Below are 144,179 nucleotides of genomic sequence, written 5' to 3'. Positions count from 1 at the left end.
CTCTAGCCAGTTGTACGCCGACAGACTGACTTCCGCAAACCCAGGACGACCAGGAGGGCAGCAAACAACACAAGCCGCAGCTAGTGCCCAAAAGGGAATGGTATCGGCAGTGTCCTTGGAGTGGGAAAATTTTCTGACACCCATGCAGCAGCAGCCCACTGAACAGCAAGCGTGCAGATCCACCTCCAACACCGATCGCCTGGAGAAGATGGTCAAGGACTACATGTCAGATGGCGTAGCTGTGTTGAACAATCCATCTGCACCCTTCAACTATTGGGTATCGAAGCTAGACACCTGGCATGAACTGGCAATGTACGCAATAGAGGTGCTGGCTTGCCCGGCAGCCAGCGTTATGTCGGAACGCTGTTTCAGTGCTGCCGGAGGCATCGTCACAGATCGGCGTATCCGCCTCTCCACAGAAAATGCAGACCGTCTGACTCAAATTAAAATGAATCAATCCTGGATTGGAAACGACTACGCAACACTCCCGGACCCCAACCAAGTAACATGAACAATGAACATCTGTGATGGGTTAGCGTTTCCGGTCCCTGTTTACCTCTCATCTGTATTACATTTATGACTGCATGGCGACAAAATGCATTGCTATCCGCACGCTTCTTGTCCTCATGCAACGCCTGGGTTGCGCCTGAAAGCGTGGCCTTCTCCTCCTGCGCCTCCTTCTGTTCCATCACGTGTGCTGCTGCTGGGTTAGCGTTGCCGGTCCCTTTTTACGGAACCTCTTATCTGTATTACATTTATGACTGCATGGCGACAAAATGCATTGCTATCCGCACGCTTCTTGTCCTCATGCAAGGCCTGGGATGTTGTGTCTCAAAGCGTGGCCTTCTCCTCCTGCGCCGCCCTCCTCCTGTTCCATCACGTGTGCTGCTGCTGGGTTAGCGTTACCGGTCCCTTTTCCTGGAACCTCTTATCTGTATTACATTTATGACTGCATGGCGACAAAAAGCATGTTACCTGTGCAAAGAAAAATGACATTTTCTGCATTTAAAAGACATTTTTTCCTTTGAAACTTTACAATCAATTTTCTCAAAAACTATAAGCTCTTTTTCAAATATTTTTTCCCTCTTGTACCCACTCCCAAGGTGCACATACCCTGCAAATTTGGGGTATGTAGCATGTAAGGAAGCTTTACAAAGCACGAAAGTTCGGGTCCCCATTGACTTCCATTATGTTCGGAGTTCGGCGCGAACACCCGAACATCGCGGCCATGTTCAGCGAACGTTTGCGAACCCGAACATCCAGGTGTTCGCCCAACACTACCTGAGGCCCCTTGCACACTAGGGCGTTTACATTGCGGTGCATTACCCTTTTTTTACCACAGGGTGACGCTAGGACAATGAAAGTCTATGGGGCCTTTTACACTGCATGTGATATGCTGGAAGTTGCGCATCTGCCACAAGAGTTGTCAGGCGTGTTGTGCGGCAATGTGCGGTGGACCGGAAGTCATGTAAGTGGATGGTGACGTGTATATTTTTAAAAATGTAGCATTACGTTACGCATTGGAGGAAGGATACACTTCAACGCAATTTGTTTTTTTGGCTACAGTAAGTGAGCGATAGGGGATTACCGTGCATTGATGCGGTAATCCCTGAAAGCTGTTTTTGGCATTGCGGTGTGATGTGATCATGGCATTGCACCGCACTGCTAATGATGATTAGCAATGTAAAACCAGCCTGCGCCCCCCGATTTGCTATTTCGATTTTCCCTGGATGCTATCAAAACAAAAAACTCAGCATACAGTACCGATTCAAAATCGCAAATCTGACTAGCATGTAGTGTGCAAGAGCCCTAAAGCTTATGCTGCATACACACTTGAGATAAAAGTCTTTGGAAAAGGCAAGATCACAGACCAATTTTACCCCCTTCCATGTAGTATGAGAGCCATACTCTACACAGTCTATTCTATGGAGCTGCACTCCCCATCAGATAAAGTCTTTCCAAGATGCTGCACACAAAGATGCCCGTACACATTCAAAAGATCATTATCTGCAAAAGATCTGTTCCTGCAAAAGATCCGTTCCTGCAAAATGCATTCATAGTCTATGAGATCTGCAGATCGTCATACACACCTTGTTTAACAGACTTCATCTGCATATCTCGCAATCATCTGCAGATCTGAAAATCCATCCTGGTGGATCTGATCTGCAGATGATCTGCAGATGATTGTCTGTTAAACAAGGTGTGTATGAGGATCTGCAGATATCATAGACTATGAATGCATTTTGCAGGAACGGATCTTTTGCAGGAAGAGATCTTTTGCAGATAATGATCTTTTGAATGTGTACGGGCATCTTTGTGTGCAGCATCCTGCAAAGATTTTATCTGATGAGGAGTGCAGCTCCATAGAATAGACTGTGTAGAGTATGGCTCTCATACTACATGGAATGGGGTAAAATTGGTCCGTGATCTTGCCTTTTCCAAAGACTTTTATCTCAAGTGTGTATGCAGCATTACTCTTATTTTTTTCAAGTTGGCCAATAAATGGTATCATCCTGATTCAAAACATCTGAAAATAGCTAATATAGGATCTACAGAGATTAAGAAAAATAATAATGAAAAATAATAATGATTATAATAAAAAGGCTCTGCCTGAGTACCTTAGCAGAATTGGGGAAACATTTGCACTGGCAATAGCAATTTAAAATACAATTGTATTACAAAATCATTTCTGCAGCAATTGTAAGTGCAGGGCAAATATAGTCCGACATTGGCACTTTCCCCTAAAGCACTATAAGGAATATACCTGGTTCCGCCGAGACCCGGGCTGAGTCTGCCACTTCTGGGTCTCGGCACTTGTTCCACGCTGATGATGCCGCCGGTGGCTCACAGGCTGCACTTCCTGATAGGCGGAGGGTGTGTTCCCAGTACGCCCTCCGCAAAGGTAAACCGTGATCAGCTGACAGAGCGGTGTCAGCTGATCATTCATCTGACACCTAGGCAGGGTCTTGCAGTGTGATTGGTTGTATGGAGTGTGGCCGGCCACTGATTGGATACTGTTCTGTATTTCAACTTGCAGAGTGCTCCCAGTCATCGCCCGTGATAAGCATAGCTTTGGCTAGTTGCTGGGTGCGCACTCTGATCGGTATTGATATTCTGGACTTTGAACTCAGCTTGTATTTGACTACTCTGTTGTGTTTAACCTCTGCTCGATTCCTGGATAACCCTTTGCTTGCCGCCTGGACCGACCTCTGCTAGTTACTGGACATCCCTTGCTTGCTGCCTGACCCGACCTCTGCTGATTACTGAACATCCCTTGCTTGCTGCCTGGACTGACTTTTTTTGCCTATGCCTCTCGCCAGGATACCCCCGGGTTTAAAAGTCTGTACCCCAGTACCAACAGTAAACATGAAGACTTTGTTTCCCAAAGCAGGGAACTGGGGTACAGACTTTTAAACCGGGGGTACCCTCTCTCTCTACTTATCGAGGCCTTTAACAAGGCAGACTGTCGTAGACGAGAGGATATCCTAGCGAGAGGCATAGGCAAAAAAAGTAGGGATAACTCATCTAGCTGTCTAGACTCTTCATCAAAAAAGGTTAACACCCCCTTTGTCTTTAATTTTTCACCTATGGCAGAGAAAATTCGTAGTGTTATCTCAAGGAATTGGGTTGAACTGCCTACTCACCCTAATTGGGAAAAACGTCTGGCAGAAAAAGCGATGGTGACTTTTCGTCGGGCACCAACCATCGGTGATAGATTGGTGAGGAGTGAGTTTAGGGACCCTGTTGAACCGGATTGGTTAACTAGGGCAAAACCTGAAGGCAACTTTCGTTGCCACAATTGTTGTCACTGCCATCAATTCTGGCCCTGTAAGAGTATACAGTTAGGTGGACATACTATCCAAATCAAAGACTGTATACACTGCGGCACTGAATTTGGTGTGTATGTTGTGTTTTGCCCATGTATGAGGTTTTATATCGGCAAAACAACACGTCCTATTAAAACCCGATTCCAGGAACACTACAAGTCTATTGAAACTGGTAAAGGAGCTAGTAGACTAATTGCTCATATCAGGGATGTTCATGCAGGTGATGCTGACTGCCTGAGGTTCTGCGGGCTCAAGGTGGTCCAATGACCACGTAGAGGGGGATCTAGAGATCAGTTACTGAGAAGAGAAGAGGCTAAGTTTATTTCCCTTACAGGGGCATGTGGGAGGATGGGCCTTAATGAAAGGAATGAATTGTGGTGTTTTCTTGACAAACATTAATGGTCAGGGTGTTTAGCACTGCTGCCCCTCTTTATGCAAATTAGCTTTAGGAGAGGTTGTGTCTCTGGAGCACCCTGCACTTTATGGCGTTTACCGCCCTAGCTCTAGCTGTGTCCCTCCTTTCAGCATATTGATATAACGTGGGGGGTCTGATTGTCACCTTCTAGATTATCGCATTGTCCTTTCTGGCTGACCTCCCTGAATGCTTGGTATTTGTAACTGCATTTTTAAACTGCATAGTCTTTTTAGGTGTAGATGTTTATCTCTTTGAATTATCACTGTTATCCATGTTTCTACTCATGTTTTTTACCTTTATGTGTTTATATTCTAGGTCCACCCTCAGCGTGCTTCGTTGCTAGGCAACGCTGCGTGACGCCGCTCTCCTCACTGATACCGGCAGCCTATACGATTGCGGAGGAAGTGATGTTCGCGTCCACGTGTTGTGTATCATGTGACGATTGGGGAAATCCCACTGCACGCTCCCAGACAAGGGGGCGTGCCTCCTCCAGCAGGCGGACTGGCCGGCTCGGGGCGGTGCTACACTCTGGCGCGCGCCCGGCAGTGATGGACGTCGGGCAGCGTGGGGTAAGACCTGCTTATTGTTTATGTATATATACATCGTGTTTTATACTTTGTAATGTCTATCTGCTGCCTCTGAAGAAGCGGGTTTTCCCGTGAAACAGCTGTTAGGCTAGATTTTGTGCATGGTTGTTAGAAGGTGTCGGGAGTAATCATTAAAGATGACTTTTTTCCGCAATTGGTGCCCAGAGAAACCCTGTTTTCCTTTTCCCTCCATTTGATGCAATTATCTGCTGGAGGCACGATTGCCCTACTGCACCTGTATCTCCTGACCTGCCAGGTCCACATCTAGTGCCGGTTTTCTCTTCAGCCTCTTCAACCGAAACGATTCTGATTCTTTTTCAGGATCACATTTTTAGCATTGCATTTTTAATGCAGTTTTTTCATTTAAAATGATCCAGTGATCTGCATGGAACAGAACATGACAGTTTCTTCTAAGTTTTGATATACCTCAGATGCATTTGCTGTAAGTTCCTTAGAGCTGTATAGATTGCTGGGGGAGTTGGAAAGCTTGAATGCAGAGCTGGGACAAGGTCCTCCAGCACCCAAGGCTGAGACACCAAAGTGCGCCCCTCCATCCCTGCCTCCCCAGCCATCACACACTGATTGCTATTAGACTAAGAGGCGCCACAGGGCCCACAACCTCCCCAATACCTTAATCTCTAGTTATCTGGCTTGCAGTCACTGCCATGTATCCTCTTTTCTTATTTCTTTCTGCTTCAAACACAATTAGGAATGACAGCTGAATGAATTCTGCGCCCCCTCCTACACTGCGCCCTGAGGCTGGAGCCTCTCCAGCCTATGCCTCGGCCCGGCCCTGCTTGAATGAGTGACAGCTGATTGCCTTCCAGCTCTGCAGTCTGATCATTTGTCTTGGTGATTGCTATGATACCTCCACTTCATACTCTTTCTCCTTTCCTAATTATGGACCTGGGCCCTTGTCTTACAGCGCTGTACGCCTGTCACCAATCAACCGCAGGTGTTTCTGTGCCAGAATATAAAGTAACTACATCCATTTCCTTCACCCTCCCCAGTTAATGCTCCTCTGACCTGCCAACAACTAATGTGCTGGAAGAGGGGGAGAGCCTGCAGCCTGCACCTGCTTGTCCAGAGGGGGCTAATGGTGGCCTTGCTAACGTTCTGACAACGGCATGGGCTATGTGTGAAGGATTGCAAGATTGATTCTTTCAGTCTTATGTTCTGCACAGAGGAAGTCGTGGAGGTATGATGACTAGTGATAAATGTGTTGTGCTGCTCAGTCCAGGCACTACCCAAATCCAGGATGATTTATTATCCACTTGAAGAACTATAGTCATAAAAACAAATGTCCATTTAACACCATTATCATGTGACCCTATCCTATACATATTCTAGAAACTATCCCTGCTAACCCCCTGTTCTAACAAACTGGTCACTTAGTAATTTGTATTGGACTTTGTGGAACAATTTGATTGGTCACAGTTTGAATGATGGGAGAGTAATGGGAGGCACCCATAAACAATTACAATAGTACAGGAGCTATGTAAAAAAAAGTAAAAACAAAAAAGAGGTAAAGTTCAGACACTTCATAAAGAGTCAGATTCTGGGTTTAGAATATAAATATATTATTGGCATGTAAACAGCGCATTTCGCAGGTCTGTTAACTTCTTCAGACACTGTTGTCTATAACATTCAGTGAGACACTAGCCAATTCAGCACAATACCTGAGTAAGTGAGCCACATCCACAAGATGCTTGTTTGTGTGCCAATCAAATATTCCTATTCTAAACCCAGACTTTGCCATTTTATGATAAGTATCGAACTTACCTCTTTTTTACATCATTCTTGTAGCATTCTAATTGTTTATGGCCATTTCCTATTACTCTCCCATTGTTACTTAATTAGCATTTGCCCATTAGGTCATCTCCCCATTCACATTTCCCTTCATTTCCTATTACTATTACTATTAATATTATTGTTGTTGTTATCATGTATTGGATTTATATAGCGCCGCCAACATATTATACAGCGCTGTACAATAAATAAGGTTACAGACAATGATAATAGGGGCCACCGACAACACAATACAGGTAATGAGCAGTAAGATACACAATGCCAGATCATACACTGGAGTAGTGGTCCCAATGATACAAGTTCACATTGTTCTGTGAGCAGGATGCATAGTCGGGAGGGCTACACAAGGAGGGGAGTGTCCTGCCAAAGGCTAATCTAAAGGGAGGGGGGGGGGGGGGGGACACAATAGAAGGCATGCTGTATGGAGAGGTGTTTGGGAGAGGTGACATCGGCTGACTGGAGAATGACCAGCCCATCTGAGTTTTAGCATACCCTGCAGTCTATCACCGTGAGGTAGCATCACTCTGTATGCCCCTAGTGTCACATGACATGCATCCAGAACCAATGGAGAGACACTGTTGCATGTTGATAGGTTTCAGTGTATGCTGAAGAGTAGAGGCAGTGATTGACCAGCAGTGGTGAAGGTAAGAAGCTGTGGGCCCCGATGCAAGTTTTACAATGGGTGCCCCCAAGCAATCTATACATAACAATTGATGCAGCGCACCAAAACCTGCCAATGGCAACTACAGTGTCAAAGGTGCAAGAAGGGGATGGGAAGCAGTGTTTTAATGATCACTACTATTCAAATCAACTATAGAAGTGATTATTATGTGCACAGGACCAATAGAGAGCTAATACTGTAGTTAAGGGAGGGCCCTTCGGGGCCCCTCTGGCCCAAGGACCCCGATGCGGTCGCTACCTCTGCACTCCCGATTGCTACGCCTCTGTTGACCAGTTAATAGTGCTCCGCTATGGCCTCTCGCACTGCATATACAGATGTTGCTGGTGCCAGTGATTTGGGTGGCTTCATGGAGGGCTAGCACTGCTTTTTAATAAAGTGTCTGAAATTGTTTACATTTTTTTTTAACTTGGCTTGTTTGAGTTGGTCACTGTCAGATTAAAACAAAGTGATGGGTTGGCAATATTGAAAAAAATTCAAGCACCTTATACTGTAGACATGCAGAGGAAAATCAAACATAATGAGGAAGAGAATGCCAAAGAATGGGGGCAGCCCAAGAGAAGCCCGAGTGTAGCTGTGAGTGAGAGGTAGTTATGAGTAGAGTTGGGCCGAACGGTTCGCCGGCGAACCTGGTTCGCGCGAACCTAGGTGGTTCGCGTGCGGGTACCGCACGCGAACTTTATTGCGGAAAAGTTCGCCCCATTGCGGTTCGCCCCATAATGCACTGAGGGTCAACTTTGACCCTCTACATCACAGTCAGCAGGCCCAGTGTAGCCAATTAGGCTACACTAGCCCCTGGAGCCCCACCCCCCCTTATATAGGCAGGCAGCGGCGGCCGTGGCCACTCGTGTGCCTGCATTAGTTAGAGTAGGGCGAGCTACTGCAGTCTCTCATAGGGAAAGATTAGTTAGCCTTAGCTTGTCCCTGGCTGCATACCTGTTCATTGATCCTGCCACTGCATACCTGTTCATTGATCCTGCCACTGCATACCTGTTCATTGATCCTGCCACTGCATACCTGTTCATTGATCCTGCCACTGCATACCTGTTCAGTGATCCTGCCACTGCATACCTGTTCATTGATCCTGCCACTGCATACCTGTTCATTGATCCTGCCACTGCATACCTGTTCATTGATCCTGCCACTGCATACCTGTTCATTGATCCTGCCACTGCATACCTGTTCATTGATCCTGCCACTGCATACCTGTTCATTGATCCTGCCACTGCATACCTGTTCAGTGATCCTGCCACTGCATACCTGTTCAGTGATCCTGCCACTGCATACCTGTTCATTGATCCTGCCACTGCATACCTGTTCATTGATCCTGCCACTGCATACCTGTTCATTGATCCTGCCACTGCATACCTGTTCATTGATCCTGCCACTGCATACCTGTTCATTGATCCTGCCACTGCATACCTGTTCATTGATCCTGCCACTGCATACCTGTTCAGTGATCCTGCCACTGCATACCTGTTCATTGATCCTGCCACTGCATACCTGTTCTGTGAACCCACCACTGCATACCTGTTCTGTTCAGTGGACCCGCCACTGTATACCTGTTTAGTGAACCCGCCACTGCATACCTGTTCTGTTCAGTGGACCCGCCACTGTATACCTGTTCAGTGGACCCGCCACTGCATACCTGTTCTGTTCAGTGAACCCGCCACTGCATACCTGTTCTGTTCAGTGGAGTTTGGTGTGTCAGTGTGAAGCAGTACCTTAATTACACTCCCTGATTGATGTATACACATGCAAGATGTTTTAAAGCACTTTAGGCCTGTCATTTAGCATTCAATGTGATTTCTGCCCTTAAAACGCTGCTTTGCGTCAAATCCAGATTTTTCCCGGTGACTTTTGGCGTGTATCCCACTCCGCCATGCCCCCCTCCAGGTGTTAGACCCCTTGAAACATCTTTTCCATCACTTTTGTGGCCAGCATAATTTTTTTTTTTTTTCAAAGTTCGCATCCCCATTGAAGTCTATTGCGGTTCGCGAACTTTAACGCGAACCGAACCTTCCGCGAAAGTTCGCGAACCCGGTTCGCGAACCTAAAATCGGAGGTTCGGCCCAACTCTAGTTATGAGTGTGGAAGGCATAAGAAGAGTGCAAGATACAGTTTGCCACCTGCTATCAATTTTCTGATATCATACGGCATCAGGGGTGTAACTACAAATCATGGGGCACCCCAGTACAACTTTGATGGGGCCAGGCCCGCATTTACATCATAGAAGCCTGTAGGCACAGAGGACCTGACACCCTACACTTCACCCTCCATGGACCTACAAACACCAGCCGAACTGCAGCGCAGGTGTGCTGGCTGTCACTTCTTGCTTAGTTCCCTTGCCCGTCATAGGTAGCTACAGGTGACCCTTAGCATTAGGTAGCCAGAGGTACCCTCAGGATTACGTAGCTAGTGGTGCCCCTGACTGAAGGGAGATCTGCTCAGTGGAATGCTGAGAGCAGGGTGAGTACCCTCTTATTTACACTCTACTCAGGACTCACATAGGGTAAAAGGGAGGGAGGCACTAGGGGAGGGGATTGAGCCGCCTCTCCATCATGAGGCGCCTGTAGACGCGTGCCTTATGGTAAATATAGCCCTGGATGGGGCCCCCACTCTTTACTCACCTTCCCTTGCCAACCCCTTGTGACCCTTACAGCCTAAGGGCCTATCTTGTAAAGGTTATCGATATCGTAATCTTCACACCCATAACAAGAGTAGCCACAAAACCCTGTGATCTGAAGGATGAAACCCTTTATTGGAGAGAGTGAAGTAGTAGTTGGGGCCCCGTTACAGTTCTGGGCCCCGCTGGAGGCGCAAGGGCTGCTCCCCGTAGTTACGCCATTTTACAGCCTTATATTGCAGTAGCAGAATTGCTATATGGATGGATGACTGTTTTAGTTTTATAGTTTTTCACTACAAAGCATGAGGTTTGTTTCTTTATGGGTGTTCGCTTATTACTGACAACTTTCAGCTGATACATAAGGATACGCACATATCTATCTGTACTAAAAAGGCATCTTCATAACACACAGCTAGATTGTCTTTGGGGAAAGAACAGGTTAAAGGCCTGACAATAAGCGCTGTAAAAAAGTCAGTTTACATTCATTACATGTGTTTCAGTGGCAGCGAGTGACAAACCTATTAGATATAATCATCCAGAGTTCCCTGTAATTATGAGAAGTGATTGCACGGGATCATGTGATGCGGTTACCATGGCGATGTATAGCACTTACGTGCGGGCCCCTACTGACATGAGCTGCATAACCCCTTCCAGGCTTATTAGATTACCACAGATATATCAAGTGCTTTACCTCTTCACCTGAAATTAAAGGAAGCGTCATAAAACTAGTTGTAGAAACGGAGCATAGGACAAACAAATATGAATTATCAGCAGTTATGCGGCATGGAAACTGCATGTCAGCCATCTTTAGTATCACAGATACAGACTGCTAAAGTTAAAGGACCACTATTGCGAAAAAAGAAGGCAGTTCAAATCTGACAGGACCGACAGGTTTTGGGCCAGTCCATTTCCTCATGGTGGATTCTTAGGGTTTTCTTTTGTTTTCAAAAGAATTTCCTTGGCACACAAAATAGTGATGTAACAATAAACAATGGTGTGCAGATTGCACAATGTAGGGATAAATATAGCAGACGAGTTACTGAGTCCAGATGGTGGTGGAGAAGAGCACACTTGGAAGAAAGTCGTGTTATATTGGCTTGCAATCTAAGGGGTAGGGGAGAGGGATACATATGGGGGGTTGGGAGCAGATGTATGGGTACGCCATCGGTGAGTTGGGCGCAGGGTTAGCCGAATGACGACTCGCCCTCCTGCCGCTCAAATCCCCGGCGGCAATAAATACTATTCCCCCTCCGTGTCGTAGCAACTTGGAGGGAAAAGTAACCCTTATGCACTGTAGCATTACTGCTATAACAGCGACTAGTTTTGGCACTCAGCGCTGAGCGTCAAAACCACCTGCTTTAGGGTTAGGGTGTATGGCCAAGGGAGAGGAAGAACATAGTAACATAACATGTTTTTTTTCAATTGAGATAGGACATTTTTGGGAAGTGCTGCTAAGTGCTGGTGTATACATTTGAATCCGTATCTCTTTGTTTACTGTTCTCTACTTCCTTTTACACTTTTCTGATGGCAGTCTGCTGTAATCTGACCAGAGTGAGCCATGAGGGTATGGAGGAATTCCCTCACAGTACATCTGTTAACCCTGTGTGTGCATAGAGCTCAGTCAGAGACAGGCAGAGCTTTCTCTCATGGAGAGCAGAGGAAATGTATCTTATGTGCAACATAAACATTTGTAATTGTGTATGTGAAACCTCTGATACTTGACAGGCTTTTGTATTCATAGAACTCTGCTTCAATATTACACTGTTCTTAGCATGTCAGACTGCAGAGATTCATACCTCTGCAAATGAGACATTCCAAATGCAGCTAAAATCTACACACAATGAATTAAAGCTACTTAGACATTATTTGTACATTGTCATTTTAGAACACTTGGTTTGCTAGTGTTTCTTTAAGTATAAACTATCTGGAACATGTAGCATGTGATGATCGCAAGCTACGACTTTAGTTATAGAAATTAGGACTGTGATTGCAAAGACTGGAGATTATTATTTATGAAAGATAAGCACAGAAGTGTCCAGAATGAGTTTCACTGAGGACACGATTACCACACCAGCTGCAGTAACAGATTTGAGCTGAAAAAAAAAAGTCTTCTGACAACCAAGGTTACAGTGTGCCACATGCCCAAAATATATGGCTGAAAAAGTAGCTTTTTCAGTTAATGAAATGTCTTAATGGGACTCATATTTCTCTTACCCAGTCAATGCTGAAGAGGACTTCACCTCAGCAGACCTGCACCGTATATACTGCATGCAAGGCGTTCTCATATTACATGCCACAAAGCTGAAATAAGGCAATATGCCTGAGCAGCCATTACAACACTTGCTTAAAGGGGAACTGAAGAGAGAGGTATATGGAGGCTGTCCTGTTTATTTCCTTTTAATCAATACCAGTTGCCTGGCAGCCCTGGTGGTCTATTTCTCTGCAGTAGTATATGATTAAAACCAGAAACAAGCATGCAGCTAGTCTTGTCAGATCAGACTTATAAGTCTGAACCACTGAAACACCTGATCTGCTGCATGCTTGTTCAGGGGCTATGGCTAATAGTATTAGAGGCAGAGGATCAGCAGGGCTGCCAGGCAACTGGTATTGTCTAAAAGGAAATAAACATGACAACCTCCATATACCTTTCTCTTCAGTTCCCCTTTAAAATATCACCGATTCAGTCAGTGCAGGAAGGAAAGCAGAGTGCAGATAGGTAATATGAACACAGCATTCAGTCAGTGTAGGAAGGAAAGCAGAGTGCAGCTAGGTAATATGAATACAGCATTCAGTCAGTGTAGGAAGGAAAGCAGAGTGTAGCTAGGTAATATGAACACAGCATTCAGTCAGTGTAGGAAGGAAAGCAAAGTGCAGCTGGGTAATTTGAACACTGATTCAGTCAGTGTAGGAAGGAAAGCAGAGTGCAGCTAGGTAATATGAACACAGCATTCAGTCAGTGTAGGAAGGAAAGCAGAGTGTAGCTAGGTAATATGAACACAGCATTCAGTCAGTGTAGGAAGGAAAGCAGAGTGTAACTAGGTAATATGAACACAGCATTCAGTCAGTGTAGGAAGGAAAGCAAAGTGCAGCTGGGTAATTTGAACACTGATTCAGTCAGTGTAGGAAGGAAAGCAGAGTGCAGCTAGGTAATATGAACACAGCATTCAGTCAGTGTAGGAAGGAAAGCAGAGTGCAGCTAGGTAATATGAACACAGCATTCAGTCAGTGTAGGAAGGAAAGCAGAGTGCAGCTAGGTAATATGAACACAGCATTGCTTTGCATATCCTATAAAAACAGGATCGCAACAAAACAGAGAGGAAAGTTCTATCACAGGTCAAAGCGGACGTACGCCCAGGACTTCCTCTCTGCTCTAAAAGATAAGCAACAGCATAATAACCTTTGCTGAAAAACATTTCCATGTCACAGCTTATAGAGCTCTCAGAGATGCTGCAGTGTAGTTACTTCCTGGCTTGCAGAGAGCACAGAAAGGGTTAATCTCCCGTGTTTACATATAGCCTCTCTGAAAGGCACACCATGCCACAGATCAGGCAGAGATGACAGCTTACATTACAGTGGCTCATTGCTAGCAGATAAGGGAGAATTAGGCTGTTATCTCTAAATACACACAGGGTGGGTTCTCTGTGTTTTCTTCCTTTCCTGTGGAAGAGTTTAGCTCCGCTTTAAGTGAGCGATGCAGCACATAAAGTGAAACATTCATGACATAAAAAGTATGCTTTACCGCAACTTTAAACCTGCACGCTATCCAGTAACTCACAGCATGCCTCATGTTTCTACGGGTTCCACTGCAATGCTAACGTGCCAATGTGAACATTCTGTTGCAATTTAACCTCCTTGGCGGTAATCCCGAGCTGAGCTCGGGGTATGCCGCCGGAGGTCGCCGCTCAGGCCCTGCTGAGCCGATTTCGGTTCTGAAAAAAGCAGCACACGCAGCTGGCACTTTGCCAGCCGCGTGTGCTGCCCGATCGCCGCCGCTCCGCGGCGATCCGCCGCGTGCAGCGGCGAAAGAGGGTCCCTCCATGACGTCACTCCGCTCGTCGCCATGGCGACGAGGAAAGCGAAACAAGATAGGCCGCTCATTGCGGCCTATCTTGTTACTTTCGATTGCCGGAGGCGATCGAAAGTACGGATCAGGAGCGCCCTCTAGTGGGCTTTCATGCAGTCAACTTTCAGTTGGCTGCATGAAATATTTTTTTTTTTATTAAAAAAAAACCACATTGCAGCCTCCCTGGCAAAATAAATAAACCGCCAGGGAGGTTAATTGCATTACTCTTAGTGTGGAAGTAGACTATCACTGATATCTAATCAGGGTTGTAAAACTCAATTTTCAAGTTTTGTCTGTGCTGATAGAATTTAACATTTAAAGGGACACTCTAGTAAGAGGGATACGAGCCTGCCATAATTACAGTGGTTTGCAATGCGAGTGAATGGCGCTGCCCTTCACTCCCATTATAAATATAGTTTAATGGGCGCCGAAATTATTAACGGTTTAGAAACGGCGCCTGGAAATTTTTAATGTTTTATAACTGTGCTTGTGATGATTTAAGTTTACAAAATTCGCCCGTGACGAAAATGTTTACAAAAATACTAAACATATTAATCGTATTTAACTAAAACATTGTTTAAAATTTTGTCCCTTACTGTTTGTAAAACATTATTCTTCACAACATAAAGCAATAATGTAAATTGCAATATATTTTTCACAGTCATAATTTGTAAAATATTATTATCCACACAATAAAGAGATCAGTAAGGGGGGTGGTTAGGGTTAGGCACCACCAGGGGGGTGGTTAGGGTTAGGCACCACCAGGGGGGTGGTTAGGGTTAGGCACCACCAGGGGGATGGTTAGGGTTAGGCACCACCAGGGGGGTCTAGGGGTTAGGGATAGGTACAGGGAGGGTTCTGTGTGACAGTAGGGTTAGGTATAGTTACAGTACAATATACACCACCAAGGAGGTGGTTAGGGTTAGGCACCACCAGGGGGGTGGTTAGGGTTAGGCACCACCAGGGGGGGGTGGTTAGGCACCACCAGGGGGGGTCTAGGGGTTAGGGATAGGTACAGGGAGGGTTCTGTGTGAGAGTAGGATTAGGTTTAGTTGTAGTAACATTTTTGTAATACTTACTAATGTTTTACAACACTTATTATGAACATAGTTAAATTTATATAATCCTAAAAAAACAATATTTTCAGATTTTATTATATGAAGAAACGATAAATGAAGGTTATTCACAATAATAAACAATTATAACAATTAAACATATATTATCATTTTTTTACAAACGTAATTATAAGTTTCACTTTTGAAACAGGGAAGATTAACGTTTTCACAATTTGCGATTTCATACACATTATTTAATGATTTCTACATTTGTAAAACATCATTTCTAAACGAAATTCAACACATTTTTTTTTTATAAACGCTATTACTGCTTATTGTTTACACCCCGCGCCCTTTTTTCCCCGACCCCCCCTTTTTGATGTACGCTGTGGCAGTAATATGACAAAATGTGCAAAACTTCAAGGGGGCCGAATACTTTTGCAAACCACTGTATTTCCTTTTAAAGCATGTCAATTGCCTGGCAGTGTTGCTAATCCTTTTGGCTACAGATGTGTCTGAATCTCACACCTGAAACAAGCATGCAGGCAATATTCAAATTCTTTACCTGTGCACCGTACTTCTCCAGTGGGGCCCCATGTGGCAGCCAACGTTATAGCACGGTGGGGCCTGTGTGTGACGTCACTCATAACTCCCAACTGTCCCTCTTTAGGAACCAAATCTCTCTGTCCTGGAAGAGGGACAAATGAGTAAGATCTATGTATATATATGTATTTTTCTACTAATAAGTGTGTTTGACCCAGTGGCTGGATGGTGTACTGGGGAGGGCTCTGCCTCTGACACAGGAGACCTGGGTTTGAATCTTCCTGTTCAGTAAGCCAGCACCTATTCAGTAGGAGACCTTGGGCAAGACTCCCTAATGCTGCTACTGCCTATAGAGCGCATCCTAGTGGCTGCAGCTACCATAGCTACAAATTTACATAGCGGTCTATGGGGGCATCTAATTAAACAAATGGCTGTGTGACCAGATTAACTGCCTCGTCATCAGTGACCTTCATTTCCTGTTTCTATAATTTGATAGGATACAAACGCAATCCTGCTCTTTTGGGCTTGCTGGAGGAGGCTGTGATTTTATCTAAGTATAAATCTCTGTATTTTAGTACTTTGTCTTTGCATTGGTGGTCCTACTGAGCAGATAAAACCTTGCCACCTGAGTGTGTGCAAAATGCCATTTCCTGATGAATGGAGGCAGCTGCTGTCCTTCCGAACACTCAGGACCCCTCACCCGTTGCGATGGGTTACCTTGGTGACGATGGCAAGTGTTTCTGTTACCCGCCAAGCAGCATCCTCTCATTCTGTATCTATTCTTTCCCACCTCCACCCACACACTGGCAAATGCAAAATGTGTAATAATTGCTGGCATCAAGCTGCGTTCGGACCTTCCAGAGAACACTGCCAGGAATAGCTTGATACAGAGATTATGTGTTGACACTGTTGGATCCTGCCTGGCTACAGGCAGGAAAGCCAGACCGACAGTGTAATCTGGGCCAGAAAATTCAAAATGTTTTATTTCAAGGCATAACTGTACTTAAGCAGTACGGTTATCTCTTTGCCCCTCAACTTGCATTAAAATAATACATTGGATGATCAGCCGAGGATGTCTTGATACAGATATCTGGCCAATGAGGCCTGGTGCCCCTCCAGATCCATGTGGGCAGCTTAAAATAACTGTGATGTCATCATCATCTTCAAAGAAGCTAAGCGACAGACGGAGAGGCTTCTGATGGGTGGGAAGGGGAGGAGTCCATAAGTGTGACTTAAGAAACCTACTCTATCTAGCAGAAATCCCAGTATGGCTGATGGGCATTTTACCTTATTACTTTCTGCTAGCTTCTTGGGGTGGACAAGAAAGGACATTAATGTTGGTGTTCGAATTTGGCATAAACAATTCAAACACCCAAATACTCCGGTCTGCTGCTGTTCAGCACCGAAGAAGCAGACAGGGTGAGGAGGAGTTCACTGGCTTGTTGTATTTCATGTAACTCCGATACTTACTCCAAACTCCACAAATACTTTTCCAAAACATGACTCTGAGACATCCTTCTTCCAAATTGCGTCTGTTCTCCCTGTACACGAACAATTGCAGATCCTCAGCAAGCTCTGTCAAGGTTATCAAATTTGCAGACGACACCACCATAGTCAGCCTGATCTCCAATAATGACGAGCAGGCTTACCGCCATCAAGTGGAAAGGATTTGCCACTGGTGCAAGGAGAACAAGCTGGTCCTCAACAATGCAAAAACCATTGAGATTATCATTGACTTTAGGAAACACACCTCCTCGCCACCTCCACTGCACATTGGAGAAATGGTGGTGGAGAGTGTTCCCTGTGCCCGCCTCCTGGGCACCACCATCTCCAACACCCTGAAGTTGAAGGCTAACACGGTCTCCACCCAGAGGAAAGCCCAGCAGAGGCTTTACTTCCTCCGCCAACTGAAGAAGTTCGGCATGTCACAAAAACTCCTGACGAACTTCTATACCGCAACCATCGAATCCGTCCTCTGTTCTTCCATCCTTGTATGGTATGCTGGCTCCTCCAAAGGCGACAGACGCAAACTACAGAGGGTCATCAGGTCAGCGGAAAGGATCATCTGGAACACACTCCCTGCCCTGGACTTCCTCTACAATGCCAGACTACGCTCCAGAGCACTGAAGATTGCCAAGGATCCCTCCCACCCTGGCCACCAGTTTTTCAATCAGCTCCCCGTGGGGTGGAGGTATCTGAGGTACCGTTGCATCTCCACAAAGACCACGAGACACAAAAACCGCTTCTTCCCCTCAGCTGTAATTTCGCTGATCTCTATAAGCTCTGCCCTTTCTCTCTCCTCCGTAGGCTGCCCCCCCCCCCCCCATGACTTTCTGCATATAAACCACCACATGGCTGATGTATTTGGAAAGGTATTACATATATGTTTGGAACCAGATGTGTTTGTAAAGTATTGTTCTTTGAGATGTTCTATGCTCTGTTGTCTCATATGTTTCTATGTACATGCCCTGTATTCTTGTGCCAAGCCCAATTCCGGGCACGACCCAGTCGTGCTTGGCGAGATAAATGCGATTCTGATTCTGCGATTCTGATTCTGAGGAAATATCAGAGTCTCGTGAAATGCAATGTGACTCACAAGCCAGTGAACTCTTCCTGACCCTGTCCGCTTGTTTGTTGCAGAACAGCGGCAGTCGGGAGTATTTGGGTGTTTTGAATCGGCTGTGTTGAATACGAACATCACTTTGTTTTCTGTATCCAAATATCCTAGAAGTGGAGGTGCTCTGCTCTGGCAGAGATATATTTCAGGGGGAACGGGAAAAAAAGGACACAGGCAGCTTGTGGACAAAAAGGGCGCAGCCATTCACTCCCATAGTAAATAACGTTTAATGGGTGCCGAGCAGGAAAAAAGTGCGCCGGAGATAAATAACGTTTTATAAACGGCGCCCAGAACTTTTTAATGTTTTATAACTGTGCTTGTGATGATTTACGTTTACAAAATGCACCCGTGACAAATAACGTTTATAAAAATACTAAACATATTTATCCTATTTATAACTAAAACATTATTTAACATTTTATCCCTTACTGTTTGTAAAACATTATTATTCACAAAATAAAGCAATCAGCACGTAACGTAAATTGCAATATATTTTTACAGTCACTATTTGTAAAACATTACTATTCACATAATAAAGCGAACACTAAGGGGGGTCTTAGGTTTAGGCACCACCAGGGGGGTCTCAGGGTTAGGCACCACCAGGGGGGTGGTTAGGTTTAGGCACCACCAGGGGGGTGGTTAGGGTTAGGCACCACCAGGGGGGTGGTTAGGGTTAGGCACCACCAAGGGGTCTTAGGGTTAGGCACCACCAGCGGGGTGCTTAGGTTTAGGCACCACCAGGGGGGTCTTAGGGTTAGGTACCACCAGGGTGGTGGTTAGGGTTAGGCACCACCAGGGAGGTCTTAGGGTTAGGCACCACCAGGGGGGTCTTAGGGTTCGGCACCACCAGGGGGGTCTTAGGTTTAGGCACCACCAGAGGAGTCTTAAGTTTAGGCACTACCAGGGGGTCTTAGGGTTAGGCACCACCAGGGGGGTGCTTAGGTTTAGGCACCACCAGGGGGGTCTTAGGGTTAGGCACCACCAGGGTGGTGGTTAGGCACCACCAGGGAGGTCTTAGGGTTAGGCACCACCAGGGGGGTGGTTAGGGTTAGGCACCACCAGGGGGGTCTATGGGTTAGGATAGGTACAGGGAGGGTTCTGTGTGAGAGTAGGGTTAGGTATAGTTTTATTAACATTTTTGTAATATATAATAATTTTTTTACAACACTTTTTAGGAACCTACATATATATATATCATCATTATAAACAATATTTTCAGATTTTATTATAAGAAGAAACGATAAATGAAAATTATTCACAATAAGATACAATTATAACGATTAAACTTATATTATTGATTTTTTAACAAACTTAATTATAAGTTTCACTTTTTAAAGTGGGAAGATTAACGATTTAACAATTGCCGATTTCATACACATTATTTAATGACTTATAAATTTGTAAATCGTTATTTGTAAATATTTCTATAAACGATATTTACACCCCGCGCCCTTTTTGTCCAGGCACCCTTTTTGTACGTACGCTATTTCAGGTGTTCATTTTGACTTCGGGAAGTAGGCTTAATATTCATGAAACATGTTAATATTGAGTGACCAAATAGTGGTAATTTTTGGTACCCCCTATATGACAAATGTATGTCCTTTGTGGAAAGTTGGTCATTGTTTTTCTTAAAGTGTAACTGTCGGGTATAAAATAAAAAATCAATTCTTTATTTTTATCTGGTAAACAAGTAACAAGGATGCTAATCAGGCAATCCAAAAGTTAAAATTTTCTATTACTTTTTTTGTTTATAAATGATCATTCCCCAGTTTACCTGACTCTTATTTGGTACGTTGCCACACAAAGGAAGTTGCAGGGCATGCTGGGTTGTCCTTTTTTGCTTCTGTACATTAGTTAAGTCTGAGGGGAAATAAAGAAGCAAAAAAAGACACCCTGGCATGCCCTGCAACTTCCTTTGTGCCAAATTAGAGTCAGTTAAACTGGGAAATGATCATTTATAAACAAGAAAAGTATTAGAGATTTTAACTTTTGGATTGCCTGATTAGCATCCTCATTACTTGTTTACCAGATGAAAATAAAGAACTGATTTTATGCCCGACAGTTACACTTTAAAGAAGAAGAAATGCCTAGTCACTGTTGTAGGCAAATATACTCTTTATTTTCTTAACCTATTTTGGTTCCTGGACGTAGTTTCTACGTCCAGGAACCATGCGCGCTACCGCGAGCAACCGCGGTCGATCGTGCGCGTGCACTCGCACTCCCGGCCGCGGATTCGGTAGCCAAGGAATCAATGTATCGGGCTACGGAGCCCGATCATTGATTCCTCTCCCCCGCTGAAAAAGCGACAGCTTCTCTCGGAAGCTGAGCTTTTTCTGGCCGTCTTCTTCCTGATGCGTCACTCTAAGCGCGTGCTACGCTTAGAGTGACGTCATGTAAACAAACTCATGGCTGCCATCTTGTGGCCAAAAAGTAATACTACACCTGAAAAAAAAAAACAGAATTAACACACATTTACATTATAAATCTATTGTTTACCACACACCCTCCCAAAAGTACCCAAATAAAATGTTTAGTATAAAAAAAAAAAAATTACAATAAAAAAAAAAAAACATGTAAATATTTACCTAAGGGTCTAAACTTTTTAAATATCAATGTAAAGATGAAATATTTCTATATTTTTTTTTTATTTTAAACTTGTAAATAGTGATAGATGCAAAATGGAAAAAATGCACCTTTATTTCCAAATAAAATATTGTCGCCATACATTGTGATAGGGACATAATTTTAACGGTGTAATAACCGGGACATATGGACAAATACAATACGCGAGTTTTAATTATAGAGGCATGTATTATTTTAAAACTATAATGGCTGAAAACTGAGAAATAATGAATTTTTCCATTTTTTTTCTTATTCTTCCTGTTAAAATGCATTTACAGTAAAGTGGCTCTTAGCAAAATGTACCCCCCAAAGAAAGCCTAATTGGTGGCAGAAAAAACAAGATATAGATCAGTGCATTGTGATAAGCAGTGATAAAGTTATAGGCTAATGAATGGGAGGTGAACATTTCTCACGTGAAAACGACGGAACCTGAATGGGTTAAAGAGACACTGAAGTGAGAATAAATCTCGCTTCAGTGCTTATATTCAGCAGGGGCATGTGTGCCCCTGCTAAAACGCCGCTATTCCGCGGCTGAACGGGGGTCCCTTCACTCCCAAATCCCCCCCTGCAAAATCAACGATCAAATTGGTCGTAGATTTTGCTGCTCTTGAGGCAGAGCTAACGGCTGCAGCCCTGCCTCTCAGCGCCGTCTATCAGCGGTGCATCGCTGCCTCTCCCCCGCCCCTCTCAGCGAAGGAAGACTGAGAGGGGCGGGGAGAGGCGGAGATACGCGCTGACAGACGCGCGTGAGGAAGGGCTGCGGCCATTAGCCCTGCCTGAATGCGGAAGCGCTGCCCTGGACTCCATGAGGGGATTGGGGAGGTAAGGGACCCCGTTTAGCCGCGGGATAGCAGCGTTTTAGCAGGGGCACACATGCCCCTGCTAACTATGAGCTCTGAAGCGAGATTTATTCTCGCTTCAGTGTCTCTTTAAGTGCAATAAACATCACATATAAATAGTTTTCCGGTGGGTGACCAGAGGTGTGGGGCGACGATGTTTACACTTGTGCACTACTTCTGCGGCAATGGGCGTTAGGCCGTCTCACACCTCCAAGCATCCACAGCCCATCAATCCTGTACCCGATGCTTTCAACAATTACTTTCAATGCTAGTACGGATATAGTCATTATGCATTTCATAGTGAATCTTGTGATTTGTAGATCTCACAAAGTCTCTCTGAGCACAGATGCTCAGCACAGATTCCCGTGTAGGTTCTGCATGGTGTAACCTGGTTCTCCCAGCCCAGTGTAGGCCGGTTGCTGGTCTCCTGGTGTTTGCTCTGTGGCAGCCCCTGGATAGAGGTGGGGGTTGCTGGCTGGAGTTGGTGAATCCTGCAGCACCTCGCTAATTAGAAGCGTAGGAGAAGGGCGCGGTGTCAACTTCCCATCCAGACTGCGTCCTACGAGCCCAGCGCTCTAATATGCATGAACGGAGATAATTAGTAATGTCATTATTACCAGCTCATTGTACAAATACCAAGATAATTAGGAGGCCTATTAATAGCAGCGATACTGCTCACCCGGCTAGAGGGAGTTTACGCTGAATGCTTGAAAGACTGGCAAATTGCAGCAAATTGTATGTGTCTGCCGCGCTAATGGCAGCCCATCATGTTTAGCACCCTGGGATGGCGGACATATGTTTTCACAATTATTGCTTTATTTATGAACCATTGTCCTCTCTGTTTATCATCCGACAGTGGCCTGAGCCGGGACGGCTGCTCCATTCACAGCACATTTTCATCAGCTTGGCAGATTTCATGTTATAAACCAGGACAGTGAAATGACCTGCCGTGTTCTCCAGCATTTCTGGGTGGATGCTTGTTTTGTTTTTGCTTCTTTTTTCTGTATCTCTTCAGTCTTTTTATACTACACAAGTTTATGGGGATGATATAAAGTGTGCAATAAATTATGTCATATAATTTGCTCAGTACTGACCTGCTGTTCATAAAATAGTAGAATGCAGTAAATTATTCAGGATTATTACTTTTTTTCCCCAAGCGAGCACCCCCTCCCATTCCTTGTGCAGCCCCCTCTCCCATGTCCAGCATTCATGTACAGCAGCCCCTCCCATTCCATGTGCAGCCCCCTCTTCCGTGTCTAGCATTCATGTACAGCAGCCCTTCTCATTCCTTGTGCAGCCCCCTCGTCCATGTCTAGCATTCATGTACAGCAGCCCCTCCCATTCCATGTGCAGCCCCCTCGTCCATGCCTAGCATTCATGTACAGCAGCCCCTCCCATTCCTTGTGCAGCCCCCTCTCCCATGTCTAGCATTCATGTACAGCAGCCCCTCTCATTCCTTGTGCAGCCCCCTCTTCCATGTCTAGCATTCATGTACAGCAGCCCCTCCCATTCCATGTGCAGCCCCCTCTTCCATGTCCAGCATTCATGTACAGCAGCATCCTATTCCTTGTGCAGCCCCCTCTCCCATGTCTAGCATTCATGTACAGCAGCCTCCTATTCCTTGTGCAGCCCCCTCTTCCGTGTCTAGCATTCATGTACAGCAGCCTCCTATTCCTTGTGCAGCCCCGTCTCCCATGTCCAGCATTCATGTACAGCAGCCTCCTATTCCTTGTGCAGCCCCCTCTCCCATGTCTAGAATTCATGTACAGCAGCCCCTCCCATTCCATGTGCAGCCCCCTCTCCCATGTCTAGCATTCATGTACAGCAGCCTCTCCCATTCCATGTGCAGCCCCCTCTTCCGTGTCTAGCATTCATGTACAGCAGCCCCTCTCATTCCTTATGCAGCCCCCTCTTCCATGTACAGCAGCCCCTCCCATTCCATGTGCAGCCCCCTCTTCCATGTCTAGCATTCATGTACAGCAGCCCCTCCCATTCCTTGTGCAGCCCCCTCTCCCATGTCTAGCATTTATGTACAGCAGCCTCTTTCAGTTCTGTACAGGTCCTTTGGGCAGAAGATCCTTATTTCCACGTGTTACTCCTTATTTGCAACCTGTGTATTCCATTTTCTGCTCCTTCTTCCATATGCAGCAATCCCTTTTCCATGTCCAGCCGCCCCTTGGCCAGCTGCCGCCCAATGCCCGGGCCTTGGTGGCCTTTCCAGAAATCCAGCCCTGTATTTAGTATTTATATAGCGCTGACATCTTCCGCAGTGCTGTACAGAGTATATTGTGTTGTCACTAACTGTCCCTGACAGGGGCTCACAATATAGTCCCAACCATAACCATATGCCTATGTATGCATCATTCAGTGTATGTATCACCCAATTTAGGGGAAACCAATTAACTTCTCTATATGTTTTGGGAGGAGAACGAGGTGCCCGGAGGAAACCCACACAGATAGGAGGAGAACATACAACCTCTGTGCAGATAGTGCCCTGGCTGGGATTCGGGGACCCAGCACTGCATGACAAGAGTGCTAACCTGTATGCCACTGTGCTGCCCATAGTAATTCAGGACAGTTTCAGCATCAGAAGTACTTCCTATATTTATAAATTGCTGTATATTGGTATGTATCCCTACCCTCCCAGTGCTTAGCCTAGGCTGTACAAAACCACAAAGGCTCATTTCAGAGCCACAGATTATTTTTGTGTTGGAGAGTTATCTGTATCCCTAAAACCATTGTGTCTGGAAGAGGCAAACAAGGTGGCAAGGCCAAAACTCCTTCCTCCAGGGTCGGGCTGCAGTTCCCAGCCGGCCGTGTTCACTGTCTGCTGAAGAAGAGCTACAATGTGGAACGGGTGGGGGCCGGAGCTCCGGTCTATCAGTGCTGGAGTATTTGACCGCTGAGAATCCTGGAGCTGGCTGAGAAAGGCGCCCAGGAGAACAAGAAGACCCGCATCATCCCCTGCCGCCTGCAGCTGGCTGCGCCCAATGACATAGGCTGTGACATTTGCTATGAACAATTCTCCTCCTGGAGCATTCTGGGAGACCAGGTATATTTCCTATTTGCTTCAGAACTCTCAGCAAACATTCCGTACAGATCACCTGGCAGAACTAAAGATGTCACCACCTCTGATACATTTCAGAATGTAGATCAGAGTAAGGAAAGATTTACAATGGGCAAACTCTGACATTATTTTCACTACAGTTCCTCTTTAAGAAATAACATTCCTTCATTATCAGAGCTGCAGGTCAGTAAGAGGTGAAGAAACTAGCGCAGTATATTCCAGTCACATATTCCTGAAATCTTCTACCATTATTATTCAGCGCTGTACATTAAATAAGGATGACTGGATACGGATAACAGCACTTGTGCAGAAACCTTTTATGCATGAGGCTATTAGGGTAATACATGAAACACCTTGTAAAGTCAGGATCAAATAGCAATTCTCTCACTGTGGGAAGCACAGTCAATTCCTCTTTACTCATATGGCCATATACTATCAGCAGAGGCGTAACTATAGGGGCAGCACCCCGGAAGCCGTAGGGGGGCCGAGAGCTGTGAGGACACAAGGCTTTTATCCTCCCTCCCTAAAATGCAGCCCCCTCCCCTCCAGAAAAGATGTTATGCCCACAGGGCCGGGTCTAGACTTTTTTCCCGCATCAGGCAAACTTGTGAGGATTCCCTCCCCCCCATAGGTAGTATAATTGCCCCCAGTATAGGTAGCCTGGAGGGGGTAGCTGCCCGAAAGGGGGGCAGAGGGCACAGCGGTGGGGACTGGGGAAGGGGTCAGACCCCCCCCCCTTACCTGGGTCCCCCTGGTCTGCATTCCCTCCCCCTCCAGCAATGGAGGGATGTACTAGTGGGCTGCATTGCAGGAAGTGACGAGCAGTGGAACGCAGCGCTGGAACGTAAGGAGGTGAGTCATCGCTTCCCCGCCCACTGCCTGATAATTGTACACTGCGCCAATAGCTGGGGGGGGAGAGCAGACCGGGGGGACCCAGGTGAGGGGTCCCCCCGCTGTGCCCGCTGCCCCGTTTACTGGCTGCTACCCCCTCCAGCTTGGAGGTCCCCCCCCCACGGCCAGGTGGTCACCACCCCTCACTTCTGCTGCCTGAGGAACCCACCTCACCCTGCCTCATGGGCAGCCCAGGGCTGTATGTCCACACTTATTATAGATGGGGCAAGTAATGGTGTGCACTGTTATGGGGGTCATGGTGGGCACTTTTTATATAACTCATGATAAAAGGATCCCCCGATATTAGGGATCACCATGGGGTGCAAGTAGAAGGGGTCGTGAAAGTAGGGGGGTTCTAGTAAAGTTTTGCTGAGGACCCCATGATTTGTAGTTAGTTACACCTCTAAACAAAAAACATACACAATCTCAGCGCTAAAGAGGGTACCCAGCCAGCAATGATCTGCCGGAGCACAAGCAGGAGAAAGAATATATGCAATTGATAAAAATAAGCAAACCAAATGAGGATAATAATAATACTAATAACTGTCCAACAATCTTGATTGCATGTCTACAACACATATATGCTCAACTCCCAATAGAAGCAGTGGAGCAGTGCATGTTATTGGAGTAGATGTTCAAACAACCTGCCGTGGCCAACAGCTAGATCATGATGGAACTCCAAGCGAGTTAGAGGACACTGGAACCAATTCCTCAGGGGAGAACATCACAATGTCTCTCCGTCACTACGTGTTTTGGAGATCTTCCCCTTCATCAGGCTCCTCCCCTTCATCAGGCCTGTTGAAGGGGAAGGCGTCCCAAAACACGTAGTGACGGAGAGATGTTGTGATGTGCCTCATGTGACCTGTCAGGACATGCTGCCGGGCACATGAAGGGCTGCTGTAGTCAGCCGTAGGACGTGTGGGCGGAGATCCCATTGCTAAATCACTGAGTGCGATTAATAATTCCCCTTCCCTCATTACTATAAGTAAATAAAAAAACTCCCGCCCCTATTACTGTGTGTACAATAGTACCTCCTTCTCCCATTACTGGATTTATAATACATATAACTTTACACTGGGGTGGGCACATCTGGCTGCCTATACCCAGGGGAGGCATATCTTTACCAATGGTCTAGCACCATACAAAATAAATGGGATACAGTTGGGGACATCAAACTTAGGAGTACTCATCGACAACAAGTTAAACAATTGTACTCAATGCCAAGCCGCTGCAGCTAAAGCTAACAAAATTTTGGGATGCATTAAAAGGGAAATAAAAACTCGAGATGCTAGCATAATATTGCCCCTGTTTAACTCTCTAGTAAGGCCACATCTGGAATATGGAATTCAGTTCTGGTCACCACATTACAAAAAAGATATTGCAGTTTTAGAGCAGGTGCAGAGACGAGCAACAAAATTGATACGTGGGATGGAAGGTCTTACTTACCAAGAAAGGTTAGATAAACTGGATTTATTTAGTCTGGAGAAAAGAGCCTTAGAGGAGATCTAATTAACATGTATAAATACATCAGAGGGCAATAGAATAGCTTGGCGAATGAGCTTTTTGTCCCTAGGCCTTCTCGGAGGACTAGAGGACATGATCTGCGCATGGAGGAAAAATGTTTAAGCCATTTATTTAGGAAAGGGTTCTTTACAGTAAAAGTGATTAAGATGTGGAATGCATTGCCACAGGAAGTCGTTATGGCAAATGCTATACCTGCATTTAAAGGGGGCTTAGATGCTTTCCTTGCGTTGAAAGACATCCATGGCTACAATTACTAGGTAATGCCCAATGTTGTTGATCCAGGGATGTTATCTGATTGCCATCTGGAGTCGGGAAGGAATTTTTTTCCCTTTTGGGGCTAATTGGACCATGCCTTGTAAGGGTTTTTTCGCCTTCCTCTGGATCAACAGGAATATGTGAGGGAGCAGGCTGGTGTTGTACTTTGTACTGGTTGAACTCGATGGACATATGTCTTTTTTCAACCCAAATAACTATGTAACTATATGATAATGGGGCTACCAAATACTGGGGAAAATCATGCAAGTCTGGGGAGGGGGCTTTACTTAATATGAGGGTGTGGCCAGAGTTGAGGAGTGGAGTTTAGGGTCCCAGAACCACCTGTGTCTACAGGCTCCTGAGCTGTAAATCTGGCCCTGGCCGCACTTTACACTTGCATTGCATCTGGTACAGTGAAGCATATAGACAAAAGTACGCCTCATGACTACTGTCAACATGCTGCATGCAATGTGTTACCATATTGCAACCCAATATACTGCAACGCACCTGCTGCATTGTGAATGTCATATACAGGGAGTGCAGAATTATTAGGCAAGTTATATTTTTGAGGAGTAATTTTATTATTGAACAACAATCATGTTCTTAATGAACCCAAAAAACTCATTAATATCAAAGCTGAATATTTTTGAAAGTATTTTTTAGTTTGTTTTTAGTTTTAGCTATTTTAGAGGGATACCTGTGTGTGCAGGTGACTATTACTGTGCATAATTATTAGGCAACTTAACAAAAAACAAATATATACCCATTTTAATTATTTATTTTTAGCAGTGAAACCAATATAACATCTCAACATTCACAAATATACATTTCTGACATTCAAAAACAAAACAAAAACAAATCAATGACCAGTATAGCCACCTTTCTTTGCAAGGACACTCAAAAGCCTGCCATCCATGGATTCTGTCAGTGTTTTGATCTGTTCACCATCAACATTGCATGCAGCAGCAACCACAGCCTCCCAGACACTGTTCAGAGAGGTGTACTGTTTTCCCTCCTTGTAAATCTCACATTTTATGATGGACTACAGGTTCTCAATGGGGTTCAGATCTGGTGAACAAGGAGGCCATGTCATTAGTTTTTCATCTTTTATACCCTTTCTTGCCAGCTACGCTGTGGATTACTTGGATGCGTGTGATGGAGCATTGTCCTGCATGAAAATCATGTTTTTCTTGAAGGATGCAGACTTCTTCCTGTACCACTGCTTGAAGAAGGTGTCTTCCAGAAACTGGCAGAAGGACTGGGAGTTGAGCTTGACTCCATCCTCAACCCGAAAAGGCCCCATAAGCTCATCTTTGATGATACCAGCCCAAACCAGTACTCCACCTCCACCTTGCTGGCGTCTGAGTCGGACTGGAGCTCTCTGCCCTTTACCAATCCAGCCACGGGCCCATCCATCTGGCCCATCAAGACTCACTCTCATTTCATCAGTCATAAAACCTTAGAAAAATCAGTCTTGAGATATTTCTTGGCCCAGTCTTGACGTTTCAGCTTGTGTGTCTTGTTCAGTGGTGGTCGTCTTTCAGCCTTTCTTACCTTGGCCATGTCTCTGAGTATTGTACACCTTGTGCTTTTGGGCACTACAGTGATGTTGCAGCTCTGAAATATGGCCAAACTGGTGGCAAGTGGCATCTTGGCAGCTACACGCTTGACTTTTCTCAGTTCATGGGCAGTTATTTTGCGGCTTGGTTTTTCCACACGCTTCTTGCGACCCTGTTGACTATTTTGAATGATGATCACACTTCAGAAGCTTTGCAATTTTAAGAGTGCTGCATCCCTCTGCAAGATATCTCACTATTTTTGACTTTTCTGAGCCTGTCAAGTCCTTCTTTTGACCCATTTTGCCAAAGGAAAGGAAGTTGCCTAATAATTATGCACACCTGATATAGGGTGTTGATGTCATTAGACCACAACCCTTCTCATTACAGAAATGCACATCACCTAATATGCTTAATTGGTAGTAGGCTTTCGAGCCTATACAGCTTGGATTAAGACAACATGCATAAAGAGGATGATGTGGTCAAAATACTCATTTGCCTAATAATTCTGCACTCCCTGTAGGTGGTACATTGCAGTGCAGTAAGCCGCGTTACAAAGCAGCCATTACACCACTCCACCACGCACCATGGTGAACAGGGCCTGAAAGTTTAGTTTGGCCTTGTGTATTGAATTATGAAGACTATTAAAGACAGAGGACCAGCATCAGTCAAGCCAAACACATTTCAGGAGAGAGTCAAAAAGAATACAATGAAGACCATGTTCACATGCGGAACATATATTGTTGTCTTGTAAAAAATATATATGATAACCTATATATAGCATTATGCACTGTTGTCTGTATTGTATATGTATATGATATCTGAAGGTTCAGCCCCCCCATCTCCCACCCTGTTCCAATGGGTCTTTATGTATAGAAATGTTTTTGGTATAGGCCATCTTGTGTGATATTTGAGACCAAACCTGATTGTTAATATTCAAGGGTTCAATATTATAAGTACTGGCATATGTATCCATATATGCAGTGGTGTAGCAATCAGGATAGCAACCATAGCATTTTTTAAAATATAATAATTATAAATAATGCCAGCCCGGGCCCCCCTCATCACTAACTGGTGGCTGGTGTGAGGAGGGGGACTTCTCCCAGCTTTACCTAATCTGCATTGATACTCCCTGGTGGCCGGCCTGACTATTACTCTATAGTTTCAGCCAGCCAGGGAGGAAGGAGGAGGAGTGAGTGTCATCAGGACAGCCTTGTGCGGCTCATGGAGAGGGAGCGGACCCCGGACTGACTGACGGTGGCTGCCGAGAGACTGGAGCCGGAGGAGCATGCCCTGGAGTTGGAGGAGCATGCCCTGGAGCCTCAGGAGCATGCCCTGGAGCAGGAGGCCTGGAATCGAGTGACACCCAAGGAGCGACCCGACCCCACACCATGGCCACAGCAGGAGGCGGGAGCAAAGCAAGCTGCAGGAGTGTAAGTATGGCTGGTTGGCTGCTGTGGACTAACCGGGGAAGGGGACCCGAGGGGGTGGGGGGGGGGGGGGGTTTGCGGGAGAGCTGCTGATGAACCACCACCACCCATACCGCCACGCTAACCTATAAAGGGGCAGTGGCCAGGCACCGGGGCACCATATTGCTAACCTACATGGGGGGGTGCAGTGTCACCTGTATGGCTAACCTATATGGGGGGGGCGCAGTGGCACCCATATGGCTAACCTATATGGGGGCGCAGTGGCACCCATATGGCTAACCTATATGGCGGCGCAGTGGCACCCATATGGCTAACCTATATGGGGGGCGCAGTGGCACCCATATGGCTAACCTGTATGGGGGGGGGGCACAGTGGCACCCATAAGGCTAACCTATATGGAGGTGGGCGCAGTGGCACCCATATGGTTGCATGTGGGGAAAGTTGCTGAAAATCTGGTTGCATTTTGTGGGGAAATCTGCCAGCAATCTGGTTGAAATTTGTGGGGAAATCTGCCGACAATCTGGTTGCATTTTGTGGGGAAATCTGCCGACAATCTGGTTGCATTTTGTGGGGAAATCTGCCGACAATCTGGTTGCATTTTGTGGGGAAATCTGCCGACAATCTGGTTGCATTTTGCGGAGAAATCTGCCGATAATCTGGTTGCAAATTGTGGGGAAATCTGCCGACAATCTGGTTGCATTTTGTGGGGAAACCTGCTGACAATCTGGTTGCATTTTGTGGGGAAATCTGCCGACAATCTGGTTGCAATTTGTGGGGAAATCTGCCGACAATCTGGTTGCATTTTGTGGGGAAATCTGCCAACAATCTGGTTGCAATTTGTGAGGAAATCTGCCGACAATCTGGTTGCATTTTGTGGGGAAATCTGCTGACAATCTGGTTGCATTTTGTGGGGAAATCTGCCGATAATCTGGTTGCAAATTGTGGGGAAATCAGCCAGCAATCTGGTTGCATTTTGTGGGGAAATCTGCTGACAATCTGGTTGCATTTTGTGGGGAAATCTGCCAACAATCCGGTTGCATTTTGTGGGGAAATCTGCTGACATTCTGGTTGCATTTTGTGGTGAAATCTGCCGACGATCTGGTTGCATATTGTGGGGAAATCTGCTGACAATCTGGTTGCATTTTGTGGGGAAATCTGCAGACAATCTGGTTGCATTTTGTGGGGAAATCTGCAGACAATCTGGTTGCATTTTGTGGGGAAATCTGCCGACAATCTGGTTGCATATTGTGGGGAAATCTGCTGACAATCTGGTTGCATTTTGTGGGGAAATCTGCCGACAATCTGGTTGCATTTTGTGGGGAAATCTGCCGACAATCTGGTTGCACATTGTGGGGAAATCTGCCGACAATCTGGTTGCATTTTGTGGGGAATTCTGCCACAAAATGTTTGGGTGGGAGGTCCGAGGTCCGTGGTGTTGCAAGGTCGTGGGGGGGGGGGGAGCATACATTTTTTTTGCTATGGGGCCCAGTCATTTCTAGCTACGCCCCTGCATATATGTGCATAGAATTATCTTGTAGAATATGGTATCCGATAGCCTTTTTAAGAATACCTCCGTATTAGTTTTTGTTCGCAGTTGCTCCTTATTGTATCTTGTCTGGGGAAGCTGCGATAGACCCCGTGAAACGCGTTGCAGAATTGTTGAAGTAAGAATAAACGTTATATTTTACGATATACTACTGTTGTGTCTTCTCTGGGGAGGTAAGTCCACCAGTACTACCCATTTTACACTGTTCTTAATATATTTTATCCTGTTGGCACCTCTGTATTTTTGAAAAATACATTTCAGGAGAGGTTAGCTGTAGCCACCAAAATATTTCCCGCAGGACAGGCTTCTTTTAATCAATATGTATGTATTGTTCTGCGGTGTTTTGCCACCTGTGGGATGAATTTATAAATCAAAAGGAATCTGAGTAAATCCTGCAGCCAATTTTCCCTGTGATATCTCATAAAGAGACACTGGCATGAACTTTAATCACAGTGCTGGCAGATCAGCAATAATTAAACTGTTGTGAGAGCGCTGCTACACATGTCGCTGCTTCGCAGCTAATTACAGCTAAATCCCAGGTTACAACTGGCTATATTTCTGTCTGCAGGGAGGTTCAATCACCGAGGAAGACGGGTTCCGGGAGATGAAATGTCAAGGTAGGTGCACCGTGCTTCGGTAATGAGCAAAGTATTTATAGCTGAATAGTTTCTTCTACCTTGATAAGGAAAAAAAAATAAAGTAATAGTGGCGGTAACCAGGCTACAGTAAGTCACCTGTATTGCCTACAGTGCTCTATCGCTCGCTATTTCTGTAGCGATAAAGAAAACAATATTTGAATATGCAAATTCCAGTTTGACAACGACAGGAATTTGCATTGGTGGAAACAGAACGTTGTAGCAGGCTAAAGCTACGTACACACATACGACAACGATCGTTCGTTGTGAACGACGAACGATCTTTTAATTGATGAAAGAATGACTTAAGCAAAAGTAGCTTTTAAAAGTGTGTAATGATCTGATCGTTTGTTAACAGCCGATCCGGAACAATGTCACAGCAGAATACAGGAAAATGCGTGTTTTCTGTGACGGGCTCACATCTAGCCATTATTATATCTTCTGTACAGTGAAGATGTCACATACTGTTCCTGGAAGTGACATCATAGGAAGTTCCGCCCGCACATAACGAACAGTTCAAAACAATGCTGTCTGACCAATGACTGCATTTGGGTAAAGTTGCAGCACACTCATGGAAAAGCTTCCACATGGGTCCCATTAGCTTTAAAAAACGTGTGATCCCCCGTGTGATCCAAATCCCTGCCAGTGGAAAACAGTCCAAAGAGACAGCCAGCAACACAGGGGGCAAAAGAGACACAGGGTGGGACAGCCAGCCCCATGGGGGGTATAAGTAACAGAGAGATAGCCGGGGGCGAAGCAGTAAATATAGGCGCATGCCACAAGCGGACTAATTGGGTGCCGCCATAGGTGCCAGTGTATTTTAGCGGTATTTGGGCACCCAATAAATAGCGGGCACAGCGCCCGATAAATAGCAGGTGATGACACAGAAATTCCAGCTCAAGGCGCAAGTGGCAGAGCTTGAAAATTCGGGGTTCAGCTGTGGGGATGGGGTGAGCAGGTGATTAGGTGTTAGGTAGGTAGTTTGTGCAGGGGGAGAGGGCTAAACTTGCAGTGAAGAGAAAAAAAAACGTATGATATAATGAATTGTATGTGTAGTACGGGTAATTCATAGAACATTAGTAGCAAAGAGAAGGGTCTCATATTTTTATTTTGTTATAATGAGAGACAGGTTAAGAATAGTCCATCAGAAAAGAGCACTGCTCTGTGACTAAATTAGTGGGAGAGCTCAGGGAAACTCTTTTGCATAGGTAACTGATGTTTCTTATCTCTTCCTGCACTGTACACAATATGAGACTTATATCTGTGCTAATGCTCTATTTCTTAGCTGTGCTACACATACAAATCATTATATCATAAGTTTATTTTCACTTCAGATTCCCTTTAAGGGTTAGGCGTTAGGTAGGTAGTTTGTGGTTAGGGGTCAGGGTGGGAGGGTTCTGTGTGAGAGTAGGGTTAGGCTTAGCTATAGTAAAATATCGGTATTTAATACCAATATTTTACTATCATCACTACTGGGTGTCCAAATTTCCAGGCACCTTTATTTAATGTATATTTAGTGTATATTGTTGACAACTCTGTCCAATCATTATCTGCCAGAATTGATGGGAAGGGATGGGATTCGTTGCGTCATGTATTAGCCAGCGGTGAATTTCTATCCCATGGTGCCCAGTGTGACCTCTGACTTGTGGTCAGCTGGTCAATAGGGATGCATCCAATGCATGAGCAAATGTACATTCCTTGGTAGGCCAATTGACCTCAGGTCACATTATCAGAGGGCATTATGGGATGGAAGTCTGCCAAATGGATTGACAGGAAGTTCATTCTTGGCGCAGTTCCAAGGAGCATACCATTTGCAGGAAACCTGTTTGCAAGCTAGAACTATTTCCTCCTCACTGACCATCACCAGTGAAGGGCTACTACTGACCTGTGAGGAGTGCAGAGGATCACTGAGAGACAAATGATTCTGACTCGAAGGTGCACATAATAAGCCTTATTACAGAGCTGCATACAACCTGCGTGAGATTTGCATGTGAGCTGGAATTAATAACGTCTTATTGGCCATCTCTAGTGACCAGCATGAGTGAGAGAACTCTGTGCAGGCAAGTTCAAGTGTAGAACTGCAGTTTGTCACCCTGATGTTTTAGCAAGGGCCCGTTTCCATTTGCGAATGGGAGCCGAAGCGGCTACGCATCACTTCCGCTCCCATTCGCGTCACTTCTGCTCCCATTCGCGTCAGTGTATAGGAGGATATGGCAGGCGGATGCAGTCCCCACTGCTCAGCAAAACCAGCTCGCACTCGCAATGGAAACTTCCATTGCCATGCATTGGTTACAGTGCAGCCGCGGTGTGCACCGCATACAGTTTCTTTATTTGTTAAAATGTATCTCCACTTTCACTAAGAAAAAATGCAATGATTATCAAGTCGTCATATTTCAAGCATTGCTAGAGGCTGCAATACCTGAGATTACTTAAAGAGGGTTGAACTTCATCCCAGTCAATAGCCGATACCTCCTTCACACTAGAAATCTTTACTTTTCCTCAAATAGATAATCAGTGACATCTGTATGGCTGATATTGTGGTGAAACCCCTCCCACGGTGTGATGTCAGGGCCATGGTCCTCACGGTTTGCTGTCTGTGAACCTCATTGCATTTGTGAGAAACAACAGCTTTTTCCAACTCCCAAGCTAGTAGTATCTCCCTCTGTGCATAAAACTCTCAGAAAGGGCTTATTCACACCTAGGGCGTTTTGCATTTATTTGAGCGCCTGCAATTTAAAAAAAAAACCTGAAATTGCTAGTGCAATGAATCCTTATGGGACAGTTCATATCAGCGCTTTCCACTCAGCAAAGAGCTGCATGTACCATTTTTGGGGCGATTTTGCTACAATGGAAGATATAGGAAAAACGCGAAACACTCACGAATTGCTTTATCCGGCAATTGCCTTCATGTTTTTATGAATAAATACATTGTATTTATTCATTTCCGGATCAAAGAGTTCACTTCCTGACTTGCGTCATATGATTTCTCCTCCATATGCATATGCATGGTAGAATGAATGTGTTATTGAAAAAAAAGCCATCCTATCTGTTGGGGTGAGAAAGGAACAATGTGCTTAATTACCTTCTTGCAGACTTATGAACCAATAAGTAAGACAGTGAGAACAGAGTTCTGGGTATCTTTATCACCAAGCTGGATTCTGGTGCCATGGTTTCCACAAAGTTTCCTTAAAAAAAGTTATAGCAGACTGAAATAAAAATGCAATACTTCATGGTATTCTGTTACAAAATAACTCGTATAGCAATAACTTCTTATTATTGAGATAGATTTTTGTACTAAAGCGTAATAACCTTTTAAATTCTAACGCCATGTGCTAAAAGCTGCTAATGGAGTTGAATGGTTGGGCTCAGTGTAATTTGCCTTCTTAAAACAGAAGATATTCAAAAGGTAATTCAGCTTTAACGTGTACCTGAGACAACGGGACATAAAACTTTTATACGTAGCTGGGGCTTCCTCCAGCCCGCTACACATCGATCGCTCCCTCGCAGGCAACCTCTGCCTCCTGGATCCATGGGTAGAAGCTCTGTTATCTTCGGCCAGTCCGCCTGCGCACGCTCCCCATGTCGCTCCTGGGAGCCTTCTGTGCCTGTGCAGTAGTATTGCTCCCAGTCGCGGGAGTGTGACCGGGTGTGTGCGCGGCCAAACCGCGCATGTGCAGTACACCCTGACTCGCAAAGATAACAGAGCTGATAGATCCAAGAGGTGGAGGTTGCCTGCGAGGGAGCAATCGGTGTGGAGGGGACTGGAGGAAACCCCAGGTATGTATAAAACTTTTATTTCCCGTCGTCTCAGGTTCAATTTAAGTGGTCAACTGTGCTTACCCACAATGCATCACTACTGAATATGCAAATGATCCCTTTATGTCTCTGAAGCCAGGATTACATCCAGAAACTACTATACTGAGGGCTTTTCAGTCTCTTTCATGGGCGTCCGCAGAAAATTTTCCAGGGGTGGGCAAAAAGTGGGGAGTTAAAAATTTGGGCTGGTGTTGTGCGGCGCGCGTAGCGCGCCGCGCCGAAAAATGGGTGTGGTCATGAACCAGAATGTGGGTGTGGTCGTGGGTGGAGACAAGTTTACATGAACTAAGCAATGGTGGGACATTAGATTAGGACAGTGGTGGCGAACCTTTTGGAGGTCGAGTGTCCAAACTGCAAAGTCACTTTACTATCACAAAGTGCCAACAGCAATTTAAACTAAATACAAACGTTTTAGCTCATACATGAACATTATGGAAAATTAAGTTGAAAATAAACTGTGAAGATAAACAATTTCATCCATCATACTCCTGAAAAAAATTATTCATTTTTTTTAGAACCTCCCAGTTTCATTTTCTGTTTTAAAAAGCAGAAAAAGTAGGTTTAATGCTATTGTCTCATATGATGATGATTCAGCTTTTTCCATAGTCTCGCAGTTAGCAATCATGTGACCCCCAACAAGACAAATTCAGCAATCATGAGGCCCCCCCCATCAAGACAAATTCAGCAATCATGAGGCCCCCAACATGACCAACTCAGCAATCATGAGGCCCCCAACAAGACAAATTCAGCAATCATGAGGCCCCCAACAAGACAAATTCAGCAATCATGAGGCCCCCAACAAGACAAATTCAGCAATCTTGAGGCCCCCAACAAATCATGAGGCCCCCAACAAGACAAAGTCAGTAACCATGAGGCCCGCAACAAGACAAATTCAGCAGTCATGAGGCACATAAATAGACAGCTTTTCACATAAATAGGCAGAATGCCCCCTTAATATGTAGACACCTCTCACCTGGCAGCAGTTCCCCAAAATACACTCAATCTGACAGCAGTGGTTCCCCAAAAATAGGTAGCCCCAGGTCTATAGGTGTCCCCAGAATAGGTGGCCAGCGGTATAGATGTCCCCAGAACTGGTAGCCAGGGGTAGAGATGTCCCCAGAACAGGTAGCCAGGGGTATATGTGCCCAGTATATGTAGGCAAGGGTATATGTCCCAGTATATGTAGGCAGGGGGTATATGTCCCAGTATATGTAGCCAGGGGGATATGTCCCAGTATATGTAGGCAGGGGTATATGTCCCAGTATATGTAGCCAGGGGTATATGTCCCAGTATATGTAGGCGGGGGTATATGTCCCAGTATATGTAGGCAGGGGTATATGTCCCAGTATATGTAGGCAGGTGTATATGTCCCAGTATATGTAGGCAGGGGTATATGTCCCAGTATATGTAGGCAGGGGTATATGTCCCAGTATATGTAGGCAGGGGTATATGTCCCAGACAGTATATGTAGGCAGGGGTATATGTAGGCAGGGGTATATGTCCCAGACAGTATATGTAGGCAGGGGTATATGTCCCAGACAGTATATGTAGGCAGGGGTATATGTCCCAGACAGTATATGTAGGCAGGGGTATATGTCCCAGACAGTATATGTAGGCAGGGGTATATGTCCCAGTATATGTAGGCAGGGGTATATGTCCCAGTATATGTAGGCAGGGGTATATGTCCCAGACAGTATATGTAGGCAGGGGTATATGTCCCAGACAGTATATGTAGGCAGGGGTATATGTAGGCAGGGGTATATGTCCCAGTATATGTAGGCAGGGGTATATGTCCCAGACAGTATATGTAGGCAGGGGTATATGTCCCAGACAGTATATGTAGGCAGGGGTATATGTCCCAGACAGTATATGTAGGCAGGGGTATATGTCCCAGTATATGTAGGCAGGGGTATATGTCCCAGTATATGTAGGCAGGGGTATATGTCCCGGTATATGTAGCCAGGGGGATATGTCACCAGAAAAAGTGGCCATGTGTGCAGGAGGAGGGGAGCAGCGGAGAGAAGAGGGAGAGCTATGGGCACTCACCTTAGGGGGCTCTCCCTCCCTCTCTCGCTCTCCCCTCCGGAGTCCGGAATGAAGTGTGCAGCGGCTGGCAGCGGTGGGCGGAACTTACCTCCTCTCGTCGCACGCGCCGGATGGATTAGCCGCTACTCTGGCCTGATCCAGACCAGAGTGCGGCACCAGAACTTCCGGCGCAGGAGCGAGAGGAGGTAAGTTCCGCCCACCGCTGCCAGCCGCTGCACACTTCATTCCGGAGGGGACAGCGAGGGAGAGAGAGACCCCTAAGGTGAGGGAAGGGGGGGAGACGTCCGCCCTTCCCCACTGTGCCCATAGCGCTCTCTCTCTTCTCTGCGTGTTCCCCTCCTGCTGGCTGCACGGGCACGCGGCCAGGGGGGGGCAGCGGGCGGCCAGGCTCGGGCAGATGCCCGGTTTTGCCATATGTGCGGACGCCCATGGTCTCTTTGCATACATGCAAAAAGAACGTCGGGAAAAAAGGGCGCGGGGTGTAAACGATAAGTGGCAATAACATTTATAAAAAATATTGTGTTGTATTTCGTTTACAATAATGCTTTACAAATAAAAAACATTAAATAATGTGTATGAGATCGCAAACTGTAGAAACCATTAATCTTCCCTGTTTTGAAAGTGAAACTTATAATTGCGTTTGTTAAAAATTATAATATATGTATAATCATTATAATTGAATAATATTGTGTATAACATTCATTTATCGTTTCTTCATGTAATAAAATCCGTAAATATTGTTTGTAACAATGAAAAATACCTGTAGTAAAACATTTGTAAATATTACTAAAATTTTACTACAACTAAACCTAACCCTACTCTCACACAGAACCCTCCCTCTACCTATCCCTAACCCTTAGACCCCCTGGTGGTGCCTAACCCTAAGACCACCCTGGTGGTGCCTAACCCTAAGACCCCAGTGGTGGTGCCTAACCCTAAGACCCCCCTGGTGGTGCCTAACCCTAAGACCCCAGTGGTGGTGCCTAACCCTAAGACCCCACTGGTGGTGCCTAACCCTAAGACCCCACTGGTGGTGCCTAACCCTAAGACCCCCCTGATGGTGCCTAACCCTAAGACCCCCCTGGTGGTGCCTAACCTTAAGACCCCACTGGTGGTGCCTAGCCCTAAGACCTCCCTGGTGGTACCTAACCCTAACTTCCCCCTGGTGGTGCCTAACCCTAACCACCCCACTGGTGGTGCCTAACCCTAAATCCCCCCCTGGTGGTGCTAACCGTAAGACCCTCCTTAGTGATCGCTTGTGTGGATAATAATGTTTTACAAATAGTGACTGTAAAAAAAATATTACAATTTACTTACTGATCCCTTTATTATGTGGATAATAATGTTTTACAAACAGTAAGTGATACAATTTTAAATAACATTTTAGTTAAATACATTAAGATATGTTTAGTATATTTGTAAACTTGATTTTTCACGGGCGCAGTTATAAAACGTTTATAATCTCCGGCGCCCTTTTTTCCTGTTCGGCGCCCATCAAGCGATATTTATTATGGGAGTGAATGGCGGCGCCCTTTTTGTCCACTAGCTGCCAGCGCCCTTTTTTTACTGCTTCCGTCTCTTTTAGTCCCCTGTACTTTCTCAGTAGTTTTGGGTCACCCTGAGCTGCTTGGGTATTCTGTTGTGTAGGTATCCCCTGATGACGGCGGAAGGCCGAAACTAGTCGGGACCAGAGCAGGCAAACGTTGCACTGATCGCAAGTATACATTGTTAAGTACCACACGGAGTGGGAAGTGCAATAGCCAGGAGGGTTCCTACTGGAGTAGGACCCTCTGATGTGAGTTTTTATTTGCTTGTATTTTTGGAAAAACTTTATTGGAATAAAGTGTCATTGGAGATCCTTTCCACTGAGAGAACCCTTGTATTTTTTCCTGTGCACTGAGCTGCATTCCTAGGTGCATAAGGAATTTGTGTGGGAGCTCTGGAGGTGGAGGAAGGTTTAAGTCTCATCTTGAAGCGGACCACTTGAGCGCTGCTGTTAGACTGTCAGAGTTCGTATTGGATGAAAAAGGATATATCCTTGGAGCAGCTGCAGTGGAGCAATTGGAGTATAGCTACCGGTTTGGGGCGCCTCACACTTTTCCTGCTATTCTGTTGTACCGGTCCAAGCCCTATCGCATAAAGTCATATCAATCCCTGCCCCATTCACACTGGAGCGTTTTGCTGGCGACTTCTTAAAGCGCTAGTGCTTTAAAACCCTATGGGTCCGTTCTTACTTGGGCGATTTGCATTAATCGCCGGCGGTTTGCGTAGCCTGCACCATTTTTAGGCGATTTCTTGGCGATCACGTTTCAGTGCTATAGAAGCGCTAAACGCGATGGGGGAAAATTTCTGCACTATTCAGTGATTTTTCTGCTGAAAAAATCACTCACGCAAAACGTTTTGTGATTTCAAGAATGAATGGGGCCTAACATTCCCAAACAGACTGCATTGTCGCAAATACCTTCTGTTTTAAGAAGCCAAACTAAACGGAGCGTTTTTAGTAGGAGGGCTTTTCGGTCTCTTTTAGTTCCTTATAATTTCCTAGTAGTATGGGTCACCCAAACCGGTTTCAATAATTTTTTATTAAAGAAATTCAAAATATATAAACAGTCACATTCATGACATTAAATGTTTGATAATGCAGTTGACAGTATAAAGTATAAAGTTTACAGTTAAAGTTTACGGTACATAATGAGTAAAGGTACATAAGGTACAATATACAGTGTAGTAGGATAAAGTAAATTGTGTAATATACTGGGTCCCCCCAACCAGCATGCTTTGTGAAGTTTTGTATTAACTTTATTGGAAAATGCTTGTGCAGACACATTTTACATAGGGTCAAGGCCAGATTTATACATTTTCCACCCCTAGGCCAATTTTCTTGTTGCCACCTTTCCCTTTGCAACAGTGCTCCTCCCATTCTATGTGCAGCCCCCTCTTCCATAAATAATGAGCATGTACAGTAGCCCTTCTCTTTCATATGCGTCTCTATTGAGCAGCAGCTCCCCGCTTCCATGTGCTGCAGCCTCCTCTTTCATATACAGTAACTTGTATTTCATGTCCAGCCTCCCCCGTAAGCAGCTGCCGCCCAAAATACTGGATATCTAGCAGAGAACAAGTGACGTTGCAACAGGGGATGTAGAGGTAGCGACCACACCAGGGCCCTTGGGCCAGAGCCCCCCCAGTATAAAGTCTTTATTGGTCCTCTGCCGGTAATGATCACTTCTATGGATGCTTTGAATATTGGTAATCAATAAGTTATTCATCTCCTCTGCTTACACCTCTCTGACATTGTGGTTTAATTGGCAGGTTTTGGGGCACCATATCAATTTTCATGTATGGAATGTTGGGGGGGGGAGGGGGGGGAGGGTAATTTGGTGTCCATGGTAAAAAATGCACTTGGGCCCAAAGCTACACCACTGCTGAGAACCACTTTCAAAATGGTCAGAAAAAACACTGTGTGCAGTTTCTGACTATGTTCAATCAAAAAAAGCTGGCACATCCAAGGTGAATCTTTATTGGTTCCATATTAAACATATAGCCATTGTTTCGGAGCCACGTAGAGCCCCTTTGTCAAGGCACAATTTGCGGAGGGCAAAGATCTGTCTGCCGCTGTAATCAAGCTCCAGAAGGTTCAGGGCCGGACTTTGTACTTTCTAATGCCCTAGGCCCGATGTCACCAACCCCCCCCCCCCCCATTCTGTACAACCCTGACTGGTGATCACTGGTTCGAATGGGCTCCCCTCTGTTTTGCTGCTTTGTCCTCAGTTCAACAAAGAAGCAGTGCATACTCCGTGTAATTTTGCACTGCTGCCTTGATGCACAGCAGCCGATAGTGTTCTGTGTTTGCATACTTCAGAAATGGTGCTCAAGTATCAGCAGCACTTGTCAAGTGCGCATACCCATAACACTCCTAGTACATCCATACAGGAGTGCAAAATTACAATTAGCCTGAGTGGACAGTGCTGCTTCTTTGTCCTCTGTGCAACTAGCTGCAGTCAGAGCCACAAACAGGGGACAGTGCAGTGCAATGGAGAGAAGCCCATCCACAACGGAGAACAGGTAAGTAGGGGGATCCCAAACTACACACGCTGGCATAGATGAACTGTAATGCTAGGTACACATGATGCAATTTTCTGACAGATTTACTGTCAGATCAGTTATTTCTAGTGATGCTCAAATACCCCTTTTTAAAATTCGAGTTTGGTCGAATTCGAATAGTAAATTATTCGAGGTCAGTCGAATATTCGAGTCGAATAATTTTTACTATTCGATTCGACCTCGGACTTCGAGCTCACTATTCGAGTCGGTATTCGAGCTAACTATTCGAGCTGACTATTCGAATTGGCCTTAAATAGCTTCCAACACTTGTTTTGAGAGTGAATGATGCAAGAAACCTCTTTTTTTCCAAGTAACAACAGCAAGTGATTATGTGGGGATGTTCCTTTAAAAAAAAATGTGGAAAGAGAAGTTGTGTCCTTAATTTTGTTCAGTAGTGTTACTGTATATACTTGTTCTTCTTCTTCTTTATCTTTCTTCTTCTTCTTCTCGATCTTCTTCTTCTATATCTTCTTCTTCTTCTTCTATATTGTCTTCTTCTTCTTCTTCTTCTTCTTCTTCTTCTTCTTCTTCTTCTTCTTCTTCTTCTTCTTCTTCTTCTTCTTCTTTCTTCTTCTTCTTCTTCTTCTTCTTCTTCTTCTTCTTCTTCTTCTTCTTCTTCTTCTTCTTCTTCTTCTTCATCTTCTTCTTCTTCATCTTCTTCTTCTTCTTCTTCATCTTCTTCTTCTTCTTCATCTTCTTCTTCTTCTTCTTCTTCATCTTCTTCTTCTTCATCTTCTTCATCTTCTTCATCTTCATCTTCTTCATCTTCTTCATCTTCTTCATCTTCTTCTTCTTTTTCATCTTCTTCTTCATCTTCTTCTTCTTCTTCTTCATCTTCATCTTCTTCTTCTTCTTCATCTTCATCTTCTCCTTCCTTTTCAATATCGTCTTCTTCTTCTTCACGTATTTCTCTTTTCAATTTTTTTTTTAAAGAAATGCAGCTATTTTTGAGCGTAACAAATAGCTGGTGGGCGCACGCATGTTGGAAGCGCCATTGTATGTGCTCCCTGGCAGTGGAAACACAAAGACAGCAGGAGGTAAATTCAGCAGCAGGAGGAGGAGGATGAGTGTGTGGCAGCAGGCAGTCAATGAGGCAGGCAGCTCGCCGTGACATAATAGCCCTGGTACCTAGCGGTGATACCAGGGCTGTAAATAAACACAACAGGAGGTCCCAGACAGCGGTCGTGCAGCCCACATTGTGTCCAATACACAACTGGGACAACACAGTTTTCAACCCGGGCACCTCAGAAAAATTAAACCTTTTTTTTTTTTTTTAATGGTTTGTTTGGTTTTGGTTTTGCAACCAATATAGCTATTGTTTGACGTAATAACTGGTGGCAGAGTGGCAGCAGAAGGTAAATCATCTGTGTACCCTGGCAGTGGGAAACACAGACAGACAGCAGCAGCAGGAGGAGGAATGGAGGAGTAGGCGAGCAGCTATTGTTTGACGTAATAGCTGGTGGCAGAGTGGCAGCAGAAGGTAAATCATCTGTGTACCCTGGCAGTGGGAAACACAGACAGACAGCAGCAGGAGGAGGTATGGAGGAGCAGTGTGAGTGTGGCAGCAGGTAGGCAGCGTGACATAATAGCCCTGGTACCTAGCGGTGATACCAGGGCTGTAAATAAACACAACAGGAGGTCCCAGACAGCGGTCGTGCAGCCCACATTGTGTCCAATACACAACTGGGACAACACAGTTTTCAACCCGGGCACCTCAGAAAAATTAAACCTTTTTTTTTTTTATGGTTTTTTGGTTTTTGGTTTTGCAACCAATATAGCTATTGTTTGACGTAATAGCTGGTGGCAGAGTGGCAGCAGAAGAAGGTAATTCTGTGTACCCTGGCAGTGGGAAACACAGACAGACAGCAGAAGGGCAGTACACAGCAGCCCACTGTAGGTGTAAAATGTGTGGCTGCAGGCGACGTAATAGTCAAAGTGAACCAGGCTGGCTTAGTGAGCAGGAGCCAGGAGGTGGTAAAGGGTGGTAAGGCACATTAACGATGGTTCCGGCAGCCAGTTCATGTCCCCCTCTCGCCGACAACAGGGGCCAGGAACTCGCCTTCCACCCACGCCTGGTTCATCTTGAGAAACGTCAGTCTGTCCACAGACTTGTGAGACAGACGTGAGCGTTTCTCGGTGACCACGCCACCAGCTGCACTGAAGCAGCGCTCGGACAGCACGCTGGAAGGGGGGCAGGACAGCACTTCCAGGGCGTACTGCGCCAGCTCGCTCCAGATCTCCATGCGCTTGACCCAATACTCCATGGGATCAACAGGGGCATCGCTGTCAAGCCCGCTGTACGACCCCATGTAGTCAGCCACCATGCGGGTCAGGCGCTGGCTGTGACCGGAGGAGGATGCTGCTGCATGCATCTCCTCTCTAGTCACTGCTGCCGGAGCCTCTACAGTCCTGTAGAGCTCGTGGCTGAGAGACAGCAGGTCTGTGGGGCGCTTGCTGCTGCTGGATGCAGGCACCTGCTGCTGCCTCTGTGCTGGCTGCTGGACAGTGGGGGTGGAAGGCTGGGGGAAGGCTTCCTCCAAGCGCTCAACAAGGGCCTGCTGCAAGCTCCTTATTTGTTGCGCTGGGTCTCCTCCTGCAGGCGGCAGGAACTGGCTCAACTTCCCCTTGAGGCGTGGGTCCAACATCATGCTGATCCAGATGTCCTCCCTCTGCTTCATCTGGATCACCCTGGGGTCCCTGCGCAGGCACGTCAGCATGTGCGCTGCCATTGGGAAGAGGCGGGCCACGTCTGCTGGCACATCGACGTCAGTGCTGTCCTCATCCTCCTCCTCTGCCGCCTCATCCTCTCTCCACCCCCGCACCAACTCAGCTGCGCTGTGCTGATCCCCCTCATCAGCAGCCAGGTCAGGGACCTCCACCAAGTCCTCCTCCTCCTCCCCCTCAGAGGTGGACTGCGCAGCTGGTTGCCGCTCCTGCTGGTCCAAGGCTGCCGCTCCCTGTTCCAGCAAAGCATCGAGGGCCCTGTTCAGCAGAGAAACCAGGGGCACCCACTCGCAGACCATAGCATGGTCCCTGCTCACCATGTTTGTGGCCTGCAGGAAGGGAGCCAGCACTAAGCACACCTGCTGCATGTGCCTCCAGTCATCATCGGGGACGATGGACGGGAAGTTGCTGGTCTTGTCCCTTCTCAGAGCTGCGGAAACAGTGGCCAGGGCAAGGTACTGTTTGACAGCGCGCCTCTGTTCAACCAGACGCTCCAACATCGCCAGGGTGGAGTTCCAGCGAGTCGGAACGTCAAGGATCAGCCGATGGCGTGGCAGATCCAGCTCCTTTTGCACGTCTTCCAGGCTCGCACAGGCTGCAGCCGAGCGCCGGAAGTGACGCACAACATTCCTTGCCGTTTCCAGCAGTTCGCCCATCCCCTGGTAGGTGCGCAGGAACTTCTGCACCACCAGGTTCAGCACGTGGGCAAGACAGGGGATGTGGGTCAGGTTTCCCCTGTCTATTGCGGCAACCAGATTGGCCCCATTGTCGGCCACCACCTCTCCGACTCTGAGGCCTCTGGGGGTCAGCCAAATCCTCTCCTGCTCCTGGAGTTTGGCCAACACATGGGTTGCCGTCAGCTTGGTCTTCCCAAGGCTGACCAAGTGCAGCAGCGCTTGGCAGTGGCGGGCCTTCACGCTGCTGCTGAGGCGGGGGGTTTGGCCAGGTGTGCCGGAGGATGGCAGAGGATCGGAGGAACCTGCTGCCGTTCCCCTGAGCCTGCGGGGTGGCACCACCCACTGTGTTGCTGCTGCTGCTGTGCCCGCTGCTGCTCTCCCATCCTCACCCCCTTCCACCAAGCTGACCCAGTGGACAGTGAAGGACAGGTAGCGGCCTGTCCCGAAGCGGCTGCTCCAGGAGTCCATGGTGACGTGGACCCTTTCACCAACCGCGTGCTCCAGCCCTCGCTCCACATTGGCCATCACAAAGCGGTGCAGTGCAGGAATGGCCTTGCGGGCAAAGAAGTGTCTGCTGGGGAGCTGCCAGTCTGGGGCTGCGCAAGCAAGCAGCGCACGAATGTCGCTCCCCTCCTGCACGAGCGTGTACGGCAGGAGTTGGGAGCACATGGCCCGTGCCAGCAAGCCGTTCAGCTGCCGCACGCGACGGCTGCTGGGAGGCAGAGCCCTAACCACCCCCTGGAAGGACTCGCTCAAAAGGCTCTGGCGTGGCCTTTTGCTGACACGGGAATCAGCAGACACAGCAGAGGAGGCCACTGAGGACTGGCTGCCAGAACAGGCCTCAGTGTCGGCGGCAGGAGTTGCAGAGGGGGGAGGAGCAGTGCGTTTCCGCACTCCTGCTGGTGCTGCTGGAGGAGCAGGAGGGCGGGTGGCTGCTGTTGCTGCTGCTGCTGCTGAAGGCTGTGCAGTGATGGGTGTGGTGCCACTGCCAGCAGCAGATGCCTTCAGCCTCTGGAACTCCTCATGCTGGTGGAAATGTTTAGCCGCAAGGTGGTTGATGAGCGAGCTGGTGCTGAACTTTAAGGGGTCTGCACCTCTGCTCAACTTCCGCTGACAGTGGTTGCAAGTGGCGTACTTGCTGTACACAGTGGGCATGGTGAAAAACCGCCAGATTGGTGACAGAAACTTCCCCCTACGGCATGGAAGCGCTGCTGCCTGTCTCCCTGTGGTGGTTGGGGGGGGGGCTTGGGTGCGGCTGGGGGTGGTACTGGCTGATGCTGCTGCTGCTGAGCCTGAGACACCAGCAGGCTGTGGGACGCTGCCAATGCTTGCAATGATGCGCCTCCTTGCAAGGCCCACAAGCGCATCCTCCTCCTCCTCCTCAGAGCTGCTGAGGACGACATCCCCTGGAGGTGGTGGCACCCAGTCTCTGTCTGTCACCGGGTCATCATCATCCTCCCCCTCCTGAAACATGTCCTGCTGGGATGAGGACCCCCCAAACTCCTCTCCTGATGCATGGATGGGCTGCTTGACTGTCGCCACAGTCTTGCTGTCCAATCCCTCATCCCCCAAAGTGCCCATCAGCATCTCCTCCTCAAGATCGCCAACAACAGCAGACAATTTACTCATGATGCCTGGGGTCAAAAGACTGCTGAATGACAGGTCGGCGAGTGACGGTGAACTGGCCTCCTCCCCAGACCCTGCTGGGCGGCTGCTGCGAACAGGGGTGGTGGTGGTGGTGAGGGTGGAGGCCTCGGATGCAGAGCTGATGGCGGGCTGCTCATCCTCCGTCATGAGTTGCACCACAGTGTCTGCATCCTTTTCCTCAATGGGACGTTTCCGACCCGGCTGGAGGAAAATGGGAGCAGGTGCTACACGCTGCTGCTGCTGTGTCTCTGCAGCGTGAGTTGCAGATGCTCCTGCTGGGCGGCGCCCAAGGCGTCCACGGCCAGTGGCTATGGGAGGAATGTTAGCCACTGACGCTGCTGCTGCTGCTGCGGAACTGTGCATGGTGGCGCGCCCGCGGCCGCGGCTTGCCACAATGCTGCTCCCTCTCCTCCTGATTCCCTTGCTGCCCTTCCCCTTGCCCAAACCGCGCTGGCTGCCACTTCCAGACATCTTCAATGTTTTGGGCGTATAGACAAAAGTTTTGTAAAAGGGCGGGTGAAAAGTGGGGTACTTTAATGGAGTGGGTTGGTTGGTGAGGTGACTGAGTGAGTGTCCCCTAGTACAGTAAGTAAGTAGTAACAGTCAGGAAGTACAACTAGCAGTTACAATAATCAGTAGTAATCACAAGTAAATTTAGTGTGTGTACACTCAGACAGTGAGTGACCGCACGCAGGAGCTAGTAGCCTATGAACACAGTGACTGAGTGTCCTAGACTCCTAGTACAGTAAGAGTAAGTAGTAACAGTAAGTAGAACTAACTAATAATCAATCAGCGATCAGAAGGTAATGGAGTGTGGGTGGTGTGTGTACACTCAGACAGTGAGTGACCGCACGCAGGAGCTAGTAGCCTATGAACACAGTGACTGAGTGTCCTAGACTCCTAGTACAGTAAGAGTAAGTAGTAACAGTAAGTAGAACTAACTAATTACAATAATCAATCAGCGATCAGAAGGTAATGGAGTGTGGGTGGTGTGTGTACACTCAGACAGTGAGTGACCGCACGCAGGAGCTAGTAGCCTATGAACACAGTGACTGAGTGTCCTAGACTCCTAGTACAGTAAGAGTAAGTAGTAACAGTAAGTAGAACTAACTAATTACAATAATCAATTAGCGATCAGAAGGAAATGGAGTGTGGGTGGTGTGTGTACACTCAGACAGTGAGTGACCGCACGCAGGAGCTAGTAGCCTATGAACACAGTGACTGAGTGTCCTAGACTCCTAGTACAGTAAGAGTAAGTAGTAACAGTAAGTAGAACTAACTAATAATCAATCAGCGATCAGAAGGAAATGGAGTGTGGGTGGTGTGTGTACACTCAGACAGTGAGTGACCGCACGCAGGAGCTAGTAGCCTATGAACACAGTGACTGAGTGTCCTAGACTCCTAGTACAGTAAGAGTAAGTAGTAACAGTAAGTAGAACTAACTAATTACAATAATCAATCAGCGATCAGAAGGAAATGGAGTGTGGGTGGTGTGTGTACACTCAGACAGTGAGTGACCGCACGCAGGAGCTAGTAGCCTATGAACACAGTGACTGAGTGTCCTAGACTCCTAGTACAGTAAGAGTAAGTAGTAACAGTAAGTAGAACTAACTAATAATCAATCAGCGATCAGAAGGAAATGGAGTGTGGGTGGTGTGTATACACTCAGACAGTGAGTGACCGCACGCAGGAGCTAGTAGCCTATGAACACAGTGACTGAGTGTCCTAGACTCCTAGTACAGTAAGAGTAAGTAGTAACAGTAAGTAGAACTAACTAATTACAATAATCAATCAGCGATCAGAAGGAAATGGAGTGTGGGTGGTGTGTGTACACTCAGACAGTGAGTGACCGCACGCAGGAGCTAGTAGCCTATGAACACAGTGACTGAGTGTCCTAGACTCCTAGTACAGTAAGAGTAAGTAGTAACAGTAAGTAGAACTAACTAATAATCAATCAGCGATCAGAAGGAAATGGAGTGTGGGTGGTGTGTGTACACTCAGACAGTGAGTGACCGCACGCAGGAGCTAGTAGCCTATGAACACAGTGACTGAGTGTCCTAGACTCCTAGTACAGTAAGAGTAAGTAGTAACAGTAAGTAGAACTAACTAATTACAATAATCAATCAGCGATCAGAAGGAAATGGAGTGTGGGTGGTGTGTGTACACTCAGACAGTGAGTGACCGCACGCAGGAGCTAGTAGCCTATGAACACAGTGACTGTCTGACTGAGTGTCCTAGACTCCTAGTACAGTAAGAGTAAGTAGTAACAGTAAGTACAACTAACTAACAATAATCTATCAGTAATCAGAAGGAAATAGAGTGTGTGTACACACAGACAGTGAGTGAGTGCACACACGCAGGAGCTAGCTAGTAGCCTATAAACAGTGACAGTCAGTGAGTGTCCTACTCCTAGTACAGTATAACTACAATACTATTAGTAAAGGACAGCAGAAATACTGGTATAGATGAGAGAAATAAACAGAGGACAGCTGCCCACAGAGGCAAGGCCCCCCTGAGGCCTAAACCTGTAAGCTTGCAGCAGCTGCCTGTCTCTAATGTAACACACAAGCTACTAACTAAAATACAATGTCTATCTAACTAACAACAATATAGGTGTATATGGCAGGTGTAGGTGAGCAAAAACGCTAGGTAAATGATCACAATAGAGCACTTGCTAAGCCAAAGCACAAAGGAGCAACTCTCTCTCTGTACAAGTCTCAGGCAAGCATGGAGAAACGGAACATGGCGGCCGCTATTTATAGGGTAGGGGCTGGCCAGGGTCCCCCTCTGTGATTGGCTGCCGTCAGAGGGCCTGGGAGCCCTCTGATTGGCTCTAAGGACATCAATCTGGGCTATGACGCTATTCGAGCTCGGTACCGAGCTCGAATAGCGCCGTTTGCTCGAATAGCTCGAATAGTGAATGGGCTATTCGAGTGTACTCTGATAGCCCATTCGAATAGCTACAGCTATTCGGAGCTCGAATACCGAGCTCGGATAGCTGAAAAAGAGCTCGAATATTCGAGCTACTCGAATATTCGAGCTCTGCTGAGCACCACTGGTTATTTCCATCTTGTCTGATTTGCGATCGATTTGCAGTTTACTATGAAAAAATTGCATCATGTGCACCTAGCGTAAGCTCAGGTGTACTTTACACATTTACACAGTGACAATTTAGCATTTAGGGCACGTTAAAGTGGTCTGAAACTCTGACATAACATTCAATAAAAATGTGTTTTCTTACTTTTTATTACTCATACAATTATCATTTTTGCTTTTGTGTATAAGTAATATTGTCTGTTTACAAGTTACAAGTTTCCAAAGTGTAGTTTATCTTGCCCTGAAACCTGCCATTGCATTTTATTTAAACTGCCTTTTTTTGTATATTAATATCTTCTAATTAGCTGTTCTGAGCGGTTTGTGTGCTTGAAGCACAGAGAGCTTCAAAGAGAGCACTGTGTTTACACACATGTATCAACATTGGAATGCAAACAAGGATACTGTTATCTCCAGTTTGGATGCACATTTGAAGCTGAATAGCAAGACAAAGTGCTTTGTTTAACCATTTCAGTGATGTTCTGCTAAAAAAAAAGTTCTGCGATAGTAGCTTTCAAGCTGTGAGGAATCTTTTAGAGCAAAGTAGAAATGCTGACTTTCAGGCAACTTTAAGACAGGTCTTAAAATCAGTCAGCAGGAAGTTTTGAAGTTTTGTAACAGAATGATACTATTTATTGGCTAACCAAAAGAAAAACAGTGAGCCTTTGGCTAATAAGCCGTATTCAGACTTTGTTCCTGTATACAAGATGTTAGGGCACAAGACTATATATACAGTCAACAGGAGATGCACAGATTGTTTTGTAAATATAAATAAATGTTATACAGTTGTCATTATGCTTCAAAACATCCTGCGTTCACTGATGGCTAACACAGCACAATGCTTTGCTGCTACTAAAAAAAAGTCAGGAACGAGTTAAACTGTAGCACAAAGAATGTTGCTGTCATCCGCTAGAAAAAAAAAACAAAAACAAGAAAACATCCATAAATTTAACAGGTCTGAGGTCTTTAACAGCACTGACCAGTAATAAGTCTGACAACAGTCAGGAGGAGAGCTGATAATTCCTGTCTGTGAATGAATGAATGCATGAAGAAACTAATCCAAACTCAAAAATTCTGCTAATTGAGCCCATATATTTTTCCTCTCACAGCAGCTTGTTTGTCCCCAATCACCATACAAAGGACAGGATCATCAGGTGACAGCAGATGTTGACTGTCATCACACACACACTGCACAAGTGAGAGAGATGCACGGATCTCTAGAATTTAGACAGATGAGAGAAAAGCAGGAGAGATGACTTACTTTGACATGTGACCTCTTATCACACCAAGTCCTGCACCCTGCTGATTTTGATCGCCCTAGACCAGTGATCTGCAAACTTGGCTCTCCAGCTGTTAAGGAACTACAAGTTCCACAATGCATTTGCCTTTATGAACATGACTGTGGCTGTCAGACTCCCGAAATGCATTGTGGGACTTGTAGTTCCTTAACAGCTGGAGAGCCAAGTTTGCAGATCACTGCCCTAGGCCATGGCCTTTGTGGCCTTCCCAGAAATCCAGCCCTGAGTAGGGTTAATGGGAGAAGACTCAAGACACTTGCTTGCAGCGACGTGTATTCAGCAGGGTGGCGGCAGCAGCAGCGGATGGCAAGAGTGAGTGTCTTGAGGAGTCTTCTGCCATTAACCCTACTAGAGCTTGATTACAACGGCAGACAGATTTTTGCCTTCGAGCAAATTAAGCCTTGACAAAGGGGCCTACGTGGCTCCGAAACGTTGGCTATATGTTTTATATGAAACCAATAAAGATTCACCTTGGATGTGCCAGCTCTTTTTGATTGAACATTGTACAGAGGGCTATATAAAGCAGAAAACCGAGACCCCAATATAGTGTAGTATGTACTACTGTAGTATGTAAGAATGTTTAAAAAGTTCGGGAGGCGGTGGTGGACCAACCAACCCAAAACAGACACGATGCTGTCAATTGAGGTAATAACAATTTATTCACATACTCCTAGAAACAATTGGCAATGCATTTCGCAGGCATAGACCTGCTTCCTCTGGCAATAAAACAACAGGAGTATCACATGGCTAGGGGTCCAATATAAGCTTGGCACCTCAATTGACAGCATCGTATCTGTTTTGGGTGGGTTGGTCCACCACCGCCTCCCAAACTTTTTAAACGTTCTTATCGAATTTTATCCTTTTGGCGCCTCTGTACATCTCTACAAATTGTACAGAGGGTGTCATCCCTCTTTTTCCAGCTGACGCACTTTCTTTAGTGACAATGGGTTTGATCCTGTAGTGTGTGCGAGACAACACAATAACTCTTATGCAGTTTATGGCCATTTTCAAATTCTGTAATATGAACCAGGCCTAAAAAGTGGACCTGAATTCTTCAACAAGCCAGAAGAAAAACATAGAGAAATTCACCCTGTATGTATTTAGAGAGTTTAGCCTGTCTAATCCCCACTCAATCGTGACTAATCACAACTGTAATTTGATCTCTCAGCTGTGTCAGCTTAGGAATCTCGACAGCCTCGGCTAATTAAAAAACATAGGATGTTAACCCTCTGTCTGCTTCCATGAAAGCAGGAAGTAGACATACTGCCGATTTATTGCAGAATTTCTATTAGTTGTAACAAAGAAATGTGTTTTTTTAAAGGTTATTATGCTGTTGCTTATCTTTTAGAGCAGAGAAGAAATTCTGAGTTTAGGTCCGCTTTAACTTTACCACCACCAGATAGAGTATCTGTGGTTACACAAATATAAACAAATAATAAACACTTGGTTCTGTTTCTATTTTTAGAACACACTAACTCTGTATCTCCATCTTGTGGCCAAAAAGTAAAACCACATCCAAATTCCCTATTATACACCTTCCCATAGAAAAAATTAAATACCTTTTCATTATTTTTTAAAAACCCTCGGAGGTCAAGTGGTTAAGAAACAAGAGTCTGTGGGTTTCCTTTCAGCTGAGAAAAGCTTAATTTACAGAAATGCAGTGCTATATATCCACGTCAATACTTTCTGTATCAGTATGAACCGGTCCTCGCCTCTGTGCAAGCCGTACATTGTGTTCTGTGCGGAAAGCAAACTCCTACCTGTCTCAGATTTCAATCACAAACTTTTCTTTGAACGTAATGAAATGTTATTTGCAGTTTGACAATTTGCATCCCAAAATATTCATTGCTAGAGGATGGGGAATAACAGGTGCTCTAAAAAAATGAATTGGCGGCTTAGGTACGTGCTAATGCTAAAACGAGAACCTGTGGCGCTGAGATCGGGAGAAATCATAAAAAAACACAACACTGAAATGCAAGATTCAAGTATAGGTGCTGCTCAGATGCATGGAGGAAGAGCCCTTGTCTCATGAATAAAAGCTTCCCAGAACACAGACCTATCAGCAGTAGCCAATGAAACTGGGGACATCACTGCAACATAAGCCAAAATATATATTTTTAATAACCCTAAATAACAAAGTAAACTGTGTTTTTAGAAGAGCTGAAGGGGAAAATGGACCCGAGAGGCAATTATTCCCAGTGGAACCTTAAAGGACCTCTGTGGTGAAAATGTTAAAATTTAAGATACATGTTAACATATACAAATAAGAAGTATGTTTCTTCCGGAGTAAAATGAGCCATACATTTTTATCTTATGTTGCTGTCACTTACAGTAAGTAGTAGAAATCTGACATTACCGACAGATTGTGGACTAGTCCATCTTCTCATAGGGGGTTCTTAGGGTTTTCTTTATTTTTAAAAGCACTCAGTGAATGGCAGTTGCTCCGTTCAACTGCCAAAAAAGTGTGCAGCCAGCAGGGAAGCTGGCCAGTAGTGTTGGGCGAACAGTGTTCGCCACTGTTCGGGTTCTGCAGAACATCACCCTGTTCGGGTGATGTTCGAGTTCGGCCGAACACCTGACGGTGCTCGGCCAAACCGTTCGGCCACATGGCCGAACTAAGAGCGCATGGCCGAACGTTCCCCGAACGTTCGGCTAGCGCTGTGATTGGCCGAACGGGTCACGTGGTTCGGGCCCGAACGCGCTCTGATTGGCCGAACGGTCACGTGGTTCGGGTAAATAAATACCCGAACCACGTCATATCTCCGCCATTTGTCTGTGGGTTTAGCTTTGGGTAGGCAGGCAGGGTAGTTCGCTCTCCAGCCACGCTAGCCAGGGTCCCCCCCAGTCATTGTGTGTCGCTGCTGGGAACAGTAGTACACCGCTCGCTCAGCCACACTATATATAGCATTGTTTACTGCCACTGTGTACCTCGCTCAGCCACGCTATATATATAGCATTGTGTTTTCTGACACTCTGTGTACACGACTTAGGCTAGCCTGACTAATATAGCATTGTGTGTACTGCCACTGTGCACCTCGCTCAGCCACGCTATATATAGCATTGTGTGTACTGCCACTGTGCACCTCGCTCAGCCACGCTATATATAGCATTGTGTGTACTGCCACTGTGCACCTCGCTCAGCCACGCTATATATAGCATTGTGTGTACTGCCACTGTGCACCTCGCTCAGCCACGCTATATATAGCATTGTGTGTACTGCCACTGTGCACCTCGCTCAGCCACGCTATATATAGCATTGTGTGTACTGCCACTGTGCACCTCGCTCAGCCACGCTATATATAGCATTGTGTGTACTGCCACTGTGCACCTCGCTCAGCCACGCTATATATAGCATTGTGTGTACTGCCACTGTGCACCTCGCTCAGCCACGCTATATATAGCATTGTGTGTACTGCCACTGTGCACCTCGCTCAGCCACGCTATATATAGCATTGTGTGTACTGCCACTGTGCACCTCGCTCAGCCACGCTATATATAGCATTGTGTGTACTGCCACTGTGCACCTCGCTCAGCCACGCTATATATAGCATTGTGTGTACTGCCACTGTGCACCTCGCTCAGCCACGCTATATATAGCATTGTGTGTACTGCCACTGTGCACCTCGCTCAGCCACGCTATATATAGCATTGTGTGTACTGCCACTGTGCACCTCGCTCAGCCACGCTATATATAGCATTGTGTGTACTGCCACTGTGCACCTCGCTCAGCCACGCTATATATAGCATTGTGTGTACTGCCACTGTGCACCTCGCTCAGCCACGCTATATATAGCATTGTGTGTACTGCCACTGTGCACCTCGCTCAGCCATGCTATATATAGCATTGTGTGTACTGCCACTGTGCACCTCGCTCAGCCACGCTATATATAGCATTGTGTGTACTGCCACTGTGCACCTCGCTCAGCCACGCTATATATAGCATTGTGTGTACTGCCACTGTGCACCTCGCTCAGCCACGCTATATATAGCATTGTGTGTACTGCCACTGTGCACCTCGCTCAGCCACGCTATATATAGCATTGTGTGTACTGCCACTGTGCACCTCGCTCAGCCACGCTATATATAGCATTGTGTGTACTGCCAATGTGCACCTCGCTCAGCCACGCTATATATAGCATTGTGTGTACTGCCACTGTGCACCTCGCTCAGCCACGCTATATATAGCATTGTGTGTACTGCCACTGTGCACCTCGCTCAGCCACGCTATATATAGCATTGTGTGTACTGCCACTGTGCACCTCGCTCAGCCACGCTATATATAGCATTGTGTGTACTGCCACTGTGCACCTCGCTCAGCCACGCTATATATATAGCATTGTGTTTTCTGACACTCTGTGTACACGGCTTAGCCTGACTAATATAGCATTGTGTGTACTGCCACTGTGCACCTCGCTCAGCCACGCTATATATAGCATTGTGTGTACTGCCACTGTGCACCTCGCTCAGCCACGCTATATATAGCATTGTGTGTACTGCCACTGTGCACCTCGCTCAGCCACGCTATATATAGCATTGTGTGTACTGCCACTGTGCACCTCGCTCAGCCACGCTATATATATAGCATTGTGTTTTCTGACACTCTGTGTACACGGCTTAGCCTGACTAATATAGCATTGTGTGTACTGCCACTGTGCACCTCGCTCAGCCACGCTATATATAGCATTGTGTGTACTGCCACTGTGCACCTCGCTCAGCCACGCTATATATAGCATTGTGTGTACTGCCACTGTGCACCTCGCTCAGCCACGCTATATATAGCATTGTGTGTACTGCCACTGTGCACCTCGCTCAGCCACGCTATATATAGCATTGTGTTTACTGCCACTCTGTGTACACCGCTCAGCCAGACTATATACCGTTGTTTACTGCCACTCTGTGTACACCGCTCAGCCAGACTATATACCGTTGTTTACTGACACTCTGTGTACACCGCTCAGCCAGACTATATACCGTTGTTTACTGACACTCTGTGTACACCGCTCAGCCAGACTATATACCATTGTTTACTGACACTCTGTGTACACGGCTCAGCCTGACTATAAAGCATTGTGTGTACTGCCACTGTGCACCTCGCTCAGCCACGCTATATATAGCATTGTGTTTAATGACACTCTGTGTACACGGCTTAGCCAGACTATATAGCATTGTGTGTACTGCCACTCTGTGTACACCGCTCAGCCAGACTATATAGCATTGTGTTTACTTCCACTCTGTGTCTGCTGGGCCTGGGAACAGTAGTACACCGCTCACCCGCCACTGTATAGCATTGTGCTCTGTGTCGCTGCTGGGAATAGTGGTACTGTATAGCATTTCTGTACTGCCACTGTACTGCTGCCAGTCAGCGTGTACTGTAAGGATAAGTGAAATGAGGAAGAAATCCGGTGAAAGAGGAAGGGGCAAGGGAAGAGGTGTTTCCCCTGACGGTTCACGTACAGGCCACAGGGGAGCACCCAAGAAAACCCACTCAATACCGCCCATGTTGTCCAGGACAACAACCCTCACAAATCCAAAAGAACAGGACCAGATAATTACTTGGATGACCTCTCAAGCGTCCAGCAGTGGGTTAAGCAGCACCAGCACATCACGCACAAGGTCCGAGTCCTCAGCCAGTTACAAGGAGCCAGTGGGCACAAAGCTGACACAACCGGCAGCGACACCACGCACACAACTGCCAGATAACCAGTCCTATGAATTACCTCAGGACACAATGGGGTATTCGCAGGAGCTATTCCCAGCCCAACAAACTTCCACCTTTCAAAGGTCAATGGAGGAACAGCCAGAAATGTTGTGCCCGGATTCACAACCATTAACTGTGGGAAATGCACCGCGCACTGAAATACAAGGCGAGTCCGAGGAGGACTCGGAAACCCAAATCCCAGAGCAAGTTGGGCAGGAGGGGTTGCAATTGCAGGAGGTCGGCCGACAAGATCTGGAAGACGACGTTGGAGTGAGCTGCGCAGAGGTTGTTCTGAGGAGCTCTACTCCACGGCGGCGGCCCCCCACAATGACATATGACGAGTTTGAGGAGATGGAAGAGGAGGGTATGGACAATGTGGACAGAGACCCAGATTTTATTTGTGAACGAGAACATCGCCGTCGTAGCAGCAGCACAGATAAGTCTGTTGAAGAACCCACTGCTGCACAAGTTCGCCTTGTGCCACAAGGTAGGCGGCGCGCAATTTCAGGCACCACAAGCGTGGAAGTTAGAGTGAGAGGCAAAAGAGGAGGAAACAGAAATCGCCAGCAAGGAGGCAGGTGCTCCAAAGTCTGGGCTTTCTTTGAAGACTGCACTGAGGATGTTACCATGGCGATTTGCAAGGTGTGCAAGACTCGCCTGAGCAGGGGGAAAAGTATTAACAACCTCTCCACCACCAGCATGAGCCGCCACATGCTATCCAAACATCCCACTCTGTGGGCAAACGCGGCAGGACAGTGTACCAGCAACACTGCCTCCCTTGGGTTCACCAGACTCACCACCAGACCCGCCTCAGCAGCAGCAGTAGCCCAGCCATTGCGTGGTTCACAACATTCACAAACATCAGACGACGCTGACACTGTCACTTTCCGGAGTAGTGCTCTTGAGGTCTCCCAGTGTTCATCAAACACAACAACCAACAGCCCTTCCGTGTGCAGCGCTACGGTTCAGTTGTCTGTGTCGGAGATGTTTGAGCGCAAGAGGAAATTGCCAGCAAATGACCCCCGGGCCGTGGCAGTAACAGCCAGCATAGCCAAGCTTCTGGCCTGCGAAATGCTGCCATATCGAGTGGTGGAGACAAACAGCTTCAAGGGCATGATGTCAGTGGCCATCCCACGTTACGTGGTTCCCAGCCGCTACCACTTTGCGCGCTCTGCAGTGCCTGAGTTGCATGAGCACGTGGTCAGCAAAATAACCCGAAGCTTGAAGAATGCCGTTGCCTGCAAGGTTTACCTCACCACTGACACTTGGACGAGTGCGTTCGGCCAGGGTCGATACATCTCCCTTACCGCGCACTGGGTGAACCTTGTGGAGCCTGGCAGCGATTCCTCACCTGCTACGGCGTGGGTGTTGCCCACGCCGCAAACAGCTGCACCGCCGTCCCTCCCACTGGATAACAACAGCAGCACCTACCTCTCTGACTCCTTCTCCTCCAACGCATCTCAAAGCTGTACCTCATCCGGAAACGCTAACCCAGCAGCAGTAGGATCGTGGAAGCAGTGCAGCACAGCTGTTGGCATGCGTCAGCAAGCGTTGCTGAAGCTGATCTGCCTTGGGGATAAGCAGCACACAGGGGAGGAAATTTGGAAGGGAATAAAGGAACAGACGGATTTGTGGCTGGCACCGCTGGACTTGAAACCGGGCATGGTTGTGTGTGATAATGGGAGTAATCTCATTCGCGCTTTAAGGTTGGCTAAGCTGACACACATCCCTTGCCTGGCGCACGTGATGAACCTAGTAGTTCAGCGGTTCCTGAGGACATACCCAGGCGTGGCCGATCTTCTGTTGAAGGTGCGTCGAGTGGCCAAACATTGTAGAAATTCCAGTACTGCTTCGGGGGCACTCGCCAAGATGCAGGAGCGCTTCAATCTCCCCCACCATCGCTTGCTGTGTGATGTCCCTACGCGCTGGAATTCTACGCTGCACATGCTAGCACGCTTTTGTGAGCAGAAGAGTGCAGTGGTCCAGTACATGACGGCGCAGTACCGAGGCGCATCCGGACAGCTGCCAAGCTTCTGTGGATCCGATTGGGCCAACATGTTGGACCTCTGCCAAGTCCTCCAAAATTTTGAGCAATCCACGTTGCTTGTGAGCAGTGACAACTCTTCAGTCAGCATTACCATACCACTGCTGTGTTTACTGAAGAGGTCAATGTTGAAAATCAAGGAAACAGCTGTCATGATGCAACTGGGGGAATCTGAAGGAGAAAACGATCAGCGTGATGGTACCAACATCAGGCCATCCGCCTCAGGGAACGCTGGCCCCAGCAGCTATGACGAAGAAGAGGAGGAGGAACAGCTGGAGTTGGAGCAGGAATTTCATGCCACCACTGACGAGGGCCAGAGCAGTGCACGTTGGACTTCCACAATTCAGCGCGAATGGTCAGCAGAAGCAGACCAGGAGGAAGGTGACGACTATGATGCATCACAACAACTATCACAACGCTCACAAGAGGATGATGAGGATTCTGGTAGGACTCTTGCACACATGGCTCAATTCATGCTAGACTGCATTGAACGCGACCCACGTGTTGTGCGCATTCTGGACAACACCAATTACTGGGTTTATACCCTTCTGGATCCACGGTACAAACACAATGTTCCAAAACTGCTTGAAGAAAGAGTCAGACAGGTCAAAATGGAAGAATACCAGCAGGCCCTTGTGGAGACTTTAGAGAGGAGATTGACATCCTCCCCCTCCTCTAGCCAGTTGTACGCCGACAGACTGACTTCCGCAAACCCAGGACGACCAGGAGGGCAGCAAACAACGCAAGCCACAGCTAGTGCCCAAAAGGGAACGGTATCGGCAGTGTCCTTGGAGTGGGAAAATTTTCTGACACCCATGCAGCAGCAGCCCACTGAACAGGAAGCGTGCAGATCCACCTCCAACACCGATCGCCTGGAGAAGATGGTCAAGGACTACATGTCAGATGACGTAGCTGTGTCGAACAATCCATCTGCACCCTTCAACTATTGGGTATCGAAGCTAGACACCTGGCACGAACTGGCAATGTACGCAATAGAGGTGCTGGCTTGCCCGGCAGCCAGCGTTATGTCGGAACGCTGTTTCAGTGCTGCCGGAGGCATCGTCACAGATCGGCGTATCCGCCTCTCCACAGAAAATGCAGACCGTCTGACTCAAATTAAAATGAATCAATCCTGGATTGGAAACGACTACGCAACACTCCAGGACCCCAACCAAGTAACATGACCAATGAACATCTGGGATGGTGTAGCGTTACCGGTCCCTGTTTATTGAACCTCTCATCTGTATTACATTTATGACTGCATGGCGGCAAAAAGCATTGCTGCTATATCCGCACGCTTTTTGTCCTCATGCAAGGCCTGGGTTGTTGTGTCTCACAAAGCGTGGCCTTCTCCTCCTGCGCCTGCTCCTGTTCCATCACGTGTGCTGCTGCTGCTGCTGGGTTAGCGTTGCCGGTCCCTGTTTATTGAACCACTTATCTTTATTACATTTATGACTGCATGGCGGTACCTCATGCAAGGCCTGGGTTGTTGTGTCTCACAAAGCGTGGCCTTCTCCTCCTGCGCCTCCTCCTGTTCCATCACGTCTGCTGCTGCTGGGTTAGCGTTGCCGCGTGGTCCGTTTATTGAACCACTTATCTTTATTACATTTATGACTGCATGGCGGTACCTCATGCAAGGCCTGGGTTGTTGTGTCTCACAAAGCGTGGCCTTCTCCTCCTGCGCCTCCTCCTGTTCCATCACGTCTGCTGCTGCTGGGTTAGCGTTGCCGCGTGGTCCCTGTTTATTGAACCACTTATCTTTATTACATTTATGACTGCATGGCGGTACCTCATGCAAGGCCTGGGTTGTTGTGTCTCACAAAGCGTGGCCTTCTCCTCCTGCGCCTCCTCCTGTTCCATCACGTCTGCTGCTGCTGGGTTAGCGTTGCCGCGTGGTCCCTGTTTATTGAACCACTTATCTTTATTAAATTTATGACTGCATGGCGGTACAAAGCATGCTATCCGCACGCTTCTTGTCCTCATGCAAGGCCTGGGTTGTTGTGTCTCACAAAGCGTGGCCTTCTCCTCCTGCGCCTCCTCCTGTTCCATCACGTCTGCTGCTGCTGGGTTAGCGTTGCCGCGTGGTCCCTGTTTATTGAACCACTTATCTTTATTACATTTATGACTGCATGGCGATACCTCATGCAAGGCCTGGGTTGTTGTGTCTCACAAAGCGTGGCCTTCTCCTCCTGCGCCTCCTCCTGTTCCATCACGTGTGCTGCTGCTGCTGCTGGGTTAGCGTTGCCGGTCCCTGTTTATGGAACCTCTTATCTTTATTACATTTATGACTGCATGGCGGTACAAAGCATGCTATCCGCACGCTTCTTGTCCTCATGCAAGGCCTGGGTTGTTGTGTCTCACAAAGCGTGGCCTTCTCCTCCTGCGCCTCCTCCTGTTCCATCACGTCTGCTGCTGCTGGGTTAGCGTTGCCGCGTGGTCCCTGTTTATTGAACCACTTATCTTTATTAAATTTATGACTGCATGGCGGTACAAAGCATGCTATCCGCACGCTTCTTGTCCTCATGCAAGGCCTGGGTTGTTGTGTCTCACAAAGCGTGGCCTTCTCCTCCTGCGCCACCCTCCTCCTGTTCCATCACGTGTGCTGCTGCTGGGTTAGTGTTACCGGTCCTTTTTCCTGGAACCTCTTATATGTATTACATTTATGACTGCATGCCGACAAAAAGCATGTTACCTGTGCAAAGAAAACAGACATTTCCCGCATTTAAAAGACAGTTTTCCCTTTGAAACTTTAAAATCGATTTTCTCAAAAACTATAAGCTCTTTTTGCTAATTTTTTTTTCCTCTTGTACCCACTACCAAGGTGCACATACCCTGTAAATTTGGGGTATGTAGCATGTAAGGAGGCTTTACAAAGCACAGAAGTTCGGGTCCCCATTGACTTCCATTATGTTCGGAGTTCGGGTCGAACACCCGAACATCGCGGCCATGTTCGGCCTGTTCGGCCCGAACCCGAACATCTAGATGTTCGCCCAACACTACTGGCCAGCATCATTGTATAAATCTTTTTCAGGGAATGTCTTTATAAAGAATAAAGGCCATGCTGAGAATCCCCCGTGAAGCGATGGACTAACCCAAAACCTGTCGGTAATGTCAGATTTCTACTACCTACTGTAAGTGACAGCAATAGGAGGAAAGTAATGTGTGGCTCATTTTACTCTGGGAGAAATGTACTTCTTATTTGTATGTGTTTTAAATGTTAAGATTTTTGTGACAGTTCCTCTTTAATCTTTGTTTTGTATAACTTTTCTTTTGCAGGATTCAGTTAGTCGTTAGCAGTTCATCTCACTGACTTGTGATGTGGTGACAGTTTACCTGTTTAAAGTTTCACACAACATCCTGATTCCTCTTGTTTAAAGCGGACCCAAACCAAGCTTTTTTTAATTTAAAATATTTAGTTGCACCACTCTGACACATACAAAGATAAATAAACACTCCTTCAAGCCTATGAGCATTTCAGTGCATGCTTTTCACCCTTCTCTTTTCATAACTAGGATTATACAGGTGGCAGCCATTAGCAATTCCTCCTTTGCTGGACACCATCTACTCCACCAGTTTGCCAGATTCTGTCCCGGCAATATGAAATGAAGGGAGGAGTTCCTCCAATAAATGTAAAATATTTTATATTTGTCATCATGCAGCTGAAAAAAGGCTGCTGTTTATTATTATAATTTAGAAAATAGATTTTTTTTTCTGAAATCTTCTATTTTTAATTTGGGTCCACTTTAATAAGATCTCAGAAGGCTGGTCCGCATATTCATTCCTGTGTTGTGGAAGAATCTGTGGGCAGTCTGCGGGTGGTGAACTGAGTAGCGGGCCGCTCTGGGTGTCACCATGGCAGGGGGAGTCCTCTTGTGCAGCAGCCTGTGTCCCTAGCTGGAGCAATTAAAGGAGAACTGTAGTGAGAGGTATATGGAGGCTGCCATATTTATTTCCTTTTAAGCAATACCAGTTGCCTGGCTATTCAGCTAATCCTCTGCCTCTAATACTTTCAGCCATAGGCCCTGAACAAGCATGCAGCAGATCAGGTGTTTCTGACAAATTTAGACAGATATGACAAGATTAGCTGCATGCTTGTTTCTGGTGTGATTCAGACACTTCTTTAGGCAAATAGACCATCAGGGCTGCCAGGCAACTGGTATTGCTTAAAAGCAGTGGCGTAGCTAAGGAGCTGCAGGCCCCGATGCAAGTTTTACATTGGGGCCCCCCAAGCACTCTATACATAACAGTTGATACAGCGCACCAAAACCTGCCAATGGCAACTACAGTGGCAGAGGTGCAAGCAGGGGATGGGGAGAAGTTGGTTTATGATTACCACTATTCAAAGTATCTATAGAAGTGATTATTATGATCACAGGACCAAAAGAGAGCTAATACTGTAGTTGAGGGAGGGCCCTTCGGGGCCCCTTTGGCCCAAGGGCCTCGATGCGGTCGCTACCTCTGCACCCCCTATTGCTACGCCCCTGCTTAAAAGGAAATAAATATGACAGCCTCCATATCCCTCTCACTACAGTTCTCCTTTAATAGAGTGACCATATTTTTGTGGGTCCAACCTGGGACGGGACGGGGGGCGTGGGGGGGGGGGGGGCGAAAAGTGGGAAGGAGTGAGGAGCACGCAGCGGCGAAGACTGGGGGAGGGGGGCTGCGGCGCTGAAAAATTGGGCGTGGCCATGACATTGTATGGGCGGAGCTAACGTAATGATGTAACAGCGAGGCATAAGAAAGCAGTGTTTACGCCATGATGTGGACAAACGAGACTTTGTATCATGGGTGTGCAGAAACTGTGTGATGCTAATAGTATACCGTAACCACAAAGCAGCAAACATAGCCATCTATGACCATTAAATAATAAATGCAGTAACAGTTACCCCGGACACCAGAAAATAAACGCAATAGGCAACATGTCAGTATAAAATAAATGCAATGCGGGCAAACATGTCAGTACAAAATAAACGCAATGCGGGCAACATGTCAGTACAAAATAAACGCACTGCGGGCAAACATTTCACCAGAAAAGAAACGCACTGCGGCCAAACATTTCACCAGAAAAGAAACGCACTGCGGGCAAACATTTCACCAGAAAAGAAACGCACTGCGGCCAAACATTTCACCAGAAAAGAAACGCAATGCGGGCAAACATTTCGCCAGAAAAGAAACAATGCGGGCAAACATTTCACCTGGAAAAGAAACAATGCGGGCAAACATTTCACCAGAAAAGAAACAATGCGGGCAAACATTTCACCTGGAAAAGAAACAATGCGGGCAAACATTTCACCTGGAAAAGAAACAATGCGGGCAAACATTTCACCTGGAAAAGAAACAATGCGGGCAAACATTTCACCTGGAAAAGAAACAATGCGGGCAAACATTTCACCTGGAAAAGAAACAATGCGGGCAAACATTTCACCTGGAAAAGAAAGCATTTACTCACCTGGCAGAAGTGTCCGGCCTCTGGCGCGCTGCTCCGTCCCGGGACCGTCTTCCTCCTCCTGCTCTTCTCTCCCGCGCTGACAGGGCTACGGCAAGATGGCGCCCGAAGCCCTGTACTAGTGACACAAATAGGTCTCCAGTACAGGGCTTCGGCAGCCATCTTGCCGTAGCCCTGCTCGCCTGCCGGTGTCGGAAACAGACACCGGAAGAGGAGGCTGGAGCGGGGCTGCGGGCAATGAACTGGCACGGCGTCTATAGACGCCGCTGCCAGTTCATTGAGGAGAGAGTGGCCAGAGTCCCGAGGCCGGGACGTCCCGCTGCTGAAAGCGGGACGTTTCCCGGGACCTCATTAAGCCTGGGACAGCGGACCCCGAATCCGGGACGTGTCCCGGGCAATCCGGGACGTCTGGTCACTCTACCTTTAATGCAGAGTATCAGGCGAGTGGAAGCTGTGCTGTGTTATCTCACCTGCTGAGGTACCCCCACCTATGCCTTAGACTCTGCCTATGTTCACCTAACACTAACCAGGCCCCCCACATACACCCGACACTAAGGCCCCATTTACACTTAATCAGTTGGTTTTTTCTTCTTCTCCATAGCAGTGCATTATGAAAAATCTTTCAGTTAAAACCTGGATAGTGGGAACGGAGCCATAGAGAAACACCGGCATTACTTTGAAAATCAGTTGTCCTTTCCCTTATAACTGAGAGCAATTGATTGAGTGTAAATGGGGCCTTACCTAGCCCCATACCTACACCTAACACTAACCATACAATATACATTTTCAAAGGATTTTTAAGGTACTCACTGCTGGAGTAAACTATAGTCAGTGACGTTGCAATAGGGGGATGCGGAGGCTGTGACCGCACTGGGGTCCTTAGACCTAAGGGGCCCTCCTTCAAACCCAAAATTAGCTCTTCAATGGGGCTATAATAGTAACAATCACTTCTGTATATGCTTTGAATAGTGGTAATAAATAACAAACTGTTCCCCTTCTCTGCTTACACCTTCCCTACTGTGGATGTCTTAGGCAGGTTTTGCTGTGCCTTATAAACTGTTATGTACACAAAGCTCAATGTAAAACTTGCACTGGGCCAAAAGCTCCTTAGCTATGCTACTGATTATGGCTGTAATAGTCATTTGTTAAAACTATGCCTGTAAAGACAATAAAAGTGAGGCAGAAAAAAAAGTTGCTTTTTGTTGATGCAAAACAAGCCCTCCTTTTTTGACCATGAAATGGAATTTTGAAAACAGGATTTGAGATGTCTTGCTTGAGTTGTATCTGCAGAGAAGAAGCCACAGGATTAGTTATAGTACAACTGCTCCTGGGTCTGTTAGCTAATGACAACCTCAGATTGAAAGGATTCAATAACTTGACCACCCCCAGAGTTCAACTAAAAACCTTTGGAGGCAGACCTTTCTGTCATGCTGCCCCTACCCTGTGGAATGCCTTGCCAAATGTGATCAGACAGGTCCAGCCCTGGACACGTTTAAATCAAGACTGAAAAGCTACCTGTTTAATCTGGCATTTATGATCACATAACATTTCCCCTGTACATACTGTATCACTATGTACTGATCTGAGACAAGCTTATGTGCTCTGGGTCCTTGGGGAGAAAATCGCTCTACAAATGTTTCGTTGTTGCTGCTGTAATGACTGTAGGTGATTCCTCCTGTACATCTTTCTAATCACATCAAATTACAAAATGACTTGGGTACCACTCATATGATATAGCAGTTCTAGGTGAAATATCACTATACATATCAGTAGATGTCTGTGTTGCTGCTGTCCGAAGTCCTTACACTGAGGACTCCTGCCATTCCTCCCCTATATCATAGTTATCGGGAACAAGAATGACATAAGAATCATAAATGACCTGCTGGTGCAATGTCTGCCTATGCATATAGATAGGATGGTTTATAGTCTTTGTATGTCGGCAGCTGGGACAGTCGCTCCCTTGTCTTCTCATCTTCCCATCTGTGGGTAGCTTATGCCCAGCAGCAGTTAGAATCACTGGCTGCATCACTACTAGATATCTAGGTCTGCAGTGGAGCTCTTTTGCTGTGTCACTCAGGTCTCTCCTGGGACATGTGATGAGGGTTGAGGCGAGGAACCCATATGCTAGAATACAGCCATATGTTATTGTCCCTGTTGGATGCCTGTGAGCCAGTCTTGCCTCCCGTCACTGATAGAAACTTCTGTTCCTATCCTTCCTGTTCATCTCTCCATTATAAACTCCTCACTACTCTGTCACCGGCCTGGAATAACTTCTCTCCTCCACATGCCATGCTGCATTCACAATGCACTCCTTTCATAATACCATTTCTCTTTCATCTTCAGCTCCTCTACGGCTATGTGCATCCTTCACAGCCCATTATCCTCTATCTTATTCATTATGTATTATGGAGAGTGACAGAGGGCATATTTAAACTCCCAATGGGGGAAGGTGCTCTTTTCCATCTATTAAAGGGCTCCTCGCGCCAGGGGGTAATTACAAATCATGGGGTTCCCCAGCAAAACTTTGATGAGTCTTTTCCAATATTTACACCCTTTCCCTTGCCTGCCCCTGGTGACCCTCACAGCCTGGGGGCCCATTTTGCAAGGGACATAAGACATCCGATCACATGATATGATAAAACTTTACTTGGCTGCAGAGCTGACTTTTTCCTGCTGCTGTGGAAGTGTGCCTTCCCCAGCCTGGCAGGCAGAGTAGGCAGCAGGGAACTGTTATAGTTTCCTGTCCGGACAGCTGGATCAGCTTCTGCCATCGCGGCGGTGATGTAATCCCGACAAGTCTTCTTGGTTCCGATCACATGATATGACATATGATATGTATCTAGGAGATTGTGTCAGCGTTACAGCGCCACCTGGTGGTGGAAGAGACTCTTCCTTCACTCCTTCTGCCAGCGAGTGTCTCTGTAACGCTGACACAATCTTCTGGATCCTGATCACGTCATATCATGTGATCGGAACAAAGTGTTGCTGTTCGATTTCAGGTTTGCCTCCTTATTCCACATCACGCTTCATTTTTCCTTTCCTTCTTCCAACGGGAAGGGAGGAAGCATCAGAGTCATGGGAAGCATGACGTGTACTCTCTCCACTACTAAAGGTGCTGAAGTGCTTTGGATGGCATTATCCAAGTTTTCAAATAGGGATACCCAGATTCACACTGCAACATTACTATTAACATCCTTAAGTGCCTGATGGAAAATCCGGCCCTGGCTATAGCAGAGTGATGCATCTGTTTCTATGGAGAGGGGAGGAGGGACCACGTGTAGCGTACAATGTAGCAGCTTCCGGCAGAAAGGGTAGTGATGAGAACAATGTGCTCAGAATGCTGGATCTTTAAATGGACCCGAGGGATACCTGTACACACCCTCAATCCTTGGCCAACTCCCAGCCCCGTTCCCTGTACTGATAAGATGGGAAAAGTACTAAATTGACAGGATAGCCATCTTTACCTAGAATTTTCAGTTTGCAAATCTTATTACAAGGTCGATTCTGAATCTCTTTTCTTTATAGCATGGCTGTAACATTTGCTGAAGCTACGGCTGCGGGCATGCGGGGTGTCTCCGCAGCCGCCTCGCTTTCCTGCTCGGGGAGTTTGCCCGTTTCTCTGGCATCTAGTACGCCAAGGACGGGATTGTCATTTGCCCAGAGGGTTGCTGTATCACACGGGCTCGCGCGTAGACAGGACCTTTATGCGGGGAGGAGGCGCGTCAGCTGACCAGCCGGTCGGCTGACGTCAGAGGTGATTCACGGCGCTCTGGATTGGCTGATTGGAGTGGGCGTGGCCGTGAGGTCTCCTCTGCTTCAAAAGCCTTCGGTATTCACTCGCAACCTGTCTGCTGTTGCGAATGCTTATGTGTTAGCGCTCAGACCTTAGACAGTATCCAGTGTGCTTTGATCTGGGAGGAAACCAGGGATTTCACACAAGACTAGGATTATTGTATTATTGTATATTTTGATATTCTGTGTATGACTCTGGCTTATCTCTGACCTTGCTCTTGCTAATCGATTCTGTGCCTCTGCCCATTTGACTCCGTTGCTGAACTCTGCCTGAATTATCACTACTTTCTTGCCTGCCGACTCCGTACTGTTCCTGCCTATATGTTGCCGATCCTAGCCTGTCCGACCATTCTACTCACCAGTGAGCCCTGGTCACTGGTGAGGTACTCACTGTTAGTACCCACCAGCTCCTCTGGTGAGGTCTAGTCAAACTATTCAGTTACTGTTGTACCAATAGTACCCACCAGCTCCTCTGGTGAGGTCTAGTCAAACTATTCAGTTACTGTTGCACCAAGCACTATACACCTTGCTATTCTGCTAGCTATACTTGCATTATTGGTGATTTTGCAGATCACCACATAATCAGGTATAGCGTCTGTATTATCGGTGATACTGCAGATCACACATAATCAGACATCTGTGTTGCTACACCAATCGTTACAATGGCACTTTCATGTTAAACGGGGAGGCCTTTTCTTAAAACTGTCCAGAGAAGGAGCCTCTCGCACTGTTTGTGGGAATCTTTCTGAGTTCCACAGAGTAGGGGCTGCATAGGAAAAGGCCCGAGCACCAAATGTTTTTAAGTGGATCCTGGGAATAACCAGATTAATCTGATTGGCAGAGCGGAGGGTGCATGGAGGGGCATAAAATTCCTATAGATCCGTTATGTACTTGGGTCCCATGGGGTTTTTAGAGTCTTTAGAGCCTTGAATGTCAGCAGGCAGATCTTAAAGTGTACCAGAGACGAACTAATGTAAAAGTTTTATACATACCTGGGGCTTCATTCAGCCCCATCCGCACAGATCGCTACCACGCTCCCATCCTCAGCGTTCTCCAGCTCCGGTACCGGGTCCCGTAACTTCTGCCAGTCATGGCCAGTCTGAGCATGCACAGTGCGTTCACTCCGCTCTCTCCGGCGGAGCATAGTACTGCGCAGGGAGGCTGAGGACGGCAGCATGGGAGTGATCTATGTGGATGGGGCTGGAGGAAGCCCCAGGTATGTATAAATCTTTTAAGTTAACTCATCTCTGGTTTCCTTTAAAGTAGATTCTTTATTTTAAGTTGTTTAATTCTTGCTATATTTCTCAGATGGAAGAATGAGGATTTGACTACAACTGATACCTGATGCTCAGAAGTGTTAGCTTTCCATCCAGGATCACCCCAGGTATTTATATTGGCATGTTTTTAAAATGGCAGGTGCATCATGTATCAAAGGGGTCAGTTCACTACATTTTAGTAAAGCCGCTGTACCGCAGGTAGTCAGTGGCATATCAGAAGGGTGCAGGCTTGGCCCACGCCATAGGCGCATGCTGCCCCCTCATCCCTCATGATGCACCTCCATACTAGGGCGTGCCTCACTACCCATACTGGGGAGCTATTTATACTGGGAGACACCTCTCATTACCTTTACTGGAGCAACACCTCTTACCACCCATACTGGGGGCTTCTTATTTTGTGGCACACATCTCACCACCTATACTAGAGTGCTGCTTATACATCTCTCCCTACCTATACTGGGGGCTAATTCTATTGGGGATACACCTGTCACTACCTATGCTGGGAGGACTATTTCAGTGTTTGCCATAGGTGCTATATTACCTAGATATGTCCCTGCAGGTAGTTCATGGCAATTTTACAGATATCTTAGGCAAGGTACGTGGGATGTGGTGCGCAAATAGCACAATATGCACTAAATAGGTAACACATGGGTTGGTGGCAATTCCTGCATTACGCTATTTTGGTGACTCGTGGTACACTAGACTAGAAATGTGCATCAGGGAAGTAGTGTAATACGTGCATTGCTAGCAGCGCCTGCATTACCTTGGTAAGTTATGCTAACTGCTTGACACGCATTCATTACCATGCATAAGTATTGGTAAAATTGCAGTGACAGCAACTTTCCTGAAATGTTGTGAATCGATCACAAAGTGACTGATAGAAATGGTCAGCTGTGATGACCATGGTGACCAGAGAATCTCCTAAACATAAAGCGGAGAATATAATTAGCTGAGCTTGGTAAGACAGGTAAGGTAGTTCTTTTCTTTAACAGAGCTTCCGGTTGGTGGGGTCTGATCATCCCCTCCAGTGTTTATTTTTTTTAATAAATATTGTTATTATTTTTTTAATAAAAATGTGTATTTCTTTAAAATTTTGAATAAGCCCACCCATCCTCCCCCCGCTGGCCAATCATTGTGATCGTCTGTCATAGGCTTCAGCCTATGACAGCGGATCACCGCCGACACTCTGGAGGGGACAGCCGTGTCACATGGCTGTCCCCAGTACAGCGCTCCCTTAGATTGCAGCGCTGTACTGTCCTAATAGACGACGATTTTCCTGTCTAACAGTCTCCAAACGGCGATCGCCGCACGGAGACTGACGGCGGGGCAGAGCTCCGCCCCCCGAGCAGGAGATGCGCACACAGCGTGCGCGCGATCTCCTGTTAGGCCCACAGAAGACAGTTCACGCCAATTGGCGTGTAGCAGTCAGCAAGTAGTTAAAGGAAGCATCCGAGGTAGAAAAAAAATGAGATCTACTTACCTGGGGCTCCCTCCAGCCCCTGGCAGCCAATATGTTCCTCGACGCCAGTGCTGGGCCGAAATTACGCATGCGCGTAATTACGCACCGTAATTTACCGTTTTTTTACGCGTAAGAGCTACGCGTAATTTACGGCTTACGCGTAAGTATGTACGCGTAAGCCGTAAAGCGGTATTGTAATTACGCCGCCTACCGTAATTGCGTAGCATGCGTAATTTTACGGTGAATTACGCGTAATTTTACGCGTAATTTCATAGGCACAACTCCCCTTCTCCAAGAGTAGCCAATCAGTTATCAAGTTTGTTTGGGAGCTACATCCTAAGCAACCAATAGTATCTTCTCCCGCCCTTTAGTATATAAGCTGTCAGCCATGATCTGTGTTCTTTGTGGGTTGCTTTCACTTTCTGAGGAGAAGGAGTGAGACAGAGAGTGATACAGTTTTACACATCCATATTAAGTGCAATTCTATTGTATTTTCTTAGATCTTTGATCTGTGTGATTGTAAGCCTGTGTTAGGAAGTTGATTATTGTAGTTAGGGCTTTGTTTAGGGTTAGAATTCTGTTGTTTAGTGTTAGAGGCAGGGAAAACTGATTATAGGGCTTGTGATTTTACAGTGAAAGCGTAGATTGTAGAGACAAGAGAGGGCCTGTGATATGTAATAGAGTGAAATCAGTTAGATTCAGGGATCGTGTGCTGAGAGTGAATTGTTTTTTTTTTTTATCATTTTGATTATTTGATTTGATTGAATTTTATTTTCATTTTTTTTGTGGGGGGATTTATTTCAAGTGCGTTGTCCAAAAGCAATTGATATATAATTTGGACTAGCTCTCCAGTCCTCTCCTCCCTCATTACATTGAAATTTTAATTTGATTTATTTTTATTTTATTTTATACGTTTATCATTTGTCACTTTCCCCTACATTTCAATAAAACAATAACGTTTGGCACTTGCTGAACATATTCCCTACAATGTCTGGCAGAGGTGGAGCAGGCCGTGCCCGTGGCCGAGGAATTGAACCCACTGCAAAAAGATGTTTGTTTGACACCTTGACAGGCAGTGATCAAGAACCAGCAGCCCAAAAAGTACATCCCTATTTCACAGCAGGAAGGGGACGCTCTGCACCAAGCAGGGGATGCACTGTACCCGGCAGGGGTCAGTCCAAAACTGGCAGGGGACAGTCAGTTGGTAGTGGACAATCAGTGCGAGGTAGTGGCCAATCCTCAACAGGCACAGTGAGGAGTGAAGATGTAACTCCAAAAAAAGTCTACAACCTTACGCGCGATTCTATGATGATGAAGGGCCCACGACGCCCCATTAGGGAGAGCCAGGCTGCTGATATTGTGGAGTTTGTGACGAGAGATAGCGGTTCTCAGTCCCCCAATCTTCAGGCCCTGGAGAGTAGCAGCAGTACCAGCAGCACACCCATGCCTGCTCAAAGATCTGCCACCAACATCCAAAATGAGCCTTCACTTCCATATACTGCACATATTGCAGACCTTGTGGACAAAGCTCTTTCGCAGTCCGACATAAACCTAGAGTCTGATGCCCAGAATTTTTTTAATGAACCTCAGAATGTTATCGATGAGGGATTGGCGGGTGATGATCATGATGACAACTTGTACCATGCCCGCGATCAGTCTCAGTCCTCAATGGGAGAACATAACATCCAGGATGAGGGCTCTCCCAACCTTCTTTCTCCCAATTATCCTGATGATGATGAGCTGGGTTCTTATAAGGGATGTAGTGACGATGATCTGGATAGGGACTATGACCCGCCTGAACATCATGATGATGCCAGCTCAGATGATTCAGAGCCGCAGAGGCTGCATCAGCATACCGTGAGACCTAGTGGAAGCAGTGGCTCCTCTGGTAGGCTTTTTCAAACGAGGCAGCAGCCACAACCTGAGCCTGCATCTGAAAGCACCCTCTCCCAAATTGTTGTGCCTGAGACTGAAAAAACAGTTAAAAAATCATCTAAGAAAGCCCCAGTTTGGAAGTACTTTACCGTTGATGAATCTGATCCCCACATTGTCATATGCAACATTTGTGGTCATAAAGTGCGTTTAGGGAAGGACTTGTCAAGAGCGGGCACAGGTGGACCACTCTCCCACATAAAAAAGCATAAGAGAGAAAATCAGCTTGTTCAGGAAGCAATGGGTAAAATACCCCGCACAGTGCCCCATCCTTCTTCCCATTCAGGTTCTGACATCGGCACCCCTTCCCCCTGCCTTCACTCCGCAACACAGTCTGGCAGTAGAGGCCACATGTCAGCTACCTCAATTGCACGTTTCTCGTCAGTGGCTCACAGCACCCAGCCCTTAATTACTGAGTCGATAAGGTCGACAAAGCCACTGCCTTCCCATCACAGCAGGATCCGGAGGTTGAATGGGCTGCTGTCACAGGCTATGGTCCAGCAGTTATTGCCCTACAGTCTTGTAGAGGAGGGTACAGCCATTCGCGAGCTGCTGAGGTTTGGCATACCAGAATGGCGGATCCCCAGCCGCCATTTTTTTGCTAGGACAGCAATACCTGATCTGTATCGCCACACTGTGGATAATGTGACCCTGTCCCTTGACTATTCTGTAGGCAACAGGGTACATCTCACGACGGATTGCTGGACCAGCAGTCATGGCCAGGGACGTTATATGTCCTTTACGGCACATTGGGTCACCCTCCAATGTCAACAGGAGGGTTCCAGTCCTGGGGCGGCCAATGAGCTGGTTGCGCCGCCCCGTGGTGTCAAGGGGAACAGTTCCACACTTGCCTCTAGTCATGTCGCAACCGCTACAGCTGAGGCCCCCAGTAAGCGTGCCCGTGGGACTGGCCACAGCAGAGTGGTACATCGACGCTGTCAGGCGGTTCTGGGTTTAGTCAGCGTTGAGCAGCAGAGACTTACTGCACCAAATGTCCTGGCCATTATCAACGGACAGGTGCAGAAGTGGCTGACCCCAAGAAGACTCCAGGCTGGTCATGTTGTATGTGACAACGCAGCAAATCTGATTGCCGCCCTGAATCAGGGCAACATCCCCCATGTGCCATGTTTTGCCCACATACTCAACCTGGTGGTGCAGCGCTTTTTACGCACCTACCCAGGTTTGAGTGATGTGGTGCAGCATGCAAGAAGAGTTGTATCAAAGTTACATTATTCTTCAAATGCCAAAGATTCGCTGTCTAAATTGCAGGAGAAACATGGCCTGCCCCCCCATAGGCTCATTGCAGACAGTGCAACACGGTGGAACTCCACACTTCGCATGCTGAATAGGTTGTGCGAGCAGAAAAAGGCGGTTGCAGAGTACCTCCGAGGAGGACATGGCACCCAGGGCGCACCTGCCCGATTCACCCAGGAAGAGTGGCGGCTGATGTATCAAGTCTGCCGTGTCTTGTCCCCATTCGATCAGGCTACAACATTCGTAAGTGGGGCACAAGTCTGTATCAGCGAAGTGATCCCTCTCGTGTACATGCTGGACGAGAGTCTGAGTAGCCTGATGACAGCTGGGGAGGATGCACTTGATGAGCTTGAACAACAAAGCTTGCTCCAAGCCACCCAGACTCGGGCACATGAGGAGGAGGAGGAGGAGGAGCTTACTTTCACGCGGGACTTACTTGAGGTGCCTGACCATTGTGAGGAGGGAGAGCAGGCCAGTGCGGCATCTGTGGTTCATGGGTGGGTAGACATTGGAAGGCAGGACGAGCAGCAGCAGCAGTCAGAGGATTTTGATGTGTTGAGCAGACCGGATGATTTGGAGGCGCAGGCTCATCTCTTCCCCATGGCTGTTCATATGTTGAAATGCTTACGCAGAGATCCCCGGATCCAAAACATTAAGGAGAGGGATGACTACTGGTTGGCCGCCCTTTTAGACCCTCGATGCAAGGGGAAACTGGGTCAGTTCATTCCAGCAAGCCGGCAGGAGGAGAGGATGCGTGAGCTGCAGCAGGCCCTAATACGTCATGTGCAGGAGGCCTTTCCACAGTCTGAGATCACAGCTATCCCCACTCATCGCACCCAGCAAGTAGCTGAGCCTAGCAGACCCATTCTTCCTGGAGACCTTTTTGGAGCAATGAGAAACTTTTACTTCTCTGAGCGTCCAACAATAACAACAAGAACAGTAGAAGGAAGTTTTCACCAGCGGGTGAGCCGCATGGTCAGTGATTACATGAGGTCACTTGGTGCATCTGACAGTATGCGCACAGAGGACCCTATGGAATTTTGGTCCGCCAGACTGGAAACCTGTCCCGAGCTGGCGCAGTATGCGCTTCAACTTCTGGCATGCCCGGCTTCCAGCGTCATTTCTGAGCGTGCATTCAGTGCGGCAGGTGGGGTGGTTACTGAAAAGCGATCCTGTTTGTCTACAGATTCAGTGAACAGACTGACCTTCTTAAAAATGAATCAGTCCTGGATTGATGGTGAATACTCAGCCCCTGCCCTCAGAGACAGAAACTGAATGAGATCGCTTTCAAATCCCTCTGATATACCTATGTGTCTATAAGATAACATTAAATATTTAATGTTCAGTTGTGTTCCCAACATTATTGTTCACTGCACAATTTGATTCAAAGGTACAGCAGTCTTCCCACTTTTATGGAGCTCTATGGTTAAACCCCCCCCCCCCCCCCCCCCAAAAAAAAAAAACCCAAAAAACCTTTTATTGATATCGTTGCTCACACCGTTACAGTGCACTGCACAATTTCATTTTTTTCTGCTCCTGCTGCAAAAGTATTTCAGTGTTCCTACCCTCATGGAGCACTGCTATGTCCTGCTATGTTTACTGGTGTCCCTGATGTTGCTGCTGTTTTGTTTATTGGTCTTCCACCTTTCCGGTGACTTTGCCTACTACCTGCCACCAAAATGTCTTGGGCTGACTGAGGGTGATGGTCAACTTTCTGTGTGACTGAGCCACTGCTCCTCTCAGGGCCACAAGCTAGGACTTTGCCTACTACCTGCCACCAAAATGGCTTGGGCTTACTGAGGGTGATGGTCAACTTACTATATGACTGAGCCGCTGCTCCTCTCAGGGCCACAAGCTAGGACTTTGCCTACTACCTGCCACCAAAATGGCTTGGGCTTACTGAGGGTGATGGTCAACTTACTATATGACTGAGCCGCTGCTCCTCTCAGGGCCACAAGCTAGGACTTTGCCTACTACCTGCCACCAAAATGGCTTGGTCTTACTGAGGGTGATGGTCAACTTACTATATGACTGAGTCGCTGCTCCTCTCAGGGCCACAAGCTAGGACTTTGCCTACTACCTGCCATGAAAATGGCTTGGGCTTACTGAGGGTGATGGTCAACTTACTATATGACTGAGCCGCTGCTCCTCTCAGGGCCACAAGCTAGGACTTTGCCTACTACCTGCCACCAAAATGGCTTGGGCTTACTGAGGGTGATGGTCAACTTACTATATGACTGAGCCGCTGCTCCTCTCAGGGCCACAAGCTAGGACTTTGCCTACTACCTGCCACCAAAATGGCTTGGTCTTACTGAGGGTGATGGTCAACTTACTATATGACTGAGTCGCTGCTCCTCTCAGGGCCACAAGCTAGGACTTTGCCTACTACCTGCCATGAAAATGGCTTGGGCTTACTGAGGGTGATGGTCAACTTACTATATGACTGAGCCGCTGCTCCTCTCAGGGCCACAAGCTAGGACTTTGCCTACTACCTGCCACCAAAATGGCTTGGTCTTACTGAGGGTGATGGTCAACTTACTATATGACTGAGCCGCTGCTCCTCTCAGGGCCACAAGCTAGGACTTTGCATACTACCTGCCACCAAAAAGGCTTCTGCTGACTTAAAAAAAAAAAACTCACCTTTTTCTTGTTCAGTTTCTTGATGTCCACACCGTTAATTTACCACCTTCTTTTGATTATAGATAGTAGTGTTCCCACTGTCAGGGAGCACACTGGAAAAAAATACATTACTACTCACCTGTTCCTGTTGAGTTTTTTGGGTGTCCCCACCGTTAGGGTACGCCACACTTTTTATTATAATGTACCACCTTCTTTTGATTATAGATAACAGTGTTCCCACTGTCAGGGAGCACTCCACAAAAAAAAAAAAAAAAAAAAAATCACCTGTTCCTGTTCAATTTCTTGGGTGTCCCCACAGTTAGGGTACTCCACACTTTTTATTATAATGTACCACCTTCTTTTGATTATAGATAGCAGTGTTCCCACTGTCAGGGAGCACTCCACAAAAAAAAAAAAAAAAAAAAAAATCACCTGTTCCAGTTCAATTACTTGGGTGTCCCCACCGTTAGGGTACTCCACACTTTTTATTATAATGTACCACCTTCTTTTGATTATAGATAGCAGTGTTCCCACTGTCAGGGAGCACTCCACAAAAAAAAAAAAAAAAAAAATCACCTGTTCCAGTTCAATTACTTGGGTGTCCCCACCGTTAGGGTACTCCACACTTTTTATCATAATGTACCACCTTCTTTTGATTATAGATAGCAGTGTTCCCACTGTCAGGGAGCACTCCACAAAAAAAAAATAAAAAAAAAAAATCACCTGTTCCAGTTCAATTACTTGGGTGTCCCCGCCGTTAGGGTACTCCACACTTTTTATTATAATGTACCACCTTCTTTTGATTATAGATAGCAGTGTTCCCACTGTCAGGGAGCACTCCACAAAAAAAAAATAAAAAAAAAAAATCACCTGTTCCAGTTCAATTACTTGGGTGTCCCCACCGTTAGGGTACTCCACACTTTTTATTATAATGTACCACCTTCTTTTGATTATAGATAGCAGTGTTCCCACTGTCATGGAGCACTCCCAAAAAAAATAAAAATAAACTGAAACTGAATTTCTGGGGGGAGGGTGGAAGGGGTTCAGGTCTGGTTACCTATTATTTACTGGGGGGAGGGTGGAAGGGGTTCAGGTCTGGTTACCTATGAATTAGTGGGGGGGAGGGGGGGTGGAAGGGGTTCAGGTATGGTTACCTATGATTTACAGGGGGGAGGGTGGAAGGGGTTCAGGTCTGGTTACCTATGAATTTCTGGGGGGAGGGTGGAACGGTTCAGGTCTGGTTACCTATGATTTACTGGGGGGAGGGTGGAAGGGGTTCAGGTCTGGTTACCTATGAATTTCTGGGGGGAGGGTGGAAGGGGTTCAGGTCTGGTTACCTATGAATTAGTGGGGGGGGTGGAAGGGGTTCAGGTCTGGTTACCTATGATTTACTGGGGGGAGGGTGGAAGGGGTTCAGGTCTGGTTACCTATGAATTTCTGGGGGGAGGGTGGAAGGGGTTCAGGTCTGGTTACCTATGAATTAGTGGGGGGGGGGGGTGGAAGGGGTTCAGGTATGGTTACCTATGATTTACAGGGGGGAGGGTGGAAGGGGTTCAGGTCTGGTTATCTATGAATTTCTGGGGGGAGGGTGGAAGGGGTTCAGGTCTGGTTACCTATGAATTAGTGGGGGGGGGGGTGGAAGGGGTTCAGGTATGGTTACCTATGATTTACAGGGGGGTGGGTGGAAGGGGTTCAGGTCTGGTTACCTATGAATTAGTGGGGGGGGGGGGGGGGGGGAAGGGGTTCAGGTATGGTTACCTATGATTTACAGGGGGGTGGGTGGAAGGGTTTCAGGTATGGTTACCTATGAATTTCTTGGGGGAAGGGGAGAGGTCTGGCTACCTATGAATTACTGGGAGAGAGGGGGGCAGGTCTGGCTATGTATATTTAACTGGAGGGAGAGGTCTGGCTCCCTGTATTTCTATGCATATGAGATATACTGTACATGCATACAGATATATTATCAGATATATATATATATATATATATATATATATATATATATATATACAGGATCTTCTCAAAAAATTAGCATATTGTGATAAAGTTCATTATTTTTTGTAATGTACTGATAAACTTTAGACTTTCATATATTTTAGATTCAAATACACACAACTGAAGTAGTTCAAGCCTTTTATTGTTTTAATATTGATGATTTTGGCATACAGCTCATGAAAACCCCAAATTCCTATCTCAAAAAATTAGCATATTTCATCCGACCAATAAAAGAAAAGTGTTTTTAAAACAAAAAAAGTCAGCCTTCAAATAATTATGTTCAGTTATGCACTCAATACTTGGTCGGGAATCCTTTTACAGAAATGACTGCTTCAATGCGGCGGGGCATGGAGGCAATCAGCCCGTGGCACTGCTCAGGTGTTATGGAGGCCCAGGATGCTTCGATAGCGGCCTTAAGCTAATCCAGAGTGTTGGGTCTTGCGTCTCTCAACTTTCTCTTCACAATATCCCACAGATTCTCTATGGGGTTCAGGTCAGGAGAGTTGGCAGGCCAATTGAGCACAGTAATACCATGGTCAGTAAACCATTTACCAGTGGTTTTGGCACTGTGAGCAGGTGCCAGATCATGCTGAAAAATGAAATCTTCATCTCCACAAAGCTTTTCAGCAGATGGAAGCATGAAGTGCTCCAAAATCTCCTGATAGCTAGCTGCATTGACCCTGCCCTTGATAAAACACAGTGGACCAACACCAGCAGCTGACATGGCACCTCAGACCATCACTGACTGTGGGTACTTGACACTGGACTTCAGGCATTTTGGAATTTACCTCTCCCCAGTCTTCCTCCAGACTCTGGCACCTTGATTTCCGAATGACATGTAAAAGTTGCTTTCATCCGAAAAAAGTACTTTGGACCACTGAGCAACAGTCCAGTGCTGCTTCTCTGTAGCCCACGTCAGGCGCTTCTGCCACTGTTTCTGGTTCAAAAGTGGGTTTATGCGTCCATCTGCTGAAAAGCTTTATGGAGATGAAGATTTCATTTTTCAGCACGACCTGGCACCTGCTCACAGTGCCAAAACCACTGGTAAGTGGTTTACTGACCATGGTATTACTGTGCTCAATTGGCCTGCCAACTCTCCTGACCTGAACCCCATATAGAATCTGTGGGATATTGTGAAGAGAAAGTTGAGAGACGCAAGACCCAACACTCTGGATGAGCTTAAGGCCGCTATCGAAGCATCCTGGGCCTCCATAACACCTGAGCAGTGCCACAGGCTGATTGCCTCCATGCCACGCCGCATTGAAGCAGTAATTTCTGCAAAAGGATTCCCGACCAAGTATTGAGTGCATAACTGAACATAATTATTTGAAGGTTGACTTTTTTTGTTTTAAAAACACTTTTCTTTTATTGGGCGGATGAAATATGCTAATTTTTTGAGATAGGAATTTGGGGTTTTCATGAGCTGTATGCCAAAATCATCAATAAGAAAAGCAATAAAAGTCTTGAACTACTTCAGTTGTGTCTAATGAATCTAAAATATATGAAAGTCTAATGTTTATCAGTACATTACAGAAAATAATGAACTTTATCACAATATGCTAATTTTTTGAGAAGATCCTGTATATATATATATGTCCCCAATATCCCCCACCAGCTGGGATCACCTGATGCCGTATTCATGTCCTTTGCTTGAACCGCCAGCTTGAACCGGTTGCTTGAACCGCCAGCAGAAAGAACACACACCTACTCCAAAATTCTCACTGAACCTCCATCAACATCTTGCAGCCCTCCTGAAACTCCTAGTGGCTTTCTGCCATCCTCCTTGCATGGAAGCCGGCGCGTTACCTGACCTGCCTAGAGTCAAGTGATACGCCTGCTGCCGTGCACAGAGGACGTCGGAAAACCACTAGGAGCATGCTAGGAGCTTCAGAAAGGCTACAAAACGTTGCTGGAGGCTTGGTAAGTATTTTAAAGCCTGCAAACCAGTCCAAACCCCCCCCCCCCCAAAAAAAAAATGTATACCCAGGTGTATATGAAGAGTATACACTCCCTCTCTTAATCCCTGTCCATCCCGGTATGCCCGCTCTCAATGCTATTGAAATCATAGCTCCTACAGAAAGTAGAGCTGCAACCTGAAAAATGATGTCTGCGTGTCCTTACAGCGCATGCGCAGGCTTTGTCTCCTCTAATTATTTACGACTCTCTGCAGCGCATCATAGTTCCGTGCACTATGACACGGGCCACGCAGAAGGGAGGAAGAAATTAGAGGAGACTGAGCCGGCGCATGCGCTGTAAAAGAGAACTAAAAAGCAATGAATAATTGCTACATATACTCTTCACACTGTAAATTTTTCACATTGGTGCTTTGTGTTGGACATTGAAGATCTAAAAAATGAAGGGATTGCATCACAAGCAATGTGACACATACAACTAAGCATTCTGCATAAAAATATGTTTCAGAAATGCATTGTACTAACAATGTCATTGCATTTCTTTTGCGATTATTTAGTCCAACACAATGTGTCAGTGTCAGAGATCGTACAACAAAAGAGAAGAAACGTATACTTGTTTATGAAAAACATTTATTTTTTTGGGTTTGCCATGTCACGTGTATATATATATATATTTTTTTGTTTTGCAACTGGCAAATTTTTTTTTTTTTTTAGTAAAAAAATAATGGAAAAAAAAACAAAAAACTTTAAAGGGGAACTTCAGCATAAACAAACATACTGTCATTAAAGAGGAACTCCAGTGAAAATAATGTAATAAAAAAAGCGCTTCATTTTTACAATAATTATGTATAAAATATTAGGCATCACGCCTGCCCCCGGTGCCCATTAATTGGGCATTTATCTCGTCCTGCCGGGCCGATTTTTCCCGCAGCTCCAGGACCTGCTGCTGTAGGAGATTGAACTCCCGGACCGGCACTCCTGTCTCATGCCTCCTCACCCTTGCCTTCAGCCTCCTTAGTTCCCGTCTCACTAGTAAGTGAGTGGAAAGTGGAACTGTGGAAAGAATAGGGAAAATAGGTTAACCTGATTGATACAATGATTATACATTTTACATGTAAACAAAAAAAAAAGAAAAGAAACCTGTAATGTAAAGCTTATACAATAACATTTAGGGCCCTGTTCCACCATAGAAGTAATGCGAAGGTGGCCACCTCGCTGCATCACTTCCGCATCTCCCAATGCAGAAGTGATTAGAGGAGATGGGACGCAGATGCAGCCCTGCGAGAATCTGCAGCATGCTGAAGATTCTTGGATCAGTCTACACCGCTCCGCAGAACCTGAACGCAATAGAAACTATACCATTACCGTGCAATGGTCTCAGGACACCCGCGGTGTGCCATATCGTACCACATGTAATGGAAATGGACCTGACTGTAGTTAACCTAATATGAGATATTACTTATACAGTGAAAGCCGTAGAGTTTTGTACCGTGTTAGCCATCAGAAAAAAGCAAGACATTTTTGATCAGGATGATACCATTTATTGGCTAACTTAAAGGGAACCTAAACTGAGAAGGATACGGAGGTTTCCTTTTAAAATAATACCAGTTGCCTGGCTCTCCAGCTGCTCCTGTGTCTCTAATACTTTCAGCCACATCCCCTCACCAAGCATGCAGATCAGGTGCTCTGACTGAAGTCAGACTGGATTAGCTGCTTGTTTCAGGTATGTGATTCAGCCACTACTGATCTCTTTGGCTGCAGCAGGACTGCCAGGCAACTGGTATGGTTTAAAAGTAAATACCCATATCCCTCTCAGTGTAGGTTGCCTTTAAAAGACTAAGAGCATGCAAGCTTTCAACTGTAGAGCCTTCTTCGGGCTTAAATCCTGAATGTTTACAAACAGATGGAATGGACAGCTATATACATGCAACATCCCAAGGGGATACATTTTTTTAAACAGAGCAGAGTTAGTTAGCTGAGATAAACAGAGCAGAGTTAGTTAGCTGAGATAACACATTTGTTTACACAGTACTCTCAGCTAACTAACTCTGCTCTGTTTCCCCTAGGGCAGGGATGTCAAACCGGTCCTACGAGGGCCGAGATCCTCACAAATTTTTGGCACAGCTCAAATAAATTGATGGGTCTGCATCGGGATAGGTGTGTTCCATCAGGTACAACACATTCCTCTCTTTCTCAGTCCATCCTAAACATTGGCATGGATCGGGCCCTCCAGGACTGGAGTTTGACACGTGTCCTAACTAAGGCATCTTAATGACATGTATGTGTGTGTAAAAAAAAAATTATGTATCCCCTTGGGATGTTGCATGTATATAGCTGTCCATTCCATCTGTTTGTAAGCATTCAGGATTTAAGCCCGAAGAAGGCTCTAGTCTACAGTCGAAAGCTTGCATGCTCTTTTAATTTTTTTGAAGTTAGCCAATAAATGGTATCATCCTGATCCAAAACCTATTAATTATACAATGCAATATTTTTACCAGTTTGGAGGCTTCCAGCAAATCGCCTGGCCACTCGCTGGCTGCGATATGAGGGGCCTGGGGAGGAAGACCGGGAGGTGCTAGGTCCAGGGGCATCTCCTTCCTGCAGGTCCTGGGGCTGCGCAGCAGACGGTGGGGTCCTGCCCTGTCTGGGGGCACGTCCTGGGCCTTGCTGTGCAGGTGGGGGATGAGAAGCAGATCCAGCTGTAATAAAGAATAATAAATAATATAATGAGAACGAAATATGTCATGAAATAGGTAAAAAGTATTAAGTTTTTACTCAAACTCATTATTTTTTTTAATTGCTGGTGTATCCAACTGCTGGCAGTCTCTCTCACATCACCTCGTCCCTGCGATCAGACTGCAGCCCGAGCCTCCGTTCCCCGCTCTGCAGCCAGCCCCGTGATGCAGAATATCCGAATCTCGGCTTGATGATGTCATCAAGCCCAGACCCAGTTAAGGGCATCACCGGGCTGCGTGTAGAGCGGGGAACGGAGGCTCAGGCTGCAGCCTGATCGCAGGAACGAGGTGAGGTGAGAGAGACGGCTTGCGATCTACCCACAAAGGGGGCTGCCTGAATGGGGGGTGGGATATCTGACTATCCATACTGGGGGATTAAGGACCCCTGGTGAGGGGTGGGGTGAGGTGTTAAAATGTGCAGCTGGGGTGACTAATAAAATAATGTGGATACATATACCCATTTTGGATTAAAAAAAAAAATATTCTGGGTGCAGATCTGGCTATAATGGGGGGGGGGGGGGGGAACTAATCCTGAGTGCACACACTAATCCAGAGGGCACATCTGGCTATAATTGCACTGGTCCATAAGGGGGAAACAAGGTCTGGATGTGAAGTGTTTAAACACAGAAAAAAGAAAAATTCTAATACCGTTTATTTCTTTATTGGACATGAAAGAATATGACTCTTAAAGTGAATGGGTACCACTTTAAAAATAAAAAAGTCAGATACTCACCTAAGGAGAGGGAAGGCTCGGTCCTAATGAGCCTTCCCTCTCCTCTCCCAGTGCCCGGTCCCGCGCAGGATCCCCCGTAGCAGTATTCGACCAGTTCTGTCAAATACTGCCACTTCCACCGCCGAAGGGAGGTTTCGGAAGCCTTCGGGAGCAATCGGGCTCCCGAAGATGGGCCAATCCATACTACGCATGCGCACTCTGACGCATTCGCGCATGCGTAGTATGGAGTATGGAGTACTCCTGAAAACCTCCGAATTCCCTGCGTTGGCAGATGCGAACGGGGGAGCCAGCACAGCACCGAGGGCACCGGGAGAGGAGAGGGAAGGCTCATTAGGACCGAGCCTTCCCTCTCCTTAGGTGAGTATCTGACTTTTTTATTGTAAAACTGGTACCCATTCGCTTTAAATACAGTAAAATATAAATAGGATAGGATATAAAGAGCGCTCCTGAACGTAGACTGGGGCAATGGTTCATCTTTAGTAGGAATAAGCCCCTGCGCACACAGCAAATATATCAAAGGAGTGGCTTTGAGACAACTCTGTGTATGTATGCCCTTGAGTTGAGAGGCCAAGCAAGAGCATAGGCATCAATAAAATTTAATAACTCTGGAGAGATCTTAAAATGGCTATGCACCACAGCCGGATCATCCACAAGGCAAACCTTGGCAGTTGCCAAGGTCATGGAGAGGACCAAAGAGCCTGATGGACGATAGCACCTATCAAATCCTTGTAAAAAATACCAGGTGATCAACAGTGGTTATCAAGTTGCATTCCACAAAGTATGATATAAGGCCCTTTTTTACACTAGCTGCGTTTTTGGTAAAAATGCAAAACGCATGCGTTTTTCCAAATTCAATAGTGCAGGTGCATGTCTGCGCAATTACGATGCGTTTTGTGTTTTTTCTTTTTCAATCAATACAACACTTTTCAGCCACAGTAAAAAAGCAAAGCAAACACATAAAAAAACTCACTAAAGCATTTACATCAAAATATCTAGATGCATTGCACAAATAACGTGTTTACGTTTGTGTTTTGCAGTGGAAAGGGCCCATACTCTTAGGGCTCAAACCCACTAGAGCGCTTTTATGCGCGTTTTGAGTGTTTTGTGCACCGCCCTGCGATCCCGCAAAATGCTCTGGTAATGTTAATGGGTGGCCCAAATTCCACTACAGCGGTCGCAGTTTTCTATGTTCGATTTCGGGTGCGTTACCGCTTCCAATAGAAAATGTTGGAGTGCTGCTGGAACCGTTTACCTTTTTTAAAGCGCTGGACAAAAAATGCATTTATGATTCCCACAATGCTTTTTTTGTCCAGAAAATAATTTTAAAAAAAACAAAAACCACCCAAACAGAACACTAATCGATAATCGCAAAACGCTGTAGACGCTAGGAACTCCCATACAAAAACCGCAAACCGTGCAAAAACCGCTAACGCAAACCGCTAAACAACCGCTTGCAAAATGCTCCAAAAAAACAAAACACTCAGCAAATACTGCACAAATATCATCACTATGCCCACACAGGAGGCAGGAGCACAAAAAATAATTTAGGTAACCCATTTTAGAATTATTCCATAACGAAAACAAAATGTGGAAAAAGTGATGAGCTCATCTGTGAATATTAAACGGATAATTTTTCCGTATATAGTACTACACAACTCTATTATAATATTCACTGCACAAGGTATTTTTATAGTATAATTAGATACCGTATAAAAAACCCAAGATACACATACATAAACTAGTAGTTTGCTGACTTACATGACAGGGCTTCCTCAATGCTCTTGACGAGCTCTTTGTCCCTCCTTTTCAGGTCGCTCCACATCATCTGGACCTGCTTCACCCTCAAGTTCCTGCTGAATTGGGTCCTCAGCAGTAACTGGACCTTCCTCACCACCCGCTTTTTGTACTTCCCCACCACCAGGTCATATCGACCTCTTGTAAATTCCTGAAAAAAAATTGACAGTATTCATGAGCACTGTATGGATTATACATTTTTTAATTAGGATTAACTTTACTTAAATCATAATGTTTCAACATTATAAAAATGATATAAGTATCACCCTACTTTATCTGGTCCCCCATCCTTTGGCCAAATGTAATTTCCACCCATAGGCTATCATTCATTAAAGTGTGGTCGGTAACAAAATCCGTGCGGGAAAGTACCGCTTTCGGTATTTTAGACTTCTGGTGGTCATTCATACAAATGTTGCCAGTTGCGATATACTGTAAGTGCGGTGATTCCCCGAAAAAGCCTGGTGGTAGGCTTGCGGAAACAGAGAAGCTGCCCGAGTCCCTCCGTGCGCTGCTCTCTCTGCTGCTGCTTGGGAGGTCTGTGTCCCATTCAGTTACATGTATTCCACATGCTTATCGCTACTTCCTAGGGAGCGATAATCCCCGTCCGCATAACGCTTGGTCTAATCTTTATGAATTGACATTTTGTTACCTTTTTTTAGATAATCACCGCACAAGGCGGTAATTTATCGCTGTGCTCGGGAATGACAGCTTTTGATGCGGAAACAGCCTTTATATGAATGCACATTTTGCTAAGTGCTCGGTAAAGTCAGCTGTTTTCAGAATTTGCGCATGCAGGAATGCTTGAGGCTAATTTCACACCAGGACGTTGCGTTAGAGGGGGCGTTAAGGTCGCATAACGTTCCCCTAACTCAACGCCTGGTGGTGCTGGTGCTGGATCTGGACGTCAGAGTGAGCCGCGTTGTGCAGCTCACTCTGGCGTCAGTGATGCCGTGATGCGCACTCTTGTGCGCATGCGGCATCATGTGGTCCCGCCGGCCAATCGCCGCACAGAGCGGATGCTCCAGGAAGTAAACACTGCACGTCACAACGCGCAGTGCATATTAATTAGCCATGTGCCTGGACGCTCTCCGCTCCTCCCCAACATTACTGAGCATGTGCAAGCAGTCTAACGCGGCTTAGCCGCGTCTAAAGTACTGCATGCAGTACGTTGTCTTGTGACGCAGCGTTACAATGTAACGCAACGTCCGCACTGTGAACAGCCCCATTGATTTTTCATTACTGTGCGGTGGGCTGCGTTACAGGCTGCTCTAACGTGCGCCTGTAACGTCCCACTGTGAAACCAGCCTTATGAATGATAGCCAATGTGATTGGTAAATATTGTGAATTTGTGTTCGTGAACATGTTAAAGGACTTCCGAGGCCAAAAAGAAGAAAATTACACTATACCTTTTTAATATCTGAATCCACGGAGGACGTCCAGCGCGTCCTCCGCACCGTACCGCCGTCATTGCAGCCCTTTTCGTTCCCCCATGGCTCGGCCCGACCCCACTGAACGGGTCGCATGTATTCCACAAGTAAGATGGCCGCCACCTTGAGCCGCGGCTGCGCAGTACGCTTTGCCGCGAGTGCGATTGCGCAGCCTTTAGCCCGCCTCCCACCGCATACTGGGTACGGGAGGCGGGCTAAAGGCTGCGCAGTCGCACTCGCGGCAAAGCGTACTGCGCAGCCGCGGCTCAAGGCGGCCATCTTACTTGTGGAATACATGCCACCCGTTCAGTGGGGTCGGGCCGAGCCATGGGGGAACGAAAAGGGCTGCAATGACGGCGGTACGGTGCGGAGGACGCGCTGGACATCCTCCATGGATTCAGATAATAAAAAGGTATAGTGTCATTTTTTTCTTTTTGGCCTCGGAAGTCCTTTAAAGTGAACCTTAAGTGAGGAAAAAAAATTGAGTTTTACTCACCTGGGGCTTACCTCAGCCCCCTGCAGCTGATCGGTGCCCACGACGAGTCGCTCTGATGCTCCGGGTCCCGCCGGCGGCCACTTCCGGTTTCGCCGTCAGGACCCGTCAGGCTGGGGAACGCGGCTGATACTACGCGTTACCAGCCAAAATAGCACCCCTATGCGGCCATATGTCCGTGCCTATGCGGACATATGGCCGCATAGGGGTGCTATTTTGGCTGGGAACGCGTAGCATGAGCCGCGTTCCCCAGCCTGACGGGTCCTGACGGCGAAACCGGAAGTGGCCGCCGGCGGGACCCGGAGCATCAGAGCGACTCGTCGTGGGCACCGATCAGCTGCAGGGGGCTGAGGTAAGCCCCAGGTGAGTAAAACTCAATTTTTTTTCCTCACTTAAGGTTCACTTTAACAAAATGTCCGTTCATGAGCAGATGAAAATATTGGAGTGCTGCTGAAACCGTTTACCGTTTTTAAAGCGCTGAACAAAAAATGCATTTATGATTCCCACAATGCATTTTTTGTCCAGAAAAAAAAAAAAATTCAGAACACTAATCAATAATCACAAAACAATGTAGACACTAGGAACTCCCATACAAAAAACGCAAACCGTGCAAAAAACGCTAACGTAAACCGCTAAACAACCGCTTGCAAAATGCTCCAAAAAAAACAAGACGCGAGCGTCTGCGGGAGCGTTTTGCGATTTTTAGTGGGTTCCTAGACTTAATGTTCAGGCGTGCAATGAGTGTAACGTAAGTTTACTGTACTATTACAATATAATATCACTAACATTTAGCAAAATACAGTGTGAATGTGTCTCTACTATTAAAGGGACTCAGCCGCGACACTCAGCCAAGCGTCGCCCCCACACTTGCTGGTATAGGAAGAGGCACGTCATTACGTCAGCCGATATGCGTCATGACGGCGGCCGGCATGACAGTCCTGCGCATGCGCAGTAAACCCACGTATGCGCAGGACTGTCACGTCATGACGCGTAGCTCGCAGTCCCTTTAACAGTAGTGGTACAAGCAAAGTTACAGTGACAAATAAAATAAAAAACCCTCTGCAACACCTATGATACACTTTTTAAAGTAAAATATAAATAAATGCATAGAAACAATACCAAATAAATGCATTTTGTTCAAAATACATTGCTTACCTCAATCACCATCCTTTTCAACTCGGGTGGGTTTTTTGGAGGCATTCTGGATGTGCCCTGGACTCCCTGCAGGCTGCAATCAAAGTCTGTGTGGTGTCCAGGTCTTTCCCACGAGTCTCTGTCTTTTTTTTACAGCTTCCTGTTGATTTTTACGCATTAGCCAATCACAGCCTATGAAGCTGAGCGTGCCCGGAGCGCATACGTACGCGTACGTACTGACGCATTTACGCAATAGCTACCATAGTGATAGGCGGCTATTGCGTACACGCTCGCCCGCATGCGTCAAAACGTACGCATAGGTGGTAATTACCGTAGTACACGTAACAATATATCGTAAGCGCATACATTACGGTACCCTTACGCGTAACCGCGTAAGTTTACGCGTAATTACAGAGATGACCCGTAGATAATGTAGTACGTCGTAACCGTAATTGCGTAATGCGTAATTGCGTAGAATTACGCGTAATGACCCGTAAGCGTAGATTTTTCCATTACGATCAGCACTGCTCGACGCAGTTCCGGTGTCCTGAGATCCTCTCCGTTTCAGATGCCGACCTCACATCTACTGCGCCTGCGCGAGCCCCGCTGTCAATCACTCTCATGTTGTTTGGAGTGTTCTGTGTAGGTGTGGCAGTTCTGCCCCTGCGCAGAACACTCCAGACAACGGGAGAGCGATTGACAGCAAGGCTCGCACAGGCGCAGTAGATGCTGACCTGGTGAGGTCTGCATCTGAAACGGAGGGGATCCCCGGACTCTGGAGCAAACCTGAAGTAAAAATAAACTTATGAGATAATGAATTGTAGTGTAGTTAGTACAGCTAAGAAATAGAATATTATTAGCAAAGAAAGGAGTCTCATATTGTTTTCTAGTACAGGAAGAGAAGAAAAGCTTCTCTAAACTATTCGACCCAGCTTGGGTTTAATACAGTCCTGTTTTCTGAAGCACTTAAAGCTGACCTGAACTCGGAACTTCCTCTCTGCTTTAAAAGATATGCAACAGCATAATAACCTTTAAATAAAAAAAAATATTTGTTACAGCTAATACAAATCCTGCAATAAATCTGCGATGTTTCTGCTTCCTGCTTTCTTGGAAGCAGATATATTATTATCATCCTGTGCTTTAACATGAGCTTATCTGCCGGGGCAGTCAGCTGACAGGGCAGAGATTAAATTGCAACTTGTGATTAGACACAGAAGAGGGTGAATTAGACAGGCTAAACTCTCTAAATACACACAGGGTGCATTTCTTTATGCTTTCCTTCTGTCCTGTGCAAGAGTTCAGGTCCACTTTAACCACTTGAGGACCGCAGGCTTACACCCCCCTAGTGACCAGGCTATTTTTTCAATTTAGGCCACTGCAGCTTTAAGGCCTCGCTGCAGGGCCGTACAACTCAGCACACAAGTGGTTTCTCCTCCCCCCCCCCCCCCCCACACACACACACAGGCCCATTGCACACCAAAACCGCTAGCAGATCCGCAATACGCTAGCGGTTTTGGGAGCTGATTTCAGAGCGATTCTAGGTATGTTTAGAGAGGTTTTCTAAACATACCTAGCGGTTTTGGGAGCGTTTTTGTGTAGCAGATTGTAAATATTGTTACAGTAAAAGCTGTTACTGAACAGCTACTGTAACAAAAATGCCTGGCAAACCACTCTGAAGTAGCGTTTTTCAGAGCGGTTTGCGTTTTTCCTATACTTTACATTGAGGACGAAACGCTTCCGAAATCCGCAAACGTGCAGCAGGAGGCGCGTTTGCGGCTTGGCAAAAACCGCAAACCGACGGTGTACACCATCCCATTGCAATACATTAGAGAAGCGTTTTTATAGGCGGATGCGGCCGGCGGATCGCTCCAAAAACCGCTCGGTGTGCACTGGGCCACACACACTTTTCTGCTCACCAACAGAGCTTTTTGTTGGTGGGCTCTGATTGGTACTGGGGTGTTTGTTTATTTCTTAATATATGTATTTATTTTTTAAATACATTTCTCCATTTATTACATTTTTTTTTTTTGGTTTGTACCAACTCTGTATTTTGTATATTGGTGTATACCGTTGTCTGTATTATTTTATATACCATGTTTGTTTCTTAGTTTGTACAGTGCCATGGAATATGTTGGCGCTTTATAAATCAATAATAATATGTCAGTATGTTTACACTGTTATTTCTCTTCCAGAACGGATTTATGATGCCTTTGTGACTTATTTATGTCAGCACAGGAGCTGCCAGCTTGCTGGTGATGTCGGCACTATCACTATGCTAAGAACAGGAAGAAGTCATAGTATTTACTTAGTCAGCTGGGTACATCTCAGGGCTGGTGCACACCAGAGCGGTTCTGGAGCGTTTTATAACACTTGCAGGGGGAAAACCGCTTGGCTAATGAAAGTGAATGGGATGGTGCACACCAGAGCGGTTTGTTTTTTCCACAAACGCAAACTCCCGGGCTGCAGCATTTTTTAGATTTCTGAGGCGTTTCTGCCTCAATGTTAAAGTATAGGAAAGTGGAAAACCGCTCTGAAAAACGCTGGATCAGAGCAGTTTTCCAGGCGTCTTTGTTACAGAAGCTGTTCAGTAACAGCTTTACTGTAACAATATTTGAAATCTGCTACACAAAAACACTCCAAAAAATGCTAGGCCTGTTTAGAAAACCTCTCTAAACATGCCTCTGAAATCTGCTTCAAAAACCTCTAGCATTTTGCTTATCTGCTAGAGGTTTTTGGTGTGCACTGGGCCTCTGACTGTCAGCTGAAACAGTTAAGGCCTATTTTCACCTGTTCTGCATCAGTTTTACTGCATCCAGATTTCTGGATGTGGCTACTTAGCACCTGTTTTCACTACACGCAGATTCTGAATGCATAAAAACTGACTCTAATGAATGTCTGTGGGCCTGTTTCCACTAAACACGATTTTCAGATTTCTGCATCATGCACTGTTTCCCGTACAATGAACATGTTAGTGGAAACAGGCCCATGGGCATTCATTGAAGTCAGTTTTTATGCATTCAAACTCTGAAGCAGAAATCTGCAACATGCTATCCATAATTTTCCTGCATCAGAAAAAGTGCACTTACTGGAAACAGGTCCATAGACATTTATTAGAGTCAGTTTTTCTGCATCCAGAATCCGCGTGTAGTTTAAAGAGGCCCTCAAAGAGGAACTTCAGTGAAAATAATGTAATAATAAAAGTGCTTTATTTTTACAATAATTATGTATAAATGATTTAGTCATTGTTTGCTCATTGTAAAATCTTTCCTCTACCTGATTTACATTCTGACATTTATCACATGGTGACTTGTTTACTGCTGACAGGTGATGTCAGTGGAATGAGATGCTGCTTGCTTTTTTGGCAGTTGGAAACAGCTGTTAGTTCCCACAATGCAACAAGGCTCCCACAGTGTGATGTCAGGAACTCAGAGCTGTGAGGTGCTGACATCACACTGTGGGTGGGGTTTCAACACAACATCAGCCATACAGCGCCCCCTGATGATCTGTTTAAGTAAAGGAAAAGATTTCTCATGGGAAAGGGGGTATCAGCTACTGATTGGGATGAAGTTCAATTCTTGGTCACGGTTTCTCTTTAACTGTCACATAAAAGTGATATTTTTTCTTTGTTTGTACAAGTCAGTTGTAGAGGGGTTTAGTCACAACTGTGGAGTATTTTATTTTCTGCCTTATTTTTATTTTTTCTGAGTTGCAAGGTGTCATTTTAATAAATGAGGCCCACGCAGTGTCGTTATCAAGTTTGTACAGCTAAAAATTGTTGATATCCAAAAGGCAGTAACCAGCAATCAACTCCAATTGAGTTTTCCTGATCTGATTACAATAGGCTGCATTTTTATCTTTGTAACAGTAATCAACATAAACTAAACTGGAGGCAGCTTGTTGCATTTGCATCGTACCTTCATACGGAACGCTTCTAAATGCAACAACAGCAGTATGTTCCAGCTTATCACATTTCACACATTTTTATTTGATTTGGTGGATGCAGGGTGGTTTGCTGCCCCCTAGTGCCATTTTTTAAGAATTTAAGTTTATCATTTCAATAACTGCGTTTTTAGTGCTACTGAATTCCCAAATGACTAGTAAAGCTTACATTACATACAAGCACATTTTCATCATATGAGATGACCTATTGTGAGCATAGGCAGAGTTGAGCCGAAATTTTCGTAATTTCGCATTACTATAATTACGCATGCGAAATTTGCGATTACGATGCGAAATTACGGTAGCGTAATTGCCATTAAAATCATAATTGAAAATACCGTAAGCGTAATTTTCAACACGTAATTTCGCGTTTCGTTCATGCCGTAATTTCGCATTAAACGCTACCGTAATTTCGCGTTAAACCGCAACGCTCCGTATCATATAAAAAAGCCGCCGACTTTAAGGGTTAATAGCAAAGCCCCCTTAAATGCTAAGAGCCTCAAATTTGGAGAATATATTAAGGAGATCAGGAGGAATACGAGGAAAATTTTTTTTTTCAAAAAGACCTTATAGTTTTTGAGAAATTTGAGAAAATCGATGTTAAAGTTTCAAAGTAAAAATTTATACATTTAAAAACCCGCTGACTTTAACGGTTAATAGCAAAGCCTGCTTAAAGTTTAGGAACACCAAATTCCTAGGGTATATTAAGGGGATCAGTGGGAATAAGAGGAAACATTTTTTTTTTCAAAAAGACCTTCTAGTTTTTGAGAAAATCGATTTTTAAGTTTCAAGGGCAAAAATGTCTTTTAAATGCGGAAAATGTCAGTTTTTTTTGCACAGGTAACAATAGTGTATTATTTTCATAGATTCCCCCAAGTGGGAAGAGTTTTACTTACTTCGTTCTGAGTGTGGGAAATATAAAAAAAAAGACGACGTGGCCTTCCAGACCTCTTTAACCCCTTGTCCCCCATGCAGGCTGGGATAGCCAGAATGCGGAGCACCGGCCGCGTGGGGCTCCGCACCCTGACTATACCAGCCCGCATGGTCCATGGATTGGGGGGTCTCGGAAGGGGAAGGGCAGCCAAGCTTTCCCCTCCCCCTCCGAGCCCTTGTTCAATCCAAGGACAAGGGGCTCTTCTCCACCTCCGATGGGCGGTGGAGGTGGAGGCCGCGATTTCCTGGGGGGGGGGCTCATGGTGGAATCTGGGAGTCCCCTTTAAAAAGGGGTCCCCCAGATGCCCACCCCCCCTCCCAGGAGAAATGAGTATAGAGGTACTTGTACCCCTTACCCATTTCCTTTAAGAGTTAAAAGTAAATAAACACACAAACACTTAGAAAAAGTATTTTAATTGAACAAAAAACATAACCACGAAAAAAGTCCTTTAATATTCTTAATTAACCAATAATACTTACCTGTCCCTTTAAATAAATGATCCCACGCAATATCCTCGGAAATGTTCTATCAGTTACAATGTAACAAAGTTATTACAATGTAACAACTTTGTTACATTGTAACTACGCCGCACCCGACGCCACTCGCCGCTCAGCCGCCGCATACGCGTCCGTGCTGCACGGACCCGACAGAGCTCTGAGCTATATAGCTCAGAGCTCTCTAAGCATCTTTGTATTTGGGCTCCAAGGAGCCCCATTGGTCCTTAGCAGACCAATGGGGTTCCTTCTGATTTGAAGGAACTCCATTGGTCTGCTAAGGACCAATGGGGCTCCTTGGAGCCCAAATTCAAAGATGCTTGAGAGCTCTGAGCTATATAGCTCAGAGCTCTGTCGGGTCCGGACTCCGTGCAGGAGGCTAAGTCCCCGCCGGCTCCGCTGCCCTCCCCGCCTCTCCCACATGTCACCCACATGTCACCCACATGTGGGTGACATGTGGGTGACAGATGTGGGCGGGGTGGACAGCGGGGGCCAGCGGGGACTTAGCGTCCTGCACGGACGCGTATGCGGCGGCTGAGCGGCGAGTGACGTCGGGTGCGGCGTAGTTACAATGTCACAAAGTTGTTACATTGTAATAACTTTGTTACATTGTAACTGATAGAACATTTCCGAGGATATTGCGTGGGATTATTTATTTAAAGGGACAGGTAAGTATTATTGGTTAATTAAGAATATTAAAGGACTTTTTTCGTGGTTATGTTTTTTGTTCAATTAAAATACTTTTTCTAAGTGTTTGTGTGTTTATTTACTTTTAACTCTTAAAGGAAATGGGTAAGGGGTACAAGTACCTCTATACTCATTTCTCCTGGGAGGGGGGGTGGGCATCTGGGGGACCCCTTTTTAAAGGGGACTCCCAGATTCCACCATGAACCTTCCCCCAGGAAATCGCGGCCTCCACCTCCACCGCCCATCGGAGGTGGAGAAGAGCCCATTGTCCTTGGATTGGACAAGGACTCGGAGGGGGAGGGGAAAGCTTGGCTGCCCCTCCCCTTCCGAGACCCCCCAATCCATGGACCATGAGGGCTGGTATAGTCAGGGTGCGGAGCCCCACGCGGCCGGTGCTCCGCATTCTGGCTATTCCAGCCTGAATGGGGGACAAGGGGTTAAAGAGGTCTGGGAGGGGGGACCCCACGTCGTTTTTTTTTATATTTCCCACACTCAGAACGAAGTAAGTAAAACTCTTCCCACTTGGGGGAATCTATGAAAATAATACACTATTGTTACCTGTGCAAAAAAAACTGACATTTTCTGCATTTAAAAGACATTTTTGCCCTTGAAACTTAAAGGGACTCCAAGCAGTGCAGAAACTATGGAAAGATGCATATCATTTTAAAGCTCTCTTTCTCCTCTTTCCAATGATATATAAACTGCTGCCCTACGCCTTTTAGTTTTCACTATTTTCACGATTGAAATTGCCGCGGCCGCGATTTCAATCGCGAAAATAAAGAAAGCTAAAAGGCGTAGGGCAACGATTGTGGTGTCGCCAGAAAGAGGAGAAAGAGAGCTTTAAAATGATATCTATCTTTCCATAGTTACATTGTATTACACAGGCCGATTTTTTCTGCTAAATGGAGCTGCTGACACTGGGGAAAGTGTCGTCCTGTGTAATACAAGTAACTATGGAAAGATGGATATCATTTTAATGCTCTCTTTCTCCTCTTTCTGGCGACACCTAAATCGTCGCTCTACGCCTTTTAGGGCCCTTTTCCACCTGCAGTCGCTAGCGTTCACGCTGAACGCTAGCGATTGCTGAATCGCAAAACCGGTGATTCCCCGACGTTCGCGGCCGCGATTTTGCTATGCTATGCACTGCATAGCAAAATCGCGGCAAATATCGCTCCGCCGCGCGTTCGCGTTCCCGTCAAAAGCGAATCGCGGTAGTGGAAATGACCTACCGCGATTCCTATGTTAAAAAGCAAACCGCAGCGATTGCAAAATCGCTAGCGGTTTGCGTTTTTGCGATTCAGCCAGCGCAAACACGCTGGTGGAAAAGGGCCCTTAGTTTTCTTTATTTTCGCGATTGAAATCGCGGTCGCGGCAATTTCAATCGCGAAAATAGCAAAAACTAAAAGACGTAGGGCGGCGGTTTATATATCATTGGAAAGAGGAGAAAGAGAGCTTTAAAATGATATGCATCTTTCCATAGTTTCTGCACTGCTCGGAGTCCCTTTAAAAATCGATTTTCTCAAACACTATAAGGTCTTTTTGAAAAAATGTTTTTTTCCTTTTATTCCCACTGATCCCCTTAATATACCCTGGGAATTTGGTGTTCCTAAACTTTAAGCAGGCTTTGCTATTAACCGTTAAAGTCGGCGGGTTTTTAAATGTATACATTTTTACTTTGAAACTTTAACATCGATTTTCTCAAAAACTATAAGGTCTTTTTGAAAAAAAAATTTTTTCCTCTTATTCCTCCTGATCTCCTTAATATATTCTCCAAATTTGAGGCTCTTAGCATTTAAGGGGGTTTTGCTATTAACCCTTAAAGTTGGCGGCTACCTAACATTGATCCATGCGTCAACTTTTCCGCTTGGGAGCATGGCCATACGCATTAATTTCGTAATACCGACTGAAATGCGAAAATTACTCGAAAAATTACGTTTACGCGAAATTTCGCGAAATCCTTCTTCATTACGATTATGTACTTACGGCCATAATCGTAATTACACTAATTACGCAAAATTTCGTGAAATCGTAATTACGTCATTACGCTCTGTGCTTCACCTATGCTCACACTACGTATTGATCCATAATGACAATTTCATTTCAGTAAAAAGTTATTGGGAATGTTTATGTGGATTGCCCAAGCTCCTCATTCATTCTCCCATACTGAACAGGGGAAACAAAGGAGAAGGGTCTGGCTACAGAAGGCAACTTGCTCTGTTTCTCAGGCCCGGCCCACCCCTGACGTCAAGTAAGGCATCTTTATCAGGCGGCGGAAGTCTGGGGGGCGGTGCCAGGCAGAAGCAGGAAGTGTGCCTAGCCTGCCGCCACTAGGCTTACTGCCGCCTGCCTGGCCATGGGGGGGGGGGGGGGAGGGGGGAGGGCCCATGAGGTGAGCTGGAGGGGGTAGCAACCAGAGAGGGGGAGCAGTGGCCACAGTCTTACTCCCCCCTCCCTCACTTGGGTCCGCCCATCCACTCTCCCCCTCCAGATAGTACAGCAGTGTTGTTGCGGCAGCAGTGGGCGGGGAATACTTAAATCACCTCTTCCTTTTGTTCCAGGTGTCGCAGTGCTGCATGCGTGACATCCCACAGGTCTCCTCCTTCTTCAACGCTGCCCACTTAAGTTAAAGGGAACCTTAACTGAGAGGGATATGAATGTTTCCTTTTAAACAATACCAGTCCTGTTGATCTCTTTCGCTGCAGCAGTGACTGAATCACACACCTGAAACAAGCATGTAGGTAATCCAGTCTGACTTCAGTCAGAGCATTTGATCTGCATGCTTGTTGTGGGGCTGTGACTAAAAGTATTAGAGACACAGGATCAGCAGGAAAATCAGGCAACTGGTATTATTTTAAAGGGAAAAAACCATTTCCTTCTCAGTTTAGGTTCCCTTTAAGCCGTTTTATTTCTCCAACTCAGCCCCTGTATGATGGAGCCAACCATTTACAGTACTGTGCAAAAGTTTTAGACAGGTGTAAAAAAAAATGCTGTAATCAAAGAATGCTTTCAGAAATGTAAAGAATGATTGTTTATCAATTTACAGAATGCAAACTGAGTAAACAAAAGTAAAATCTAAGTCAAATTGATTTTTGGAGTTACGACGTTTTTCCTTCAAATTAGCATGAACTCTTATAGGTGCACTTGTACTTGTATTCATGTTTCTTCCCACTCTTCCTCAGCTGCTCCTCTCTGTCAAGCACTAAATTGGCTACCAATTAACCAGAGGATCCAGTTCAAACTCTTAACTCTAACCTACAAAGCTCTCCACAATCTCTCTCCCCTGTACATCTCCTCAATAGTTACCAGATACCAACCCAACCCAACCACAATCTCAGATCTGCACATGACCTTCATGTTTCCTCCTAGATTCACCTCCTCACATTCATGTATACATGATTTCACACATGCTTCACCCCTCCTCTGGAATCCCCTGCCACAACACATCGGTCACTCTCCAACCTTTGATATCTTTAACCGTGTCCGCAAAACTCACTTTTTCCATTAAGCATACACTCTACCTTAGGCCAGTTACCTCTTTGACCTCTGCTTCTTAATAGATAACCTAAAACACACTACCTGTAGGTATGAATATTGTATACTACCCCACCTCTATTCCTTTAAGCCTCATCTACACAAGTAGATGAGGCTCCGATCCGGCGGCTCGATTAGCCGCCGGATCGCCTCTTCCGCTTCACCGGCCACCGCGCTTGCGCCGGATTCGATACCCGCTCCTCCCCGCGATTCCCTGACATTGTCCCCGCGTGGGGAACGAGCAGGGAATCGGCGGTGGTGAGATCCGTCCTGTCGGATCTTATCAATCGAGCCGCATTAGCGGCTCGATTGATAAGGAACATCGCCGCCGCATCTACGCGTGTAGATGCGGCTTTAGATTGTAAGCTCACAAGGGCAGCACTCTCTCACCCTTTTGTAGCTTACATAGTTTCCATTCATTGATCTAACTCCTCGGTAGAAAGACCGACAGCTTCTTATAAAAAAAACGCCGTCTTTCTGACACCGCCCAAAATAAAACTCGACCTCCTTATACTTCCTGTAAGCAAGAGTGCTTGTGTACAGGATGGGGGTAAAAAAAAAATCACTGTGGCCATCTTGTGGCCAAATAGTAAAACTACATGTACATACTTTTTTTTCACATAAAATACAATAAATTACAATTAAAATGAACTGTTTACCCCCCAGACCCAAAAAATACCCAAATAAAAAGATTACAATTTGAAAAAAAAAAAACATAAGTCGTTACCTAAGAGTCAAAACTTGTTTTAATATGCATGTCAAGAGATTATATTACTAATATTTTTTAAATTATAAGCTTGTAAATAGTGATGGACGCAAAACTGATAAAATGCACCTTTATTTCCAAATAAAATATTGACGCCATTGTGATAGGGACATCATTTAAATGGTGTAATAACCAGGACAATTGGGCAAATAAAATACATGGGTTTTAATTATGGTAGCATGTATTATTTTAAAGCTATAATGGCCGAAAACTGAGAAATAATGATTTTTTTCCATTTTTTTACTTCATTTTCCTGGTAAAATGCATTTAGAAAAAAATAATTCTTAGCAAAATGTACCACTGTAACAAATGTTGGAGAGGCAGCTGCGGTGAATAGCGCTACCACCGCAGGTGCCTCCGGCTCCCTGTCTGGCGTTATATCCGTGCCTCAGGTGTCTAGCACGCCGAGGACGGGTCTGTCAGTTGCACATAGGGTTGCTTTGTCGCACACAGACAGGACCTTTATGCGGGGAGGAGGCGCGTCAGCTGACCGGCCGGTCAGCTGACGTCAGAGGAGACGCTCGCCGATCCTCATTGGCTGATAGGAGGGGGCGTGCCTGATGGGTCTCCTCTGCTTCAAAAGCTTAGCTGATTCACTCGCAACTTGTCTGCTGTTGTGAATACTTGGTGTTAGCGCTCAGACCCTTAGATAGTTCCGGTGTGCTCCCTGGAAACAGGGGATTTCACACAAGATAGGAATTGTTTGATAGCTTTAATCATTATACTACTGTGTATTATTTGTGCATGACTCTGGCTCGTTCTGACTATTCTTCTGCTCAGTGATTCTGTACCTTTGCCCATCTGATCTTGCTGCTGACTCTGCCTGTTTATACCTTCCAGTCTCTGCCTTCCGATTTTGTACTGCGTCTGTCTGTCTGTTGCCAAACCCGATCTGTCTGACCTCTCTACTCTCACCAGAGGGCCCTTGACTCTGGTGAGGGGCGCTGTAATGTTAGTACCCACCAGCTCCTCTGGTGAGGTATTGCTAAACCTATCAGTACTACTGTTGCACCAAATCACATTGCTCTTTGTTGTCACCACAGCTTCTGATATACTAGTATTATAGGTGATTCTGCAGATCACCATTTAATCAGGTATACATCTGCATTATAGGGGATACTGCAGATCACCTATAATCAGAATTCTGGTATTTGCTGACACAAATCGTTAAACCACCCAAAGAAAGCCTAATTGGTGGCAGAAAAAATAAGATATTGATCAATTAATTGTGATAAGTAGTGATAAAGTTATTGGTGAATGAATGGGAGGTGAAAATTGCTCGGATGCATAAGGCGAAAAACGACTGAGGGCTAAAATGGTTAAATAATAATTTGAGCTATGACTAAGGAATGGCTCTGATACACATGAGCTAATTTGTATGTCCAGCATGTTGATTTCTGAATAAACATTGGACTTTTAATGTGCCAGTAGAGCGGATCTTTCCTCTTTTCTACAAGTAATGTGAGGCCTGACTGGCCGTGGTCCTGCTCCTGGCTGAACTGGTGGGGTGGTGAGCGGTGTTCGTTTCTCTCTATGAAATAATATGCACCTACCAAAAAATGTAGCATCTCCCCCATTAATGACTTATCAGCTTCAGCACAGCAGACCGTTTCAGTGTCCATTCCAGAACATCTTCCTGATGGGTTAGATTTAGAAAAATGGTACTAAATTATTCAGTGTGGTTTTGTCAGCTTGAAGTGATAAGAGCTGGGGAGGGAATATGTTCTCGTGTCGCTGAGGGTTTGCCGTACTGTAAACCAGGCAGCTGTTAATTCTATATAATGGCATGTAAGTGGGAGCATTAGCCGTGGGTAACTTGATGTAACAATTAACCCTTCCTGCACATTTCCTGATGAATGCTCACTTGCTATTTTTCTTGGTGCAGATATAGAAGTGCTCGTTTCCATGCTCAATGCAAAGGATGCAGCCAATAGCCAGACAGCTAAAAGGAAGAAGGGACAGGTCCCCTTAATAAAGCCGCAGGTACTCATAGAGAGGTAGACGGCTGGCTATAACCCGAGGCAAAGCTACCTAAGGTGAGTAGAGAGTTATGTTCATGCTGGATCCACGTACCTCTCTACGATAGCCATTCTTTTCTGTATTCCTCTGATCCCCGTAATTCCTCCTTGAAAAATTTGACTTGCGTTTAACCCCCCTGGCGGTATAAAAAATTCCGCCAGGAGGCAGCGCAGCAGTTTTTTTTTTTCTTCTTATATCATGTAGCGAGCCCAGGGCTCGCTACTTGATAGCCACTGCTCAGCGGCATCCCCCCGCCCGCTTCGATCACCTTCGGCGATCTCCGATCAGGAAATCCCGTTCAAAGAACGAGATTTCCTGGAGGGCTTCCCCCATTGCCATGGCGACGGGGCAGGATGACGTCACCAACGTCACCGACGTCAGGACATCATTGGGAGTCCCGATCCACCCCTCAGCGCTGCCTGGCACTGATTGGCCAGGCAGCGCACGGGGTCTGGGGGGGGGCGCGGCGTGACGGATAGCGGCGATCGAGCGCGGGGCGGCGGCGATCGGTGTGCTGACGCAGCGAGCAAAGTGCTAGCTGCGTTCAGCAAAAAAAAAAAATGAAACAAATCGGCCCAGCAGGGCCGGAGAAAACCTCCTGCGCGGCTTACCCCGAACTACGTTCAGGGTTACCGCCAAGGAGGTTAAAGTCAAATTTTTAGATAGGAAGAGGCGGGCTTGTGGCAATGTTCCCTCCTATTTGGCGGTGCTTGTGAATAGACAAAAAAACACAAGGAGACTGGGAACCCAGTCTGGTGTGATATCGATGGGTCACCAAGAGTTCTATATAGATAATGGTAGTACAGTGGCTTGCAAAATTATTCGGCCCCCTTGAAGTTTTCCACATTTTGTCACATTACTGCCACAAACATGAATCGGTTTTATTGGAATTCCACGTGAAAGACCAATACAAAGTGCTGTACACGTGTGAAGTGGAACGAGCATCATACATGATTCCAAACATTTTTTACAAATCAATAACTGCAAAGTGGGGTGTGCGTAATTATTCAGCCCCCTGAGTCAATACTTTGTAGAACCACCTTTTGCTGCAATTACAGCTGCCAGTCTTTTAGAGTATGTCTCTACCAGGTTTGCACATCTAGAGACTGAAATCCTTGCCCATTCAGCTCCAGCTCAGTCAGATTAGATGGACAGCGTTTGTGAACAGCAGTTTTCAGATCTTGCCACAGATTCTTGATTGGATTTAGATCTGGACTTTGACTGGGCCATTCTAACACATGGATATGTTTTGTTTTAAACCATTCCATAGTTGCCCTGGCTTTATGTTTAGGGTCGTTGTCCTGCTGGAAGGTGAACCTTCACCCCAGTCTCAAGTCTTTTGCAGACTCCAAGAGGTTTTCTTCCAAGATTGTCCTGTATTTGGCTCCATCCATCTTCCCATCAACTCTGACCAGTTTCCCTGTCCCTGCTGAAGAGAAGCACCCCCAGAGCATAATGCTACCACCACCATATTTGATAGTGGGGATGGTGTGTTCAGAGTGATGTGCAGTGTTAGTTTACCGTCACACATAGAGGTTTGCATTTTAGCCAAAAAGTTCAATTTTGGTCTCATCTGACCAGAGCACCTTCTTCCACATGTTTGCTGTGTCCTCCACATGGCTTGTGGCAAACTGCAAACAGGATTTCCTATGCTCCTCTGTTCACAATGGCTTTCTTCTTGCCACTCTCCCATAAAGGCCAACTTTGTGCAGTGCACGACTAATAGTTGTCCTATAGACAGATTCCCCACCTGAGCTGTAGATCTCTGCAGCTTGTCCACAGTCACCATGGGCCTTTTGACTGCATTTCTGATCAGCACTGTCCTTGTTTGGCCTGTGATTTTAGGTGGATGGCCTTGTCTTGGTAGGTTTATAGTTGTGCCATACTCCTTCCATTTCTGAATGAACGCTTGAACAGTGCTCTGTGGAATGTTCAAGGCTTTGGAAATCTTTTTGTAGACTAAGCCTGCTTTAAATTTCTCAATAACTTTATCCGTGGCCTGTCTGGTGTGTTCTTTGGACTTCACGGTGTTGTTGCTCCCAATATTCTCTTAGACAACCTCTGAGGCCATCACAGAGCAGCTGTATTTGAACTGACATTAGATTACACACCAGTGCACTCTATTTAGTCATTAGCACTTATCAGGCAATGTCTATGGGCAACTGACTGCACTCACACCAAAGGGGGATGAATAATTACGCACACCCCACTTTGCAGTTATTGATTTTTTAAAAATGTTTGGAATCATGTATGATTTTCATTCCACTTCTCACGTGTACACCACTTTGTATTGGTCTTTCACGTGGAATTCCAATAAAATTGATTCATGTTTGTGGCAGTAATGTGGCAAAATGTGGAAAACTTCAAGGGGGCCGAATACTTTTGCAAACCACTGTATGCCAATGCCTGTGCATGGAAGTGCGGCCGTAACATGAGTGGTGCGGTGCCTGCTGACGATGCGGGGGCAGGTGAGCTGCTGTGGAGCACGTTTACATGGTGGCCACTGATATTCAAACTTTTGAGCAGTTAAGGTGTGTACTCGATGGTGCCGGTCCCCATGAGTACGATTTGACGGGCGAAACATGTTGGTGTGTAGTTACTACAATTTATAGCCAGCAGCTGCCTCCTTTTGATACGGTTAGTCGGTTACAGCATCTGACCCATGGACTATGTTACATTGTGCAGCAATGCAAACTGGACAAGGGACACCTTACCATCTGCTGGTCACTCTGAGGTAACTAACTTGTGCTTCATGTTGCTGCTGCATGCTATTGCTTTGCATGTTCTTTCTGGATGGACTGATTCTGATCCATTGCTACATGCTATTCTGGCATTGGGAATTGGCTGTGGAGTCCTCATTGAGGCTAATGTTTTCTATACTATGGTGATTATCTTATGGTCCTTATCATCTGGCTGGGGCACTATATAATGTGCAGTTCTGCGATTGGGAGCGGCGAAACCCCCATATAGGTATGGATAGATCTGGAGCCAGTTTATACGTGATAGTGACATCAATTGGGTCCTTTCATATGCAGAGCTTAGTTTATTGATATCCAGCATTAACAACTATCAGTCTTAATAGTTTGGCCATATAACCTTGTAAGGGGGATGAGGATAGGGATGGTCAATGAGATGTAAATGATTTCGAGCTGGGGCATGATTAAGCAAATTTCGTATGCAAACTTATACAGCTTGAAAATGAACCAATCAAATTTTACCTCAACAGGATTTGATGTATAAATTTGCATACAAGATGGTTCATCAACTCGAAATGATTTGTATCCCATTGATCACCCCTAAATGAGGACACAGAGAGACGACCAGGAAGGCTCCATGGGCAGTGCTGCTCGGATACCACTTTTCACTATCTGGATCTAATTCGGATCCGGATACCCAGATATCTGATCCCGGTCGGATATCAGAGTTTAAAATTTTCCAATCTGCATCCGAATCAGATATCCGACCTCAGTATCCGGCTGGATTCGGATATCCGGATAGAAAACCGGAAGTGACCTGAAAATGGCAAAAACCCTTTCGGAGGTCTCTTTCTCTCTCTCTCCCTTTCTCTCTCTCTCTCTCGGCCTGGATGCGTTCGAAAGGCATTTTTACCATTGAAGGTGATCTTGGCTTCTGCTCAGATATCTGAACTAACTATCTGCCCGGATTTCAGATTTCAGATGGGAAATCCGAGTTTGCTCGGATAGTCTATTCGGATTTAAAAAAATATCCGAATTGCTATTCAAAGTTCGGATAGTGGAAAAAGTTTGGATTATCTGGGTAGTTCGGATATCCGAAATCTTGCTGAGCACCACTGTCCATGGGATCCAGAACCTTCCTTCTCCATAGCTGAGTTTTTAGCTATTATTTTCTATAACAAGAGGGATATGCAGGCTGTCTTATTTATGTCTTTTAAGCAATACCAGTTGCCTGGCAGCCCTGCTGATCCTCTGCCTCTAATACTTTTAGCCATAGACCCTGAACAAGCATGCAGCAGATCAGGAGTTCCTGACATTATTGTCAGATCTGACAAGATTAGCTGCTTGCTTGCAGCCAAATAGACCAGCAGGCCTGGCAGTCAAGTGGTATTGTTTAAATGAAATACGTATGGCAGCCTCCATATTCTTCTTTCTTTTGTTGCCTTTAAAGTTAAGAGTTTTGACTACATTGTTAAGTCCATTAAATAAAAAGCAAATGAAATAAAAAGCAAATGAAAATGCATTTTAATTCTAAGCTGCCTGTAATGTGAGGCCGATGAAGAAACACATGAGGGAGAGTAGGAAGATTACTTTAGCAAGTCACTGTAGCTTTAGTTTATAAATGTGTTTCTGAATGAAGGTACACATGACACATTTTTAGGGAACTTTATTACCCATCATCCCCTAACCCAGTGATCTGCAAACTTGGCTCTCCAGCTGTTAAGGAACTACAAGTCCCACAATGCATTGCAGGAGTATACAGCCACAGTCATCATTCATAAAGGCAAATGCATTGTGGGAATTTTAGTTCCTTAACAGCTGGAGAGCCAAGTTTGCAGATCACTGCCCTAACCCAACCACTTGGTTGAGGTGGAATGACACTTTAACCACTCCGAGTGTGTGGCGGCGGTGGCGGCCTTTAATGGAGTGGGTGATGAATTAGGACCTGAAGTGAGTGAATTAAGACTCTGAAGAGAGAATAAATCTCGCTTCAGAGCTCATAGTTAGCAGGGGCATGTGTGCACCTGCTAAACCGCTGCTAAACGGGGGTCCCTTCACCCCCAACCCCCCCCCCCCCTGCAACACTTGGTCGCAGGCTTGGTTGCTCATGGAGGCAGGGCTAACGGCTGCAGCCCTGCCTCCAGTCGCGTCTATCAGCGGTGCATCGCCGCCTCTCCCCCGCCCCTCTCAGTGAAGGAAGACTGAGAGGGGCGGGGGAGAGGCGGAGATACGCGCTGACAGACGCGCGTGGGGCAGGGCTGCGTCGGTTAGCCCTGCCCCAACCAGGAAGCTCTCCCCCGCCGCACCGAGGGGATTTGTGAGGTGAGGGGCCCCGTTTAGCGGCGCGATAGCGGCGGTTCAGCAGGGGCACACATGCCCCTGCTAACTATGAGGTCTGAAGCGAGATTTATTCTCGCTTCAGACTCTCTTTAAGTGGTTAAACATACATAGGTCTGTCTTACAGACTGAGTGCTGATATATCTCGATGCTCTCGCACCTCTGCTAATCCCACGGTACTCCAGTGGGGGCATTTCTTCCTGTTACCTGGGCGTGTCATCCTGTTTGTGGCATCCTGTTTGTGGCTGTTGCTGCTCCTACCTTAGCTTTGCAGTGAAGGGGCAGTAAGTGCAACAGCCATATGCCTCCCCCAATACATTGTCAGAAATTTAGTGAGATTTGCCATGAGATAGATCTTATGGTTTAGATAAGACTGAAGAAATATGAATCAAGAGATGTCTGCATTGGTCTGGAGAGGTGTGCTCAGTGGCGTTCCTACCATAGAGTGCAGGGGGCATGGCGCACCAGGTGACTGAAAGCTAGGGGGGTGTTGCCACGACCCCCCACAGCAGCAGAGTAGGAGGGGGAAGCAGCACTAGAAGGAGGGGCAGCAGCGGGGAGGGGGGGCCAGAACCCCCCCTCCCTCACCTGGGACCCCTCCTTCTGCCTCTCTCCCCGTCCATAGATTACCGGCAAGTTCAGGCTCGTTGGTGGGGAGGCATGCAGAGAATTACTCACCTCATTTCCGCGTTCCAAGCACTGGAGCGCAGCATCATGTCGTCACAGGTCTCCGTCTTCAATGCCGCCCACTGTGCTTCCTGATTAGCGGAAGCACAGCGGGCAGTATTGAAGGCGGAGATCTGTGACGACATGACGCTGCCAGCGCTTGGAACGCGGAAGTGAGGTGAGTAATTCTCCACACGCCTCCCACCGAGCCTACACTTGCCTGTAATCTATGGAGGGGGAGAGACGCAGAAGGATGGGTCCCAGGTGAGGGAGGGGAGGGGTTCTGGCCCCCCTCCCCGCCACTGCCCCCACTTCCCTTCCTTCTAGTGCTGCTTCCCCCTCCTGGGGCATCTAGACAGTGGGGGCAACTGTACTAGCTATACTGGGGGCATTTAAACTAAGTTTACTGGGGCAACTATACTAGCTATACTGGGGCAACTATACTAACTTCACTGGGGGCAACTATCTTCACTGGGGGCAACTAGCTTCACTGGGGCAACTATACTAGCTTCACTGGGGGCAGCTATACTGGGGGCTACTGTACTAGCTATACTAGTGGCAACTGTACTAGCTATACTGGGGGCAACTGTACTAGCTATACTGGGAGCAACTAAACTAAGTTTACTGGAGGCAACTATACTGGGGCAACTATACTGACTTCACTAGGGGCAACTATACTAGCTATACTGGGGGCAACTATACTACAGTAGCTATACTGGTGCAACTATACTAACTTCACTGGGGGCAACTAGCTTCACTGGGGGCAACTATACTAGCTTCACTGGGGGCAGCTATACTGGGGGCAACTGTACTAGCTATACTGGGGGCAACTGTACTAGCTATACTGGGGGCAACTGTACCAGCTATACTGGTGCAAATGTACTAGCTATACTGGGGGCAACTGTACTAGCTATACCGGGGGCAACTAAACAAAGTTTACTGGGGGCAACTAAACTAAGTTTACTGGGGGAAACTATACTAGCTACACTGGGGGCAACTATATTACCTACACTGAGGGCAACTATACTAGCTATATTGGGGGCAACTATACCAGCTATACTGGGACAGTGGCGGCGCCAGGGGAGTGCTTTGGGTGCTGAAGCACCCCCTAAAATTCTCCAAGCACCCCTAAAACACACCCCAGCGTGAACTGACTTTCGGTGTCTAATAGACGTCATGTCAGTTCACTGACAGCAGCAGCCCGCAGCTCCGACAGCGGCAGAGCAGGGCTACAGTAAAAGGGCGTCTGAAGCCCTGCTCTGGAGACTTTGAGTCTGCAGTGCAGGGCTTCTGGTGCCATTTTCACATAGCCCTGCTCTCAGTGCGGAAGTTTCAGTTGCTGGCTGGCTGCAGAGGATTGTGGGAGCTGTGGGCCGGACAGAGGCCGGGACAGGAGGTCTGCTGCTGCTTCAGGTGAGTAAATGTTTTTTTTTATTTATATTAGCAGGTGTATCGACTGTTCTGGCCAGGTCTGCTACACGATTGAAGTGTTTTCTGGTCAGGTCAGCCACATGATTGCATGTATTTTCTGGTCAAATCTTCCACATGATTGCATGTATTTTCTGGTCAGGTCTGCCACATGATTGCACATATTTTCTGGTCAGATCTTCCACATGATTGCATGTATTTTCTGGTCAAATCTTCCACATGATTGCATGTATTTTCTGGTCAAATCAGCCGACATGATTGCATGCATTTTCTGGCCAGGTCTGCTACATGATTGCATGTATAATAATAATAATAATAATAATAATAATAATAATGTATTTTCTGGTCAAATCTGCCGACATGATTGCATGTATTTTCTGGCCAGGTCTGCCACATGATTGCATGTATTTTCTGGTCAAATCTTCCACATGATTGCATGTATTTTCTGGGCAAATCTTCCACATGATTGCATGTATTTTCTGGTCAGGTCTGCCACATGATTGCACGTACTTTCTGGTCAAATCTTCCACATGATTGCATGTATTTTCTGGTCAAATCTGCCGACATGATTGCATGTATTTTCTGGCCAGGTCTGCTACATGATTGAAGTGTTTTCTGGCCAGGTCTGCCACATGATTGCATGCATTTTCTGGTCAAATCTTCCACATGATTGCATGTATTTTCTGGGCATATCTGCCGACATGATTGCATGTATTTTCTGGGCAAATCTGTCGACATGATTGCATGTATTTTCTGGGCAAATCTGACGACATGATTGCACATATTTTCTAGTCAAATCTGCCGACATGATTGAACGTGTTTTTGGTCAAATCTGCCACATGATTGAATGTGTTTTTTGGTCAAATCTGCCGGCATGATTGAACATGTTTTCTGGTCAAATCTGCCCACATGATTGAACGTAATTTCTGGGCAAATCTGCTCACATTACGTGTATTTTCTTGAGAAAACCGGCACAATTATGTGAATTTTCTGGGGAAAGGGTCACCAAAACTTGGGCCCACTGTCTTTGTGTTGCACCTTTAAAGGGAACCCGAGGTGAGAATAATATTGAGGCTGCCATATTTATCTCCTTTTAAGCAATACCAGTTGCCTGGCTGCCGTGCTGGTCCTCTGCCTCTAATTCTTTCAACCATAGACCCTGAACAAGCATGCAGCAGGTCAGGGGTTTCTGACAATATTGTCAGAACTGACAAGATTAGCTGCATACTTGTTTCTGGTGTAATTCAGTTCACTACTGCAGCCAAATAGATCAGCAGGGCTGCCTATTGTTTAAAAGGAAATAAATATGGCAGCCTCCATATCACTCTCATCCCGGGTTCACTTAAATTACAGTTAGCTCCGCCCTCATCCGGTCATGGTTTAGCCCATTTTTCACATTTTTGTGCTTTGCGCGTCGCAGGTTATAGCCGCACCCATTTTTTGTTAGCTACATATACTGAGTCCAACTTTAGGGGGGGGGTCTTTTAATACCCAGCACCGGGTGTCAAATGCCCTAGGTATGCCACTGGGTGTGCTAGATGTACTTGCACTTTAAGGCGTTGTACCATTGGATGAGAGAAGCCAGTGTGTTCTGTCTTTGCAGCTGATTCGACCAATGAATGCACTGCATGAACTGTGCTGGCTCCTGAAATCTTTCATCACCAATAAACAGCCCCAAGAGTATTGCAAGAACAACATGCTGGGAACAGGCCTATTACCCATCTCGTCTGAGCTCTGCTACCGACTTGGTGTCAGTCAGATTATCGTGTGTGGCACTGTGATGCAGAGGTGAGTGGTGGGTTTATGTCCTTACTGTGTTCCTTGCACCACCTCCCAGTCCCAATATGCACTTCTGCTGTTATTACAAGGGTCATCCAGAAAGTAGCCATTTGCTTTTATCTGCCACACAAGGTAGTCTTTCTGCATGATTTAGGTGCATCTGTCAGCTTAATCTCTGCTCTCTCTGCACTGCTTGTCACGTGACTGCAGAATACCAGTAACTGTTTTTTCAGCAGCATTGACATGAAACCCCCATCCTCAATCCCTCCAACCCATAGGTGAGGAGTGTGAGCCTACAACAAAGGGATTGAAAACCTAGTAAAAAAAGATATGATGAATGCTTAAAGTCAAGCCAGCACTAGAGATGGCTCGAACCTCTGATTTTCGGTTCGCAAACCTCGAACCTCTGCAAAAAGTTTGGTTCGCGCGAACTTTCGCGAACCGCATTAGACTTCAATGGGGAGGCAAACTTTGGCCAGAAAAATGATGGAAAAGATGTTTCATGGGGTGTAACATCTGAATTTTTGCATGAATGAGTGGGATACACGCCTAAAGTCCCAGGGAAAAACCTGGATTTGACGCACAGCAGCGTTTTAAGGGCAGTATAAAGTGCTTTATACATCAATCAGGGAGTGTAATTAGAGTACAGCTTCACACTGACAGACCAAACTCCCTGTGTAACGCACCGCACACAGCTGTTTGGGTAGTGACGGCCGTGCTGGACTGGTGCGCACCATGGCGAGAGTGCAGGCCATGGCGGTTTTCAAGCCCATATGGTTGCCGAGCTGAGGTAGCTCAATGACAGAACAACAGTCACTGTCCAGCTGATCAAATTTGGTTTGTCCACAATGAAGCAACAACCTTATTATCTTGGGTGTGCCCCCCCCCCCCCTCCGAAACACTCATATAGCTGGCGGTCATTGCTTCATTGTGGTACGCAAGCCCCTTCACTGCGGCAAGGTAACGATCACGAAGAGGAATTGACACGTGCATGTCATTTGTTTTGTTGTTGCAGCTGCAGTGCAGCCAGAAAAATTAGGCAGGCATGTACACGCACCAGAAAAATTATTATAGCGACCGCTGCTAGCAGCGGCCTTAAAAATTCAGGAATCCACCTGGTGTCCTGGACCCTGTTGGTGGTGGCTGAGAAGGCAGTCAAGCGGCCTGCAGGCAGAGATGCTGTGTGGGGAGCGACTTGGTCTTGAGGCAGGCAGTCACACGATGTGCAGGTAGAGATGCTGTGTTTGGGGACTGACTTAGTCTTCGGGCGGGCAGTAGCCCTCCGGGATCTATGCCTCATTCATTTTGATAAAGTTGAGGTACTGAACACTTTTTTGACTTAGGCGACTTCTCTTCTCAGTGACAATGCCTCCAGCTGTGCTGAAGGTCCTTTCTGACAGGACGCTTGAGGCAGGGCAAGACAGAAGTTGGATGGCAAATTGTGACAGCTCTGGCCACTGGACAAGCCTGCTTACCCAGTAGTCCAAGGGTTCATCGCTGCTCACAGTGTCTACATCCACACTTAAGGCCAGGCAGCCGGCTACCTGCCGGTCGAGGCATTGGTGGAGAGTGGATCATGTGCCTTCCAACGAAAGCGAACTACCGAAGTCCGCGCGAATAAGTTTGCGGTCGAACCATTCGGGCCATTTCTAGAGAGGAGATCGCAGCAATAGTAGAGTTGAACTGCCACTCAGCCGAGGAGGAGGATGATGACAGCAAAGAGGATGTAGCAGGAGGAGAGGAGGTGGCAGGAGGCCTGCCTGCAAGCCGTGGAGGTGTCACAAGTTGGTCCGCTGCACAGCCACGTACTCCCTGCTTGCCAGCGGTCACCAGGTTGACCCAATGGACTGTGTAAGTAATGTACCTGCCCTAACCGTGCTTGGCAGACTAGGCATCCATGGTCAGATGGACCCAGCACTGTGTGCCAGAGATGACACCAGTTGCCTTTCAACTTCATGGTACAGTTTGGATATCGCCTGTTTTGAGAAATAATTGCGGCCTGGTATCTTCCACTGTGGTGTCCCAATGAACACAAATTTTCTGAAGGCCTCAGAGTCCACCAGCTGGTATGGTAACAGCTGGCGAGCTAACAGTTCCGCCAAGCCAGCTGTCAGACGCCGGGCAAGGGGGTGACTGGCAGACATTGGCTTCTTCCGCTCAAAGATTTCTGTCACGGACAACTGACTGCTGCTTTGGGCAGAGGAGCAGGAACCGCTCAAGGTGAGAGGCGGAGTGGAGGAGGGTGGCAGTGATTGTGAAGGTGCAAGGTAGAAATCGGCTGAAGGTGATGCACCTGAAGGAGGAAGAGGAGAAGGAGGGTGACTTTGCTTTTGTGTGCTGCTTTTCCTCTGGGGCTCTTCCCATTGCAGTTTGTGCCTTTTCTCCATGTGCCCTCGTAAGGCAGTTGTCCCTACGCGGCATATACATGGCTCAATTTTTGGAGGCAGAGAGAACAGATGGCATTGCTCTGATCTAAGGCAGACACACAAAAACATTTCCAAACCGCTGAGCCCCCCTGGGGTGATGGCACTATGGTGGCATCAGCAGCTGACGTTGAAGAACATGTTGGCTGGCTGTCCATAGGTGGCGATACATGGCACCGGACACTGCCACCAGCTGTTTCTGACGACGAGCTCCCCCTGCTTCATTCAGGAACTCGTCTCCTCCTACTCCTCTCTGACTCCCCCTCTGAACTGTCCCCTTGGCCATCTTGTCTAATAGGATCCCACTTGGCATCCGTATCATCATAATCATTCTGCCCAGCTTTGCTTGCCTCAGACACCTCGTAAACTGCACCAACAGCAGGTACTTCATCCTCCTCCTCCTCACAAGTTACATCCATAGTGTCACCTAACTCAGTCATATGAGGTGGTGTAACTTGCTTAGCGCCTTCATCTTGTTGTAACAGTAGTGGCTGTGAATCAATGATTTCCCCACCAAATAACTCCTGCGAAGTGTCAAATGCAGCGGATGTGGTGCTTATAGTAGCGCTGGTGGCTGCGCAAGATGAGGTGTTCTGTGTTAAATAGTCAACCACGTCCTGACAATCTTGGGAATTGATGGGAGGTGCCTTCTTCTGAGCAGTGTACTTTGGTCCAGGGCCACACGAAATAACGTCAGCACCACCTCGACCAGACCTTCCGGGTTGCCTGCCTCTGGGTCTGCCTCTGCCTCTACCGGTTTTATCCATATCAGGGGGAGGAAGTGAAAGGTATGCACTGACTTGACTAATACAATGTGCAGTCACACAGGTGCAGTGAAAGGTATGCAGTGACTGGTATTACAATACAATGTGCAGCTGTCACACAGGTGCAGTTAACAGGTATGCATGGAGTGGTATATTACACAGTGTGCAGTCACACAGGTACTGTGAACAATTATGCAATGACTGGTATTACAAATCTGCAGCTGTCACACACAGGTACTGTGAACAGGTGCAGTGACACTGCGTGCGGTCACGTAGGTAGGTAAGTGCACTGAACAACATGTGGGTATGCAGTGATTGGTATTACATATGTGCACCTGTCACACACACACAGGTACCGTGAACAGGTGCAGTGACACTGCATGCGGTCACGTAGGTAGGTAGGTAGGTGCACTGAACAACAGGTGGGTATGCAGTGATTGGTATTACAAATTTGCACCTGTCACACACACACACACACACAGGTACCGTGACCAGGTGCAGTGACATTGCATGTGGTCACGTAGGTAGGTAGGTGCACTGAACAACAGGTGGGTGTGCAGTGATTGATATTACAAATTTGCAGCTGTCACACACACACAGGTACCATGAACAGGTACAGTGACACTGCCTGCGGTCACGTAGGTAGGTAGGTAGGTGCACTGAACAACAACAGGTGGGTATGTAGTGATTGCTATTACAAATGTGCACCTGTCACACACACACACACACGGGTACCGTGAACAGGTGCAGTGCCACTGCATGCCGTCACGTAGGTAGGTAGGTGCACTGAACAACAACAGGTGGGTATGCAGTGATTGGTATTACAAATGTGCAGCTGCCTGTCACACACACAGGTAGTCACTGAATGTGCTGGGCCTGGCAGTGGCACAGCTGGAATTACCAAAGCTGTATATGCAACACAAGTGTCTGTATTGTGTGTAGATAGTCTGTGCATGTACCCACACACTGTACACACAATACATAAGTGTACAGTGTATGTGTATACAGTGCATGGGTATACGTACAGTGTATGGGTACGTGCGCAGACCATCTACACACAATACGTAAGTGTAAATGTATGTGTGTACAGTGCATGGATGTATGTACAGTGTGTGGGTACATGCGCCGACCATCTACACACAATACGTAAGTGTACAGTGTATGGGTGTATGTACAGTGTGTGGGTAAGTGCGCAGACCATCTGTACACACATACAGTGTACACTTATGTATTGTGTGTAGATGATCGGCGCACATACCCACACACTGTACACACACCCATGCACTTACACACATACACTGTGCACTTACGTATTGTGTGTAGATGGTCTGCGCACTTACCCACAAACTGTACATACACCCATGTACTGTACACATATACACTGTACACTGACGTATTGTGTGTAGATGGTCTGCGACCTTACCCACACACCGTACATATACAGATGCACTGTACACACATACACTGTACACTTACGTATTGTGTGTAGATGGCATGTGCACTTACCCATACACTGTACTTATACCCATGCACTGTACACTTATGTATTGTGTGTAAATGGTCTGCGCACGTACCCACACACTGTACATATACCCATGCACTGTACACACATACACGATACACTTACGTATTGTGTGTAGATGGTCTGCGCACGTACCCACAAACTGTACATACACCCATGCACTGTACACACATACACTGTACAATTACGTATTGTGTGTAGATGGTCTACGCACTTACCCATACACTGTGCATATACCCATGCACTGTACACACATATACTGTACAATTATGTATTGTGTGTAGATGGTCTGTGCATGTACCAACACACTGTACATACACCCATACACTGTACACACATACAGTGTACACTTATGTATTGTGTGTAGTGTATGGGTGTGTGTACAGTGTGTTGGTACATGCACAGACCATCTACACACAATACATAAGTGTACAGTATATGTGCGTACAGTGTATGGGTTTATGTACAGTGTGTGAGTAGTACGTGCGCAGACCATCTACACACAATACGTAATTGTACAGTGTATGTGTGTACAGAGCATGGGTGTATGTACAGTGTGTGGGTATGTGCGCCGACCATCTACACACAATATAAGTGTACGCTGTATGTGTGTACAGATGGTCTGCGCACTTACCCACACACTGTACATACACCCATACACTGTACACTTACGTATTGTGTGTAGATGGTCGGCGCATGTACCCACACACTGTACATACATCCATGCACTGTACACACATACACTGTACATACACCCATGCACTGTACACACATACACTGTACACTTGCGTATTGTGTGTAGATGGTCTGCGCACGTACCCACACTGTACATACATCCATGCACTGTACACACATACACTGTACACTTACATATTGTGTGTAGATGGTCGGCGTACGTACCCACACACTGTACATACACTGTACACTTATGTATTGTGTGTAGATGGTCGGCACATGTACCCACACACTGTACATACATACATGCACTGTACACACATACACTGTACACTTATGTATTGTGTGTAGATGGTCTGCGCACTTACCCACACACTGTACATACACCCATGCACTGTACACACATACACTGCACAATTATGTATTGTGCGTAGATGATCTGCACACTTATCCATACACTGTACATACACCCATACACTGTACACACATACACTGTACACTTACGTATTGTGTGTAGATGGTCGGCGTACGTACCCACATACTGTACATACACCCATGCACTGTACACACACACTGTACACTTACGTATTGTGTGTAGATGGTCGGCGCACATACCCACACACTCTACACACATACACTGAACCTTTACGTATTGTGTGTAGATGGTCTGCGCACTTACCCACAAACTGTACATACACCCATGCACTGTACACACATACACTGTACACTTATGTATTGTGTGCAGATGGTCTGCGCACTTATCCATACACTGTACATATACCCATGCACTGTAAACTTCCATATTGTGTGTAGATTGTTAGCGCATGTACCCACACACTGTACATACATCCATGCACTGTACACACATACACTGTACAATTACGTATTGTGTGTAGAATGGTCGGCGCACGTACCCACACACTGTACACACATACACTGTACACTTACGTATTGTGTGTAGATGGTCTGCACACTTACCCACAAACTGTACATACACCCATGCACTGTTTACACATGCAATGTACACTTACGTATTGTGTGTAGATGGTCTGCGCACATACCCATACACTGTACATATACCCATGCACTGTACACACATACACTGTGCACTTACGTATTGTGTGTAGATGGTCTGCACACTTACCCATACACTGTACATATACCCATGCACCAATACGGAATCGCATGCGGAATTATTTCTGACATGTCCGATCAGCTCCCGATCGATGAAGTGATCGATTTTGTGCACCTATAATTGGAAAATCAATTGCTTTATCAATCGGGGTGACATGTACACACGGTGCAACTTCCCATCCGATCACCCGTCGCTCGGGCAGGAAATTGCATTGTGTGTGCCCAACATTAAACATAGTAAAATCGGCCGGTAACAAGCTCTGTTTTGGATGACTATCCTTTGTCAAACTCCATGGCCATGTGGTGTTTTTAATCAACAAAGAGTGAAAGTTAAAAAGTTAAACTGGCCAATCAAAATTGTCTGTGCATGCACAGCTTTAGTTCAAGCTTCTCTCTGTCTCCTGTGTGTTGGGCCTGGAAGCAGACCTCTATGCTCACAATGAAGTAAAGTTGTGTTTTGTCTTCTTAGCGTCCTCTTGTAGAAATCTCTGCAAAGAACTTAAAGGCCCGGAAAAGCCCACTGCAGTTTCCCCCGTGGTAAGTCATTGTGGCCATGCAAATCATATTCTAGGACTTGAATATCATATGTTTAGGTCTTTAGGAGGTATCTTGTATTCCAAGCTACTCATGGCCATCACAAACCAACATTTACGGATACTCTGCAAGCAGAAAGTACTTGATAGCGAGCTGAAAGTAAGGGTAAAAGCTTTTTATGTGGGAGTTCATATTTACCGGTATTGCAGTCTTTTTATATCTGAGACCATGTTATACTAATATAGGGATTATTCAGATAAAATTTTCATAGCAGCCAGCAATTGGCCAGATTATCTCAGACAAGCCCACTGCTCTACTCCTTACCCTCCCATTCCTGTGTGCACTGTTTGTTGTTCTGCCTCGCTGCTTTGTAGCAACAGTACATTACACATTGCTAGCCCATAGGCTAGTAACTTCTCTGCTAACAGCACTCCGCCTTCATACTATCACCTGAGGGATGGAATCCTAATCCCTGCAAGTGATAGTACTCCTGCACATCCCCCCATCCTTAAAGAGAATCTGTATTGTTAAAATCGCACAAAAGTAAACATACCAGTGCGTTAGGGGACATCTCCTATTACCCTCTGTCACAATTTTGCCGCTCCTCGCCGCATTAAAAGTGGTTAAAAACAGTTTTAAAAAGTTTGTTTATAAACAAACAAAATGGCCACCAAAACAGGAAGTAGATTGATGTACAGTATGTCCACACAGAAAATACATCCATACACAAGCAGGCTGTATACAGCCTTCCTTTTGAATCTCAAGAGATCATTTGTGTGTTTCTTTCCCCCTGCAGCTATCTTCCACTGAAGTGTCAGGCTGTTTCTTCCTGCAGAGTGCAGACAGCTCTGCCTGTATGTAATTCCTCTGTATGTGAAAGCCCAGCCAGCTCAGAGGAGGATTTATCCAGCTTGTAAAAGATAAGAGAGAAGAGAGAAGCTGCTCTAATCTAAATAATACACAGGCAGTGTGCAGAGAGGGGCCTGGATGGGGGAGATGCATCACAGAACCACAACACTGAAGAACTTGGCAGCCTTCCAGACACAGGCCTGACAAGTCTGACAAGAGAGAGATAAGTTGATTTATTACAGAGATGGTGATAGCAGAAAGTGCTGCAGTAAGCCAGAACAGATTAGAATAGCTTTTGGAACTTGTAGGATGATAAAAAACAGGATGCAATTTTTGTTACGGAGTCTCTTTAAGGAATGCAGAGTTGAGAAAATATTAAAGTTTTATACATACCTGGGGCTTCCTTTAACCCCATAAGCACGGATCGCTCCCACGCTGCCGTCCTTAGTCTTCTCCCTCTTCGGTACTGGCATAGCTCCCAACTGTTCCTCTTTCGGAGGGACAGTCCCTCTTTGGGAGCCCTTTCCCTCTGTCCCTCTTTCCTCCTCATTTGTCCCTCTTTCTATGTATATATATATATATATTTCTTTACTAAAAAATGTGTTTGATTGACTCTAAACTTTATTCCTATCCATTAAATTGAAATATTACTTAATTTGAAAATGTTAAAATAAAGGAAAATGAACAAGGATAGAAAAGACCAGTGTGGTTTGAATTATAAAACAACATATTTTTCTTTAATTATAAAACAACATATTCATCTTTATCATATGCGTGACTAGGGGTGTGACGGGGGCGTGATTAGGGGTGTGGCAGGGGTGTGGCTTAGGTGCCCCTCTTTCTCATCTCAAAAAGTGTGGAGGTATGGTACTGGGTCCCGTAACTTCAGCCAGTCGCGGCCAGTCTGTGTAAAAGAAGTGCGTCCTTTACGTATCTCTCACTTATTTTGAGTAGACTGCCTGCGATTGGCTGAAGTTATGAAATTGATTGCGATTGATGTGCATGGGGCAGAAGGAAGCCGCAGGTATGTATAAAACCTTTATATTTTCTCAGCTCTGGTACACTTTAAAGTGAACCTAAACCATTGCAAAGCAAAAGAGTTTCACTTACCTTGGGCTTCTTGGTGGGATCATATCCCACCAAGCTCTAGGCACTAGAGATCCATGTCCCATTTATCCTCTCTGTCCGGTCCCACATGCGTTCTAGTAGCCAGACTGCTCAATACCTCCCAATCTATTTCAACGCACAGACAATCCGATATCGTGGATTAAATCGATGCACTGAAACCGCTGGAATTGGGCAACAGACAGGCCAGGAGGGAGCGTGCGAGCGACACAAACACTTTGATACACAATATTGCTGGTACAAGGCTGCCACCACCTCTGTGGAAGGACAGAGGACCTGCACTGACTATTCTAAATCTGTGAATGAAATTGTTAAAATACTCTGGTCTGGCTGAAATAATACAATACTTCAGGTAGCAAAACGTTACTGAGGCTAGGATTCTTTCTGTGGTGTTCAAATAGGTATGTAGCCCAAAAAAATGACCTTAAGTCTTCTATTGTAAATAAAATATAAATAATAAATATATACAGAATATTATTAAAAGTAACATTTTTAGTGACGATAGCCACAGGTAATATAAAAGGGTAAAACAAAGAAAATGAATACTTAAAGTGGATCCGAGATGAAAAACAAACTATAACAAGTAACTTGTCTATATATCTTATCTAAAGTTTAGATATGTTACACAGCAAATCTAGCTGCAAACAGCTTTAATAGAAAATGATTATTTCTTCTTGTGATACAATGACAGCAGCCACGTTGTTTGTAAACACAGAGGTAGGCTTATCTGTATCTTGAGCACTCAGCCTGTGAAAAAAAACCTAATCCCCCCTCCTCCTCCCTCCTCCCCTCTGCCTCTGAAATCAATGGCTAGTAACACCTCCTCCTCCTCCTCCTGCCCAGATTGAGCTCCCATGAGCCCTTGCTACTGCCAAGGCTCTCTGAAAACCTGTGGGCGTGGTTAGAGTTAGAGTATTAAAGCAAAAACAAAAAAAGTATTTGGCTTGAGGAATGCCCTATAAAAAATAGGAAAGGAACACAATTATGCAATGAGTAAAAGTTCACCTTGGATCCACTTTAACGTTTTGTAAGAAATATGTCTTTTGTGTGGAAATCCAAGAAATTCAATGTTCCTTTGCTTTAGAATTCAGGAAACTAGCTGTGGGTTCTCTTGCTAGCTTCAATCCATACATGGTGTTAAATGGAGAAGCTTTATCAGATTTTAGTCCTTTACTTACATAGGCCCCAGCTCTTGAGAGCAGAACTCAGAGCCAGCCCTTGGGCTGGGGCGTCCCTTTCTTTTGGAGGGAACTTTGGATCCCAAATATTTGACATTTCTATAAATCAAGCCCTGTTCATTGCACATAAATAATAACAGCAAAGTCTGCAACTTCAAAGAATATGGATCACATTAACAGCAGACATGGATAGCGTGTGACATGTCTTTCCTGAGAAGTTTAATAACTGGGCTGCAGCTTACCACAGCTCCTTGAAAGCTGCATAAAAACGTCTAGTGGGACGGTAGAAATCAAATGATATATAGATCATGAGTATGATATTTCTTAAAATGGCAAAAATCATACAATACAGTTAATTTAAATCTGGCCATAGTGGCTCCTCTATGTCTGGTCTCTTGCTGGGTTGCAGCTGTGCTGGAGGCTCTCTCTGGCAGCAGCAAGCCAAATGGTACCTTTCAGGTCAGAGTTCACACCTCTGTGTGAGATCCCTGACTTAAAGTGAACCAGAAACAAAGCACCCTCATGTATTTTACCATATATATCAGTGGGAACATTCGAGAAAATACCTACCCTGCTCTCTGTTTCATTTTTCCTTGCTCAGCTTGCTTGTTATCAGTCCTGATCAAATCCCCGACTGAGCATTCAGTCTGGCTTTGCTCAGGAATCATTATAGCTGAGTCTGTCTACTCTGATGTCTCTTCAAGCCCAAGCCTGCTCCCTTCTGGCTGTGCTATAATAACTTAGCTATAATGATTCCTGAGCAAAGCCAGACTGAATGCTCAGTCAGGGATTTTATCAGTATACTGGTAGGTGATCAGAGGCGCCAGCAGAATAAAATTAATATAAAATTGTTAAGAATTGCCGGGAGGGAAAGTGGTGGACTTCCCCTCAATAATTAGACACCAAGGTCTGTCATCGAATCAAACAAATACATTTATTCAATAGTACCCCAAAATCTGCAACGCGTTTCGTGGGAGCAGACCCACTTCTTCAGGCAATAAAGCAGGGACAACAAACACTGTGAACAAAGGACAGAGGGTATTGCTATAAGATTGCCGCAAATAACAAACATACAAAAGAAAAAAAAAACACAAAACGATGATATAGCAATGATCATATATCAAAAAATCAGGATAATGGTAATGTAACAAAAGTAGGGACTAAATCCATAGGTGGCACATGAGCTAAGTGGAGTATCCAGACATATACATAGGGGTATCAACATATGTACAGACAATAGAAGTTGATGAAATTATAATAACAACAATAAGTATAAAAGATAGGGACAATAACTATATATACTAAGTTCATACATTTGCTAGATCAAAAGCCATAACAATGTAAAACAGGATGGTAATATATCAATAAAAGAACAAAAATCAAAGTTGGCAATTAAATTTGTACAGAAGATAAAAAGGATGAAAAAATAGGGATAATAATTATGTGTTAAATACTTAAGGCATTAAAAAAAAAAAAAAATTATATATATAAATATAAATATATAAAAAAAGTGTATATTGCTGAAGGAGTGTCCCAATATAGGGTGGAGACATGTGAAGGTCATGATTGACCCTATTTTTCCGTCCTTAAAACATGAAGGGACGGGGAGAAAAAAAAAAAAAGGGACTAGGTATGTGCTTAGTGTCAAAGAACCCGTGGTTTTGCTAGTAAGAGATGGCCATGGGGTATAAGGTTTTGCATTAGAGATACCACCATTAAAGACAAGGCTATCGGAGTAAAGGATACAGGAAAGTATGAACACATGGGGAAAGATAAAAATAATAATAAAATATTTTTATCTTTCCCCATGTGTTCATACTTTCCTGTATCCTTTACTCCTATAGCCTTGTCTTTAATGGTGGTATCTCTAATGCAAAACCTTATACCTCATGGCCATCTCTTACTAGCAAAACCACGGGTTCTTTGACACTAAGCACATACCTAGTCCTTTTTTTTTTTTTTCTCCCCGTCCCTTCATGTTTTAAGGACGGAAAAATAGGGTCAATCATGACCTTCACATGTCTCCACCCTATATTGGGACACTCCTTCAGCAATATACACTTTTTTTATATATATTTATATATATAATTTTTTTTTTTTTTTTTTTTTAATGCCTTAAGTATTTAACACATAATTATTATCCCTATTTTTTCATCCTTTTTATCTTCTGTACAAATTTAATTGCCAACTTTGATTTTTGTTCTTTTATTGATATATTACCATCCTGTTTGACATTGTTATGGCTTTTGATCTAGCAAATGTATGAACTTAGTATATATAGTTATTGTCCCTATCTTTTATACTTATTGTTGTTATTATAATTTCATCAACTTCTATTGTCTGTACATATGTTGATACCCCTATGTATATGTCTGGATACTCCACTTAGCTCATGTGCCACCTATGGATTTAGTCCCTACTTTTGTTACATTACCATTATCCTGATTTTTTGATATATGATAATTGCTATATCATCGTTTTGTGTTTTTTTTTTTCTTTTGTATGTTTGTTATTTGCGGCAATCTTATAGCAATACCCTCTGTCCTTTGTTCACAGTGTTTGTTGTCCCTGCTTTATTGCCTGAAGAAGTGGGTCTGCCCCCACGAAACGCGTTGCAGATTTTGGGGTACTATTGAATAAATGTATTCGTTTGATTCGATGACAGACCTTGGTGTCTAATTATTGAGGGGAAGTCCACCACTTTCCCTCCCGGCAATTCTTAACAATTTTATATTAATTTTATTCTGCTGGCGCCTCTGATCACCTACCAGTATACTTGAGTCCACCCCAGGTGGAGGGGTGACCCTACCCCATTTTTTCTGATCTACAGAGAGCGACTTCTTAATCCTGAGTGAGGACAGGTCTAATCTCCTCACCTGCCTATACAGTGGTTGCCTGAGCGGTAACCCATGTTTGTGAGTATAACCATCTCACCTATTCATTTCCCTTCGTATCTCTGACATACTACACCATATTGGGCTCTCGATTTCTCTCTTTTTTATAGGGATTTTATCAGGACTGATAACAAGCAGGCTGAGCAAGGACAAATAAAACAGAGAGCAGGATAGGTGTTTTCTCGAATTTTCCCACTGATGTATAAGGTAAAATACATGAGGGTGCTTTGTCTCTGGTTCACTTTATGTCCCTTTCAGGCTAGACATGTAAAGAAAAATATTGTCATCCCAGAATAGCAGCTGTGGCAGCCACTTGAATAGGGCAGACCCTAGACTTTGCCCTCTGCTGTTCCTAGACATGCAATCTTGATTGAAATGTGAAACACAATCAGCGATCAGAAAAACGATTGAAGACAGATGGGATTTGGACCTCTATTGCCCGGAGGAGGTGAGTGTATGCTCTAATCCTCACCCGCTGCGCCCTAGCTCTGGATTTGGAGCACCCGAGGAGAGGGAGAGCGAAGCTCGGTGCCGGTATAGCACTAATACTATAGAGCGCACCCTGTGCAAGGGTAATTCAGTATTTCAGTGATCCCCAGAAGAAATCGCTCTCCGTGGATCAAAAAAAGGGTTAACACCCCTCCACCAAGGGTGGACACAAGGATAAAAGCAGTTAAAAAATGTTAAAAATAGAGGAGGTAGCGGTGGACTTACCTCCTCCAAGTAGACACAAGATGATGTTGATCTTATTCAATAAAGCAATCTTATTTACATACTCCAAGGTTCAGTACAACGCGTTTCGCAGGAATGACCCTGCTTCATGAGGCAATTAAACATAGCATATAACTGAGGATCAAAGACAATTGGCTAAGTAAGGCGTGTATAGTAAAAGTGTAGCTGTAGTCGATCGATTAAATGCAACAATGATGTCATGATCATGTTCCCATGATATCCAATAATGTACATAGCTAGCTAAAATGATGTGCTAAGGACTGGGATGCTAACAAGAATGTGATTGACTGTGAAGAGCATTTATACTTGACTAGGCTATATATTGAAAAAAGTTGCTATTGCATACAGTGAATTAACACAATACAAGTGCAGATATGGTGAATCATCAAATAAAGTTAAGTATAAAAGTTCAAACAAATAAAGCAAGGAAGCAAAGAAATTGGGGACTTACCAAATGCAGGACTAGATCAAACCAAGCCCCTCTGTGAAGGTCTTTAAACCACAGAGCGCTTTATATATTATGTGGTGGGTTAACCAATAAGTGAGCAAGTTCCACCAATATGTCATCAAAGTGCAGCGTGGTTGGCACACCTCATGACATCACGCGCCTGTGTAGAAGCCTGCTTGAGGCGGTGGGCACCATTTTGGATAAAGGCAGGAGTAAGGGAAATGCAGAGCCATGCACAAGCGCAACTGTATGCTCCTGGTGGTGGGCGGGTCGCCATGCATAGATGCGCACACATAATATTGCACGCATGCATGGCCAAAGTGTGGAGTATACAAGGGCCATTACCAAAACAGGTCTAAACTAAGGGCAAAGGGAATGTGTGGATAATGAAAAAATTACCAGGAAAGGGGGAGTTAAGCCAGGGGAGGAAAAAGTGGTGGTAGGGGAGAGAATAAAAAAAGGCATGTAAAAAACATGTTAATGATAACATGAGGGGAATTAATATAGGACGGTGGATAAAGAGGGGAGGTAGAGAATGTGAGGTGGGGAGTATTGTATGAGAATAATAAATGTGTACATACATGGATTGGGACTAGAGCTGGTATAATGGCACCACCTGGTGGAAAAACATATATATATACACACACATTTTTCACAATCTATAATGAAACCTGTTATGTGGCATATACTGTATATTGCACTTGTTGTATAGACCCTAAGAAAATATAAATATACTGCAAGTGACATGAGCAGGTAAAATAACATAGCAGAACATGAGATAAGGTGCATGTGCAATGATAATAAAGTACATCATGTTATCATCTACATATGAATAAATACATTATTATATTTTCCTTTTAGGTTATAAAGAACAGAATAAATGCCCAAATTGAAACATCATAAATATAGCATTGAAAGAAGACAATACATATAATTATTAGTTCTAGAGCAAGGATATAGAAGCATATATAAAAACCAAAGAAAAGTTAATAGAAAATTAAAGGTACTCCAAGCACCTCTCATGGGCATGCCTTTAAGCCAGACGACTGCCAACAAAGTCATGCTATGACCCCTCTGGAGGAGCCTCTTGTAATGGTCATGCGTGTCACTTCCTCTTCCTGCTTCATTCAGTGATGCACTTCTCTAACAGAGAAGACAGGGTGACCCGGAAGTTATAACATAAGATTTATGCATCTTTAAGTACTTTGAAGTACTGGTTGGAGTCTTAAAGGCATGCCTATGAGAGGTGCTGGGAGTTCCTTTAAACTAATACATAAAAACTAATACAATGAACAATAGAAGATAGGACTAGATGAAAGCTGTATGTAGAAACAGTTTATACCACCTGGAGTGAGTGTTCTGAGAATCTGTAAGCAGTATCGGGATGGTCGGAATGCTAATTTCCGATTCCATGGTAAATCCGCATTCCGCTATTGCCAAATTACTGATTCCGCCTTCCACTACCAATTTCCGCATTCCAATGCGGAATTTCCACCGGAAATCGTGGAAATTCCGCCCGACTTTAACATCAATTTTCTCAAAAACTATAAGGTCTTTTTGAAAACTTTTTTTGCATCTTGTTCAGAAGATTCTGTTTAATAAACCCAGAAACTTTGGTGTTTCTAGGACTTACGGGGGCTTTGCTATTAACCGTTAAAGGCGGCGGATTTTTACTGTAATGTAAAATGCGGAAAATAGGCAGATGCAGATTTTTTGCATTTCACATTACAGTAAAAATCCGCCGACTTTAGCGGTTAATAGAAAGCCCCCTTAAGTCCTAGAAACACTAAATTTTCAGAGTTTATTAAACAGAATCTTGTGAACAAGATCCAAAAAAAGTTTTCAAAAAGGCCTTATAGTTTTTGAGAAAATCAATGTTAAAGTTGGGTGGAATTTCTGCGATTTCCGGCGGAAATCCGCCTACCGCACTAGAATTACCGAATTCCGCATTCCGATGCGGAAATGCAATTTCCGATCGGAATTTCGGAAATTGCATTTCCGCGGAATCCGAATGAGCATCCCTAATGCAGTACATGTCACAACTGTTACATTTTTCTAAAGCATCCGGGAGGGTGGAGTGGACAGTTTCAATGTGGGGGATATGAAATTACTACTGTGCATGGTGCTTAAAATGAACCAGAGACAAAGCACCCTCATGTATTTTACCTTATATATCAGTGGGAACATTAGAGAAAACTCCTACCCTGCTCTCTGTATCATTCTTCACTGCTCAGCCCTTATAAAATCCCCAACTGAGCATTCAGTCTGGCTTAGCTCAGGAATAATTATAGCTGAGTCTGTCTTCTCTGATGTCTTTTCAAGCCCAAGCCTGCCCCCTTCTGGTTCTGCTATAATGACTCAGCTATAATGATTCCTGAGCAAAGCCTGACTGAATGCTCAGTCAGGGATTTTATCAGGGCTGTTAACAAGCAGACTGATCAGTGAAGGATAAAACAGAGAGCAGGGTAGGTGATTTCTTTAATGTTCCCACAGATATATATATATATATATATATATATATATATATATATATATATATATATATATATATATATATATATATATGAAGTAAAACACATGAGGGTGCTTTGACTCTGGTTCACTTTAAGTGCAGTGATACACTGTGCAGGGGATAATTGTTGAGGAATGTTCTGTTTATGTTGGCCAATTCTACTTCGGACTACCTGTATGGTACGCCCTACATATTGGAGCTGGTAGGGACATGAAATAACATAAATCACTAATCTGGACGTGCAAGTGATATGTTTTCTAATCTGATAGTTACAATGAGTACCATATTTTTCGGAATATAAGATGCTCAGGAATATAAGACACACCTCGGTTTAGAAGGCAAAATCCAGGGGAAAAAATATACTAAACCTGGTGCGTCCATGTTCCAGCCAGGAGCATCTTGTAGTTGTTCTCCCCCCAATTAGTTTCTTCCTGTGTCCCCTTCTGTCCTCCATTGCTCTACCTTCTGTCCCTGGTGTGTCCCACTTAGAGATGAGCGTAATGACCTAATTACGATTTTGCGAAATTTCGCGTAATTAGTGTAATTACGATTATGGCCGTAAGTACATAATCGTAATGAAGAAGGATTTCGCGAAATTTCGCGTAAGCGTAATTTTCGCGTAATTTTCGCATTACAGTCGTATCATGCCGTAATTTCGCATTAAACGCTACCGTAATTTCGCGTTAAACCGTAACGCTCCGTATAATATAAAAAAGCCGCCGACTTTAAGGGTTAATAGCAAAGCCCCCTTAAATGCTAAGAGCCTCAAATTTGGAGAATATATTAAGGAGATCAGGAGGAATAAGAGGAAAAATTTTTTTTTCTAAAAGACCTTATAGTTTTTGAGAAAATTGATGTTAAAGTTTCAAAGGAAAAATGTAAACATTTAAAAACCCGCCGACTTTAACGGTTAATAGCAAAGCCTGCTTAAAGTTTAGGAACACCAAATTCCCAGGGTATATTAAGGGGATCAGTGGGAATAAGAGGAAAAAAAATTTTTTCAAAAAGACCTTATAGTTTTTGAGAAAATCGATTTTTAAGTTTCAAGGGCGAAAATGTCTTTTAAATGCGGAAAATGTCAGTTTTTTTTGCACAGGTAACAATAGTGTATTATTTTCATAGATTCCCCCAAGTGGGAAGAGTTTTACTTACTTCGTTCTGAGTGTGGGAAATATAAAAAAAAACGACGTGGGGTCCCCCCTCCCAGACCTCTTTAACCCCTTGTCCCCCATGCAGGCTGGGATAGCCAGAATGCGGAGCACCGGCCGCGTGGGGCTCCGCACCCTGACTATACCAGCCCGCATGGTCCATGGATTGGGGGGTCTCGGAAGGGGAGGGGCAGCCAAGCTTTCCCCTCCCCCTCCGAGCCCTTGTCCAATCCAAGGACAAGGGGCTCTTCTCCACCTCCGATGGGCGGTGGAGGAGGAGGCCGCGATTTCCTGGGGGGGAGGTTCATGGTGGAATCTGGGAGTCCCCTTTAAAAAGGGGTCCCCCAGATGCCCACCCCCCCTCCCAGGAGAAATGAGTATAGAGGTACTTGTACCCCATACCCATTTCCTTTAAGAGTTAAAAGTAAATAAACACACAAACACATAGAAAAAGTATTTTAATTGAACAAAAAACATAACCACGAAAAAAGTCCTTTAATATTCTTAATTAACCATTAATACTTACCTGTCCCTTTAAATAAATGATCCCACGCAATATCCTCAGAAATGTTCTATCAGTTACAATGTAACAAAGTTATTACAATGTAACAACTTTGTTACATTGTAACTACGACGCACCCGACGTCACTCACCGCCGCCGCCGCTGCCGCGTCTGCGATGCAGGACCCGACAGAGCTCTGAGCTATAGCTCAGAGCTCTCGAAAGCATCTTTGTATTTGGGCTCCAAGGAGCCCCATTGGTCCTTAGCAGACCAATGGGGTTCCTTCTGATTTGAAGGAACCCCATTGGTCTGCTAAGGACCAATGGGGCTCCTTGGAGCCCAAATACAAAGATGCTTTAGAGAGCTCTGAGCTATATAGCTCAGAGCTCTGTCGGGTCCGTGCAGGACGCTAAGTCCCCGCCGGCTCCGCTGCCCTCCCCGCCTCTCCCACATGTCACCCACATGTCACCCACATGTGGGTGACATGTGGGTGACAGATGTGGGCGGGGTGGACAGCGGGAGCTGCGGGGACTTAGCGTCCTGCACCGACGCGTATGCGGCGGCTGAGCGGCGAGTGGCGTCGGGTGCGGCGTAGTTACAATGTAACAAAGTTGTTACATTGTAATAACTTTGTTACATTGTAACTGATAGAACATTTCCGAGGATATTGCGAGGGATCATTTATTTAAAGGGACAGGTAAGTATTAATGGTTAATTAAGAATATTAAAGGACTTTTTTCGTGGTTATGTTTTTTGTTCAATTAAAATACTTTTTCTAAGTGTCTGTGTGTTTATTTACTTTAACTCTTAAAGGAAATGGGTATGGGGTACAAGTACCTCTATACTCATTTCTCCTGGGAGGGGGGGTGGGCATCTGGGGGACCCCTTTTTAAAGGGGACTCCCAGATTCCACCATGAACCTCCCCCCCAGGAAATCGCGGCCTCCACCTCCACCGCCCATCGGAGGTGGAGAAGAGCCCCTTGTCCTTGGATTGGACAAGGGCTCGGAGGGGGAGGGGAAAGCTTGGCTGCCCCTCCCCTTCCGAGACCCCCCAATCCATGGACCATGCGGGCTGGTATAGTCAGGGTGCGGAGCCCCACGCGGCCGGTGCTCCGCATTCTGGCTATCCCAGCCTGTATGGGGGACAAGGGGTTAAAGAGGTCTGGGAGGGGGGACCCCACTTGGTTTTTTTTTTATATTTCCCACACTCAGAACGAAGTAAGTAAAACTCTTCCCACTTGGGGGAATCTATGAAAATAATACACTATTGTTACCTGTGCAAAAAAAACTGACATTTTCCGCATTTAAAAGACATTTTCGCCCTTGAAACTTAAAAATCGATTTTCTCAAAAACTATAAGGTCTTTTTGAAAAAAAATTTTTTCCTCTTATTCCCACTGATCCCCTTAATATACCCTGGGAATTTGGTGTTCCTAAACTTTAAGCAGGCTTTGCTATTAACCGTTAAAGTCGGCGGGTTTTTAAATGTTTACATTTTTCCTTTGAAACTTTAACATCAATTTTCTCAAAAACTATAAGGTCTTTTAGAAAAAAAAATTTTTCCTCTTATTCCTCCTGATCTCCTTAATATATTCTCCAAATTTGAGGCTCTTAGCATTTAAGGGGGCTTTGCTATTAACCCTTAAAGTCGGCGGCTTTTTTATATTATACGGAGCGTTACGGTTTAACGCGAAATTACGGTAGCGTTTAATGCGAAATTACGGCATGAACGAAACGCGAAATTTCGCGTTAAAAATTACGCTTACGGTATTTTCAATTACGATTTTAATGGCAATTTCGCTACGCTAATTTCGCATCGTAATCGCAAATTTCGCATGCGTAATTATAGTAATGCGAAATTACGAAAATTTCAGCTCAACTCTAGTCCCACTGTGTCCTCCTTTGCCCCCTAATATCCCTGTGTCCCCTCCTGGTCCCACTTTGTCCCATCCTGGTTCCCGTGTCCCCTGTGTCTTCTCCTGGTCCTCCTGTGTCTCCTCCTATGTCCCTTTGTGTCTCCTGTGTTCCCTCTTGGCCCCCCTGTGTCTCCTACGTCCCCCTGTGTCTCCTACTACATCCCCCTGTGTCCCCTCTTATATTTCCCGTGTCTCCTCCTGGTCCCCCAGTGTGTCCTCCTGGTCCCGCTGTGTCTCCTCCTATGTCCCCTCCTGGTCCCCCTGTGCCTTTTCCCAGTCCCCATGTCCCCTTCTTGTCCCACTGACTCTCCCTGATCCCCCTGCCCCTCACCCCATGTCTCCTCAGCTCCTTGTTTAAAATTAAATTAGTGTGGCTTCCTTTCCCAGCATGGGGTGGTCTCCTCCATCCCCGGCTGGTACCCTCCGCCCCCGAGTGATCTTTTCCACTCCTTGTAAAAGATAGAGTAGCGGCAGAGCAGCTCACCTCAGCCGCAATTCCAGCACTGGCAACCTGCAGACATCTCCTGTGTCACGTGGCTGCCTCTAGTGAAGGCTTTTATTGATGACGCGTCATCAACAAAAGCCTTCGCTAGAGGCAGCCATGTGACAGAGGATATGTCTGCAGATCGCCAGCACTTGAATCGCTGGCTGAGGTGAGCTGCTCTGTCGCTACTCTATCTTTGACAGGGAGCCAGCTAGGAGCGGAGGCAGGGCCGGATTTGTACTCTTTACCACCCAAGGCCACTGTCACCAGCCACCCCCCTTCAGTATAAGTAGCCAGATGACCCCTCCCCCCAGTATAGGTGGCCAAATGACCCCTCCTCCCTTTCAATCCAGTATAGGTAGCCAGATGACTCCCTTAATCCCTCTTTTCCCACCACTGCCTTTTCAGTATAGGTAGCAATCTTGCCTTTAAATCGCAGCAGCCATCAGTGTCACTCATTTCTACACTCGTCTCCAGTGCAGAAGCTTCCTCTTCCTTTCTGTCTCCAATGCTGCCCACGTCCATAGCCGCCGGCCACAATGCAAGCGTGCACAGAGAGCAAGGTGGCCACGGCACAGGCAGCTAGCAGCAGAGTACCGCGGTTAGGCGCTTGCTTGGTCTCCCTGCATTGCAGCATTTGCAAGCTTGCAAATGCTGCACCAGTTTAGCCTGCTGCTTTGGTGCCCTTGCTCCAGTGGTGCCCTAGGCCATGGCCTAAATCCGGCCCTGAGCGGAGGAAACCCGGGGACGGAGGGAGACCGCAGGGACTTTTTCTCCCCATTTTGAGGGGAGAAAAAGTGCGTCTTATATTCCGGAAAATACGATAACTATAGATGAAAATGAGGTAGTGGGATTGACAAATTTGCAGGCCAAGCATGTGGGGTTATTACATGGGAAGGGAAGGTATAATCTGAAATATATTCCCTCTGGGAGCTCAAGTTTAAGCCCACAGGGGGATGAATCCAGGTTCAGTGATGTGCAAGTAGTACAATAAATCAAACCCGATATATAGTGTACATATAGACCTACATCACAGACCACATCTTAAATATTTTGTGCAAAACACATATGCATAAATTCAATCAATAAATAAATCAAAGTGGCACCTCTAAGAAGGTGAATAAAGTCTGTCTAATGTCAGACTGAAAAATGTTGGAACAGCCTATAGAATAAAGTGCAGAGCAGGCAATAGTGCAAACAGATACTTAGCCCAGTATAGGGTGGTCAAACAGGGCAGTATGGAGGAGGAATAGTATTGAACACCTCTGGGAATTAGAGCAGCAGCAGGGAGAGCTGTCATTCGGCTCACCCTGCCCCCGGCTCACTGGCAACATTACAATACGTGCGCAGGGAGGGAACATAGAAGCTCCTCCCCATGCCCTCACAGCCCTGCATTCTTCCCGACTCTTCTCTCTGGGCCTGCTGCTCCCCCCTCCGGCACTGGTCTCCAGGTGGCTACCCACTCGCCCCTAGAAACTGGGCTGCAATAAACACAGTACTGATGCAACCAGTGGCATAACTAAGGAGCTATGGGCCCTGGTGAGAGCTTTACATACCCCCCTCCACCAGCACTCTATACATATCAATTGAGACGGCGCACCAAAACCTGCAAAAGACAACCACAGTGTCAGAGGTGCAAGAAGGGGAAGGGGAACAGCTTGGTAATGATTATTATCATTGAAAGCATCTATAGAAGTGATCATTACCAGCACAGGACCAATAAAAGGTTAATACTGCAGTTGAGGGAGGGCCCTACGGCGGCCCCCTCTGGCCAAGGGCCCCCGGTGCGGTCGAGACCTCTGCAACCCCTATTTCTACACCACTAGATATAACCCAGCTACACCATAGTAGTAATAGAATGAAACTTGGGTTACTAGTAAAGCAAGTTATACAAGAATATTGTTTGACTACCATGAATTACTTGATATGTGTGAAATTTTGGTAAAAATCTGATTTGATATTAATTGGAATACCACCACTGCTGGCTTTTTGGGAGCTGATTTCAATTAGATGGTTTAATTTTCATTGAACATTGAATCTAAAAACATTTCCTTTTTGTATGCCTTTTTTAAAGTGGACCTGAACTCTTGCACAGGACAGAAGGAAAACCTAGCGAAATGCACCCTGTATGTATTCAGAGAGTTTAGCCTGTCTAATCCCCCCTCATGTGTGACTAATCACAAGCTGTAATTTGATCTTTCGGCTGTGTGACCTGTCTTCCTCGACAGAGCAGCTAATTTGTAAACACAGGATATTAACCCTTTGTCTGCATCCATGAAAGCAGGAAGTAGGCATGCACTACATTTATTGCAGTTTTTGTATCAGCTGTAACAAATGTTCTTCTTTAAATATTATGCTGTTGCTTATCTTTTAGAGCAGAGAGGAATTTCTGAGTCCAGGTCTGCTTTAAAGACAGGCTTATAGAATTTACTGTGAAATAATTATTTTGTTTTCCGGGACTGAGTAGAATACATGCCTGTTCCTCACACCTCTCATGCTGTTTCCACAGGATCTTCAGATTGTGTGTCCCACCAGTAGATGGAGACCTGCGATCACATAGGAGCCATCTGTCCATGATGAGATTCCCAAAGTGGAGTACAGCAATGGTGGCTTCAGACTGGAGGGTCCTGTTCCGGCTGTTACTTTCTGCAGATGGATAAAGCACAAAGACTGTGCACATTTCTGGGTGTCTGTTTGCCCTTTGCCTGTTCCATGGATGAACTATGAGCAGTGCACTCACTGGAGGCCTGTGGGTAAAACTCAGCAGTCAGGCAAAGACAGATTGCGATTGATCGCTAATGTCAGCTGATTGTACAGCCACTTGTACCGTCTCCTCTCCAGCTTGTGAAGCAGCTATACTGTATACGGAACATCAAGATTTCTTCTCATTAACAAGACTGGAACTTTCTTTTTAAAGTGGCTGCAACAAAGGATTATTAGTGCCTGATAGCTGTATATGAGAATTGGCTGTGGTGATCACCTTAGACCTGTCATTGTCACTCAATCTCGCTCTGATGTGCACATTCCAATAGTGAACATTTCTCCAGATAACACCATTCATATAATGGCATGGACCTAACAATCGCCCCTGCAACCCCTGCCATTGCAGGGGGGCTTAGAGGGCAACCCTCTCCCCAACTGCAAGTGAATATCTATTTCGGAAAAAGTACAGAATAATTATAAGCTGTGGAAATGTAACACTCCCAAAGGCAAAAAATGCTCTGGTACTGAGAGCTGCTTTCACTGACGGTAGCAAAGTGGTTAAACTGGTGTTTGGATAGGATCGGGCTGTGTACATAGTTTTTAATTTCACTTCACAATGTGTACCGAATAAACTATTTGGATAAAATGAGCTGGCGTTTTATACTGTCCTTCTACAGAACAAGACTGATAAAAAGCTTTGACCTCTATAATTGGTATACAAGTCTTATGCCTGGTACACACTTTCAATTAGGATTGGCCAATCACTGAACAATTTTACCACCTTGATGTAGTATGAGAGTAAACAGATATTGAATACTATGAGCAGATTGAGTAGGTAAACCCTCATACTACATAAAGGTGGTAAAATTGGCCAGTGATTGTCCAATCATAATTGAAAGTGTGTACCAGGCTTTACAGGGGAATGATATTTTTTTACGTAGCTCAAGGTCGTTTGCTGCAGTATTGCAGGCATACACATATCTCGTTATGATTGGCCAATGATTTGCCAATATTACCTTCTCTGTGTAGTATGAGGGCTGACAGTGACAGATTGTGAATACTATGAGCAGATTGTGTAGATAAGCTCTTATACTACATGGAGGTGGTTAAATGGGCCAATCAAAATTGGATGTGTGTACACATGCTAATGCTTGGTACACACAAAGCAATTTCCTGTCAGAATTTTCTGTCAGACTGATTGAATCAATCATTTACGACCTGTCCAATCTGCTCCTGATTGAGAACAGGATTGATTATGTACAGTACTCTGAAAATCGATCCTGTTTTCAATTTAAGAGCAGATCGGACATATCAGAAATAATGGATTAGAGTGTACCAGGCATATGGGAGGGATCTTCCCTGTAAGCGGTTTTCCGTACTTTATGTGCGTTTGCCTACGTTTTAATGCATGCATCCTTGATTACAGCACGCAGAATGCCTCCTGAAAAGGCAGCGGCCCCGCAGAAGATTATTATGTGTTTTCAAATAGGATTTTTGCACTTCGGTAAACACTGCTGAACTGCACGTAATCCCTCCCTTAGGTCTTTTTCACTTGGTAAACAGACCTGTGTGGCTGTCCTGTCCGCTAGCCACTGAGTGCCTTCCGGCTGCAATTTACTCAAGGCAGCTGTTTATTCCCACGGGTGGCAGTGCGTGACACGCGGACGCGGTGTGGTTACCTAGGGTGACCATATTTTGATTTCCAAAAAAGAGAACGATCACAACAGCATGTGGGCGTGGTCATGGGTGGGGCCAAATATACAAGACCTTAGCAGTATGCTGTCCAACTTCGCAGGCATGGTGGGCCGTTTTTTTTTCCCAAACCACATGGTGGAGGGCCGGCCAACCACAAAATGCAATCAGATTCGCAGAAGATTTCTCAACAAAATGCAATGAGATTGGCAGCATATTTCCCCACAAATGGAATCAGATTGGCAACAGATTTCCCCACAAAAGCAATGAGATTGGCAGCAGATTTCCCCACAAATGCAATGAGATTGGCAGCAGATTTCCCCACAAATGCTATGAGATTGGCAGCACATTTCCCCAAAAATGCTATGAGATTGGAAGCAAATTTCTCCACAAATGCAATCTTATTGGCAGCAGATTTCCCCACAAATGCAATCAGATTGGCAGCATATTACCCCACAAATGCAATGAGATTGGCAGTAGTTTTCCCCACAAATGCTATGAGATTGGCAGCACATTTCCCCACAAATGCTATGAGATTGGCAGCACATTTCCCCACAAATGCAATCTTATTGGCAGCAGATTTCCTCACAAATGCAATGAGATTGGCAGCAGATTTCCCCCCAAATGCAATCAGATTGGCAGCATATTAGCCCACAAATGCAATGAGATTGGTAGCAGATTTCCCCACAAATACTATGAGATTGGTAGCAGATTTCCCCACAAATGCAATCTTATTGGCAGCAGATTTCCCCACAAATGCAATCTTATTGGCAGCAGATTTCCCCACAAATGCTATGAGATTAGCTGCACATTTCCCCACAAATGCTATGAGATTGGCAGCATATTTCCCCACAAATGCTATGAGGTTGGCAGCATATTTCCCCACAAATGCTATGAGGTTGGCAGCACATTTCCCCACAAATGCTATGAGATTAGCTGCACATTTCCCCACAAATGCTATGAGATTAGCTGCACATTTCCCCACAAATGCTATGAGATTGGCAGCATATTTCCCCACAAATGCTATGAGGTTGGCAGCACATTTCCCCACAAATGCAATCTTATTGGCAGCAGATTTCCACACACATTTTTTGTTTTTTTCAACTTGTTTTACAACAAAAGTTGTTTGATAATTGTGCTGCATATAATACCACATTTGAGCATGTGTATGGGGCTTTACATTACTAACTAGAACATATTAGTTCACCAGTTGAGTAACAATATGTAAACTTTTAGTTGTTAGTCAAGTTGTCCGTCAAGTCGTTCTGTGTGTATAATAGTTGTTTGCACACCGAGACGTCTTTTTCCAACTTTTTTAATTGTAATTGTTTGTAAAGTTGTTTATAGTTATTGTGTATGGTGGAGCACACCTCGGTAGCTGAAGTTGTCCACGTGCCGGGTCTGTCTGTCAGCACTACAGACTACCATCCAAAGTATAAGCAATGACCGGCACCATCTGTGGTATTATTGCTCTTTTGTTTTATTCAGAAGTCATGTACAGCCAATATCACAGTGGCGACGTTTCGGAGCATAGCTCCTTTCTCAAGCCAGGCATATACAGACTACACATTTAATCACAATTCATTCATTTATATACCAAACACAATGGGCAATCAACCAATCCTGATTGCTAAAAGCCATAAGCCAATCAGCAAGATTGGAGTCATCACCGGACCTGATGGGAAACTGTCTCACTTATTGCCCATTGATCGCCAAATAATGGGTCCCTCCGCTCCCACATTCTCACACTATATGCATTCCATTTGTATCTAGGTATAATGTTGCGAGCGATTAATATTGCGAAAATTATACAGAGATATTGGTACTTATTGGCAGACGGTTTCCCTGATATTCAGCAATTTAAAAATATCCTTATTTTTTCTTATGAAAAAGCTCCTAGGACAAGTTGGTACATGCAGATAGACATGCTGCAGGGTCTGGCGTCGTGGATTGTCCCGCAGGGGCACTTTTTCATGCTTAAAGAGAACCTGTAACAAAAAAAAGTTCCCCTGGGGGGTACTCACCTTGGGAGGGGGAAGCCTCAGGGTCCCAATTTGGCTTCCCCCTCCCCTGTAGCTGCAGGCAATCTAGCGCTGGCTCCGCCGAAGTGTCCGGCAATTCTCCCTCGACAAGACTGATAAGCGCTGATTTATTTACCTCTCCTGGCTCCAGCGGGGGTGCCTTTGCGGCTCTCCGCATGGAGATAGGCAAAAATAGGCGATCTCTGTCGGGTCCGCTCTACTGCGCAGGAGACTTGTGCCTGCGCAGCAGAGCGAGCCAACAGCGATCAGCTATTTCTGCCTATCTCCGAGCGGAGAGCCGATACTGTGCCTACACTGGAACCGGGAAGGGTAATATTTACATCCCCGCTGTTCGGGGAGCTGTATCCTCGCCGTCGTGGGACCGAGGAGGATAGGGGAAGCCTCAATAGGATCAGGAGGCTTCCACCACCTGTGGTTTGAAGCGACGTTAAAGCCGCAACACAAATTACAACGCAATGCACTAAAAAAGTTGCATCGCAACTTAATGCCCCGTTATGGTCGCATACAGTAGCGCATACAGGCAATAAAAAGTATGTTTCCAAGTCATTACTGAGCAAACAGTTCAGCGCAGTGAATAATGTGTATAATGCACAGCATGCAGTACTTTCACTTAACGTTAGACACCAACGCAACGTGTGCACTGTGAATGGGGCATTGATTTTTCATTGCAGTGAGTTATTCTGCGTTTCATGTTCTTTTAACGTGCGACTTTAACGTCACACTGTGAAAGAGGCCTAAAGATCTCAATCGAGATCGAGAACAAGACCTTAATCCATTTATCTGAGGATCTGTCTTTTGTATATATTTACCTCTACGCTTTATATCTTTATGGGCTTGATCCACAAAGCGGTGCTAACCCAGTAAAAGACTTTAGGCGTGATAACCATTACACCACGCTGGTGAAAAGCCAGTTTAGGCATGATAAGTTTAGGCGTGATAAGTTTAAATAAGTTTAGATCGCGCGCAAAGCAGCACCATTAAACTCTATGCGAAGTGCACCAGACTTTGCTAGCACAAAACTTTTGATCAGCTGTGCACTGCGGTGCTAACCCAGTTGGTGCTTAAACTTATCACGCCTAAACTTATCATGCCTAAACTTATCACACCTAAACTTATCACACCTAAACTGAGTTTATGCGTGATAAGGGGCTTTTCACCAGCGTGCTAACTGTTAGCACCGCTTTGTGAATCAAGCCTTATATGTTTGAAATCATACAATGGAATGTGTCCCCTAACCTGGAACCACTTCAGCGTTTTCTAAATTGTCCTCCTCGATTAGCTGATAATACTAACTTATTCTATTGCATAAGATTGTATGTACACTGCTGATGGGTTCTCCCGCAAGCTCCACATTAACATCAGCCAAGGGATAGCGTGGGGATTACCTGCAGTAAACAGTGTCATACGTGATGCGGTAGGCGGGTCGCTTGCGGCTTTCCCATTGGCCGCATAGTTGAGTGGGTGTGAGGGCGGCATGGCAGGCCGCTCCCACCTACGTCACCGCACTGCGATTTCCCATCAGGTCCGTCAATGACGGCGGTGGGCGGCGCAGTTAGTTGGCGCTATGCACAAATGCGGATAGATGTGGCCTGCCCCTCAGTGCAGTATAGTGTGAGAATGTGGTAGGGGAGGGACCCAGTATTTGGCGACTAATGGGCAATAAGAGAGACAGTTCCCCATCAGGTCCGGTGATGACACGGACCTTGCTGATTGGCTTATGGCTTTTAGCAATCAGGACATACAAATGTTAAAAAAACAAGAAAATGTATTAAAATAATGGACAAATAAACATTAACAAACAAAAATTGGGGGGGCGATTTGACAGAGAGCTCTGTTGGTGGGGAGAAAAGGGGGTGCTGGGAATCACTTGTATGCTGTGTCGTGCAGCCCTGCAGCTTGGCCTTAAAGCTGCAGTGGCCTATTTCACAAAAAATGTCCTGGTCTTTGGAGGGGTAAAGCCTGTGATCCTGAAATGGTTAAGGCCTCTTTCAGGCCCCTTTTACACTTGCCCTGCAAACCTGTGTTACGTTGCTGTTTTACCGTAGGGTAACACAACAGCAATGGGGCATAGCACACTGACCATGTTGCATCAGAAGTGCCCGATCCGCCGCTGAGCTGTTGCAAAGTCAAAGTTATTGGCAGAAGTAATGTAAGTCAATGGGCGATGCAGACATTTTAACCACTTGCTGACCGCACGCTTATACCGTGCGTCGGCAAAGTGGCAGCTGCAGGACCAGCGTCGCAGAACTGCGTCGCCGGCTGCAGCCTAATTAACGAGCGATCGCGCGGCTACAGCCGCGCGATCGCTACGTCACACTCTTCGGCCCCCATGTGACTTCAGCCCGCCGGCCAATCAGCAGCGCCGGCGGGCTGTAAACATTTAAATTGCCCAATAGAACACGTATAATACAGTTTGTTTACGTAACAAACTGTATTATACGGAGCAGTGCTTTTCAGCGCTGCTAGATTTGGGCGCAGCCGGCGCCTCCATAGACTTCAATAGGAATCATTCCTATTGAAGCGCTCAGTGAGTAACGTCGGCTCCGTCAGAAGACAGAGCCGAAGTTGCTTAAAAACATAATAATTCGGCCTCCAGCAATCGCTGGAAGCCGAATTATTTCATTCCCCCACTATCCATGTCGGCCTGGAGGGGGAATAGTAATTAAATCGGCCCGGACTTGTGCAGAAGCAGGATCAGCCATATACCGCTGTATCCTGCGCCCAAGTCTACCGGCGCCGATTTCAAATGTACGCGTATTATAATGCCTGCCTCCCGCTGGTGGTCACACTTAGCGATCGACCACCAGCGAGGAGAGCAGGCACAGTAAGGAAACACACACGCACACATTAGGAGCCCCACAGACCCCCCGATCACCCGCAGCACCCATCAGACACCCCCCTGTACCCCCCTGCAGCACGCAGATCAGACCTAACTAACCCCCATATCACCCATCAATCAATCCCTGTCACCACCTGTCACTCCTATTGATCAGATCAGACCCCTAACTACCCCTTAGGGGTATCTGATCACCCCCCACCCCTTCAGATCTCCCCCCCCCCCGTATACTGCATCTATCTATCTTCCCTGTAATTGCCCGCTGATCAGCTGTCAATCACCTATCCGTCACCTGTCAATCATCCCTTGTCACCACCTGCCACTGCCCCCCATCAGAACAGACCCCCAACTGCCCATTAGGGGCTTCTGATCACCCACCCACCCTTTCAGATCCCTCCGAGACACCCCCCCCCTGATCACATCAGCAGTCCAATGTTTACATCTGTTTTTCCCTGTAAACACCCACTTATCACCCGTCAATAACCCATCTATCACCCCCTGTCACCACCTGTCACTCCTATCCATCAGATTAGACCCCCAACTACCCCTTAGGGGTATCTGATCACCCCCAACCCCTTCCGATCCTGCCCACACCGTTCTAGTTCATTGATTGCGTATATTCTCCCCCCTGCCATTGTGTATCTTATCTCCTGTCTGTAAGGCTTGATTGTGCTTTGTTTGGCATCAATTGTCTCAATTGCACTGTGATTGGCATCGATTGTCGTGTGATTGGCTTCGATTGTCACGTAATTGGGCTTCGATTGTCGCGTGATTGGCTTCAATTGCCCGTAATTGGTTTTGATTGTGCCAATTGCCCACTGATTGGCTGTTTTGCCCTGTGATTAGCATCGATTGTCGTGTGATTGGCTTCAATTGTCACGTAATTGGTTTTTGATTGTCGCGTTATTGGATTCAATTGGTCCGTGATTGGCTTTGATTGCGCCGATTGCTGTAATTGTGTTGTAATTGTCTTGTGATTGTTTTTGATTATTTGTGATTGCTCTCTGATCCCCAACCCCCCCCCCCCCCCTCCCATCACTATCACTATCCTAGTGATCTAAAAACTTTTTTAGTATCACTAGTGGTAACAAACAGTTAGGCCAGTTAGCTAAGCAAAAGGGTTGTTAGTGTCAGTTAGTGCTCAGCCCACTGCACCACAGTCACTAATTAGCGTCATCACTGTCGCTAATCAGCATTGGTACTATATAGTATCTGTAAGTGATTATTAGTGATCACAGTCAGATCTATATTAGGGTCACTAGGATCCACAAAAAAACGCAGTGTTTGCCTGATCAGACCTGATCGTTCGCCTGCACTGCGTTCAGCCTGCCCCACCGCAGTGACAGAATTTTTTTTTTCTGATCACTGCAAAAAACACTGTGGCACTGTAAACATCAGTTTTGATTTTTTTTTTATCTAAACTCAGTGACCACAGCTTTCTACCTCTCAAGTACTCCCTTTCGCTAGGTAGGTGCTCTTTTCCTGGGTAGCAGGCCACCATGGCAAAAAAGAGGTTTTCCAATGAAGACATCTACAGGTACATGGACCAGTCGGATGAGGATGATTGGGTCGACTTATTCGCCGAATCTTCGGGTTCAGAGTACGATCCTGTAGACAGCAGTGGCTCTCTGACCGATAGTTCCGATGACGAGGTTGAGGTCCCGGCTAGAGCCAGGCGTACCACACCCCATGTCACTGGACTGCAGGTGGCGGAAGATCAGTCTCAAGGGCAGCAGAGTGGCGCTGATCTGATTTTTCTTGGTGAGGCATGCACCAGCAGCGCAGCATCTCCTGGACCTATCAACACCAGTACTTCCGCAGAAGACCCTGATGAAGTGGCGGACACCATCCTGGAAGTAGAAACTGGTTCGGTTGTACGTGAATTAAGATCCGATCCGCAGCCACCAAGTAGACGGGCCCGTACTCCCATTGCTTTTCCAGAGGTGCTGGCAAACCCTGATTGGCATTCCCCTGATCCCGCCGCACCCATACTGCCCCCTTTCACCGCCCAGTCTGGAGTCCAGGTGGAGACAGTTGAACTAGGATCGGCCCTAGACTTTTTTGAACTGTTCCTCACCCAGGATCTCCTTGACTTAATTGTGGCTGAGACCAACCTATATGCCACACAATTTATAACCGCCCATCCGAAAAGCTGCCACGCCCAGCCTTTTCGGTGGAAACCACTCCAAGTTTCCGAACGTAAAATTTTTTTGGGCCTTCTCCTCAACATGGGTATTACTAAAAAAAATGTATTGCGCTCTTATTGGTCTACACGCCAAATACATAACATGCCCGTGTTCTCTGCTGCCATGTCCAGGACGCGATTTGAGATCATCCTGCGCTTCCTGCATTTCAATGACAACGACACCTGTCATGAAAGAGACCACCCAGCTTATGACCGGCTCCACAAAATTCGGCCCCTCATAGACCACCTGTCATCCACATTTGCAGATGCTTATACCCCTGAACAGAACATCTGTGTAGATGAGTCCCTCGTACATTTTACCGGGCGCCTTAGCATCAAACAGTACATCCCAAGCAAGCGCGCCCGGTATGGGGTGAAACTGTATAAGCTCTGTGATAGGGCCACAGGCTATACATCTCGTTTTAGGGTCTATGAGGGAAAAGACTCAAAATTGGAGCCGGTCGGATGTCCTGACTACCTGGGGAGCAGTGGAAAGATTGTGTGGGACTTGGTGTCACCCTTGTTCCAGAAGGGGTACCATCTTTATGTGGACAACTTTTACACAAGTGTGGCCCTCTTTCAGCACTTAAAGTTAGAAGGAATCCGATGCTGTGGCACCGTGCGGCCTAGTCGCCGGGGCTTCCCCCAACGGCTCGTTAACACCTGACTTCAACGGGGGGAGAGGGCCGCCTTGTGTACCGATGACTTGCTCTCGGTGAAATGGAAGGACAAGAGGGACATTTACCTTCTGTCTACCATTCACACAGACACGACAGTACAAATTACACGGGCAACAGAGGTCATTGAAAAGCCCCTCGCCGTCCACAGCTATAATGCCAACATGGGAGGGGTGGACTTCAATGACCAGATGT

General features: G+C 45.9%; 1 long non-coding RNA gene across 2 annotated transcripts; it reads left to right on the top strand.

Annotated features, from left to right (window-relative positions):
* Positions 1-32,518: 32,518 nt before the first annotated feature.
* Positions 32,519-135,176, top strand: LOC137541410 (uncharacterized). 2 transcript variants are annotated; one of them, XR_011025159.1, is made up of 6 exons: positions 32,519-32,568; positions 70,277-70,352; positions 101,970-102,120; positions 110,834-111,018; positions 117,997-118,064; positions 134,359-135,176. It is a non-coding gene; the product is annotated as an uncharacterized lncRNA (long non-coding RNA). The 2 variants fall into 2 exon arrangements; XR_011025158.1 differs by lacking the exon at positions 117,997-118,064.
* Positions 135,177-144,179: the final 9,003 nt, after the last annotated feature.

The sequence above is a fragment of the Hyperolius riggenbachi genome, chromosome 12, assembly GCF_040937935.1.
Source record: "Hyperolius riggenbachi isolate aHypRig1 chromosome 12, aHypRig1.pri, whole genome shotgun sequence".
Taxonomy (NCBI): domain Eukaryota; kingdom Metazoa; phylum Chordata; class Amphibia; order Anura; family Hyperoliidae; genus Hyperolius; species Hyperolius riggenbachi.
The sequence above is the reverse complement of the archived record's forward strand: the minus strand, read 5'-3'. Positions and strand labels throughout refer to the sequence as shown.